The sequence below is a fragment of the Andrographis paniculata genome, unplaced genomic scaffold (assembly GCF_009805555.1).
Source record: "Andrographis paniculata isolate CXL003 unplaced genomic scaffold, ASM980555v1 Contig80END, whole genome shotgun sequence".
NCBI lineage: Eukaryota > Viridiplantae > Streptophyta > Magnoliopsida > Lamiales > Acanthaceae > Andrographis > Andrographis paniculata.
The window spans coordinates 2,705,553-2,849,731 of NW_026137618.1; the positions used below are offsets into that span (position 1 = coordinate 2,705,553).

The 144,179-nt window shown below is 34.8% G+C and overlaps 4 protein-coding genes, 1 long non-coding RNA gene and 1 pseudogene across 11 annotated transcripts in view; 5 read left to right on the plus strand and 1 right to left on the minus strand.

Annotated features, from left to right (window-relative positions):
• LOC127241077 (potassium transporter 10-like) overlaps positions 1 to 6,509 on the plus strand; it is a 13,311-nt gene extending 6,802 nt beyond the window's left edge. For both annotated transcript variants that reach the window (XM_051259967.1, XM_051259966.1), the window contains 4 exons: positions 1 to 22; positions 87 to 207; positions 300 to 554; positions 5,228 to 6,509. The exon at positions 1 to 22 is cut by the window's left edge and continues 31 nt beyond it. In XM_051259967.1, the coding sequence (XP_051115924.1) occupies positions 1 to 22; positions 87 to 207; positions 300 to 554; positions 5,228 to 6,312 (1,483 nt within the window). In that variant the 3' untranslated portion in view covers positions 6,313 to 6,509. The remainder of the gene's footprint in view (positions 23 to 86; positions 208 to 299; positions 555 to 5,227) is intronic.
• Positions 6,510 to 37,439: 30,930 nt separating this feature from the next.
• LOC127240851 (extra-large guanine nucleotide-binding protein 3-like) lies at positions 37,440 to 71,585 on the plus strand. Of its 6 annotated transcripts, XR_007836385.1 has the most exons (10): positions 37,440 to 38,406; positions 38,609 to 38,746; positions 39,632 to 39,736; positions 39,843 to 40,028; positions 51,891 to 52,068; positions 63,210 to 63,454; positions 63,880 to 64,052; positions 64,182 to 64,796; positions 67,050 to 67,268; positions 67,459 to 67,646. XR_007836385.1 is itself a non-coding variant. In XM_051259695.1 (8 exons), exons 1-8 carry the CDS (start codon positions 37,534 to 37,536, stop codon positions 64,723 to 64,725), a joined length of 2,442 nt encoding a protein of 813 aa, XP_051115652.1. In that variant the 5' UTR covers positions 37,440 to 37,533; the 3' UTR covers positions 64,726 to 65,209. The 6 variants fall into 6 exon arrangements, 1 of the variants encoding a protein (XP_051115652.1); XR_007836387.1 differs by lacking the exons at positions 67,050 to 67,268; positions 67,459 to 67,646 and adding an exon at positions 71,449 to 71,585; XR_007836388.1 differs by lacking the exons at positions 67,050 to 67,268; positions 67,459 to 67,646 and adding an exon at positions 68,421 to 68,489.
• A 10,869-nt stretch (positions 71,586 to 82,454) lies between these two features.
• On the minus strand, positions 82,455 to 85,771 carry LOC127240850 (uncharacterized). Its single transcript, XR_007836383.1, has 6 exons — positions 85,671 to 85,771; positions 84,845 to 85,584; positions 84,637 to 84,762; positions 84,100 to 84,371; positions 83,715 to 83,986; positions 82,455 to 82,885 (listed from the first exon to the last, which is right to left on the minus strand). It is a non-coding gene; the product is annotated as an uncharacterized LOC127240850 (long non-coding RNA).
• A 7,343-nt stretch (positions 85,772 to 93,114) lies between these two features.
• LOC127240849 (uncharacterized) lies at positions 93,115 to 94,328 on the plus strand. Its single transcript, XM_051259693.1, has one exon. It carries the CDS (start codon positions 93,244 to 93,246, stop codon positions 94,105 to 94,107), a length of 864 nt encoding a protein of 287 aa, XP_051115650.1. The 5' UTR covers positions 93,115 to 93,243; the 3' UTR covers positions 94,108 to 94,328.
• Positions 94,329 to 108,518: 14,190 nt separating this feature from the next.
• Positions 108,519 to 109,579, plus strand: LOC127240960 (CAAX prenyl protease 1 homolog; annotated as a pseudogene).
• A 3,359-nt stretch (positions 109,580 to 112,938) lies between these two features.
• Positions 112,939 to 115,692, plus strand: LOC127240857 (zinc finger protein SHOOT GRAVITROPISM 5-like). The gene is made up of 3 exons (XM_051259704.1): positions 112,939 to 113,382; positions 113,450 to 113,849; positions 114,708 to 115,692. Exons 1-3 carry the CDS (start codon positions 113,304 to 113,306, stop codon positions 115,444 to 115,446), a joined length of 1,218 nt encoding a protein of 405 aa, XP_051115661.1. The 5' UTR covers positions 112,939 to 113,303; the 3' UTR covers positions 115,447 to 115,692.
• The last annotated feature ends 28,487 nt before the right edge of the window (positions 115,693 to 144,179 follow it).

The following is a 144,179-nucleotide window of genomic DNA, read 5'->3' on the forward strand; positions in this document are numbered from 1 at the left end:
TTTTTCTAAGAAATCGATTAAGGTATGACTTGCATGGTACTTGTATTATGTAGTTTCTTAGTAAAAGTATAAATTATTTGATGCAGATTACCTTCATCTGCTTCATATATCCGATCCTTTTGGTAACATATGCCGGACAAGCAGCATTTATCTTCAACAATTTTCGTGTTGAAGATGCCTTTCATCTCAGCGAATCCATACCTAATAGTAAGATTTGTTCTTTTTTTACTGTTTACATTTCCTTATTTGATAATTGTCTCTGTCTAAGTACTCTTACGATTGGTTCAATCAATTATCAGAGAGTCTTCAACACATATTTGCGGTGTTATCACTGTTTGCTTCAGCTGTGGGAAGCCAAGCTACCATTACAGCTGGGTTCTCCATCATAAACCAGTGCCAGGCTCTCAATTGTTTTCCCAGAGTGAAAATTGTCCATACTTCAGAACAAATACTAGGGCAAGTTTATGTTCCAGATGTGAACTGGTTGTTTATGATATTGAGCTTAGCATTCACCATTGGTCTTCAGGATGTTTCCCAACTCGGAAAAGCAACAGGTACGACTTCCATCCAACTAGTGTTCTGTCAAGTTCCTAATTCTCCTGACTAATAGCTTATGAATGCTTAATTCATCAGTCAAGGGACAACACAATACTCATTAATTTGGCTTTGTCCCACTCTTAAGAACTGACTGATGTTTCTTTTGAAAAATAATAAACTTTTCAATTGTACACATATATATTTTTGAATGACAATCTTATCTAAAACCTTAAGCTAGCGGGGATATGCATCATTATATTACTTCCTGCATCCGCCAAAAACTGCATTAGTTTTTCTTTTTTGGCTGTATGCTAAATGTAGAGAAATAAGGGAAAAATAAAGTTATATTATTCCAAAAAGCAAAAAGAAAAGTACATATATATAACAAATTAGAAAATCTATCATAACTTAACTAACTAAATAATAGATATACATGTAGATATAGATAAAGATATAAATATGGATATGAACCTAATATATCTAACACTCCCCCTCAAGCTGGAGTGTATAAATCATACGATCCAAGCTTGTTGCAGATGGACTGGGATCTAGAACCTCTCAGGGCTTTCGTAAATATGTCTGCAAGTTGATCATCTGAGGGCACATATTTAGTATCTATATATCCACATAACACTTTTTCTCTGATGAAGTGACAATCTATTTCGATATGTTTAGTCCGTTCATGAAATGTTGGATTTGATGCAATGTGTAGTGTTGTTTGGTTATCACACCGTAACTTCATCTTCCTTACATCATAGAACTTGAGTTCACAAAGCAATTGTTTGATCTAGAGAAGCTCACATGTAGCTAAAGCCATAGCACGATATTCAACCTCAGCACTAGAGCGTGCAACCACATCTTGTTTCTTACTTTTCCAAGATATCAAATTGTCTCCAATAAACACGCAATAACCAGAAGTAGAACGCCTATCGATTGGAGACTCCGCCCAATCAAAATCTGAATATCCAACGATTTTAGAATGACCATGATTTCTAGAAAGTAATCCTTTTCCGAAAGATCCTCTAATATACCTCAAAATAGTGCCTTCCAATGAGAGTCATATGGAGACTGTATGAATTGACTCACTACACTTACTGCAAATGATATATCTGGTCGGGTGATAGTAAGATAATTAAGCTTTCCAACTAGCCTTTATATAATCCATCATCAATATCAGTCAATGGCTCCTATGTTCTGGAAGCAATTTTGTAATTGGATCCATAGGGGAATCCACAACTTTACTTTCATTCATACCTGTTTATTCCAACATATCAAGAACATATTTTTTTTCTGAGATAGGATAACATCATTATTCGATTGGGCAATCTTAATTCCTAAGAAGTACTGTAGTGGTCCCAAAGTCTTTGGTCTGAAAATGATTGTGTAATTGCTCATTTAACTTTGTAATACCATCTATATCATCTCTAGTGATGACAATATCATCAACATAGACAATTAAGTAAATGCATCGCCCTTCTAAATTATGCTTGAAGAATACGGTATGATCAGACGAACATTGTGTCATACCAAATTCTTTAATAGCAAGATTGAAACATCCAAACCACGGCTGTGGAGACTATTGCAAGCCATAGAGTGAACAACGAAGGTGACATACAAGATCAGACTCCCCTGAGCAAAAAACCAGGAGGTTGCTTTTGAAGCTTACAATGCAAAAAAGCATTTTTAATGTCAAGCTGATGAAGGAGCCAACCACGCATTGCTGCCATAGAAAGAAAAAGACGAACAAAAGATATTTTGGCAACATGAGAGAAGGTTTTTGTTCATACACTTGATTAAAGCTTTCTGCAACAAGTCGAGCTTTAAGTCGATCAATGTGACCATCAGGTCCAACTTTGACTGCATAAACCCATCGGTAAGCTACGGGTGTTTTTCATGGCGGTAACGGAACCAATTTTCAAGTATTGTTAGCATGCAAAATAGATATTTCCTCCATCATAGCTTGACACCACCCTGAATGACCCAAAGCCTCACGCCAAGAGCGAGGAATAGTGACAGAGTCTAAAGCAGTTACAATACTGCACATGGAATGAGATAAACGGTGATAATTAAGAAAATTATAAATAGGATTCGGATTACGAGTGGACCGAGTACCTCGACGTGGAACAACAGGTGACTGAGGAGTCGCAATCGGGGAAGGTGATGGAACCAGGGATGAGTCATTAATAGGCGCATGTGATGGTGAAATAGGTATGTTTTGACGTTGCCATGTATGACGACTGTAGACTTGAAGTGGAGGCTTAGGAATTGGGACAATTGGAAGAGGAGTCACAGTTATTGAGGATGGTAGTGAGGATGGAGATGATGACTCTGTAAAGTATGGTGATGACTCAAAGAATGTGAGAGTACCAAGGAAAACACATTTGATGGATCGAGGACGTAATTTGTCCAAACTAGGAGAATGGTCCTGAACAAAGCACGTACAACCAAATACTGCAAGCGGTTGAAGGTAATAGAATAACATTAGCCCAAAAATGAAATGGAACATTATAATGTATGAGGAAAGTACAAGCTGCTTCTATTACATGACGGTTCTTACGCTCAGCCACTCCATTTTGTTGGGGAGTTGAAGGACAAGATGACTGATGAATAATTCCTTCAGATGAGACAAAATCACTAAATGAGTGAGAAAAATACTCTCTACCATTATCACTTCTTAGAACCTTGATAAATGTATGAAATTGTGTACGAATTTCAGCACAAAACTTTTTGTACATAGAGAGTAATTCAGATCGATTTTTCATTAAATAAACCCAAGTACATTGAGAAAAATCATCAATAAACGTAACAAAATATTGAAAATCAAGAGCTGAAATAGTACGACAAGGCCCTAAATATCAGAGTGAACCAGTGCAAAGGGCTCAGATGCTCAACTATCGACGCGCTTGGGAAAGGAAGTACGAGACTGCTTCCCAAGCTCACATGACTCCCAAGGTAACGAACTTAGTGACGAAAAATTAGAAAAAAGACATTTTAATTTAGATAGATTAGGGTGACCTAATCATTGGTGGAACAATTCAGGAGACTCAATAAAGGATATAGCAATGGTAGAGGTATTGCGAGGGGATTCGTTTAGGTAATATAGCCAATGAGACTCACGTCTGGTACCAATCGTCCGCCCCGTGCTATGATCCTGAATAACAAGAAAATCACTAGTTAGTAAGATAGAACAATCTAGATCTCTATTGAAACGACTAACCGATATGAGGTTAAATGGACTTTGAGGGACATAAAGAACAAACTGAAGAGGTAAACTAGGTAACGGACATACTCTACCAACAACTTGAGGGTAAACTTTATCACCATTAGCAAGAGTAACATGAGTTAGTGAATTTATTGATGAAATGTAGAAATTAAGGAGGGATTACCAGACATATGATCAGTTGCACTTGAATCTAGGACCCATGGTCTAAGAGAAGTCTGAGAGACGCCAATAACGAGAGTATGGGTATTAGGTGAATCGGCAGTACTGGTGGAGGATAACTGCTGAGATGCTTGATACTGAAGGAATGCAGCATAATCTGCTCAACGTAAGGTAATACTGTTAGATGAAATTCCAGGCGAATCAGTAGCAACAACATTTGTCGAGCGAGGGTGTTATCCTTGTAATTTGAAGCAACGTTCTCATGTATGTCCGATCTTATGACAATAACTACATTCTGGACGACGTCTACTGCGATCTTGACTTCCTTGCCCACCACGATTTTTATCACGATTATCGGAGCTAGGATTTTGAGACACCAAAGCTCAACTATCAATAGTATTAGTAGATAAGGTAGCCATTGGGGTGTTACGGCTAGAGGAGAGTCGTACTACACGAACAAGAACATCATCCGACTTGCGTATAGTAACACCTCCTAGTATCTGGTCTCGAACATGATCGAGTTCAGGTTTAAGGTGAACAAGAGCTAATATGGCAAAGAATTTTTCCCAACCAGTCTCTGAATTTGCAGAACGGAACAAAACTTTTGTCGAATTACTCACCTAAGTGGGAAGATCAAGTGCGTGATCTTTAAATAAAACGAGAGTAGAGACTACATCATAGCGCTGAATATCATTGCTGTAAATGAAAGCATCCTTATTCCAAACTTCATAACATGTTTCAAATGATCGATACCTGGGGAGTATGGTTGGATCTAAGGAATTCCATAGTAAGGCACATAATTGGGCATCAACTTTTGCCCATTCAGATCGGCATTCTTTTTTAATTTCTGACTCTCCCTCTTTGCCAAAAACTACACTAGTTTTTCTTTTTTCGTTGTATGCTAAATGTAGAGAAATAGGGGAAAAATAAAGTTATATTATTCCAAAAAGCAAAAAGGAAGAGTACATATATATATATATATATAGCAAATTGGAAAATCTATGATATGGATATGGATATGGATATGGATATGGATATAGATATAGATATAGATAAAGATATAAATATGGATATGAATCTAATAAAACTAACACTAAACTTATACATAAATCATAATACATTTATAGTAAAAAAATTTCATCCCGCTCTGATACTATGTTAAATAGTCACCTCACCTAAAAACTTAAAACTAGTTGAGATATGCATCATTATATTACAAATAATATAGTCTACCGGTATATATCTTTACATATATGTGTTTATACTAATTAGTTACAGTCAAAACTAATGTTTTACCTGTTTTGGCAGCCTTGGCTGTTACTTGTGCTATGCTCGTCACAACTTGCCTGATGTCACTTGTGATTGCGTTGTACTGGGAAAGGAGCTTGTTCGCATCCATCTCTTTTCTACTGTTTTTTGGCTCCATCGAAGCAATGTATCTCACAACGAGTCTGGTTAACTTCTTGCATGGTGCCTGGTGCTTAATCATCTTACTCTTGCTCTTCATGATGATCATGGCTGCCTGGCACTACGGAACTCTGAAGAAATACCAGTTCGACATAGAGAACAAGGTATCAATTGACTGGCTAACAGACTACAGCCCCGGTCTTGGTGTTGCTAGAGTACCTGGCATTGGTTTCATCTATTCCGACATTGAGATGGGAATCCCGGCTTTCTTTTCTCATTTCATCACAAATCTCCCAGCCTTTCACCAGGTACTCATTTTTGTGTCATTCAAGTCCTCACCGGTGCCATATGTCGCCGACAACCGGAGATACCTCATAGGCAGGGTTGGCCCAAGAGAATACAAAATATATCGTTGTATTGTCCGGTATGGATACCGCGACAGCGTCAGGGACACGGATGACTTTGAGGACCAAATAATCAGCTCTATTGGGGAATACATTACCAGGGAGGAATATGACTGTGAAGCACTGAGTTCACCCGAAGGTAAAATGATCGTTCTTGGAGGCCTGAGGGAGGACGGAAACGCACTCATTCCTGTGGATGATACTATCAGCACGACCTCCTACTCTCCAAAATCCGGAGCAAGTGAATCCAAGAAGCATCTTCCGGATGTGCCATCTGGCAGTTTGGAGAATCCTAATACCGGCGGCAGTAGGAAGAGAGTTCGGTTCATGCTGCCGGCGAAGAGCCCTCGTATGCTGGCTTCGGTGAGGCAGGAGCTTCAGGAGATGATCGATGCCCGCGAAAGCGGGACTGCGTATTTCTTGGGTCAGTCGCATTTGCTGGCAAGAAAGGGGTCGAATTTCTTCAAGAAGCTCCTGATCATGATGTATGTTTTCCTCGACAAGAACGGCCGGGAGCCGCCGGTGGCGCTCAATATCCCCAATGCTGCGTTGTTGGAGGTTGGTACTGTTTATACAATCTAATCATTGTGTTGTGTAATTTGTGGAAGAGAGCTAAACTGGCTTTGGCTTTGGTCTCCCGACGAGCTTCATTATGATTATGATTATGATTATAATTATAATTATGATTGTTGTGAGACCGTCTAATTATATATAATCCATGTGTACATTTACTTGCATACATATATATATATATAAGAATCCCTAATTTGTGGCGGTTACGGTGCTGATATAATTTCAACATAGAATAGAATTAATATTTTATATCGCATGCGTTGTTTGTTGTATTTTTATATGCTAGTTATAATAATTGAACCGTCACTAATTATACAAGGCAATCAACGATTCTCTACTCATGGAAATTAGTTAGTTAAGTGTGGAGCAGTATTAGAGTCCTATTGGCGTGAGGTGCATGGAGAACACAAAAGGGTGTGTTGGTCTTTTGGAGGAGAATGGGAGGGGTTTGGGTGCTCGTTAGTGTGAAAAACTAATTATGTTCACTTATTTTATTTTATAACTATAGCACCCAAACCCATCCCAGACAGAGCTGAATTAAACTGAGATTGTCATGTTTGAATTCGTCTTATAAGAACTCGTGTTTGTTTGTTACGAGATACAAGTTAAAAATTTGATTTGAATTTGATTTGTTTGTAATTTTTTTTATCTGTGTTCAACTCGGTTCAAAGAGACATTTTGTTTTATTTATTTATTTTTTTAAAAAATAAATTAAATTAATAATAATTACATTTTTATTAATAAATTCAAATAAAAAATATAATTAAATATAATATTTATAAAGATATTTACTTATTAAATATAAAAGTATTTATTTATTTTTTCAATAAATATTGTCGCACATTCACAAATAAGTTCGAGTTCGTTCGTGAACATAACGAGTCAAAATTTATGTTTGTATTTTGCTTATTTAATTTTATGAATGAGCTCTTAGCGAGCTTAGACGGGCCGAACCGAGCCAAGCTCACAAACTGTGTGTTTGTTTTACAGCTGTACTCTCTGAGAAGAATACATTTATTTATTTTTAAAAGGGTAAACTGATCTTTTAGTCCCATAACTGGGTTATCATTTTAGTTTCGTAATTGAAGTCTGTCACAAACTAGTCCGGTAAGTGGAGAATTTTTGCAATTTCGTCCTCTGGCGCCGGAGATGCCTACGTGGCACCCATGTGGCTCGCCGGAGGATAAGTGTTTGTCCAGCAGCAACATCTGACAGACACGTGAATTTTTATTTATTCTTTTAGTTTTTTTAAATTTTTTAATTTTCATTTTTTTAAAAAAATTAATTTTTACAAAAAGGACAAAATAAATAAATAATTTTTTTTTAAAAAAAAATTTCTAAATCTACGTGTCCGTCAATTGTCGCCAACCTAGCCGACACGCGTCCTCCGGAGAGCCACGCGGGTGCCACGTAGGCATCTCCGGTGCTGGAGGACTTAAAGTGCTAAAATTTTTCACTTATAAAACTATTTTGCGATAGGCTCCAGTTACGAGACTAAAATGATAAAGGAATCCAGTTACGAGACAAAAAAAAAAAAATCAGTTTACTCTTTTTAAAACGAGGAATGTGAAAGCAAATGAGTTTTAAGATTGTAATTATTATGCAAGTGAAAATATAAAATGATATATTCTATTAAAATTAGGATGTATTTTATTGTGATTCTATTGATTTTTTTTTTAAAAAAAATGTTTGGATTTTAAAAATACGAACTTGCGAGGGACTAACCCAAAAAATTTGTCTTTAGTTCAAACTTTGGGCTGCAACTAACCTACATGAAATCACTAGTAATTGCCGGTGGTCTGTCATGGGGCAGTGAATGTTTTCGTAGGCGTTGTGTGTTCCAGTTAAAGTAACCAAAAGCAAACAAAAAGGAATATGAATTAATATACTTGTTTGGTTTGATTGAATTAGTAATATAGGGCTAGCTATAATTGCTTCGGTTATGGTGCTGATTTGAAAAAATTAGCATTGTATTTATTATCCAAAATAACACGATCAAAAGTTTAGATAACACATAATCTATATTAATATATTACAAATACAACACAAGAATTAAAAATACATGATATATTTCTACAGAGCACATGACACCCTGATAATTTTTCTAAATAGCATCAATTCAAGAGTTTAGAAAACATCGATCAAGATTGAGAAAATCAATATAGTGCTGATTTCGCACCATAACTTCCGCCAACTATAATTATAACATGCGAACAATATCGTTGATTATAGTTTACCATCACCAATTGGAAGTAACAGAAACATAGAATTTAATGAATGTTAATTGTGGATAATTGAATATCTGTTGATAATGGGTTATATGCATATTTAGGTTGTGGTTGATGTTGTCCACAGGTGGTCCGATCAACGTATGGATCTGGTTGTAGCTGCAGCCCAATCATTATGAAACAAGTGATCTATTTATTGCGGCCCAAGTTGATCAATCCGGCGTATCCCAGAAAGGAATATCATTTTTAGAGGATTTCATTTATTTGAATTAGTAGATTTTATTAGATTTGATTGAGAGAATATCGTAGAGTCAAGATATAGATTTATTTAGAATGGTATTTTCCATATCTGTCGTTCTTACCTTATATGTTGATGAGGTGATGAAACTGTTAATTAGGACAGATATAGTGGGAAGATTTGGAAGAGTGATCATAGAGAAAATTCTTAGGGTAATGATTATCTGGACGTGAGAAAAAGAGAGAGGCAAGATTGAGGGTATAGATGGCTAGTTGAGAAACCTTAGAGAGAGAAGTGAGTACTCTAGAGGTAGCATCATCTCGACATGAGAAAAAGAGAGTAGGCGAGATTGAGGGTATAGATGGCTAGTTGATAAACCTTAGGGAGAGAGGTGAATGCTCTAGAGGTAGCATCTAGTACAACTCTATTGCAAGCTCGATTTGTTCTTGATGAAGAGTGATATTGCTTGGGTTCGTATCCCCCATACGTAGATCTTCGATGGCCAAACTGGATTAACAATTTGATTGTCATTTATTTTTCGATTGCAGTGTGTGTGAGCGGTTTGAACCTTCCACGAACAACATAACTTTGTTTGTGATGTTCAAATTTCTTCTGCGAAACTATGGTGCAGTTTTGTGCTATTAAATATTTAAAGCGTTTGGGACCAACAATTGGTATCAAAGCAGGCTTTTCGATATTTTGAGAAGAGATCCATAGCCATGGTTGGAAAAGAAGGCAACTCAATCACAAGACCTCCTCTGTTCGATGGAGAAACTTATCAACACTGGAAGATGAAAATGAAATTTGTCATCATGTCCCTTGGAGAAGACGCGTGCAATTCAGTTCTAACTGGGTGGACTCCTCCAAAAAAAGATCATGATCGAAGGATGAGCAAAATGATAAACATATCAGATTCCTACTGTTGTGATTGAGAAATCAATAGTACAATACACTTCAGAAGAAAAGGCCCTATGCAATGCAAACTCCATAGCAGACAATGCAATTATCAACGGTGTCGAGCAATTTTTCTATCAGATCATATCAATGTGCAATACTTCCAAAGACGTTTGGGACGCACTACGCAATACATTTGAAGGGAACGATAAGGTTAGACGATCCAAGTTGCAGATGGTAGAGAGAGTTTAACAACCTACAAATGAAGGATGATGAAACTATGTTTGAGTATATCAATAGATTAAAGAGCGTTGTAAATCGTGCTCACAACTTGGGGCTTTTGTATGAAGAAAGTAAGCTGGTTTTTAAAATGATGCGCACAGTGTCTCAAAAGTTCTACAACAAAGTTTCTACTATTGAAGATTTGGAGAAGACTGAGACAATGTCCTTGAATGCACTTATTGGGACATTGTAGACTTACGAAATGATTTATACCAAACCAAGCTCCAAGAAACAAGTTGCATTCTCATCTGAATAAACAACCTTGTGAAAAACAATGAGTTGTCTCTCATTTCGAAAACATTGTTTCGGATGCTTCGGGAAAGGGAAGCTTGTCAGATTTGGGGGAACAAAAGTCAGACTAATATACGATTTACAGAGAGTGCTAAAAAATCTAAAGCTTCAACAAAGTCAGCAGCTCAGAAAGGAGATGCATAGAACAAATTTAAATTCTCGATGAAACCTATGATTCATGATGATGTAATATGCTACGGGTGCAATGGATATAGACATTTTCGATCTGAGTGTGCAACAACTAAAAGAATGGATAAGAAAAACGATGTGTTCAACCTAGAGTGATGAAGAAGATGATGTAGTTGTACTCACACTTCAAGATAAGGAAGACATCAAAAAAGATGATGACAACAACAACATTATCGAGATGGATATAGAGGAGTTGGGTGAAGCTTACCAAGAAATGGTGAACGATCAGAAAGTGTTGATTTCCAGGAATGAATACCTCAAGGGATGTGTGGAAATATTGGAAGTAAAAAATGACTTGTTGATCAATGAAAACACGAAACGAAAAGTCATGAATGATGAGCTATGTGGTGAGCCAGAGAAAACCTTTGACGAGGCTGTTTATTTAAGGATAAAAGTTGAAGAACTTGAATCGGAAAACAAGAAACTCGTGGATGAAAATAAGAGCCAATTGAATAGGAAATCTAAATTTGAGGAAATCTTATCGATTGGGAAGCCATATGACGATCACAGCGGGATAAGCTACACCCATGGTGCTGGAACATCTCGAACCACCTTCATCAGCAGCGGAACGCTCACTAAATCTCTCTCACATAATTCTGAAAATCTAAGGGTGAAATCAAAAGAACTTGAGGAGAAGAAAAATGTCGAAAAGTCTTTTCAACAATCTACAGACTGCGCATATTGCTGGCAAATAGGACATAATGCAAACCAGTGAGCTCATATTGTCTGCGATATACTCAAGGGAAATAGATTAAACGGCCAACTTAAGAGCTGAAACGGAGAATAAAAATCAGATATGAGTGGAGGCCAAATGTGTCATCAAATCTCTACAATGTTGCACCATCTACAGAAAAATCAAATGAAGATATGTCCAACTCAAAAGATGGTGCTACTGATATAGTTCAAGTCATCAATGAACTACCTTCTGATGATGCTGAACCAAAATTTGGTGTGAGGATGAAGTCCGTTGTTGATACACTTCACCACACAAAGGGTTGTGTTAATAATCCCAATGATGGAAGAATTACAAGAGGAAAATCCATAAATTTTTGTGAAGACAGTGGACTGAAGTGTTTTACTTCTAAGATGGAGCCAAAGAAAGTGAGGAAAGCTCTGAATGATGAATATTTAACAACGAATTTGAAAATTAAACCAGTGCAATATGAAGAGTCACGTCTGCAGTTTGGTCAGACCAGCAACAGACAAGCCAGATGGAGAATATGAGGAGGTATATCTTTTCTCCATAATCTTGGTCGTTTTTAAGTACTGATTCAAGCCTTTTTGGCTTGATTGTCTCCCACGGTGGGGAGCAAATGGAAAGAGATAAAGTTGCATTGAAGGTAGTACATCATTTGTTCTCATCTTAATATAGTTTGATATTGGTTTGATGGATTGGAAAGATTGCTTGTCTGTGTGAATTACTTGTTGTTGATGGTGACGTCTAATCTGAGTTTCATGGATTAGGGGGGAGTTCAATGTATTGTTGAACGAACGATCGAAAGAAGCAGGAACAACCTTCAACCCCATCATGACGGAAAAAGAATTTTTGTTTGATGTTTCCTAAAGGGGGAGAAGGATGATGCTTGCATGTTGGTTTTGGGAATAAGAACTGTTGATTTGTGTCAGTGCTCGTATATGTTTTGTTGTTGAGGGGAAGAGTTCAGTCTTGGAATATGCTGAATGTTAGACATCTTGTAGGGTTGTTGATCGTCCCCAAATTAGGTTGGTAAATATCAACCAAAAAAAGGGAGATTGTTGATAATAGGCTATATGCATATTTGGGTTTTATATGATGTTGTCCGCATGTGGTCCGATCAACGTATGAATTCTGGTTGTAGCTGCGGCCCATTCTTATGAAACAAGTGATCTATTTGTTGCGGCCCAAGTTGATTTATTCGGCGTATCCCAGAAAGGAATATTATTTTTTTGAGGATTTCATTTAGTTTAATTAGTAGATTTTATAGGATTTGATTAAGAGAATATCGTAAAGTCAATATATAGATTTATTTTGAATGATATTTTCCATATTTGTCGTTCTTACCTTGTATGTTGATGAGGTGATGAATCTGTTAATTAAGACAGATATACTGGGAAGATTTGAAGAGTGATCACAGAGAAAATTTTTAGGGTAAATATCATCTCGACGCGAGAAAAAGAGAGTAGACAAGATTGAAGGTATAGATGGCTAGTTGAGAAACCTTTGGTACCTGCCAGACGTAGGTCTTCGATGGCCGAACTGAGTTAACAATTTGATTATCATTTATTTTTTGATTACAATGTTTGTGAGTGGTTTGAACCTTCCATGAACAACATAACTCTGTTTGCGATGCTCGAATTTTTTCTGCGAAAATCTGATGCAGTTTTTTGCTATTAAATATTTAAAGCGTTTGGGACCAACAATATCTATCTTAAAACATGGGAATATTATAGTTGATTATACATTACCGTCGATTGTTCTCAAATTTTACAATCAAATCAAACTTAAGCAAAATAATGATAATCCAAGCACAATCAATCCATCTTTATTTGACATAAAACAAAGGCCACAAACATTGATAGAAAAAATGATCACATCAAATTCTTTGAAGAAAATTAAACAATTTTCTCGAACACATAGCATAACATACTAACCACTTTACCATCAATCCATATTAATTCAACACAGGAATATAACAACCGAGGCACATAAGTTCTAGTTGACAAAGATCCATAATGAATAATATAGTAAAAAATGAAGGAGACATTTACCATACAAAGGCATTTCATTATGATTCGTGTAGAGTATTTTTTATCGCAAACAACCCGCTCAACAAGAAGGGATAGTAAGTGCAATGAAAAATAAGAAAATTATCTACACATAGCAAACCACTTAAGGTTCTAGATGCTTATGCACTAAAAATGTCACATGCAGGAACAATAAATGTCAACAAAGTTTATAAGACAATTCGGGACATGTTGTATTAGAGATTTACGATGCCATGATTAATTCTTCAAAATACTGATAGCAAAGACATAAGTAAAATGAAAATGACTTCTTGCCACTTATGACACATGTTTTCTATTGTCAATACAATATATAAGCACAGAAAAATAACGATTATAAAAAATTGTATAAGAGATATCATCCATAACTCATATTTCTTAGTTTTATCAAATCTACGGATTCAACCATGACTGAATCCCACAGCAACAAACACCAGCGACAACCAATGACCAAATGGAATATAAGCATAATACAAAACAAACAAAAATAATAAACTACACCCGTTCTTAACATCACACCTTGTAAGATAAGATATTTTATATATAGGTGACCTATATTAGATCATGTCCTTTGCTTATACAAGGCCCAATAAATTACAGTGTGTTTTTTTTTCTATTATTGTTTTATATTTAAATTTTATAATTTATATGTCATTTGCTATTTTTTATTTTTCTTACTATTATGTAATTTTTATGAATTTTTTTATATTATTCAAATCTCATAAAATATTATATCTAAATTATTATTAAAATAAATTATCAAACTAAAAATATAACTAAAAAACTACAATAATATTTTTCTTATCCAATTTATTATTTTTTAGTGATCGAACTTTTTTTTTTCAACTAGCAATATAGTGTATTTTCTTTAAATATTTATTTCTTTTATATTTTACTGAATTTTCAATTTACCAAACAAAATAGTTAATTTTTATTCTCTACTAAATTCATTTTCTATATAATTTTATTCTCTATTGTTATTTCTCTGTATCAAACGCACGATATGATTAAGAAATTATATTAATTTAATATATATGGGCAGATAAAAAATAAAGTGTGGGTATTTTGAGAATTTTATTTATAACTTGATAAAAAAAAATAGTAGGAGAAATATAAAAATTAGTGATAAAATAGTTATCATTTTTTGAAATAAAATAATAAAATTATCAATAAACAATTTATTTTTATCATAAATAAATTACGAATAAGTTTAAAGAACAATCACAAAAAAAAAAAGCTGACATAATTTTGACAAGTATATGAGTAAATTTATAAAATGAAATTTTTTTTTGATAAATTTATGTGTACGGAGCTGTAGAATTTTTGTAAATAAATATATATATTGGAGGGTATAAAAGGAATGTAAAAGATTTATTTGCTATAAATGAAAAGTATTATTTTTTATCGATAAATAAAAAAAAACAAAAAGAGATATAAATTTAGTAGACGAAAAGAGTAATTAGTGTTAGATAGTTATATTGGATGGATTTTTTTAGGGTTAAGCCCATTGGGCTTGTGTATATATATATGTAATACTTGTAGAATAAATCAATTTTAGAAAATGCAATTACATGGTATTAGAGCATTTGGTAGATTAGAACTCATTATCTTAATCCTATCCCTAGTACCCGCGGTGCCGTGGGTCATTGACGCCAACATTTGCCGCCGCCGCTGCCAATCGTCATCATGTCTCACACACGCCTCTTGTCTCTATCGTGCGCCACCACTACTAGTTTTCTCCTTAGGGTGATTTCACTATTTGTTTATGCCAGTTCACATTGCAACCCGTCATCATCTCTCATGCATGTCATCGCTGCTTTTCTCCCGTGCGCCGCCATCTCTCTCCTACGTACGTCCTACTAACAGATTTTTAGTGTGCTTCTTGAATCTCTGTCACTTACGTATTTCTCTTGTACTTCTCCCAGTGTTTATGGTGTGTTTGTTTGAGGGGTTCGGATTTTTAATTGATATTTAAATAGTAAAAAAATTGAATTGGAATAGTGGTATGATGTGATATAAAAAAATATTGATGTGATATTTTGAATATAAAATTAATTCTTAATATAATATAAAAATAAAAAATAAGTGTTTGATTTGATATTTTTGGAGGAAAAATTTTTAGGAGTATGCCAATTCTAAATTTTGGGATGATTAGTTAAGGGCCAATATCCTATTGTGCACTCTACTTTGGAAATCTATTTATTATTTCCTACACCCCATCGTTGTCAATCATTTGTAACACTCTTCACATTTCTAAAATGCCACCATTTGTAATATTTCTCATGTTGATTTATCTCCTACTCTACCTTAATCCTCATCTCCCGTAGATGTCTTTTCTTTTGTGGTAATAAGTGGTAACGATTATACAACATTTCTTGAGTACTAGACATCCAAACAATCTTTACCACTTGGCAGCCCTTTCGCTTGTGTTTCCCATACTTTTCCACTTGATTCTTGGATTCTTGATTTGGAGCTTCGAGTCATATCTCTAGTAATCTTTTCTTTCCTTTTCTTTTTAAATCTTTACCACCGGTTATATTGGCTAATGGTTGTCGAGCCACTACTACAGTAATTGGTATTGCTCATCCTCTTCCATATGTTTCTCTCGATTCGGTCTTTTTGTTCTTTTATGTCCATTTAATATTGCTTTTTTCAATATATTAACTTAATGCTTAGATTGTTCTATCACTTGTTATCCCGATTCTTTCTCTATTTAAGATTGTCATATAGGCAACTGATTGGTGCAAATCGTGAGTGAAAGGGGATTTACCACTTTCCTTCATCTCTACTACCACTTTCAGTACCTGTATCTTGCATCGCTACCTCTGAGCCAACTCTCATTCTTATAGCATTTTGGTCACCCTTCTCTGCCTGAGTCGAAGTGCATGAATTTTTATCTTTCTTCCTTGTCGTCTCTTGAGCGTGAATCATGTCAGCTTGGTAAATAGTCACATGCTTTATTTCCAAAGCAAGTATGTCAACAAACTTCTACGCCATTGATTTAGTCCATTCAAATATTTATGGTCCTAATCATGCCTTGTAAGTTTTTGGGTTTCAATATTTTGTTATATTTGTGGATGATTTTTTACGTTGCACTTGGATTTACCTATTGAAATTTCATTCATAATTGTTTCTATATTTTATTCATTTTGTGTTGAAATTCAAACTCAATTTTGGGTGTCTATAAAGGTTCTACATAATGATAATGCTCTAGAGTATTTTTTTTTCATTTATGACTCAGTTCATATCATTTCACAACATTATTCACCAATCTTCTTGTGCTTATACACCTTAACAAAATAAGATCGTCGAGCGTAAAACTATCATCTCATTAAAATTGCTCAAACTCTTCTTATCCATAATAATGCTTCATCACAGTTTTGAGTTGATATTGTACTCACAATTTTTTACCAATCAGTTGCATACTTTGTTCTATCTTTTTGGGTGAGGTTCCCCATCAATGGTTATTTTCCGCTTGTGCCACTATTTTCATCGTCTTCTCTTGTTTTAAGGTTTATTTTTTTTGTTCATGATCACACTCTTAGTCTCGACAAACTCTCCCTAAGATATATTAAGTACATTTTTCTTGGTTATTCTCACATCCAAAAGGGATACAAGTGTTACTCAATTATACATTGTCGTTATTACTTTTCTGTTGATATCACATTCTTTGAGTCATTGTCTTTCTATTGCCCTTCCTTCTCCTCTCTTTCTGTCCCGATGGTCCTTTCTCTCATTTCTTCCGAGCCCCTTATTACCTCCCATCCTTTTCAGGTTTATCATCCACGTCTTTGTCCTACACCCCCCTCCATAGTCTCTGACTCACCGCCGGTCTTGCCCTTTTTGGAATCCGACATCTTCATTGCCCTCACAATGTAGTCCATATTCCACATGTAATTGTTAGTTTTCTTCCTTATATATTGATACTTTTCTCTTATGGAAAAAATGTTCTATGTTCATTTTTTTTCTTTCTTTTGTGTCTATTGAGGGTTGAACTATTTATTAGTTGGACATTAAAAATGTAATTCGCTATGGTGATCTTTTAATATTTATATGGAGCAATCATCCAATTTTGTTGCTCAGGGGGAGTTGCTATTGTTTGCAAACGTCACTCTTCATTATATGGATTAAAGCAATCTTCTTATAGTTGGTTTTGGAGGTTTTGTTATAGTATAAAAAAATTGGGATGACTAGGTATGAATCTAATAATTCCATCTTTTACAAAAATACTAGTGTTGGTAAATGCTTCTCTCCCATCATCTTGTCGATTATGTTGTCATTACTGACATTGGTCATGATAGAATACATGCTCTAAAACAATACTTGTTTCCAATACTTGTAAACTAAATACTTGGGACCGCTTAGATACTTTCTTAGTATTGAAGTTGCTTCCTCTCTAGATGGCATCGTGATTTCACCATCGAATTATACTTTTAATATGTTGAAGAAGTAGACATGATAGATTGCAAGCTTGTTGACTCTCCTATGGATGCTAACTCTAAATTCCTTCCGGATCAAGGAGAACGTATAGAAGATATTGGTCGTTATCGACAACTAGTCCGTAAAGTAAATTACTTCACTACCGCTCATCCTGGAATTTTGTGTACTGTTATCATCATCAATAAATTCCTTCAATCACCACGTACTGCCTATTGAGAGGTTGTAGTTCGCATCCTACGGTATATCAAAGGATCTCCTGAACAAGGACTTTTTTATATAAGAATCATGGTGATTTGAGCATTGTTGGTAATCATATGCTAATTAGGCAGGATTTCCATCTTACCAACATTCTACTTTAGGATATTGTATATTTATTGGAGGTAACCTTATTTCATGAAAAAGTAAAAAACAAAACAATATTACCTTATTCTTGAATGTTGAAACTGAGTATTGAGTTATGACCTTAACCACTAGTGAGCTCATTTGGATTAAGAAATTGGTTTTTGAACCTAAATATGTTGATGTTTCTAAGATGAAGCTATATTGTGGCAATTAAAGAGCATTTCATATTTCTTCATACTCAGTATTTCACGAACACACAAGACATATTGAAGTTGATACTCACTTTATTCGAAAAATATCTTATCTGGATGCATTAGCACTAACTATGCACGCTCAATCAAACAATTCATAGATATATTTGAATAGTCTCATAGGGGTTCTTGCAAAAAATATTTCTGTAACAAGCTCGGCACATTCGATTTATATTCTTCAGCTTGAAAGAGAGTATTAGATAGAGTGGATAGTTAGAGTTAAGCCTATTGGACTTGTATATTTGACAGCGTTCAGTACATACTGCAAAATTAAATAAAATAAACTTACATCCACGATAAAGAATGACGTAGTATAAATGAAGTAGGATCGTCTCCTCAGGGAATATAAAAGGTTTTAATTTTAGGTTGTTTAATATATAAATATAATAAAACATGGGTGGGATTTGGAAGAAAGTAAAATAAAAATAATAAAAATAAAAATAAAATAAAATTAGCAAAATAAAAATCTATGGAAAACTCTACGGTTGAACTTTAATAAAGATGAACTCCTAGCGTAGGAATGAAATTGACAATTTGGATTTTGAATTTGATCATCGATAAATATTTAATTTCAATGGTTTCTAAATAAATTAGTTATAGTTACTTACACACGCCTAATAACCAACTTTTTCTTAAATTCTCAACAGTTAAGGTACGCCCGTTAACTGATTTCTTTATTAGACTAGAACCCTAGTAATACCACCAAGAATTTACTAGTCTAACCACCTTGCGAATTAGAAAAGCCTACTTCAATTTAACAATTACGTATATGAATTTTTAAAATTGATTCCGTGATTTTCTAGCGGTGCCTACTCCTAGTTGCTACTTGAACTAAATTAAAATGCAATTACGGATGCCTAATTTAGTTTAGCAATTAATCTTTAATTTAATTGAAATATCCAGCCGAAATATCCAACTAAACTAAATATTATAAAAACATATAAATTATAAATCACATAAATACTTAGAAACTAAAGAAATATCATAAATCAAAACAACTCTTATCTCAGAATTTCATAGGAGAGAAAACAAAGATAGCAAAAATAAACATCGTCTTTGCTAGATCGGATTGATGAGGAAGAACTCAAAATCTCGTTGAAAGAATCTTTATCCTTCATGTCGTTGCACGATTTCTCTCTGGAACTATTCTGCACTGTGTTCTCCTTATTGTATCTTCAAAAGTGGTGCCACCCCTTTCTAATTTCCATTTATTATTGCCCTAATTTTATAACAGATGAGCTTTTGAGCCCTTTAATTAATTCTCCAAATCATTTGGCATTTTTATTCTATTTTCCTCTAATTCTACCAATTATATTATGTTTTCTCCTGCACATAATAAATAAACAATATTTACACTATTCATACGAATTTTCTCCAAAAAATATCAAATTAAACATTTATTTTTTATTATTTATATTATACTAAATCAATTTTTGTATTCAAAATATCACATCAATACTTATTTATATCAAATCATATAACTATTCTAATTCAAATTTTTTAATATTTCAATCATAACCAAAAATCCAAACCCCCTAACAAACACACACTAAATATTGCAGATAATATGAATATTTATAACATACGATTTCTACCTATGAATATTTATATTATACTTGTTGCAGAAAATTAATTTAGAAATTTCAATTACAGTAATTTTATACTTCTGAACAAAATGTATCTATTATAATTATACTAAAAATATTTAAAATACATTAACGTAACTAACCATGTATTAAGCTACTAAAACTATTTAAAATACATTAACGTAACTAACCATGTATTAAGCCAATTTAATCGCGAGAATAATAATCCAATTTAGGGGGTGTATTCAATTGAGATTTCAATGGATTTTTTTGAATTTTAAAAAGTCTATGGATTTATGTGAAATTTTTAAATCCACAGAGTCTATACTGAGTTTCATGGATTTTAATAATTGATTTAGATGGACTTTTACAGATTTGATTGAATTCTTTATATATTTATATATATGGATTTTGTAGAATTGAAAAATAATTTTTTTTATTGATATATATAATTATATAAATTTATACTAAACACAAGTTTTATAAATATAATATATTTATAATTAAAGTTATTATATATTATTAAATTTTATAAAATTAAATTAATAAATAAATAATATATAATTATTAATAATGTAAAAATACTACTACCCATGTCCCATATAATATGGGTGTATTATTGTAGATGCGGAAATTTAGGTAAAATATAATTAATAAGTAATAAAGAAGTGTATTAGTAAATATTCCCTCCGTCCACCGCCAATCTATCCATTTTGTCATTTTAGTCTGTCTATCGCAAATGTATCTATTTCCCTTTTTAGTAAATGTATCTTCCACTAAAATATAAAATTATCCCACCATTCATATAATATTACACAAATGTCATCAAATAATACCACTTAAATTAACAAATAAACACAACTAATTATGTAATTAAATGAACATTCCTAAAACACCTATACATCGCACATCTTTCTCTCACTCCTCACTCCTCACCCACCACATATCCTCATCGTCCTTTGTATCTGGTCGAAACCCTATTTTTTCATTTGGTCCTAATTGCCGGCGATGTCCCTTTAACTGCAGTCCTCGCCACCGGTGGAAGGTTATTCACCATTGGAATCCTTTCGTTTGTGCCGGAAGAAGAGTTTCGGGGATGAGAATACTACTTTGGCCGGTTGGACGAAATCGACCGATGACGATGCCTCGTCAACCATGTATTTTTCCGGATATCGGTTTCTGACGTCGTTGTTGGCCTCACCGTTGTTTATCGTGTCCGATTCGGAGACCGAGTTCAAACAACAACTCCATGAAACCTCATCGATGGTGGATCTTTCTAGATCCGGGTTACCGACGACCTGTTTCGTATTTTTTCCTCATGCCCGATTTGGAGCACGAGTTCGAACTAGAAATCCCCGGCGCCAAGGTCGTTCCCCACCGATATTTTTTTCGTGGCTTTGTCCCGATGAAATCCGCTGGAATTGAGAAGGCTCTCCCAAGCAGCTGATAAGCGATTTGTGTGTTTGTTAATTACAGGGAATTTGTGTCGAATCGGCATGAATCGAATTAATGTGGATGGTCAGATATAGATCGAAAATATGTAGTTGTAGACCCTGAATCGTTTATTACAATTATTTATACTCTTTAGCTAGTGAGTTTTCAGGTCGAACACAAAGATTTTAAGTCACAAAATTAATCAAGAATTAACCAGTGAAAAGCGGCGAGAAAAGCATAAAGGGGGCTCGCTCATGAGCGAGCCCAGAAACTAAACTATATAAGAACATATTTTAAAGAAAATGAGAAAAGTGAGCGGAGGGGTGAGCAAAACGAAACTGATGAGTGATGAATGCAGTGATAGTGGTTTGCGAGCGGAGGTGAGCGAGGGAGATGAGTGCGAGATATGTATATATTGAGCGATAAAGGGTGACCAACGGATGTTGTGTTTGATCTGTGTGTTCCTTAATGGCTAGGTTGTCATTGATGAAATGAGTGAATAGTGATGGTGCTTAAACGGGGACTATATGTATAGTACGAAAGCGTTAGGAGATACGAATGTAATCATATAAACAGAATTATACAGAACTTAAACCTCTGATACTTGACCTTAAGAGATTTATAACAATACTTCAATGACGCCCAGAATTAAACACTATAAGTAAGAAATTATACTGTCACTAGACATTTCTGTGACCCAATAGACAAGCGCATATGCCCCTTGAATTATTCTAATTTCTCTCATTAGTGGCTTTACCATTTTGTTACCTCTTTTTAATCAAAATCTACTTCAAATCAGTAATTAAGCAGGTCGACAAGTCTCTCGTGTACTTAACTACGTTGAACCATCCAGAATCTGTTAATGAATACGACGCGAAACTAGGCTTAGATAGTCGATTCTTCTTTGCTCTTTCTCAGCGATTCAAGATTCTTAATGACTCAAATTTATACAAATATGAAAAGTTGGGAAGAAGTGATGGTGAAGAAAGATTGATATTCCATTACTTACTAAGGAAAACGAAAAAACTCTACAAAAAGAACATTATAAAAGCTGTAAGTCAAAGCTGTAAAGTAAAACTAGAAAGCAGTAAAGTAGCGGCCAGAAGAGGAGAAAATCTCAACTCCTCTGGCCATCCCCTCTGAGAACTCCCTTACAGGGTTGAAGCTCTCAAAACGTAGGAAGACAACAAAGTAGAGTGCAAAAAGTACAAGTGTATACTCCTCGGTGAGGAATATTTACAAGAGATAGATGGCCCTATTTATAGTTGAATGAGGCAGCAGTTGCGAGCAGTTGAAAGGTTGTTTCAACCGCTGGGCAATTAGGCAGTTGGCGGCAGTTATTTTTTTGAAGCAGTTGCACTGGCCATAACTCCCAGGGTGCTCGCCTCACTCGCTTTGGTTTGTAGGGGCGCAGATCTTCCTCGCTTGCCCAGATGGCTTGAGGGCTTTAGCGCAGCTAAGCGGAGATATCATTGCTGACTGGTAATGGAATGACTTTACCGTTGTGGGTTGGACACTTAGGTATTTTCCTGGAGTTATTCATTGTCGCTTCGCTGCGATGGATGTCTGGTCGTTGGCGCTGGCTCGAGCGAAGAAGGCATCGCTTGTTGAGCGATCAAGGCCATCACTTAACTTTCATGACTTAGCTTTTCTGGACCAGAATCATCGCTTAAAAAGGCCAAAAACGTTAATAATCTCAACAAACCAATTCTGGATCATGTCAAGCGGAATAAATCAATAAAGTATGCCATAAATAATATATTGTGACGATTTTTACACCGAAATTCAAGTAATACATAGTTTTGTTAAGCAAATAATATGTTAATATTTGGAGTTATCAAACTTTCTCACACAAAACCTTTGTTCGTCCTCGAACAAACTCAATCGTGTGAACTAAGAGTTATTCCGTTCAAGGTGGTCAAGTATTGGCTAAGATCAGTGCCATGATTGTGGATAAATTGAATCTCATATAGAAACAATTGATCCTTAAGCATTCAAAACTTGTCAGCTGATTTAACATGTGCGAAGTCATCAAGGTATAGTCTACTTTGCTTGCTCAGTGGAAACTAATTTTTTTTAATAAGGGAACCTTCGGCCGAAGGGAACGGAGAATCATTTTGTTTTTTGCATCGCTCAATATATTTCATGATGGATCGTAAGTTTCAAACAAACATTGTGTCTGTTCATGACTTTATTTGATTTTCACGCACGTAGGCCTTTTCAGTCTTCTTTAATAATAATAGGTCCTCTCTGTTTCGCTTGCATTGTGTCTTAAACCATATTTAAGGATTTCTCTTTTCAAGTCATCTCGTTTGAGCAAAGTCGATAGACAGAAGTTGGCTTGCTCTACCCAGTATAGAAAATTTGAAACAAAGGGGGCACAAACCTTTACAAGTCATATCAGCGGGTACTTGGTTTAACTCGATATTCACATTATTGAATAAGGTAAAGGAACGATTACTAAGTTCAGCGCTTGCAAGTTGTCTAACCCTACTCTAAAACATATTACAAGGCTAACGCAGCGAGGTATTAAAAGGATTTAAAGTAATAACGCATGCTTATGATAGGCATACAGCACTGATAAATTCAACTTGTTACCAAAGATATGTTGTGTCATTGATCATAAAAAATTATGTACAGGCCTTGCCAATACCCAAAAATTTATGTACATGATAGGGGGAAGGACCCTAATTCAATATCCTTTGGATCCAACGGGTCCATGTCCTGGAGGAGATTTCTTTCCTTGCTGCCGCACTAGCTCCTCAATTCTCTGGAGACTTTTCGTTGTATCAAGTTGTTGTTCCATGATAATTGTGTTATGTTGAGTGATGTTTGTTTGGTGATGGCTGCAGGTGCCTTGAGAATTTCGGTCTGAGTCACACCCAGGCTTGCAGCTTGAGTCTCCAACGCACCAATGCGGCATTCTGGTGTGGGGCTTGCCTTTCTTCCAGTAATCAGTACCTCAGCCAATTTCCCGATGTGAGAATCTATCAGTGATTGAAGCAGCAGGTATTGGCTGAGCATCGCCTCGTCGAGTTCATCCAGTCATTTTCCCAAAGCTTCGAATGCCGCGCGGGAGGCTGAAGTGCTTGCCTCTGCGGGTGTTGGTGACTGTCACTCCGACTCGGCTGAACTGATATTTACTAGCTTTTCTTCTCTTTCGGAATCCGGTGCTGGTTCGGGAGTGACATCCCTCAGAAAGACAAGCTGTCTCGCTGCCACGTACTTCATCTGCTCAGTTTTCTTTCTCTTCAAGTATTTCTTGTATCGCAGATGAAGTTGGGTCAGCGGCTTCCATTACTTCAGTAGCTTGGCCAGCACCTTCATTTTCCTCTTATTTTCTCGCTCACGTTGTCGCTTTTTTTGAGCTATCGTATTGTTGCGAGCAGCTGAGTTTGTTCCTCCCTGAACTTCTTTTCTTCTTCATCCTCCTCCTCGTCGATAAATGTTTTATCTGATTTTTCCGATGCAGGAGTTAGAACTTCTACAAGTGCCTCAATTTTCATCGGTGTTCGGGGGCTATAAAGCATGGGCTCGGCTTCTATCACCTCCGCTATTGTCTCTGTCGCTCGTGGAGACACCTACAAAATTGAGAGAGTGGTTATGACTACCTCAACCTCGTCGGTTTCATTGGCAGTTTCAGCGGTTGTGGCAGCGGGGACTTTGGCAGATTGATCTTTGAAAGCTTCCATGGTTACATCTATTCCACCTATGGTTTTTTCAGTGATAATGGTCTCCCGCTCATCCTCTTGTCCAGTAGCAGTAGGCTCCTCCGCTCCCGACTGGTTAACGGCGGTGGGCTCATTGCCTAGAGTTCCAGCAGCAGTTGGCTCACCTGCCCCCTGCTGGTTGAAGGGAGTAGGTTCATCGCCAGTTAGATTGACTTTTTGAAGTGGCGTCTCTTCGCTTGCAAGTCCCGCTGGTGAGGGTCGCTCGGGCTAGGCGGTAGGCTCTCTGATTGTGATCCCCTTCCTCAGACAGGAGAGCGGGATCGTATCCTCTGTCGCTTATTCCTCTACCGCTTTGCCCTTCTCCTTCTCCTGCCTTATCGCTCGCCGAGGGGGTGTTGTGCTTTTCCTTATAGTTATTTTCACCCTCTGCTTCTTTACAGTAGGCTTCGAAGCGAGGTCTTCCTTTGATTTCGCTTTCTTCTCACCAGCGGTTGCCACCGGAGCCTTTCCGCTCTTATCGCTCCACGCCTGCTCTTCCCCGAATAGGCTCCTCTCTATCTCCCGAGCGAAGCGAAGAGCTTTCTCTGCTTCGTCAGTAGGACTTTCATCGGAGACAGTGTGTTATGAGTCTGGTTCAACAGCAGCCTCCTTTGGTTCGGCTTCTGGTGCCACCTCCTCAAGGACAATCTCCTCCCCAATAACTTTCATTCTCCTTTTCAGTAGGGGGAGGAGCAGTCGTCTTCACCTTCCTCTTCCTTTGTTTTGGGATAAGGCTGAACCCCTAGGACTCCAGCCAATTTTTGTGAAAGGCCACTGGGAGCAGCGGCTTCATTTGCAATTCTAGGGCTTGAGTGGGCAAATCAATGCCCGTACGTCTGCATAGTTCATTGATCAGGGTCCCATAACCCAGCGTTCGATCTACTTTTCTTCTTGCCCAGATATCTATGCAGATAATCACGCCCATATCAACATCAACCTTTTCGTCCAAGACTGAGCGCAGCGCGAGCAGGAAATCAGGTCGGATATTAGTGGTGTGAGTGGTTATCATGATTCATCTCAGCAACCACTTAACCCATTCCTTTTTATCCACGTCTACCGACCCAAAATTAAAATTCCTTTTCTCATATTCGGGGGCGGTGGCGAATATCCTGTAGAGCGATTGCAGCTCGAGCGAGCTGCGCTCAATTTAGCCTCTATTTCCTGGGTCAGATAGTGGACTTTCCAACCCAGGACCCGGTTGATGTTCCTTGCTGAATAGTCCACCCATTTCCCCCAAACGTATATGTTCCTGGAACTGTCAGCTTGGCTCATATTGGCATAAAATTCCATCACCAGCGATACATCCACTGGGTCCTTGAGGTTCTGAGTCAACCAAAACAGGCCTCGCTCCTATATCCAGTTGGCGAGCGGGCCTGTGATCTTCTCGGGGTCAAATCCTCTATCATAGAGGATCCCCAACTCCTTCGCCTTTTCATAAGCTGCTACTGCTTTTATGTTAACAAAATGAACAGAGTCATATTTTTTTACAGCTATCACACCCTTCGCAACCTCAGCAGCGTCCTTCCTTGTGATCTTCTCGGAGCGGAAGGCCCTAATCCTTTCTCCCGTCGCTTGGCGAGTGAACTCCTTGTCAAGCTTCTTCTGTTGAAAATCCTTCAATTCCTCGTAATCCAACCACCAGTCGTTCACCGGATACCTCTGGTCAGTTTCTTCAGTATATTCAAATCTGAGGTAGTCTACCGTGGGAACTCCGGGATAAATTTTCTAAATGGAATGGATTTCAACTCCCTAAGCTTGCTTTAATCTTCGGTCAGTTCCAATAACCTCCTCTTTTTGTCATAAGCCTCTGGCGGCGCTGGTTCCATAAATTCAGCCCCCGAGCTTGTTGTTACCACCTTGCGTTTGTCCGTTGATTTCATTGTTTGAATCCTTCTCTCAATCCTTTCTTCAAATTTCTCAAACTCCTTTGTTAACGCTTCTTTCTTGTTTGGATCTATTTTTCTGGTTGCAAATAACCTAGGGTTTTACAGTATTTTGGTAACTGAGATTCGAAACACTTTAAACCTACATTATTAGTTTCAAAATGGAAACAATAATCAAGTAAAAGGCAAAAATCTCCTAAACCTCGCTTATTTGAACCCTAGCTCCTCCCCCTCACAACAAAACAGAACACTCTAGGGAGGGTTTCGTTTTGAAAAAGGGGTGAAAATCACATAACCAAAAATCTCATATATGATTGTAAAATTGATCCATACGTAGCAAGAATATCAGTTAGTATATCTAAATCTAGCAGGTAACAGACTTAGAATCACAAAAATTGAAGTTATACAATTTTTTTGCGAAAGATGAAAAAGACAGTTTTTGCAAAACTAATTTTGGATTCTGTGTTAATGTGCATAAAATCGGAGAAAGTAAACCATAAAATTGAGTATTTAGACCAAGATGAACCTAGATCTTACCTCAAATTTAGTTAAAATTGGTTGAAGGATTGAGATTTTTGAATTTTTGGATGGGGAGAACTGACGGTTTCTTTAGCTTCTTGAGGAAGTTACTGTAGGGTAAAAGTGTAAATGACCGAGAACAAGGGTATTTATAGAGGATGGTGGTCGCTTATATTGAACAGGGGTAAGAATTATTCTAATTTCTGTCTCATTAGTGGCTTTACCATTCTGCTACCTCTTTTTAATTAAAATCTAATTCAAATCAGTAATTAAGCAGGTCGACAAGTCTCCCGCGTACTTAACTGGGCTTAGATAATCGATTCTTCTTTGCTCTTTCTCAGTGATTCAAGATTCTTTATGACTTAGATTTATACAAATATGAAAATGGGGAAGAAGTGATAGTGAAAAAAGATTGATATTCCATTAATTTCTAAGGAAAACGGAAAAACTCTACAAAAAGAATATTATAAAAACTGTAAATCAAAGTTGTAAGATAAAACTAGAAAGCAGTAAAGTAGCAGCCAGATGAGAAGAAAATTTCAACTCCTCTGGCCATCCCCTCTGAGAAACTCCCTTATAGGGTTGGAGCTCTCGGGAGGTAGGAAGACAGCAAAGTAGAGTGCAAAAAGTACAAGTGTATACTCCTCAGTGAAGTATATTTACAAGAGATATCTGGCTCTATTTATAGTTGAATGAGGCAGCAGTTGCGAGCAGTTGGAAGGTTGTTTCAACCGTTGGGTAGTTAGGCAGTTGGCGACGGTTATTTTGTTGAAGTAGTTGCACTGGCCATAACTCTCAGGGTGCTCGCTCACTTGCTTTCTTTGGTAGGGGCGCAGATTTTCCTCGCTTACCCAAATGGCAGGAGGGCTTTAACGGAGCTAGCTTTGCTGTCTGGTAATGGAATGACTTTACCGATGTGGGTTGGACACTTAGGTATTTTCCTGGAGTGATTCATTGAGCTTCGCTGCGATGGATGTCTTGTCGTTGGCACTGGCTTGAGCGAGGAAGGCATCGTTTGTTAAGCGATCAGGGCCGTCGCTTAACTTTCATGACTTAGCTTTTCTGGACCATAATCATCGCTTAAAAAGGCCAAAAATGTTAATAATCTCAACAAACCAATTTTGAATCATGCAAAACGGAATAAATCAATGAAATATGCCATAAATCAGATATTGTGATGGTTTTTACACCAAAATTCATGTAATATATAGTTTTGTTAAGCAAAGAATATGGTAATATTTGGAGTTATCAGCAACTCTTCCACTCGCGCAGTGGTGTTGTCTCTCTTAAACATCTATTGCCCTCTCACCTTAAAGTTACTGGAGTTCCGTGAATAAGGTGAAGTTTTCACAAAATGCATATCTTTTAATTTTGTTAATTAAACTTAGGGTTTGTGTCATTATTTCATAAAACAAATTGTAACCATTTTATTTCATATTATTGTGTAGGTTCGGAGGAACTTCTTGAGACAGACAGGTCACCAAGCCTCTCTATGTAAACTTCGATTAAATTGTAAAGGTATATTTTATATATACTCTTGGAACTGCGATGTTTAAGTTCAACATACTATCTGTGATTGTGATATACGAAAGTTTGTGCGGCATTTCTCTGATGAAAAGTATTTTGTGTGGGCTAAAATGATGATTTACTTGCTCAGTTAATTGACTTTACAATGATTGTGTCACTAATATAAGGTTTTGGAGACTTATATTTAGTATAATTTCACCCCTTGCAAGGTTTTGGAGACTAATACTTAGTATAATGTCACCCCTTGCATCAGTGATCTTTCATAAATAAAACACTCGATGATCATTGCTATGTGAGAGTGCAATGTTGTCACCCCAAAAAATTGTTATATTGTTGGCCCGTACTTGATGATGATAGTATAATATGAGAATAAAAATATATATATATATTTTTTCAAAACATGTTGGAAAAAATAACTATGTTAGTGGCATTTCTTATCAAATAATGTCCAACATAAGTCATGCCCCTTCACTCGATGATGATACTATAATCTGATAGTATAAGTCCCTCACTCTATTGTCCCGAAATCATTGTGTTGAAGTTGTAATTACAACTGAAAACTTGTTGTGATTATACACCTAGTTTGAAGTTGTAAAGAAACTCGGTTGCACAGGTTTAGTTACCTACAACTACTAATATCTTTGACTATACTATTCAAAATGTCAAAGTTTTACAAAAGGGTTATATCAAATCTGTTCGTCAAATCATTTCCTCAATAGAAGTAATAAGTTCTTCCATGCCTTGTGCCTGATTTGATTCGATAAGTGTGTCAATGCATGTCTTGATCACTTCTCAATCAAGTTCCAAGTCTATTGGGAGCATGCCTTTTTTTTTTAGTGCTGATTTTCCAATGTGGGGGATCTTGTAGTTGTTGCTTCCATTGCGTATCATGATTTTGATTAAACATTCCTATAAGCTTAAGAAAACATTATTAATTGTTGTATCGGATAGTTCGTCAAAAGATTTTCTAACAGCTGCTAGCAAATCTCCGACATTATGTGCTATTGTTGTAACCTGAAGGGATTGTAGTGCTCGCAACCATCCTAAGTCATTTATATTCATATCAGACTGTTTGCTTGTTGAATCACAATGCGTATGTTGAATCCATCGGAACTTGCTATCTTTTTGAAATCCGGGTCATTATCCTCTATGTGCGGCTTAGCATTGTCTTGTTGAATAACAATTTCTTTATTTGAATTTGTTGGTCACTTAGCCTTGATTGCGGGGATTACCTACACAAGTTTACATGATATTATTGAGCATGCCCTTTTGATTGTAAGACTTAAGTTAAGGAAACATACCTTATTAATAATAACATCCTTTGTGACTTCTTTGGTGATTGACTCTAAAGGTTTTGTTTCCATAATCCCTGATGGTCGATTTTTTGAATTATTCTTGGTTGGGACCTGTTTAATAAATGGAAAAATTCATATTTTTCCATCAAATAAACAGCCCTCTTCTTCATTATAAACTGGTCTGCTTACGGCACAAAGAAACATTATTTTTGCAATGAATCTTTTGCTTTGGCATGCTCGGTATGGTTCCGGTTCATCTTGAGTAAGATAATACCTCTCACTGTTGCGAGTTAAATAGAACCATTTCTCATCAATATGTATTATATTTTTCATGCTCTTGAACTTTATCAAGTTCAAATCCTTGCATACTTCTATGGCATCGAGGCAATACTTCAATCTACTAATCATATTCCTCTTGGTTAATGAGGGTTTGATTGCATTGCTATGAGCTCTGAGTAGCCCTTGTTTCACCCAATTTCCAACTGTTGATTACCAGCATTCATCTACTTTGCTATACTATGATAAGATCCTCTCTTTCTATAATGTATACTTTTTAACATTTTTTAATCGAAAACAATTTTTTTCATGCTCTTTTCCTAATTTTATGCTTGCTAAACATATTGGCGTACCTGATTGTTTTTGTTGCATTGCACTTTGTCATATGGTACGCACTGTTTTCCTTGTCACCCAAAATTTGGTCGTTGCTTTATTGATATTGCCATGTTCCGGCCTACCATATGACGTTCTCTCGTGATCTACTCACCTCTTTTAAGGAGTGGAATGGATAGTGCAGATAAAGGGAAGCGAGATAGTGCAGATAAAATTGCATAACGATACTGTTGGAAAATTTGACTATTGGTATGTTCCTGAACTCAGAAAGAATTTCATTTCTCTTGGCACCTTAGCCAAGAATGGATTAAAATATCATCGTGGAAGTGAGTGGGTAAAAGTCCTGAAAGGTGCTCTGGTAATGATGAAGGGAAAGCTGCAGCATGGAATTTATTGTTTACAGGGCAGTTCAGTGATGGGAACGGCGGCGGTATCCCAGTTCTTGGATAAACATGATGATAGGACAATTTGTCGCACCGTCGATTGGGTCACATGAGTGAGCAAGGGTTGTCTATGTTGAGCAAACAGGGTTTATTTAGTGGGAATGTAATAGGTAAAATTCAATTATGTGAGGCTTGTATAAAAGGGAAGCAACGCAGGGTGAGGTTTAGTATCGGTCATCACACTTCAAAAGAAATTCTAGAGTATGTTCATTCAGATTTATGGGGTTTCTCTCCGGTGAAATCGCGGGGCGGTTGTTCTTACTTTGTCACTTTCATAGATGATTATTCGAGAAAAGTCTGGTTGTACTTTCTGAAGACTAAAGATAAGGTGTTTGGGAAGTTCAAAGAGTGGAAGACCATGGTTGAAAAATGGACGGATAAACAGGTCAAGACTCTAAGAACTAATAATGGGTTGGAGTTCTACAACGCTCAATTTGATGACTTTTGCAAGAAAGAATGTATAGTGAGGTACCACACTGTACTACACACAACACAACAAAATGGGGTTGCAGAGCGAATGAACCAAACCCTCATGGCGCATGCTAGGTGTATGCGCATATTTGTTGGCTTATCTAAGCAATTCTGGGCTGAAGCAGTTAACACTGCTAGGTATCTGGTTAATAGATCTCCATCAACTGCAATTGACTTAAAGACTCCTCAAGAGGTATGGTCCGTTAAACCTTTTGATTACTCTAATCTAAGAATATTTGGATGCCCAACATACGCTCATGTGAATTATGGTAAGCTAAAGCCGAGGGCGGTAAAATGCATATTTTTAGGGTATGTAACAGGAGTAAAAAGTTATTGACTATGGTATACAGAAGGTAAAAATCCTGGTAAATTTCTTATTAGCAGAGATGTAACCTTTGATGAATCTGCTATGCTTGATCAGAGTAGAGGTTGTGAAAGTATTGCAGGTACAAAAGATTGTGGTGCTGACCAGAGGGTGGAGTTTGAGACTCCTGACAGAGTTGTGTTAGAGGAAGAGAGCAGGATAATACTATTGATCAATCCGATCAACCAGATCAGTCAAAAACTCAAGGGAAATCGGTTGAGGAGGAAGCTGATGACGCTGGTACTAGGGTTAAAGAATCCATAGCAGTAAGAAAGGGAAAGAGAAATATTCAGAAACCAGCTAGTTTGCAGGATGTGTTAATACATATGACATGAATTATGTGGCTTATGCATTAGCGGTTGGTGATGATCTTGGCTCTGATAAGCCAAAGACATATAAAGAAGCTGTGGAGAGTAAATATGCAAAAAACTAGATTATAGAAATGAATGAAGAGATGCAGTCTCTTGAAAAGAACAAGACTTGGGATCTTGTTGAATTACCAAAATGGGTGAAGCCAGTGGGATGCAAGTGGGTCATTAAAAGAAATGAGAGAATTCCTGGTGTTGAATCTGCTAGGTTCAAGGCGAGACTGGTGGCAAAAAGGTTTTCACAGAAAGAAGGAATCGATTACCATGAAGTCTTTTCTCCTATGGTGAAACACAAAACCATCCGGGTTCTTTTGGCAATGGTGGGTGCTTTTGATCTGGAGCTGGAGCAGCTTGATGTAAAAACAGCATTCCTTCATAGTAATCTAGAAGAACGGATTTACATGTCTCAACCGGAGGGGTTCGACAGTTCTAAAGGGGACCATGTATGCTTGTTAAAGAAATCTCTATATGGCTTGAAGTAGTCTCTGAGGCAGTGGTATAAGAGATTTAATTCTTTCATGGTGTCTAATGGTTATACTCGTAATCAGTTTGATAATTGTGTTTACTCGAAGAAAGTTTCTAGTGATTCATTTGTGTATCTGCTGTTGTATGTGGATGATATATTAATTGCAGCTAAAAACATTGTTGTAATTAATGACTTGAAGGCTCTACTAAAGGGTGAGTTTGAGATGAGGAATTTGGGTGTGGCAAAGAAAATACTGGGTATGGAGATCTGGTGTGATAGAGAAGCAAGAAGGCTATGGGTTTCTTAAGAAAAGTATATTGAGAAAGTTTTGCAGGCATTCTTTATTGATCAGTCAAAACCGGTAAGTACCCCTTTGGTGGCACACTTTAAACTTGATCGAAGCACTATACCGGCTACAGATGAAGAGGTTAGCTATATGAAGACAATTCTATATTCAAGTGCAGTTGGAAGTCTTATGTAGGCGATGGTATGTACGAGACCAGATCTTGCTTATGCGGTTAGTGTGGTGAGCAGGTTTATGGCTAATCCGGGTAAAGCTCACTGGGGAGCTGTAAAATGGATCTTGCGATATCTGAAAGGAACGTGTGATATTTGTCTTGTATATGATGATAAAGGCCATGGTGATGGTCTTGTTGGCTATGTAGACTCTGATTACGGGGGTGACTTGGTGAAACGAAGATCACTGATTTGCTTTATCTTCACTGTGTTTGGATGTGTAGTCAGTTGAAAGTCTATTTTACAACTTACGGTTTCATTGTCGACGATTGAGGTGGAGTACTTGTCAATGACTGAAGGTATTAAGGAGGGTATCTGGTTACATGGTCTGGTGCAGAGTTTGGGTCTGAAGGTCTTTAAATAGGTGTTATTTTGTGATAGTCAGAGTGTTTTGAGTTTGGCTAAAAATCCAATGTATCATGAGAGAACCAAGCATATTGATGTAAGGTTAAATTTTATCCGTGATGTTCTGGAGGAAGACAGGTTTTCTATTCAGAAAATAGTTACAGAACACAATCCAGCTAATATGTTGACAAAGGCGCTACCGACGGAAAAGTTCGAGCACTGCTTGAACTTAGTGAATATTCGCATGAGGTAAAGTCCTCTTGGGGCATCTGGCAGGAAGAAGACAATTGAGAGATACTGACGAACTTTTGACGGTTTGAGAAACTCCAAGTCAAGGTGGAGATTGTTGAAATGTGACTTGGATTTAGCAGTCTACCCGACCCAAAACCAAAGCGAAAGGGTTGTTTCAATTGGCAGAGTTCCTTTTGGGCTTATCATAATTAATAACAAATATGCTTAGAGTTTAGGGTATTTTGAGGTGCTTATAAGTAGATAGTTATGGTTCCTAGTCGAATGACATGATTGTAACTCTATGAATCAGTATAATAAAATCTCTCTGGTTCCTGCCCATAGACGTAGGTTGACACACTATCACCGAACCACATAAAACTTTTGTATTCTTTATTTTTTTTCTTTCTCATTTTCTCATAACATTATTCTTATGTATTACTCCCTCTGTCTCAATTCAAGGTACCATTTTTACTATTTTCGTATGTTCTATTAAAAAATATATATTTTCTATTTTAATAAAAATTATAATATATTCATACCAAAATATTCTTAACTTTTACTTAAATTACAAATATATTTTACATATACAATTTTTTATATGTATAAAGTTAAAGGATAAAAATATAAAAATAAAAACATCTTGCACACTCTCACCTACCAATAAAAAGACTATTTCTTAATTTATTATAAAATCTCACAAGACCTTTTTGAGTGAAATAGAGAGAGTATATTTTTTTTTTCTGTCAACTTTATACTTATTTACAATTGTATCTATTTACTATTTAAATATGTATAAATTTGACGGAGAAAATATGACTCCATTCACGTAGATTTTTTTTTTGGATAAAATGATTTTTGGATGAAATAATTTTTAAATGCATATAAATGTACGGAGAATTGTATCAAATATATAAATTATACTCCCTCCATCCATTAACAATATATTCATTTTTCCATTTTGGTTCGTTCCATAACAAAGTATTTATTTCATTTTTTAGGAACTGCATTATCTACTTAACATTACAAATACCTCTGCAATTACAATATATTACACAAATGTTATTACCTTTATATCATACAATACTAATAAAGTTAGTTTAATTTTTATACCTTTATTTCTACTATATTATAATATAATACTAATATTTCTAAAAACTCCATACAAATAACAAACGGATAGATAGATATAAGATAGGGAGAATATTATTTTAAGTTGAATATTTGACTTTTTGTAATGATTTTTTAACATTTTATAATGAATATTTGAATTTTTAATTTTTAATTTTTGTATTTGACTTTTTGTAATGATTTTTTAACATTTTATAATGAATATTTTAATTTTAAATTTTTGTATAAAATATTTTATGTATTTTTTTTATTATTTTAGAGAATTACAATTAAAAAATAATGTTGAAAAAGCACAACGATTATTTTAGACAAATCATATATTATATATATATATATATGACAAGGCGTTTTAATTCCCGTGTTTTCATAATTTTGGAGTTTTATTTTATTTTTAAATATTAAGTTAGGATAATTAATTAATTTTTTTTAAAATAACTAATAATCCAATAAAATTAGGATTTATTGGGATAATAAATAATAAAATTATGAATAAAATTAGGGTTTCATTATCTATATATACTTACTTTTAATTCTATAAATTGTTCGATTTTTTTTTTTAAAAAAATTGTTTTATTTTTAAAGATCATATTCTTTTTATTTATATTAATATATTTTCTTTGATTATTTGATACATAATTACATCGATATTTTGTTAACCGTCGGATCAAACTGAATTTTTCAGGGAGTGTTCGTGATTCGTTGCTATTTCAATTCAAGTAGGATTTGCGATCGGATATTTGTAGTTCAACCAGAATTTTACATAATGTGACAAATGTTTTTGTTCATAATCTTGATCTTAATTTTTCTTAAGTTTCTGATTTTCATCGATTAATACAGTGGTTATTGGGGTATTATTTAGATGCATTTTTTAAATGACTCTTATATACAATTTGATCATAGTAGATTTTCTTCTATGATTTGATTGACCTGTGATTTTTATTTTTTCTTAAAAGGTTTTCCATATTAAAATTATTCGTATTTTTTATATTTTATTTGGGATATAATTCATTATTGTTTGCCATATTTTTGCAAGAGGATTGTGTATTTCTATTAATATAGATAGTAATATACTTACAATATTTTTTTTGTTAAATTTTAAAAATTTTAAACTTGATTATGCATGAATTAACTATGGTATGATATTGATTTTATTATTCTTTTTATTATATATTCTTTTTAGTTTATACTCATCTATTTATACGGTGAAGTAGGAAAAAAGAATAAGAAAAGAAATATCATAAAAATGAAGAAGAAAGAAAGAATGTATAAATTTTTTAAAATTATTTATTGTACTGATAAATTTTTTCATTTTTATTGTATATGTATTTTTTAAAGTTAATTTGGTTTTTAGTATAATATTTTAATAGATTTTTGAATTTTGTATATCATGTTCAAATTTAAGGTGTGTTTGTTTGGGGATTGGATTTTAAATTTATTATTCATCCTTTTTTTTTTCCAAAAATATCAAATCAAACATCTATTTTTCATTTTTTATATTATACAAAAAATTAATTTTATATTCAAAACATCACATCAATACCTATTTATATCACACCATATAACCATTCAAATTCAAAATTTTTAAAATTAAAATTTCAACTCAAAATCCAAATCCCTAAACAAACACACCAATTTTTTATTTGTAAAAATATTTGAAAAATTCATATAGAAAATTACCATAAGTTAACATATAAAAAAGTTTTATATTTATTATATTGTTATTGTGTATATATATTTTTAAAATTATTTATTTTGTTATTTTTATTTTTTATAAATTACTCTCTCAGTTAAATAAGAGTTCTGCTTTTCATTTTCATTCGGTCACAAAACAAAAATATCATTTCCTAATTTAGTAATTGTACTACTTACATAACATAATAAATACACTTGTAACTTACAATATATTACACAAATGCCACCAAATTTATATTATATAATACTAATACTAATAAGAGTATTTTTGTCTATTTCACTGTAATCCAATATAATACTAATATTAAAAAAAATTATTTACAAAAAGCAAACGTCGAGGGAGTTATTTTTTAATTTTTATTATGCATATTATTTTTTAAATTGATTTAATTTGAATAACATATTATATATATAAAAATAAATATTATTTATAAAAATATTAAATCAGTGTAATTAAAATTAAAGCAATTTTCCAAATTAAAAATGCTTACAATTACAAAACGCACCGCTAACAAAATTTATAATTAAAAAGAAAAAATGAAACTCCGGTGTGCTGACGTTGCATGATGTCATCAATCGAAGTCATTCCTGTTTTCTCCATTTTCGACTTTTTGGCGACAAATGCGTACCAACTTCGCTCCCCCTGCGTAACGCTCGCAGAGACATAATTCTCACACGTTATTCGCCTTCTCTTTCCGTTGCTTCCACCTCTTCCTTCTGCACCCATGGCTGCAGCTGCTGGCGAGTCCAAGGGCCCCAATCCCTGGGAGGAATTGCTGCGGAAAATGCTGCCGGAAGGCGCTCCGTTGCCCGACGAGGATCAGCTCGACTACTCCATATCCGTCGATTACATAGGCCCTTCTTCGGTTTCACGGCCGCCGACCAATCCCATGATTCCAAAAACTTGTTTCAGTGCCTCTTCCAAACGTGTCCCCTCACTCAGTCCCAAGAATTCCTCATGGATTAAGTCCCGCTCCAGCACCGACCCAACGATTTCGGAGAACAAAAGGAACAGCGCCAGCTCCATCGCTTTTGATATAGTGACCGATGATATTAGCGACGACAGTGAAGCTGAAGCTGAGACTGTAGGTGATCGCGACGAGTCGAACTTTTCGGACGGGAGTGAAAGTGATGCGGAACGTGAGGTATGCTTTCAACTTCCGCACTGTGGTTGGCACAAAGGAAGTAGTGTGTGTATAAGATGCGGGAAGAAGAGGGGTTTGTTAGGTCTACGAGAAGCCTGCCTCGTGTGTGGCGCGGAGTATTGCATGAAATGCGTGTTGAAGGGGATGGGTTCGATGCCTGAGGGAAGGAAGTGCGTCGGGTGCATCGGCATGCCCGTTGATGAAGCGCGCAGGGGAAGGTTGGGAAAAGGTTCGAGAGTGCTGGCGAGGCTATGGAGTCAGTCTCAGGTGAAGGAAATCTTGAGGGTGGAGAGAGTGTGCAGAGCCAATCAGATGAGGGCAGTCCAGTTAATTGTGAACGGGAGGGAACTGAAGGAAAAGGAATTGGAGGAATTGTTGGATTGTACATTTCCTCCTAGGGATTTGAAGCCGGGAAGATATTGGTATGACAAGGATTCTGGACTTTGGGGCAAGGTGCAGAAATTGTCTCATACTTTAATTTCATGATATGGATTTTGAGTTTCTGTTGAGTGATGTTAAGCTTTTCATTTGCTTGATTGTTTGAAGTGAGCAATATATGCTTTTTCTTGGGTAAAATTGCAGGAAGGTTAAGCTCTTCATTTGCTTGATTGTTTGAATTGTGCGAGGATATGTTTTTCATTGGGTAAAATTGCAGGAGGGGGCCAAGCCTGATACCATGATCACTTCAAAATTGGCGGTGGGAGGGAAGCTGCGAGTAGATGCAAGCTGTGGAAATACCAGAGTTTACATGAATGGCCGTGAGATCACAAAGTTTGAGCTCAGAGTGTTGAAGGTAGAATTGGGATTGAACCCATGTATTGTCTTGGCAGCATCTGATATTATCGAAAGCTTAACTTGTTAGTATTGATAACATAATCCTTATAGTACCTTTGGAAAATTTTATGATTTGCTTAGGACTTACTCTAATTCTGAGCTTGAGTACAATTTATAGGCGATAAGCTTTCAGAATATTGTTGCTTGTGTCTGAGGATCAAACATAATTACACTTCCTCTAATAAATTGGCAGCTGGATGATGATGTGTGAAGTTCTATTATGTTTTTTAAACTGAAAAAGATAGAATGAATGCATGCCAACATGGTGTCAACTAATGATTTCATGTAATATGTTCAAAGCATTAACTTCTTCCATTATAATGTCTTTCAAGTGGTCAAGATGGAATTTTGTATATTTGGCAGAGTTTGTATCGAGTCTTAGGTCGTTATAAAATTCTAGGCAGTATCTGAAACATGGTGTGAAGTTAATTAGCATACCTACATGAATCTGTTAGAGAAATTGTTTGCAACTTTTAGCGGCTCTAACTACATGTCTTTTAGGGTGACCCTCTTAAATTTGAGGCATGTATACCAGCAGTAACAGTCAGCATGTTGTTGGAATAATGAATTTAATATTGCAGAACCCAGATTGCAGTTGTCATAAAACTAACAATAAGGAGCCCTTTCATAATATGTTCTCTGTGCTTTGGGTACCAAAGTTAGAGTTGCTCCACTATTAAGTGTTCTGTTTGCAGTCTAATTGCAGTAATTTAACAGTTGTAGCATTATTTTGACAAATGTCTCTGCAAATTGTACCAGCAGCCTCAATTTCTTAAGGCTGGATGAAAGCTTACATCTTGTGTTACTCATGGGTTAATGTATCTTTTCACTTCTTTTCATTCAGATGGCCAATGTTGAATGTACCCCTGGTACCCGTTTTTGGCTCTATGAGGATGGATCTTATGAGGAAGAAGGACAAAATAACATTAAAGGACATATATGGGAAAAGGTTCTGTTACAGTGTTTAGAGATGGATTTCATATTGATAGAATATTTGGTTTTCTTGATTTGAAGTTTTCTACTGAAGAAATTAAATTGGGCTTTTTGATAGGCAGGTCTCCACTCGTTTGCTTTGTTCCTTGTTTTCATTGCCCATACCACGTGAAACTTCACAAGGTTTAAAGGAAGATACTGCTTGCATTACATCAGCAATGTTCCATGAATGCTTGGAGAAGCACAGGGTCCAGACACTTCTTCTTCTTGGATTAGAAGACTCTGGGACAAGTACTATCTTCAAACAGGTAAAATCTTGGTTCTATTTCAATCTTGTTTTCCATTTTAAAAAACTAATGAACTTTTCAATTTGTTGTTAGGTGGATATAACTTTGATCTCTATTAGTCAAAAATCTCTTTTCCTGAGTTTGTAACTATAAATGACATTACTTAAGCAACATCAGGCATGATAAAAAACTGTTTGACCTTTGGAATCAATGCTTAGATACTAACCTCTAGCCTTGTGCATTAGACACTCATATCTGACACTTCTAAAGAGTGACATTCGAGGTGGTCGGGACACCGGCTTTGCACCCTCTACCAAGTTGATGGCAGACTTGTTCCCGACTTTTCTAGGCCCGGGGAAAATTAAAATAATGGGCCCTTAAATATATATTTTTTATATTAATATAATAATAAAAGTAATTTTAAACATATTTTTAAATGTAAATTTAATAATAAAATTAATTTTTATATATTAAAAGAATAAAATATAAAATAAAATTAATGTGATATTTTTATTAATTAGTTTTTAGTTTAATATAAAAAAATTGATTTAATATTTTTTGAATAAATGTTTTTATAAATAGTAAAAATCTTTTTAAAAAATTCCAAACATGAAGGGTGTGTTTGTTTGTGGGTTTTAGTTTTTGGATTTGGATTTTTAAATAGTAAAAAGTTGAATTTGAATCTTTATTTGATGGGACATAAATAGAAGTTGATGTGATGTTTTGAATGTAAAATGAATTTGTAGTATAATATAAAAAAAGAAAAATAATTGTTTGATTTGATATTTTTAAAGGGAAAAAAGAATTTAAATAGTAAAAATCTACCTTAAAATCCACAAAAGAACACAACAGAAGTGGTTATAGAATACACAAACTTTTAAAAATATTACCAAATAAATATAAGGTGTGTTTGATTTGTGTGTTTTGGTTTGAAGAAAATTTTTTTGATGTAAGGTATAAAGAATTGTATAGATAAATAAAAATAATGAGTGTGTTTATTAATTTTTCGGAAAAATGTGTTAGAAATTTTTTTGAAAAGAAACAAACCCATAATAGAATATACAAATTTAAATAAATAACATAAAAAAAAATAATAAAAACACATAGAATATTACTACTTGAATGGATGTAAAGGTTACATATAAAATCATAACGTTGCCAGAAGAGTGAGTGAAGATAAAATGAAAAGAAAAATTACTCCTTGAATGGATGTAAAGGTTACATCGTCTACTATAAAGCAATTATTATGAAAAGGATGTGAAGGAGAGATGTGATTGAACGATTCTTTATCAGAACATGATTTGTGTTAATGGAATCTAATATCAAAGTTTGGCCAAAGTAGGTATAAATGTGAAAATCTATTGGGTTACCTTAGTGGGCTATGGTGGCCATTGAAAGGATGGTGTCTATTGAGTAGCTAGAAATTCCAAAATTTTAGTGTATTCCTCTGGTGGCCATCCTTATTGAAATGGGTGCAATGAAGCTATATCCCTCTACCATGACCACCTTGCCCATTGTCCCTACATCCTTACCCTAGAAAGTTTTTTCGTCGTGGCCATCCTTGCAATGAGGCCGTATCTAATAGATCAATAACAATCAAACGAAGAATTTTGTTTGCCCAAACAGCCTCGACAACTTTTTTTTGAAACAGCCTTTAGCCAATTTGGCTATAGCCAAGTGGAGGCATCCTCCCCTTAGGAGGCTTGTGTCCCGGCTTCCAAAAAAAAACAAAAACAGTCATTCAATAATCCTATGAATGTCTTCCAAAAGCCCTAATTAACAATTTAAATACCCTAAGTAATAATAAAAACCCAAATAAAGAAATAATACAGCCCATAAATAAAAAGTCCAAGCAAAACAATAAAATGTTGATAATTAAATGCTCAAGCTTGCGAAGCAAGCCTAAGTCCGTCCCTGCCTCCGGTACACACGTAGGGGCCTTGCTCCCTCCTCATTTCTGATCTCCTGTTCCTGCTCCTTATACCATGACCACCTTGCCGACTGTGCCTACTTCCATGAGTACCTCTAGGTTGAAGGGAAGGATGTGCCATGAGGGGCAACCTATCTATAGGAGTTTTAGCTGCAACTTCTTTTGAAATAGAACTAGATAAGTGAGAATATACTTTGACAAGAGGATGGAAGCTTTGTGTTCCAAGGATTTGAGTGCTGACAGGTTCAAATTCAGATTTGAGACATGCTGGAAAGATTATTGTGATCAAGTGTTCTCGTTCCCTCCACATTTTTTTAACATTGACAAAGGTGGGAAGTAAAGTATTCAACTTCTTGTATGCACGTTTCACTTTGCCAAAGTAATCGACAGAGCAAACCCTCTTGTCTGAACTAAAAAGGTTTTATTGAGACATCAAACATATGAAGTATGTTATTGGAATCCAGGAGTCTAGCATATTTCTATGCCTGCTTGCATGTCCTAACATGAAAAAATAGACTTGAAATATCAGTTCCATCAAAAAAGAAGAAAAAGTAGTTGAGCATCTTTACCTTGGCAATTTTATAGCAAGGTTGCATCTCTAGAAGGATCCGCAATAAAGATGGGAAGCAATCTTTCGTTCTCTAGTGAATTTTAATTTCTGCATTGGCAGCGGCTTCCACGGTGGAAGACAGTAAAAGATAGAAATTCAACAAATAAATTTGGTGAAATAGAGAGTGCCCAACCAACTAGAGGATAAACACCCTGGAACAATTCAAAGACTGAAGACAGAGATGATATACCAAATTTAGTGAGATTGGTGGCTGACGACACGCACCAGCACATTAAGAGGATTCTGGAGGTACATCTGGCTAGAGCATGGTCACGGTACGGGAGTATGCTGGTTGGAATATATGATCAATTTTGGGATTGAGATAATAGCGAATGATTAATTGAAGATTGAAATAAGTGGATTGAACACGGGTTGACAAGTTGAAGTTGAGCCTTTCCTACTCTATTACCATGCCATGATTGAAAGAAGAAAATGTTGTATATTGGATATTGTCCTTCATTGAGATTACATGGTACATATAGAGATTTATCAAAAAAAGACATATAAATCACAAGATTAATACAGATGCATTAGTTTGAGGTAGAATAGTCAAAATGGGTTGAGTCCGTCGGGTTGCCCGCGCCGCCCCACTTTTTAAGAGGCTTGGGTTTTAATTTTTTAGGCCTATTAAAATGTGGGCCTAAACGAGCAAACCCATACGGACTGCGGGGCCCGTATTGGGGTTAGTTCGTGGGCCAAACAAATGTAATTATATTATATTATATCTTTCATATTTTAAATGAATTTATCTATTTTTTTTTTATTTTAGGCTGTCCAAAATTAATCTATTTATTTTATTTTTAATAATTGTACTTACTACATAATTTTAGAAAATTCTTACATCTTACATATTATTACAATAAAAATCATCATCATTGTCTAATACTAATATTAATAGTTTTTAATAAAAATAAATAAATTGATATATACATATGGATTGATGAAACATTATATTTTAGGATAGTTTTTAAAAATATTTTATATTAAATTAAATCGAATATTTAAGTTATTAGAAACTTTCATATTATGTTAAACTACTTAACCTATATATTGTCTGCGATATTACTCTCTTTTATAATTATTTTTGCGATGTCATTGCTTTCTTTATTTTATTATTTTTTTTTCATTTGTATTATTTATTTTTCATTGTATTTTAATTTTTTTCTTCTAAATTTATTGAAAGATCCATAAGAATAATATCTAGTTATTGTTTAAATATTTTCGATTAACAATTTTTTAAAAAAATAACGATCAATGATATTTATAATTTTAAATCAATTTATATTACATATTTATTTAAATATTTATTATTTTAAATTTTAAAATATAATTATTTTTTATATTAAATGTATAAAAAATAATATTTTTTAAAGCCCGTATGTTGGCCCGCTTGGCTCGCCACCCGCTGTTGGGCTGGGTTGGGCTACCTAAATCTTAGCTCATCCCGCCGCACATTGGCCCGCAAATAACCTGCTTAGTTGCGGGTTATAGTGGATTGTGGGTTAATTCGCCCTGCCAACCCATTTTGACAACTCTAATTCTAGGTACTAATCTTACTAATGAATACTACTAATATCTAATGGCCTTAAGATACAAATAAAAAAACAAAACACCCTAAGTTCTTATGTAAGAAAGGGCATATTTCTAACTCTACTTCAAATTGGCAGTAATATACTTCTGTTTCCTGCTCTAGTGCAGAAATCCTAATATTGAACAATGGCACATGCAACTTGAAATTGCTTTTTATGATCCAACTCCCATGCTGACTTCTCTACAAAGCCTTGGGAGGATCCCAAGTTTAGTGCATTTGTGACAAATATGTATGTTGGAGTAGATATGATTAGTATTAATTATGGACAAAAAATTATGTTATTTTTAATAAATACAAAAATTTGTACAAATTATATTTAATTTGGATTTAAAGCGAGTCCTATTATCTAAATGAGTCATTTGATTCTCTTTTCGGGTTGATTTATTTTCCAACATGGTTTTCGATGGCATCTTTGATCCGAAGAGATTTGGTCTTCGGTTTGACTTTTCCAAACTTTGGAGAGCTTTGGTCTTCGTGCGGGCGATTTGATCGTCGACTTTGGATTTGATGTCCTCTTTGGACGATCCGAGACTTTGATATTTGGTTTGACTTTGCCGCTTTTGGAGAGCTTTGGTCTCTGTGTGGGCGATTTGATCATCGGCTTTGGATTTGATGTCTTATTTAGACGATTTGAGCCTTTGATCTTTGCTTTGTCTTAACCGCTTTTGGAGAACTTTGGTCTCCATATGGGCAATTTGATCATCACCTTTGGATTTAATGTCTTCTTAGGACGATCCGCGGCCTTGATATTTGATTTGGCTTTGCTGCCTTTTGGGGAGCTTCGGTCTCCGTGTGGGCGATTCGATTGTCGGCTTTATATTTGATGTCTTCCTTGGACGATCCGTGGCTTTTATATTTGGTTTGCCTTTTCCGTCTTTTGGAGAGCTTTGGTCTCCGTGTGGGCGATTCGATCATCGGCTTTGGATTTGACTTCTTTAGACGATCTAAGACTTTGATCTTTGGTTTGTCTTTGCCGGCTTTTGAAGAGCTTTGGTCTCCGTGTGGGCGATTTGATCTTCAACTTTGAATTTGATGTCTTCTTTAGATGATCCGCGACTCTAATCTTTGATGAGGTGGATTTGGTGCTCCATAACATTTTTGGCGGCGTGTCCTTTTGACTTTTGGATTGAAGAGGGCCTGGTTGATGCTTTTGACGAAGAACACGACGAACACCTTGAAGCTTTGGGATGAACTTGGGAGGCTTTTCCTTGGCTTTGACGAATTCCTTAATGGCTTTTGGAGCTTTGATCATTCCTTCGGCTTGGACATACGACGAAGGACTTTATCTCTATCGATTCGTCAACCAATATTATATCAAACGCTTCGAAGGACAAGAAGAACATGAAGAACAATACAGAGAAAGTCTAGAGACTTTCCCATTTGTCTGAATCATCGATGTAACTTCGGTGTGTCAAATGAATTGGCCATGACTCCTATTTATAGCGGAGGGGTGGCCTTGGTTTCCTTTTAGAATGATGCCACGTGGCGCGTCCTGATTGGCCAATAAGAATATTTTATAATCTTTTATTTTCTATAAGATGTTTTCCATTCGTGACGGATTTGATTGTGCACCTTCATTTCTCACCAAAATCTTTATATAAGTGCCTTTCTCGGAAGATATTAATTTATATACTTCTTTTTATTGACAAGACTTATTTATTTTGTTGACAAATGTATTATGACTCTATTTATGCACGTAATATTTGTACGATATCTTCCATTTCAAGCAAATTTTTGCATTAATAGTTGATATTTATTGTACAAAAATTAATATATGTGCATAATGATACACCATATATTTATTTTATTGGAATTTTATTTTCTTTCAAAATAAATGATATTTAATTTAATTTAGGCATTTAATTTTTAATGCCTACAAAATGCCCCCTCGAGACTTGTTTAAGCCAACGCAAAGCGTTTAAGGTGTGAATGAGTCTCGAAACAAAAGTCAATTTTTTTTTTACTGAAACTTTTTCTTTTTTTGCATTCTTTTCATTTTTTTGAAGAATTTTTTTTTTTTTTTGACATGATTTTTTTTAAGCCCGATTTTCTTAGAGCCTTTTTTTTTCTTTTGACATAATTGATTGTACTCGGAGTTATATTCCAAGTTGCCTACGTATCCGGTGAAGAAATGAAGTCATAACGTAGTTCAAAACAACTTGAATTTGTTTGTTTTTGTTAAAACAATTATTCTCTTGTTAAGAAGTCTTGTAGAAAGTTTATCCTCGTTTCTAGGAGATTGAAGAAAGTTTATCCTCGTTTCTAGGAGGCTGTAGAAAGTTTATCCTTGTTTTTAGGGGATTGAAGAAAGTTTATCCTTGTTTCTAGGAGGCTGTAGAAAGTTTATCCTCGTTTCTAGGAGATTGTAGAAAGTTTATCCTCGTTTCCAAGAGATTGAAGAAAGTTTATCCTCGTTACCAGGAGATTGAAGAAAGTTTATTTTTCGTTTCTAGGAGTGTTGTAGAAAGTTTATTCTCATTTCCAGGAGTGTTGAAGAAAGTTTATCCTCGTTTATATGAGTGTTGTAGAAAGTTTATCCTCATTTCCAGGAAGTTGCAGAAAGTTTATCCTCGTTTCCAGGAGATTGCAGAAAGTTTATCCTCGTTTCCAGGAGATTGCAGAAAGTTTATCCTCATTTCCAGGAGATTGAAGAAAGTTTATCCTCGTTTCCAGGAGATTGAAGAAAGTTTATTTTTCGTTTCTAGGAGTGTTGTAGAAAGTTTATTCTCGTTTCCAAGAGTGTTGAAGAAAGTTCATCCTCGTTTATGTGAGTGTTGTAGAAAGTTTATCCTCATTTCCAGGAAGTTGCAGAAAGTTTATCCTCGTTTCTAGGAGATTGCAGAAAGTTTATCCTCGTTTCCAGGAGATTGCAGAAAGTTTATCCTCGTTTCCAGGAGATTGAAGAAAGTTTATCCTCATTTCCAGGAAGTTGCAGAAAGTTTATCCTCGTTTCTAGGAGATTGCAGAAAGTTTATCCCCGTTTCCAAGAGATTGCAGAAAGTTTATTCTCGTTTTCAGGATATTGAAGGAAGTTTATCCTCGTTTCTATGAGTGTTTTAGGTATGATTGCCCATACTATTTCAAGTGTTGTATTTCTCGTCTTCTGAGAAATCTTCGGTAGGCGGTCATACATTCCACCAGTCATTATTCTCAATTCCATATCATGAGCGCGAGTGGTGAGTTCTTCAAAAGTATGAGGTCGAATCCCTTGTAAGATGTATTTCAAGCCCCCATTGCATTCCTTGAATGCACATTTCTATGCCGGAAGCCTCGGACAGACGGTCTTTACAGTTGAGGCTTAGACTTCTCCAGCAGTTGATGTAGTCGATTACTGGCTCATTTTTCCGTTGGCGGTTGTTGGTAAGTTCGGTCATGCTGACAGTTCTCTGTGTGCTGTAGAACCGATTCAAGAACTCATACTTTAGTTGTTTCCAATTGTCGATGGAACTAACCTCTAAGTCGATGTACCACATCGAAGGTGTTTCCGTTTAGTGACCGCACAAATTGTTTGACTAGGAGGTCTCCATATATTCCAGCATCTTTGCATGTCTCGACAAAGTGTGTTATATGTTGTTTTGGGTTGCTTTTTCCATCAAATTGTTGAAACTTTGGTGGTTGATAGCTCATTGGCATTTTGAAGGCGTCAATTCTTGCAGTGTAAGGCTTGACGTAAGTATACGTCGGCCTTGAACTCCCTTCGAATTCTCTTTTGATTGCCCCCTTGATGTATTTGTCAAGTTGGGATATATGGATGAAGGAGTCGGATGATCCTTGAAATGGATTTGGTTCTGCCATCTTTTCTTTATTATAAAGTTGATATGCGGATGTTTCCGCTTTATTTTGGGCCACCGGGGAAGATGATTGTTTTTCGATGGCATGACTGGATTCTTCAAGCATGTCTAGTTTAGTGAGAAGTTTTTCGATGAGAGCGTCTTGTTGTTGCATGTGTTGAGACATCCCTTCAACGATCTTGGCCAATGATGCAAGTTGATCTTCTATATTTGAAGCGTTGATAGTCATTACCGGAGCAAAGCTTCATGCGGTTGAATGACTTGAAATTGGCCGATGAGTAGGTGGCATGAAAGTGCCTTTGAAGGTTTGAACTTCCTCGCAGAGCAGACTTTGATCCACAATCTTTGGGTCCTCAATATTTGAAGCATTGGTAGTCATCACCGTAGCAGAGTTAGATGCGGTTGAATGAGTTGTAGTTTGTTTAGGGGTGAACAGTGCGGCAGTACTCTTGAAGTTGCCGTCTTCTTTATACAGTGGAATTTTGCTCTATGATTTTTGGAGGAGTGTCTTCAGAGAACAACAATTCTCTTTTGGCCATGTTTTTTGTTGTCATTTAAGCATTCGTTAAAACACGTGAGGGTTGACTTCTTTGGCGGCGCCAGCTTGAGCAGCAGCTTTCGACATAGCGTTGGACGTCTTGATCTTGTAGGAGGCCATTGGTTGTTGAAAGTTCATCGGAAAGAGAGATGAAAGGTAAAGAAGTCCACTGGGCGTGCCAAAAATTTGTGGACAAAAAATTGTGTATTTTTAATAGACACAAATTTGTACAAATTATATTTAATTTGGATTTAAAACGGGTCCTATTCTCTAAATGGGTCATTTGATTCTCTTCCCAGGTCGATTTGTTTTCCAACTTGGTTTTTTATAGCTTCTTTGATCCGAAGAGATTTGATCTTTGGTTTGACTTTGCCAGACTTTGGTCTCCGTACGGGTGATTTGATCATTGACTTTAGATTTGATGTCCTCTTTGGACGATTAGAGGCTTTGATCTTTGGTTTGACTTTGTCGCTTTTGTAAAGCTTTGGTCTCCGTCTGGGCGAATTGATCATCGGCTTTAGATTTAATGTCTTCTTTAGACGATCCGAGACTTTGATCTTTGTTTTGTCTTTATCGCTTTTGGAGGACTTTGGTCTCCGTGTAGGCAATTTGATCATCACCTTTGGATTTGATGTCTTTTTAGGACGATCCGCGGTTTTGATCTTTTACTTGGCTTTGCTGCGTTTTGGAGAGTTTTGGCCTCCGTGTGGGCGATTCGATTGTCGGCTTTGGATTTGATGTCTTCTTTGGATGATCCGTGGTTTTGATATTTGGTTTGCCTTTTCCGTGTGGGCGATTCGATCATCGGCTTTGGATTTGATGTCTTATTTGGAGGATCCGCGGCTTTGATCTTTGATTTGGCTTTGCCGCTTTTGGAGGAATTTGGTCTCCGTGTTCGCGATTTGATCATCGGATTTGGATTTGATGTCTTCTTTAGATGATCCGAGGCTTTGATATTTGGTTTGGCTTTGCCGGCTTTTGGAGAGCTATGGTGTCCGTGTGGGCAATTTGATCTTCAACTTTGGATTTGATGTCTTCTTTAGACGATTTGCGACTTCGATCTTTGAGGGGGTGGATTTGGTGTTCCATAACTCTTTTGGCGGCGTATTCCTTTGACTGTTGGATCAAAGAGGGCCTGGCTGATGCTTTTGACGAAGAACGCGACGAACACCTTGAAGCTTTGAGATGAAGTTGGGAGGCTCTTCCTTGGCTTTGATGAATTCCTCAACGATTTTGGGAGCTTTGATCCTTCCTTCGGCTTGGGCATACGACGAAGAACGTTAACTCCATCGATTCGTTAACCAATATTAGATTATTTCTTCAAATCAGTGACTTACGACGATGAACGCTTTGAAGGACACGAAGAACATGGAGAACAATAAATAGAGAGTTTAGAGACTTACCCCTTTGTTTGAATCATCAATGTAACTTCGGTGTGTCAAATGAATTGGCCATGACTCCTATTTATAGTGAAGGTGTGGCCTCGGCTTCCTTTTAGAATGATGCCACGTGGCGTGGCCAATAAGAAGATTTTATAATCTTTCTTTTTCTATCCGATGTTTTCCATTCGTGACGGATTTTATTGTGCACATTCCTTTCTCGCCAAAATCTTTATATCATTGCATTTTCCTGGAAGATATTAATTTATATACTTCCTTTATTGAAAAAAGTTATTTATTTTGTTGCCAAATGTATTATGGCTCTATTTTTGCACATAATATTTGTACGATATCTTTCATTTTAAATAGATTTTTGCATTAATGGTTGATATTTATTGTACAAAAATTAATATGTGCATAATTAAATACCATATATTTATTTTATTGGAATTTTATTTTCTTTCAAAATAAATGATATTTAATTTAATTTAGATATTTAATTTTTAATACCTACATTAATTAACATGATTAGTGCCTATATTTTGTATATTTGCATATGTACCATGTAATATCAAAGAAAGGCAACATCCTAATAAAATACAGGTGTTTTGAATGTTTTGGGCTATTTTGTGAGCAGTGATTTGAAATGGAAAATAGGTTTTGGATGTGAATTGTGATTTTTTAATAGAAATAGGTGTTGGATCTGATGTTTCTGATACAAAGTAGGTTTTTGATATAATATCTTAAATGAATACGTGTTACATGTTATGATTTTAGAGAGAAAAGGGTGTGTTTGTTTGGGGGTTTGGACTTTGAGTTGGAATTTAAATAGTAAAAAATTTTAAATTTGAATAGTTGTATGATGTGATATAAATAGGTGTTGATGTGATGTTTTGAATGTAAAATTAAATTTTAGTATAATATAAAAAATGAAAAATAGGTATTTGATTTAATTTTTTGGGGGAAAAAATGGGATGAATAGTGTATTTAAAATCCAATCTCCCAAACAAACACACCCCTATTATTTGCATAGTACAAGAATACTTTTGACAACACAACAAAGCACACCCTTAATCTCACATTATTTGAGGCATCTCATTTACTCGAGCTTGCATAGAAATTAGTTTTTTACTACATACCGCACATATAAAATAGCTTTACTACACAACTCGCATATCTGAACATCTTGCAGAGTTGATCTTAAGCTAAATTCCCCATGAAGGTCTAAGCTGAAACTGCATATTTATTGGCTTCCTTGCATAACATGGGCCCTTGTATAGCTGTGGGGGTTAACATGCCTTGGCTGATCTTAATAACTTATGTGAATTCAGGTTTCTTTCCTAGCTCGCAGAACTTTACTTTAGATAGTTGTCTCCCCCTATCCCGCTTCACACAGTTTGCGTATCCCAACTTGTATAAAATGGACACCTTAACATAAATTGGGATGTGTCTTTTGCATCTGCATATCCTGTACTTGTATATGAGTCTATACAGCTTGGACCTCCATAACCTCACCTGGCCTAACCTGGATCCTGTAACATGAACATGCACATCCTCCCAATGCCAAATCCAAGCATCATTTACACTGAAAAAAATTTCATACTACCTTATCTGGAAATCTTTCCAGCAGCCACCATACACACTCTGCCGCAGACCTCAAGGTCCTATCCTAGCAACCCATCCAGCCAACTTTTCTAGTGGCTGTTTCAGGGACTTTTCCAGCAAGTTCTTTAGTTAATTTCCTATAAAGCTTACTTATTCCAATACAATATATTCCATTTTATATTTTAATAATTTTTAGTTTACGCATTTATAGATATTCTAGGCATGATATATGAGTTGGTACACATTTTACATGCCTTTATATTTTCTTTACTAGAACCACCATCTGATTTTTTTATCATCAAAGCATTTTCCATGACCAACGATGTTGCTTATTTGCATGAACTGGTAGGTGTATCCATTTCACTTCACACCATTTTATTACCTCATTTGTTTATCATATAGTCACTGCTGGATTCATCTTTATATTTTTATGTGACAGGCCAAGTTCATATACACAAATAAGTTCACCACTCAAGAATTGCAGAGAATTAAGCTCACAATTCAAAGGAACATCATTAGATATCTATCCATATTACTCAACAGGTTGGATTGTCTTCAAGATACGGCTCCATTAAAGAAAGAATTTATTTGTCTTGCTTCTGGCAGGTCTATTCCAGGTATTTATTGTTGTTGAGTAATTTCTTTTCACTGAAGTTGTTAGATTTGATAGATTCATATTCATATCTATATCCATATCCATCATATCATATCATATCTATGATTTAGTTAGATTTAGTTTGTTAGAATAGATTTCTAAATACTCTCTATATATATATCTATTAAGCCTAATGTGTCATTATACCATTTACCTCTCCGTATATTTGGCTTTACGTGCTTTGTTCATGACCATTCTTCAGGTTTGGACAAATTACGTTCTCGATCAACCAAATGTATTTTTCTTGGGTACTTTTGGGTTCAAAAAGGATATGGATGTTATTCTCTTTTTACTCGTTGATATTACCTTAGTGCAGATGTCACGTTCTTTCAATCATCACCATACTTCACAATGTCATAAGCTCCATTCTCAATACCTCTGACTCATATTCCAATGGCCTCATCTTCAAGCCTCCACTTCAGGTCTATTGTCGGTATACATGGCAACGTTAAGATGTACCTACTTCACCATTATCTGCGCCCATTGATGATTCATCTCCGGTTCCATTATCTTCATCAGTTGCAATTCCACCGTCACCTATCATTCTACGTCGAAGTACTCGGTCCACTCGTAATCCTAACCCTAACTATAATTTTCTTAGTTTTCACCGTTTATCTCATTTTATATGTAGTGTTGTGATTGTTTTAGACTCTATCTTTGTCCTTGCTCTTGGCGTAAGGCTTTGGGTCATTCGGGGTGGTATCAGGCAATGGTGGAGGAAATGTCTGCTTTGCATGCTAACAATACTTGGGAGTTGATTCCATTGCCACCAGGAAAAAACCCGTAGTTTGCCGATGGGATTATGCGGACAAGGTTTGCCCTGATGGTCACATTGATCGACTCAAAGCTCGACTTGTAGCAAAGGGCTTTACTCAAGTATATGGAAGGAATATGTGGAAACTTTTCTCCAGTTGTCAACATGTCTTCTGTTCGTATTTTTTTTTTCTAATGGCAACAATGTGTGGTTGGCTCTTCATCAACTTGATATTAAAAGTTTATTTTTGCATGGTCTTCAAGAAGAGGTTTTCTTTAAGCATACTTTAGAACGACGATGTGTTTACTTAATTGTCTATGTTGATGACACTATCATCGTTGGAGATTATATAGATGGTATTGCAAGGTTGAAGGAGCATCTACACAAATATTTTTAAACCAAAGACTTGGGACCATTACGGTATTTCTTAGGAATTGAGATTGCCCAATAAAAGAATGGCATTATCCTATCTCAGAGAAAGTATGTTCTTGATATGTTGGGATAAACATGTATTAATGAATGTAAGGTTATGGATTCCCCTATGGATTCATATACAAAGTTGCTTCCTGGACAGGAGGAGCCATTGCCTGATGCTGATGGTGGACGATGTAGAAAGCTCGTTGGAAAGCTAATTACCTCACTATCACCCAATGATAAATTGAAATTTTGTTGATTTATAACAGGGAATTTATTACGAGTTTATTGAGTGAAGTGTGTATTATTGGGCATGTGCAGATATATAAAAGAAATGAAGTTGTAGACCCTGAATCGCATTATCACAATTATTTACTCTTTTTACTCATAAGTTTCTAGGTCGAACACAGGGATTTTAAGTCACGAAATTAAATCAAGAATTTGTATAAGTAAGGCGCAATGGAAAAGCAGTTAAGCTGGCCCGCTTATAAAGGTGCTCGGGTGGTGAGATATTCAGCGAAAGCAGTGTGCGAGCGATGGAAACAGTGAGAGCGGTGGTGAACAAGGGCGAGCGGGTGGAAGGGAAACGGGCTATTTTATATAAAATCGTCATTAGGCGAGCGATAGGGGGACCAGGTAATGCTGTGTGTGATTTGTATGTTTTAGATGGTTAGAATTTCATGGATGTAATGAGCAAGTGATAATAGTGAGTAAGCGAAACATATATTTATAATACGTAGTGATAGAAGAAGTAGTTGCGCAGAATAGTTAACATAGAAACTGAATTTGCTGGTACTTGACCTTGGATTTACAACAAGACTTCAATTACACTTAGAATCAGAACATTATAAGCAAGAAATGCTATTGTCACTAGACATTTCTATGACCCAATAGACAAGTTCCTATGCCCATTAATTATCCTAATCTTTGTCTCATTAGTGGTTTTACCCTTCTGTTACCTCACTTTAATCGTAATCGAATTCAAAACAGCAGCTAAGCAGGTCGACAAGGCTCCCGTGTATTTAACTACATTGTACTACCTAAATTCTGTTAATGAATACAACGCGAATCTAGGCTTATATAATCGATTCGTCTCTGTTCTTTCCCAGTGAAACATAATTCTAATCCTAACATTTTGACACAAATATGAAGTGAGGATGAAGGTGAATATGAAGAACTTGTTAGGATTAACTCTCACACGCACACAATAAGAAAGTAGAACACAAAGGATTACGTGGTTCGGCCGACAAGGGTTATCGACTTACGTCTACGGGGGCAACCAAGAAGCTTTTCTTATTACTGCAATATGAGACAACTCTTATTTTACAAGTACAAGAGGGGGTATTTATAGACTAGGTTTAGGGTCAATAACAATTGGGCCCAAACTCTTAAGCCCATTAGGGTTAAATACCTAAAGAAGCCTACACTTAACAATCTCCCACTTGAAGGCTTCGAAACCTCTGCGCTCCATTGTACTTCTGTAAAATCCTCATTTTCACTTGATTGCCCCGGTTTTCTCATCATTTCTTATGAAGACCAACTGAAGTCATGCATAACTTCAGCTTGTCCAACGTCAGTCTTTGTGAACATATTTGTTGGATTCATAGCACCTGAGATGTTTTTCAACTTCATCGTCCCTTCACTTATCAATCCTCTGATAAAGTGATATCGCATCCCAATATGTTTCGTTTTTCCATGATAGACCGGGTTCTTGACAAGTTTGACTGCACTCTCATTGTCAGTGTAATGAATAATCCGTCTGCCTTTTATCCGACTTTAGGAGAAAATTCTTTAGCCAAACTAACTCTTTACTGGCCTCAGCAACTGCCATATACTCAGCTTCTGTCATCGAAAGCGCCACACTTTTCTGAAGTTTAGACATCCAGCTAACTGTAGTAGATGTACCCAGTAGTGCATAAGTGCTTCTTTGCATCCAGCCAAATCAGCATCAAAATACCCTATGAGAATCGCATCTTTGCATTTGAAATGTAACTCTATCTTGGAAGTATCCTTCAAATACCTTAGTATCCACTTGAAGGCTTCCCAATGTTCTCTCCCCGGATTTGACATGTAGCGACTAACAACCCCGACTGCATGAGCAATGTCTGTTCTCGTGCACACCATCGCATACATGAGGCTACCAACTGCAGATGCATAAGGGACTTTAGCCATATCTCCATAGCTCCTCCAGACTCGGCGGCTGACTCGTCGTTATGGGAGGCTGGGCATTGACTTGGTCCTTTGTTGCACTTGCAAGCTTCATATTCAATAAATTACATCGAACTCCGACAAGTGCTTGTGAGGATCTTATCTTAACAAACGATTAAAATCAAATGGGCATCATCATCAATATGAAAGGAAAGTAATGCATAAAGGTTTTTGATTTAAATTAGATGCAGTTACCACCCTTAATGTGCGATTTATATCAGCCATGTCGAGTTTATTTACTTTCTTCCGATCACTCAAGCTAGCCCTCAAATCACTTGCAAAATCAACTGTTGACGGTGATCCAAGCGACTCAAATAGATGATTGTACTTCCTTACGTCTTTAGTTTTTTGCCACAATTGTCTCGTTGTCCTCTCGATTTCCTGGACAACACTAATAACAAGTAAGAATAAAAAAACAGTAACAAGTAAAAAGAAACAAAACCAAACATCAATCCCGATGCCAAACATTGTCATCTATTGAGTAGTGCAATAAAAACTTTCTACTTCCCTAATTAACAATAGTTAGTATAGCGATCAAAGTCATTTCCATAAGATTGTTTGCATTATTTTTTCACTTGATAGCAAATAAAATGGGGGAGTTAATTTTGAAGTGAAGTAAAAATTAAGAACTATAATAAAGTAAACTATGACAAGTGTCAACCCATGTATTTGATCAATGCCTAGCCCAATAATTGATTATAAAAGTAAACTTATGTATTTGATCGATAATTGTACTCCCTTCGTCTACTCAAAATCTTCTCATTTTCATATTTTAGTTTGTCCACTCAAATCTTCTCATTTCTTTTTCAGAAAAGTTACATCCTACATTAATACAAAAATACTTATACTTTATTATCACATCACTAAACAATAAGGGCAAAATTGTTTTACATACATGATTTGTACTACATTTCAATAAAATACTAATATACTTAAATTCGCATGCCAAAAGTAAATGAGAAGATTATTAGTGAGCAAAAGGACTATATTTATTCTATTAAATATTTTGATAAATTAATTATAGTGATCAAAAATTTTTTACCCCCCAACCTTTTTTACCGAATCTTTAATAAAGGAACGATCATAAATTAATTTTCTAATTCGATAAAAAAATCCAATGAGGGACTTGAATTTCTCAACTACAATAAGCTCTAGAAAAGTCCAATAATGACTATAACTAACATCTATGTAGGGTTATTTAAATCATGTAGTGAAATTCCTAAAATGAATGGTAAGTACCTTATTGTAAAAGATCAAGAAAGTAAACAAAACCACTTTTCACATAAATTTTATGTATGGAAACAAACATAAAAGAAATAACTAATCTAATTGAACAAAGAAATCCGACTAGGGACTTGAATTTCTCAATTACAATAAGCTCTAGAAAAGTCCAATAATGACTCACTAATATCTATGTAGGGTTATTTAAATTATGTAGTGAAATTCCTAAAATGAGTCCTAAGCACCTTATTGTAAAAGATCAAGAAAGTAAACAAAAACACTTTTCACATAAATTTTATGTATGCCAACAAACATAAAAGAAACAACCAATTAAAAATAAATCTTACAAATTCATAAGGTTCAAATTGTTAATCATCATCGGACTGGAAATAAAAAGTTAGGGTGTGTTTGTGTTGTGTTTTGAGTTTTAAGTGTTTTCTTATGTTAAGTATCAAAAAATGTACAATAATATAAAAAATAATATTTTAGTTTGAATTATTTACTTTTTTAGTGTCTTCTTTATGTCTTCCAACCTCCTTATTTTAGATACGAATTTTCATCTATTCATAGCACTTCTTGAACCCTTAAAAATGTCCAAATTCATCCCATTTGGCTAACCATATTAAACTGGTAGAGAAATAGTGGAAAAATAAAGTTATATTATTCTAAAAAAAAGAAAAAAAAGGGAAGAGTATAAATATATATATATATAGCAAATTAGAAATCTATCATAACTAACTAAATCATGGATATGTATAAAATATGGATATAGATATAGATATGTATATGATTTTAATAAATCTAACACTCCCCCTCAAGCTGGAGTGTACAAATCATACGATCCAAGCTTGTTTCAGATTGATTGGGATCTAGGACCTCTCAGAGCATTCGTAAATATGTCTACAAGTTGATCATCTGATGGCACATATTTAGTATTTATATATCCAGATAATACTTTCTCTCTTATGAAGTGACAATCTATTTCGATATGTTTCGTTCGTTCATGAAATACTGAATTTAATGCAATGTGTACTGCTGCTTGGCTATCACACTATAACTTCATCTTCGTCACATCACAGAACTTGAGTTCACAAAGTAATTGTTTAATCAAGAGTAGTTCACATGTAGCTAAAGCATAGCACAATATTCAGCCTCAACACTAGAGCGCGCAACCACATCTTGTTTCTTACTTTTCCATTATATCAAATTGCCTCCAATAAACACGCAATAACCAGAGGTAGAACGCCTATCGATTGGAGACCCTGCCCAATCAACATCTGAATATCCAATGATTTCAGAATGACCATGATTTGTATAAAGTAATTCTTTTCTGGGAGACCCTCTAATATACCGCAAAATACGCATAAGTGCCTTCCAATGAGAGTCACATGGAGACTGCATGAATTGACTCACTACACTTACTGCAAATGATATATCTGGTCGGGTGATAGTGAGATAATTAAGTTTATCAACCAGCTTTTTATATTGTCCAACATCAATATCAGTCAATGGCCCCCCCTGTCCTGAGAAGCAATTTTGTATTTAGATTCATAGGGGAATCCATAACCTTACGTTCATTCATACCTGTTTTTTCTAACATATCAAGAACATACTTTCTCTGAAATAGGATAACATCATTCTTCGATTGGATAATCTCAATTCTTAAGAAGTACCATAGTAGTCCCAAGTCTTTGGTTTGGAAATGATTGTGCAAATGCTCATTTAACTTTGTAATACCATCCATATCATCTCTAGTGATGACAATATCATCAACATAAACAATTAAGTTAACGCATCGCCTTTCTTAATTATGCTTGAAAAATACGGTATAATCAGACGAATATTGTGTCATACCAAATTCTTTAATAGCAAGATTGAAACGTCCAAACTACGCCCGTAGAGATTGTTTCAAGCCATAGAGTGAACGAAGAAGGCGACACACAAGACTAGACTCCCCCTCAGCAACAAAACCAGGAGGTTGCTCCATATATACTTCTTCTTTAAGCTCACTTGCAAAAAGACATTTTTAATGTCAAGCCGATAAAGGAGCCAACCACGCATTGTTGCCATCGAAAGAAAAAGACGAACAAAAGACAATTTGGCAATGGGAGAGAAGGTTTTTGAATAATCCTCTCCATACATTTGACTAAAGCCCTTTGCAACAAGTCGAGCTTTAAGTCGATCAATGCGACCATCAGGTCCAACTTTGATTGTATAAACCCATCAACAAGCTACGGTTGTCTTTCCTGGCGGTAACGGAACCAACTCGCAAGTATATTAGCATGCAAAGTAGACATTTCCTACATCATAGCCTGACACCACCCTGAATGACCCAAAGCCTCACGCCATAGTAATAGATTCTAAAGCAGTCACAACACTTCACATGGAATGAATAAATGGTGATAACTAGAAAATTATAAATAAGATTCGGATTACGAGTGGACCGTGTACCACGACGTGAGATGATAGGTGACTGAGGAACCGCAACCGGGGAAGGCGATGGAACCGGAGATGAGTCATCAATAGGCGTACGTGAAAGTAGAGTATGTATGTTCTGCGTTGCCATGTATGACGGCTATAAACTTGAAGTGAAGGCTTAGGAATGGGGATAACTGGAAGAGGAGTCACATGTATTAAGGATGAAGATGATGACACTATAAAGTATAGTAATGAGTCAAAGAACGTGACATCTGCACTAAGGTAATATCGACGAGTGAGAGGAGAATAACATCTATATCGTTTTTTAACTCGCAAGTACCCAAGGAAAACATATTTTGATGGATCAATGACGTAATTTGTCCAATCCAGGGGAATGGTCATGAACAAAGCACGTACAACCAAATACACGGAGAGGTAAAAGGTACAGGGACACATTAGGCTGAAAACATGTTATGAGAATCTTATGTCCTAAGATAGCATATGGAAGGCGATTGATGAGGATACATGTTGTAAGAATAGAATCAGCCCAAAAATGGAATGGGACATTATGTATGAGTAGAGTGTGAGTTGTTTCTATTAGATGACGGTTTTTGCGCTCAGTCACTCCATTTTGTTAGGGAGTGGAAGGACACGATGACTGATGAATAATTCTTTCAAATGAGACAAAATCACTAAATCAGTGAGCTCTTTACCATTATCACTTCTTAAAACCTTGATAGATGTATGAAATTGTGTATGAATTTCAGCTTCAGCACAACTTTTTGAATATAGAGAGTAATTCAAATCGATTTTTCATTAAATAAACCCAAGTATATCGAGAAAAATCACTAATAAACATTACAAAATATTGAAAACCAAGGGTTGAACTAGTACGATAAGGGCCCCAAATATCAGAGTGAACCAGTGCAAAGGGTTTAAATGCTCGACTATCGACGCGCTTGGGAAAGGAAGTACGAGACTGCTTTTCAAGCTCACATGACTCACATGGTAACGAACATAGTGACGAAAAATTAGAAAAAAAATGCTTTAATTTAGACAGATTGGGATGACCTAATCGTTGGTGGAATAATTCGGGAGACTCAATAGATGATATAGCAATGGTAGAGGTATTGTGAGAGGACTCGTTTAGGTAATATAACCCATGAGACTCACATCCGGTACCAATCGTCTGCCCCGTACTGCAATCCTGAATAACAAGATAATCACTAGTTAGTAAGAAATGAACAATCTAGATCTCTACTGAGACGACTAACAGATATGAGATTAAATGGACTTTGAGGGACATAAAGAACAAAATAAAGAGGTAAATTAGGTGACGGACAGGCTCTACCAACAGCTTGAGGGTAAACTTTATCACAATTAGCAAGAATAACATGAGTTGGTGAATTTGATGGATGAAAGGTAGAAAATAAGGAGGGATTACCAAATACATGATCAGTTGCATCTGAATTTAGGACCCATGGACCAAGAGAAGTCTGAGAGACGTCAATGACGGGAGTACGGATATCAGGTGAGTCGGCAGTACTAATGGAGGATGACTACTGAGATGCTTGATACTGAAGGATTGTAGCATAATCTGCTCCACGTAAGGTAATACTGTCAAATGAATTTTCAGGTGAATCAGTAGTAACAAAATCTGTCGAGCGAGAGGGTTGTCCATGTAATTTGAAGCAACGTTCTCGTGTATGGCCCATCTTATGACAATAACTACATTGTGGACGACATCCACTGCGATCTTGACTTCTTCACTCACCACGATCTTTATCACGATTACCGGAGCTAGGATTTTGAGATACCAAGGCTGAACTATCAGGAGTATTAGTATATGGTAGCCACAAAGGTGTTGCTGCTAGAGGAGAGTCGTACTAGTTGAACAAGAACATCATCCAGCGTGAGTACAGTGGCACCTCCTAGTATCTGGTCTCGAACATGATCAAGTTCAGGCTTAAGGTGAAAAAGCTCTAATATGACAAAGAATTTGTCCCAAGTAGCCTCTGGATTTGCAGAATTTGTAGAATTTAAGGAACGAAACTCCTGTCGAATAGCTTCCAGTTTACTCACATTAATAGGAAGTCAAGCGTGTGATCTTTAAGCAAAACAAGACTGAAGACTACATCATAGTAGCACTTTATATCATTGATGTAAATGGAAGCAGCCTTATTCCAAACTTGATAACATATCTTAAATGACTGATACGTGGGAAGTATGGTTGGATACAAAGAACTCCACCGTAAGGCACATAATTGGGCATCAAATTAAAGTTTTCTGTAATTTATGACTCTCTCTTTGCAAGTTGGTCAGATTGCCCTTGTCCTTTAAACCAAAGTCGTATAGATACAGCCCATGAATTATAATTAGATGCACCTCGTAATTTATCGGCAGTAATAGGTTGAAAATTTTGAATTTTGAATGGATCAGCCATAGAAACAGCACCAAAAAAGCTCCCTGAGAAAAAATCTGGTGGACAGCTGGCGGCGCGTGGCGGCGGCGGCGGCGTGTATGTCTCACGCAAAGCGGCGACGGAAGGCGACACTACCCGAGGCGTTTTCAGGAAAGGAACTGTAATACCTCCAGAGTTGGGCCGGTGCTAGGCTAACTCCTGAGTATGAATAAGCCGGTATTAGGCCATCCAAGGTTGAATATAAGTTAAATGGATTGAATAGACTACTCTTGTCAACAATGTGCACATTCATTCTCGGAAACCCTACTGAAAGAACTCTAAAGTTAAGTGTGGGGGACCAGACTAGTGACGGGCCTAGCAGTTGATGATCCTTGGGGTGCAACGTGGACGTTACATTCTTAAGCGGGGGAGGATGTAATCCCGCGGAGTTGGGCCGGTGCTAGGCCAACTTCTGAGTATGGATGAGCCAGTGTTAGGCGTCATCTAAGGTTGAATATAAGTTAAATGGATTGAATGGATTACTCATGTCAACAAGGGAGTCCTAATAAAAGAAATCTAGAGTTAAACGTGCTTGCTCTAGAGTAATTTGAGATAGGACCCCTTAGGAAGTCTCCTAGGGTGCGTATGAGTGAGGACAGAAGCGTGCTCGAAGTACGTGTTGATCTGTAAGACCAATTTACGATCCCGACATGCTCGGCTTCGCGTGGTTTGCGAGCCGGGGTGTCACAAGAATGCACTGGTGAGGCGCGTGTCTAAAAAATAACTCAAATTGCTGGAACTAGCGGTGGTGATTGGAAACTAAGCCCTAATTTTTACCTAATCCCTAGTTGGTTCAGATACTATGTAGAGAAATAGAGGGAAAATAAAGTAATGAAGAGTACATATATAGTAAATTAGAAAATCTATCATAACTAACTAAATTATGGATATAGATAAAATATGCATAAGATATGAATATGGATATGGATATGGATATAGATATACATATGGATATGATTTTAATAAATTTAACAAAATTTCATCAATTATGGTAAGTTGCATTGATTTGGAATTATTCCATCTTTAAATACTCAAGATATGATACGTTGGCTTGCCTTGTGAAGACATCATATTTTATTTTTTCCAAAATTTGAGAACTTAATCCACTTGATTCAAGTTAATGTTTCCATAATTCGAACCTTTCATAAATGATGAAATCTAAACTCTTAGTCATGGACATAACTAAGCTAAGCTGCATCTTTTTCCTTTCTTTCTTTCATGCTAACTTTGAATTTCACCTAATTTCGAAGTACTATTTTCATAATCCGAACCTTCCATAAGTGATGAAATCCGAATTCTTAATTGTAGGCATGACTAAGCACCGTCTTTTCTTCTGTTTTCTTTTTTTTCCTTTCTTTGCATGTTCACTTTGAATTTCACCCAAAATATTACAAAATTTGTAGAAATCTATCCAAATCATAAATAAATACATATCAGCTATGCATGTAAAATGTAATCTATCAATATATATGAAGATAGTAGATGATTTCCACCTATCTCCTTGTTTCTTTGTGAATATCAAGTTAACTTATCTTCATGAATTTCATCTTAATCTCTCCTTGAAGCATTTATTTACTTGCAATTCAAAGTTACTGATGGTTTTAGGCATAAACTTTGTTGCTCTCAGGTGAATTGAAATGTGATGGAAGCGAGCAACTCATCTATTCTCTTAATCAGAAAATCATTACTTTCTGTGATTGGTTATTGGATGTATTAACTACTGGAAATGTAGAGACCATCTTCCCTGCTGCTGCAAGTGAATATGCAGCTGTCATTTTTGAAATTTGGAGCAATCCTGTCATACAGGAAATCTACAGTACAATGGAGGAGTTACACCATATTTCGGATGCTGCTAAATATTTCCTAGACCGGGTACTGTTGTGTTAACATGTATTGTGTGGGTTTCTGGCTCATTGCTATACTTTGTCTTTGATATGCATATCCATAATATCTTCATATAAAAGCTTTGTTATTTTGGAGTTGGTGAATGGCGGCACACTATTTCCTTTTTGTTTGGAAAATTGTATCTATATGTATATATCAGCCCTAGGTATACGGATTGAGCACATCTCCATACTAAATGAAATTGCTCTACATTTTAACAAATATATAAATTAATGTTCAGTCTACAATTTTTTATTAAGTGCTAATTTTTAATTACAGTTATCATTTATTTTTACTTACGCTACATGTTGGTATTATTACACTTTGACAAGTGATTTCTTTCCTTAATTTTTCTGTACTCATCTTTTATCCATCTACCTTACTGTATTCAACTGTGACATTTAAACTTGCAGGTCATTGAGATCTCGAGCTCTGAATATGAACCTTCTGAGAACGACATATTACTTGCTGAAGGCATATACCCCAAAAATGGTCTTGCATGCATTGAATTCTCATTAGATAGTTGCAGTTCAATGTCCAAGATATACAAAGAACTGAATTTGTCTAAGAATTCCTATCCAGAACGGTATTTGTTTTGAATTTTATATTGAAACCATAACTTCCAGTGGGATAAGTACTTTGATATGGGACCTGCCTTAGCCTTTATTTTTTTGTCTAAACACAATCATTCTTCCTGACTCGGTATTCTCCTCAGGTACAAATTGCTAAGGTTGGGCTCCAAAGGTGGCTTCAAATGGTTAGAAATGTTTGGCGGGATGGGTGCTGTGGTCTTCTGTGTTGCTTTAAGTGACTATGATGAGGTCACTACATGTCTTGCAGAAAACAAAATGCTGGAAAGCCGAGATTACTTTGAGAATGTTGTGCGAAATTCTTGCTTTGATAGCTCTCCCGTTCTTCTGTTATTGACCAAATACGATATATTCGAGGAGAAAGTTAGGCAAGTCCGCTTAACTGTTTGTGAGTGGTTTAGGGATTTCGATCCATGCCCTTGCGCTTCAAAATCTCATAACAAATTACACAGCTCCTCCTCCTCCTCTTCCCTGGCGCAGCAGGCATTTCATTACATTGCCATGAAGTTCAAGGAGCTGTACAGCTCCATCACAGGGAGAAAGCTGTATGTTTACCCGGTCCGAGGGCGTGAAAGAGGATCAGTAGATGAAATGTTTAGGTACCTGAGGGAGATTCTAATGTGGGATGAACATGGAGACATTTATAACATGACTGAAGAATCAGATTGATTCGGTGTTCTGTTGCGCAAATTAAAGGAGTTAACATTTCCAGGAACAAGGCCTCTTCTGCCAAATACAAAGTGAGCTTCAGATCTACATCTACCTTCTTTATTTATATTCTCTTGGATTCCCTAACTGTGTTATTGTTCAGTCATTTGAACAGAGAAATTTCCTGTCATATAGAGAAAAGCAGAATAGGTTTGTTCCAAATTGAATTCAGTAGTTGATTAGATATCTCATCAATGGTAATAATTAATCAGTTAAACTAAGCATCCTCTAGAGGTCTTAATTTACACTATAGTAGTACTTGAGAATCAAGTTATAGTTGAGTTGGTTTGTCTCATTGCACGACAGAGAGAGACCTGGAGGTAAGAAAGCAAATCAAGGTCTGCTAAAATGCATGCATATATAGTGGGAAAGCACTGTGAATGCATTTACTGCAACTTATATTGTATGTTTAGATTTTATACAATCAGCTCTTGTCTCATCAATCATCCTTCCAATCTAGTTGAATGCATTTTATGCTTGAGATCTCCTTTTTCATTTTCAGTGCCTTATTATTCCTTTCATTTCTGTCTAAGTTATTTGGGACTTAAAACTCTACGATCACTGTTTCTTTCTATATTGCCATGCTGAAAAAGCTTTTGGTTACAAAGTAATTGTGTTGTTAGATATATAGAGCCTGTTACCACAAAGAATTTAATCTCCTGGACCTATCAAATAGTTTAGGCGTTTAGGCATTTCAGTGTTAACCATCTCCCTAAAAGCCACTCGAGTGTGTGAGTTAATAAAAATAATAGATTTAGAAGAAAATAAATATGAGGCATAAGGGAGACCTATCTTACCTGGAAAAATATTAATTGATTTTAGATAAGATTTTAGTTCCCGAAACTGATTAAGATTTTAAAGTCTATTATGCTAGAACTTTTGATTTAAGATATTAACTGATAAAAATACAAGAGTTGGTTTTAGAAAATACTGTAATTTCGGTCTCAACAAATACTCTGGTTCAAAGGAAATTTTTTTCCTTTTCCTTTGTTCCAACAAATACTCCGATTCCGAGGAAATATTTTGAGCCTTGGTTCTGACAAATATTTTGGTTCGAGAAAAATATTTAGGCCTTGATTCCAATAAATATTTTTGGTTTCAAAGAAATATTTTGGCTTTGGTCTCAACATGTGATACCTGAGTTTCTCACTACTCATTGGCCAATATATATTTCATATTTTAAGTACTGGTAAATTACTTATATGTTAATTTGTGGTAGTTTAAATATACTTCATGAGTTGCATATATTAGTTTACTTGAGTATTAATTGTTTAATTATATGTTATGTATGTATTATTTATGTGTTAATTTATAATTAGTTGAGTATAATCATACTTTGAGTGCACTTTATATTATTTATATATCACTGGTGATGTTAGGTTATTTATTTTACTATTGAATGTTAAATTGTTTATAATTTGGTATATATTTTACCTTTTTATTCATAAGAAAATATTATCATAATTTATCTGAGATTTTAATAGGATACAAATAGATTGGGTAAATTATTTGGATATTAATGGGGTAAGTTAAATATAGATCACTTGAAAATTTATTGTAGTAATTAAATAAAAAGTAAAATAAATAGAATAATTAAATAAATAAATAATAATAATAATAATAATAATAAAATAAATAAATACACCACGTCAAACAAATCATTTTCACAATTGCAAAAGAACAGGGAGAAAGGCAACGCGAAGAAAAAAAAAAAAAAACTTTTTACGCCAAATTCGTTAAAGGCCTAATTCGGGTATTTTTTCGTATTCACAAATTATTGCTATTTTTACTAAGTAGAGGAAGTTTTGAGTAGAAATAATTATTTAGTAAATTGGGGTAATATTTGTAATTAATTGTTAGATACGATACTGAAATCGTGAAAAGGGCTTTAAGAGTTAGAGTTATTGACGTTTTTGGCGAATTTCGGGTAAGTAGAAATTCATTTGCAACTACAATGCATAAATATATTATTTTGTGAGTTATTTATGTTTGATAACATATGAATATCAGAAAACTGTAATATGTGATTAATATTATCTAATTATGTGATTTGAGTCTGCGAGCTCCGTATATAAATTGGTTTAAGCTTGTGAGCTCTGTATGTGATATGGTTCAGCTTGTGAACTCTATATTTGATGTTGAAAGAGTTTGTGAGCTCCAAAATTGATGTGGTTTGAATCAATGAGTTCAATAATATCTGTATATTGTGAAATATATTGCATTGCATTTTCATTAAGCATTCATATCATGCATTGAAATGAAATAAGATGGTTTTACTACGTTAGATCGCTGACTATACACCGAGGGCGGGATATGCGACTTGACAAGAAGCGACCTGGGGAAACCTGGTGTAGGCTACCTGTGTAGGCCATCGTCTATTGTGACTTTACATACAATGTATAAACAATGCATTCGGAAGAGGCGACCTGGGAAGAAGTGACCCGAGGAAACCTTGCGTGGAAACCTGGTGTAGGCTACCTGGTGTAGGCCACCGTTTGATTTGAGTATGTGGATATTGAGCTCTTTCCGGTGTATAATAGTGTGTCTAGGGGCCTTGGAGAGTATTTCATAAATAAATTGGTGATTTCAAACGAGAGCACATTCTGCATAGTGAGAATTTTGAGATAAACTTCACATCATGTATAATTTCTACTTACGGAGATTTATAAATCTCACTCAGTTTATGCATTGTAGGTAATCCTGATGATATATGACGTGATGGTCAGACTGGAGTAGCCGTGGCACTCTTACATGCATTTTGAGTTACCGTGTACATAGATGACGACCTGCGGGCAGGACCGTGGCTTGTTTTGCTTCTGTTGTTCTATATTACGTATGTTTTAGAAGTTATATGGTGTTGTTATAAATAGTATGTTGATTGTGTTTTTGGTGAATGTTAACAGGCTACTGTTGAGTTATGTTATGTTTTGCTGAGAAAAAAAAATTATAGCAGGTGAACAGGTTGTTATATATGTAAGTAATTAAGAGAGATTATAACATGTTTATTATTTTCTTATATGTGAATTGGTATTAGTAGTATAGTGTAAGTGTGGTCGTGTCAGAGTGGTATCAGAGCACGGTTAGCTTCCTGTAGACTGTCTATGTACACGAGCTTAGAACTTAGAGAGAGCCCGGCTACACCCAGTAAGTGTTTATTTAAATTTTGTTTATATTTGTGTATCATGAATTATATTAACTTTAGACTTTACTTTATAATGAATTGCTGGTTATTAAATGATTTTATAATGAAGGGCGATTGGTTTCCATGTTACGTGCTCTTCTGTGTTTCAAAATTAATGAAGATGATATGTGGTAAAATGATTTCTACTACCGTACTTCTACATAATGCTACTGTTACTAAAATTCTATTGTTTGATCGCCGCTATTGAGCCGCTGACTGCAGCAGTGTGTGCTCGTGAGCATGTGTGATCGTGCATGTGTATTGAGGTACAATATATGTGTGGTAGTCATGGTACTTGTGAGTTTAGGTCTGTGTTTAAAGTTTGGATAGAAGCAGTTTTAATCATCTTATATATGGTATACTGTGAATAATATGAATGTGAAACGAATTGGGTACATGTTTAGTAGGCTAGAGTCAAGTTATTTTTTGTTCCTACATTATATGTACTATAAATTATATTGGCCATGTGGTGCAGGACGGGTGGTATTGTTGAATAGATATGGTGAGAAAACAGGGTAAAAGTAGTGGTATGGAAAGAACGCCTGAGCAGACATCACCGATTGCTGGTATTGATCGGGATACTGTTATAGCTCGGCTAACAGATTTAGTTGAACGCCAGACACAACAAATTCAACAGCTTATTGAACAAAGAAATGCGGACAACCAGCGTACTGATGTGAATCAACCACAACCGCGAACAGAGCCTGTTGAGTTGGGGTGCGAGCGATTCCGTAAACTGAATCCACCAATCTTTGAAGATGCTACAGATCCTTTGCCTGCTGAAGACTGGTTGAGAACTTTAACAATATGTTCCAATACAGTAGAATTCCAGATACAGAGAAGATTTTGTGTGCTTCCTTCATGTTACATGGTAGTGCGGGACACTGGTGGGACACTGTCAAAAGTATCGAAGATGTTGCTGTAATGACCTGGGAAAGGTTCAAGAAGATTTTCAGAAATAAATACTTCACTGCTCCAGTCAGAATCATGAAGATGAATGAATTCATACAGTTGAAACAGGGAACCATGACTGTTACAGACTACCTTTGTAAATTAGAGCAGTTATGTAGGTTTGCGGAACACATGGTTAGTACTGAAGCATTAAAAGTGGAGAGATTCCTAAAAGGCTTGAGACTTGAGCTTTATACAGATGTGAGTATGGCGTGAACTCAATGAATGACTTATGCACAAGTTGCAGAGAGAGCACAAACTGCTAAAGAAGCTGAGATACAAATAAAACATGCACAAGAGATGAGACGTCATTTTCAGCAGCGGCAAGCACCACATTGGGGTGGAAATAATAGAAAAAGGGCATGGCAACCTCAATCATCACGACCATTCCAACCCCGACAAGGACAGAGACCTGAACAAGGAGGACCAGATAAACGTCCCAGGGTGGAGCAAAGAGGAGTACCACTACCGTCGCCACCACCACCACGACCTCTTTATCGAACTTGTGGTAGATCACATTTTGGGATTTTTCGTAATGAACCGAAAACTTGTTCTTCTTGCGGACAAAGGGGGCATATGACTAGTATGTGTCCGAGAGCACAAAAGGACCAAGGGAGAGTACCAGCACGAGTTTTTACGATGACAAAAAAAGATGCAGAAGAAAATCCAGTTGTCACCGGTAAGCTTTCTATCTTCGGTACTTCGACTAGTAATGAACCGAAAACTTGTTCTTCTTGCGGACAAATGGGGCATATGACTAGTATGTGTCCGAGAGCACAAAAGGACCAAGGGAGAGTAACAGCGCGAGTTTTTACGATGACAAAAAAAGATGCAGAAGAAAATCCAGTTGTCACCGGTAAGCTTTCTATCTTCGGTACTTCGACTTATGTGTTATTTGATTCTGGGGCTACACATTCTTTTGCATCCACTGAGTATGTTAGAAAACTGGGTAGAACACCTAACTTAACTGAGGCTAAATTCAATGTGATGATTCCTTTCAGTGATACAAAACAAACGAATCAAATCCTGCGAGGATGTGTTATTCCTATATGTTCTGTTTGTATTAGTTATGTGTTAATTTATAATTAGTTGAGTATAATTCATACTTTAAGTGGACTTTATATAATTTATATGTCACTGGTGATATTAGATTATTTATTTTACTATTGAATGTTAAATTGTTTATAATTTGGTATATGTTTTACCTGTTTATTAATAAGAAAATATTATCATAATTAATCTGAGATTTTAGTAGAATACAAATAGATTGGGTAAATTATTTGGATATTAATGGTGTAAATTAAATATAGATCACTTGAAAATTTATTGTAATAATTAAATAAAAAGTAAAATAAATAGAATAATTAAATAAATAATAATAATAATAATAATAAAATAAATAAATAAATAATAATAATAATAATAATAATAATAATAATAATAATATTAAAAAAAAAAGTAAAAGTAAGGCGGTGGGGCGGGGTAATAATCCTCACCCCACCACCTCAAACAAATCATTTTCACAATTGCAGAAGAACAGGGAGAAAGGCAACGCGAAGAAAAAAAAAAAAATTTTACGCCGAATTCGTTAAAAGCCTAATTCAGGTATTTTTCCGTATTCACGAATTATTTCTATTTTTACTAAGTAGAGGAAGTTTTGAGTAGAAATAATTATTTAGTAAATTGGGGTAATATTTGTAATTAATTGTTGTTATATACGATACTGGAATCGTGAAAAGGGCTTTAAGAGTTAGAGTTATTGACGTTTTTGGCAAATTTCAGGTAAGTAGAAATTCATTTGCAACTACAATGCATAAATATATTATTTTGTGAGTTATTTATGTTTGTTTGATAATATGTGAATATCAGAAAACTGTAATATGTGATTAATATTATGTGATTATGTGATTTGAGTCTTCGAGCTCAGTATATAAATTGGTTTCAGCCTGTGAGCTTTGTATGTGATATGATTGAGCCTGTGAACTCTATATTTGATGTTGAAAGTCTGTGAGCTCCAAAATTGATGTGGTTTGAATAAGTGAGTTCAATAATATCTTTATATTGTGAAATATATTACATTGCATTTTCATTAAGCATGTATATCATGCATTGAAATGAAATAAAATGGTTTTACTACGTTAGACCGCTGATTATACACCGAGGGCGGGAGAGGCGACCTGGGAAGAAGCGACCTGGGGAAACCTGGTATAGGCTACTTGGTGTAGGCCACCGTCTATTGTGACTTTACATACAATGTATAAACAAGGCATTTGGAAGAGGCGACCTGGGAAGAAGCGACCCGGGAAAACCTTGCGTGGAAACCTGGTGTAGGCTACCTAGTGTAGGCCACCGTTCGATTTGAATATGTGGATATTGAGCTCTTTCCGGTGTATAACAGTGTGTCTAGGGGCCCTGGAGAGTATTTCATAAATTAATTGGTGATTTCAAACGAGAGCACATTCTGCATAGTGAGAATTTTGAGATAAACTTCACATCATGCATAATTTCTACTTACGGAGATTTATAAATCTCACTCAGTTTATGCATTGTAGGTAATCATGATGATATATGACGTGATGGTCAGACTGGAGTAGCCGTGGCACTCTTACATGCATTTTGAGTTACCGTGTACATAGATGACGACCTGCGGGCAGGACCGTGGCTTGTTTTGCTTCTGTTGTTCTATATTACGTATGTTTTAGAAGTTATATGGTGTTGTTATAAATAGTATGTTGATTGTGTAGTTTTTGATATGATTTGAGATCCTTTTGGTGAATGTTAACAGGCTACTGTTGAGTTATATTATGTTTTGTTGAGAAAAAAAAAATTATAGCAGGTGAACAGGTTGTTATATTTGTAAGTAATTAAGAGGGATTATAGCATGTTTATTGTTCTCTTATATGTGAATTGGTATTAGTAGTATAGTGTAAGTGTGGTCGTGTCACAACAATTATTTTGGTTCCACATAAATATTTTGGCCTTCGTCCCAACAAATATTCTAATTCCAAAAAATATTTTGGCCTTGTTCAAAATAAATATTTTGGTTTCAAAGAAATATTTGTATTTTGGTTCTGACGATTATCCCGATGTCGATTTTGACAACATGCTTAGGCCTTAATTCTGAAAACCATGGTGAGGTCGGTATCTGCAAATTTTTCAGTGTCGAGTTCGAAGGCATGCTATTTGGTTCCAACAAACCACGCCGATGGTATCAATTTTGATAACTATTTCGATGGTACTGATTTTCAACGGAATTAAAGGATGTTAGAGGATCATATAAGATAAACGTATTGAAATTTACACAAGGCAGGGGGACTTATGCGGACGTTAACATAGGGAGAAGATACGTTCTCTAGATCAAGAATGGATTTGAATTCTAGTTGCGGATAACAACTGAATCCAATATCGTAGTATATTCGACTCGAAAATCTTAATTACTGAAAAATCGTGGATTTTGTTAACAAAGATATCATAATTTTTTTACAAGATCACAAATTATTCAGATTTAGGATTTTTGATAAAATATCATATTATTAAAATGATTAATTAAATTAAGTATTCTAAATTATTCTTACGCGAAGGATTGCATCTCCCTAGTTTTCAGTCGATTAAAAACAATGTATCGGTTCAGAGACACCGTTTAGATTTTATAATAGGACTTAATGTAATCATTTTAGATCAGATTCAATATCTTAATCAAAGTTATTATTTATTTTATTTACTATAATTCATTTTTAATTTCTCGCATTATCTTTTTCTTCCCTAATTTTTTACTATCAAACGTTTAGGCACTTCGTTGGTATGAATTAAAGATTTAAACACTCTAAATCTTCCAGAAATAAGCCATTGATTATCATCCGGTTGGAAAATTTCAACCCACGGTAGGCACACCAATGGGACAATAATTTGTTTATTACGGAAAAGCAGCTGACTTCATCAAGTTAAGATCAGGAAAACTTGTACGTTAGCTGATGGCTCGATTCGAAACATCAACATCAATAGAGGATACCAATGCCATCCACGCTACATCTTTTGGTTTGCCGCTTCTGCCGAAATATATTCCAAAATAGGTCACTTCAACACGGGTGGAGAGACTGGCACCTTCCAATGGTCAGAAGGCATCAAATCTGGCCACACATGGGAGTACGGCCATACTATTCAAGGGAATGTGCCAACAATTTATCCACAATTTTCTGGCCACTGCCCAATGGATAGCAAGCACGGCCAAAACCCCGCCAATCTCCCAAATTGAAGGCGGAGTTGGATCTTATCATTACAGACCGATTACTTTGGTTAAGTTTGGAAATTACTGCCAACAATGGCTGCATACATCCGTACCTTTGTGTACAGATTCCATCGCCACTCAAACTTATGGCGCATCACGGCATCCGACACAGAATTATCAGCCTCTTTCTCGGCAATGACTATCCTATGTAAATATTTCTGAGTTCGAACCAAACTTTCAAAACCAACCACAGGTTGCAATGGCATAAGGACATGTTGAAATCTCGTCAATATGGAACCCACACCACGCGGAAAAACCTGCATAAGGCGGCCATGATATAGTACAAATAGTACAAGATATCGTACGTCAACAACTTGGCACCCAAGGACAAGGACCTCATGGCCTTGCATACCGAAAGCCTTTTCCAAAATGGATCGAGCGTAATTATTCACTGTCTCGTTAGGTCACGATCCCAGAGCCCCTCATGTTTTCAACGATAAATGGCCAGTCACCCGTCGAACATGTGGCCTTGTATACAATTCTCATCGGGGAATTGTCTCTCAACGAGTATTACAAATTGAAATTATTCTCCACAACTTTAAACAGGATGGTTTTTTCATGGCATTCCATACTGATTCCATAAAAAATTGGTCTCATATAGAATGAGAATTAAATTATCAATTTTACAGTCCTATACCAGATACCACGCTCACTGACTTGATGGAAACGAAACAGAAGTTTGGGGAATCGGTTGTTGCCTTCATAGAAAAAATCAGATAGACTAAATCCAGATGTCCAATAATCATTAGCGAATCTGAATTTGCTAACATTGCAATAAGAAATATGGTGCTGCATCTGCGTAATCCGCTTAACACCCACGAAGTTTAGGATTTGGCATAGTTGACATCTAAAACAGTATGTCTAGAACGTCTTTTTCATGAGAAAGAGACCAGAGGCGAACGTGACAGACCCTAGATTGTTGAAATAAATATGGAGGATAAACTTCTCGATGTTATTGAAGAAGCCGCAACAGAAGTGGTACCGGGCAAGTCTTGCACTTGCTCCCATCTTAAGCCTTCAAAGGTTAAAGAGGTACCCAGGGTATTGGACAAGGATTGTTTGTTCGATGTCACCCATGCTGATGTAATTTTTGATGAGCTACTAATGCGCCGTCAAATCCATATCCCTAAGGGTTAGAATTTGGCTTCGTCCCAGGAAGTAAAACGGAGAATATATTGCAAATGGCACAATTCATTTCGACATGACACCGCAAATTGTCTTCTTTTCAGGATGAATATACAAAAATCCATTAAAAAATGGGCGTTTCAAACTCACCGGTGTGATAGTGGATGATGAACCTTTCTCTAAAGTTCATATTGCCACCGTAATGGTACGGTCAACCTCTTTATAAGAAGTGCCACGTCATGACGATAGACTACCTAAAAAACGGTCTTCGTCTAGTCGTGACAAGCGGGTTGTTTGCGGGCCAACCCGCGGCGGGATGGGGTAAGATTTAGGCAAAGCAACCCAACCCACCGACCGGTGGGTGGTGAGCCGGGCGGGCTAACCCACAGGCTTTTAAAAATTTTTACAATAAATATTATTTTTATATTAAATATTAAAAAAAACAGTTATATCTTATAGTTTAAATAAATGCATACTTCAAAACAAATATATAACTTGATTCAAAATTTTAAATATATTTGGTCGTTAATTTTTTTTTTTAAAAAAAATGTTAATCGAAAATATGTAAACAATAAATATATATTATTCTTATAGATATTTCAATAATTTTTATATAGAAGAAAAAAATTAAAAAACAATGAAAGATAGATAAAATCGAACATAACAAAGTTAAAATAATGAAAACTGTGACATCGTTAAGATAGTCGTAAAAGAGAATAATAATATATATTGGTTAATTAGTTTAATATAATACAAAAGTTTTTAATAAATTTATTATTTAATTTAAATTAATACAAAATATTTTAAAAAATTACAATAATATATAATATTTCATGACTTTATATATATATTAGTTTAGTTTTTTTTTTATTAAAAATTATGAATATTAGTACACAATGATGATGGTTTTTGTTGTAATAATAGGTAAGTTATATAGTAAGCATAGTTACTAAAAGTAAAATAAATAGATTAATTTCGGACGAACTAAAATGACAAAATATATAGATTTATTTAAAATATTAAAGATATAATTATAATTATAATTATATTTATTTGGCTCACGAACTAATCCACTGCGGACCAATCCACTTCCAACCCGCAGCCCGCATGGGTTGGTTTGTTTAGGCCCGCATTTTAAAAAATTGAAACCCAACCCTCTTTAAAAATAGGGCGGGACGGGCCAACCCGACGGACTCAATCCATTTTGACAGCTCAAGAACACCAATAATTCAAATCTACCGTCAGGCCAACAAGACCACCTTGCGACAAACATACAAAATCATCTTAGCAGTTGGACATCACCCTAAAAAATGTCAAGAATCCCGTCAAATTATTTTACCTCACACCAGACTAACTAGTGGTTTCTAAAATCAAAGGTTTGTGTGTTGGTCGATAACACTGTGATCAAATGTACAGCTTGGCACGATGAACTGACACCCAATTGGATGCATCGATCGGATTACATCCAAGGACATAAAGATGCAGGTGGACAATCTATGTTTGGAAATATTATAGGCATTGTCTACCAAGTCAAGAATTGGATTCATTCTGCTCATTACATCACATTCACTGTCCGTCAACAATTAATATTTTAGAATGAAGATAAGATGGTAGGAGTAGATCCGACATCTTTCAGTCACAACACCGAATCGTATGAGTTGACACTATTGTTAAAGAATATAGAAACAATTATGAACACAACCTCTATGGAAATAAAGCCTTGGAATTTATATCGATTTACATTCCAAGAATTCTAGGTGATATGCACGGCCCAAATGAGGCCGACTCCAGCAACTAGAAGTTGATGTATTGGTAGCAATCCAGAGCATGTATAAACGGTTGGAGAATACCTTTACGTTGTATTCTTATCCGAGATCTGGATTGCTACGTATTAAATCGAGACAATAGTCGAACAATGGCTTGACGATAATTCTTCTTCTATCATCAAATCATATCCTGCGATAGGCTTTGAAACAAGTCTTTCTGGATCCAGAGTTCTAAGTTTTTGGGATTTTATTTATCATATGGCTTCAAAAGACTCAACTATATGACTGAAGAGGGGCCTATGTTACCACCAAAAATTTAATCGCCCAGACCTATCAAATCGTTAAGGCGTTTATGCATTTCAGTGGTGACCAACTCTTTAGAAGTCACCCAAATGTGTGAGTTAATAAAGATAATAGATCTAGAATAAAATAAATATGAGGTCTAAGGGAGACCTACGTTACCTGGAAAAATATTAATTGATTTCATATAAGATTTTTGTTCTCAAAACCGATTAAGATTCTTAAGGTCCATTCCGATAAAACTTTTTATTTTGTAGATTATCTTAAAGCCAATCTGAAAGTCGGTTCCAATAAAAATACAAAAGTTAGTTTTAAATAATATTGTAATTTCGGTCTCAACAAATACTCTAGTTCCAAGGAAATATTTTTTATCTTGGTTCCAACAGATACTTAGATTCCAAGGAAATATTTTGGGCCTTGGTCCCGACAAATATTTTGGTTCCAGAGAAATATTTAGACCTTGATCCCAACAAATATTTTTTGTTCCAAGGAAATATTTTGGCCTTGGTCGCAAAAAATATTCTGATTCCAAAGAAATATTTTGGCCTTGTTCCAAAATAATATTTTAGTTCCAAGCAAATATTTGTATTTTGGTTCCGACGATTATCTCGATGTCGATTTCAACAACACTTTTCGGCCTTAATCCTGACAACCATGCCGAGGTCAGTATCAAAAAATGTTTTGGTGTCGAGTTTGAAGGCACGGCATTTGGTTCCAACAAACCACGCCGATGGTATCAATTTCAACAACTATTTCAACGGTACCGATTTTCAACGGAATTAAAGGATGGTAGAGGATCATATCATATAAACTTATTGAAAATTACACAAGGCAGGTGAACGTACGTGGATGTTGACACACGGAGAAAAAACGAAGTCTAGGCCAAGATTGGATTTGAATTCTAACTGTGGATAACAATTGAATCCAATATCATATTATATTCAACTCAAAAATCTTGATTACTAAAGAATATTGGATTTTGTTAACAAAGATATCATAATTTTGTTACAAAATAATAATTTTTTTGGAAGCTATCAACAAAATGCTTCTAAAAAATTTGGAAGCTATCAACAAAATGCTTTTAATATATATATATATATATTTTATTTTTTAGCTTTGAAAGCTAACTATGCTTTTAGACAAAAATGAAAACAAAAAGTATAAATTTTTTTAGTCGGAACATCATTCGAAAAATTAAGTCAAACGGAACCTTACTCAAAGTTTATAATAATAATAATAATAATAATAATAATAATAATAATAATAAGAAGAAGAAGAAGAAGAAGGTGAAATGGCTCATAACCGTCTGTTGTTTCGAAATTCAATGTAAAATCTCTCTTTACTTTAAAAATTACATACGACTCCCTTATACTTTAAAAAACGTTCATAAAACCCTATCACCATAAAACTTCCCTTGTGTTATGAGGAAATGATTTTCTATCTATATATTTTGCATGGTGGGAGGTTTCATGGAACAATTTAAAGTATAAGGGGGCACCATGTAATTTTTAAAGTAAAAATGGGGATTTATACTAAGTTTCGAAATCATAAAAGAGTTTTATGCAATATTTTTTAAAATATAAGAGGGCGTTACACAATTTTTAAAGTAAATGGGGGATTTACGCTGAGTTTCGAAACCACACGAGAGTTATGGGCAATTTTTCCTAATAATAATAGCTAAATTATACAACACCTCCTTGTGTTTTAGTACAAATGCACAAAACACCATGTGTTTTATTTATTGCGTGAAACTCCCTTGTGTTAATGTAAAGTTTGCACAGAATACCCTCTTTGTCCAAAATTGATATTTGGTTCTAAATAAAGACATAAATTACATAAGTTTTATAAAAATAAAAAACATAAAATATCTTACATAAATTTTTTGAATAAAATAAATAAAAAATAATTGAATAATCATTCATATTATAGTTTTTGGAGACAGATTGTTATCTGATTTTTACAAATACTATAAAAATAAATGATTGATAAATTATTTATATAGTTATTTTATTCAAAAAATTATTTAAAAAATATTTTATATTTTTTTTTGGTATAAAACTTGCGTGATTTAGTTCTTTATTTAGAAACAAATATCTATTTTAGACAAAGAGGGTGTTTCGTGCAAACTTTACATTAACACAAAGTGATTTCACGCAATATATAAAATACAGTTTTATCCATTTTTAATAAAACACAAGGAGTTGTTATATGATTTACCCATTAAATATTGTTAATCTTTATTAAGTGGAATTAAAGTATGTTAAATTATTTGTTATGTTCTTCCAGGACTATTTTTTAAGGATTTTTTTAGTCCCGTAACTGGACCCATTTATCATTTTAGTCCTGTAAGTGGACCATGTCGCAAACTAGTCCCATAAGTGAAAAAATTTCGCTGTTTTAATCCTCCGGCGCCGAAGACGCCCGCGTGGCTCGCCGGAGGTGACGTGTCCGCCAGGTGTCCCGCCAGGTCAGCGACACCTGGCGGACAGGTGGATTTTTTTTTTCATTTTTTTTTAATTTTTTTTTAATTAGACCAAATAAAAAAAATAAAAAAATACAAATAAAATTAAAAATAAGTTTTAAAAAAAATAAAAAAATGAAAAAAAAAACCCACGTGTTCGCCAGCTCAACGACACCTGGCGGACACGTCACCTCTGGCGAGCCATGCGGGCATCTCCGGCGCCGGAGGACTAAAACAACGAAAAATTTTAACTTATGGGACTAGTTTGCGACAGACTCCACTTACGGAACTAAAATGATAAGGGGGTCCAGTTACGAGACTAAAAAAACAGTTTACCAATTTTTTAATTGCGGTTCCCCAAAAATTATAATAATAAATACAAAATATCATATACAAAAGTGATAAAGTAAAAAAAAACTTCAAATATTCATTATAAAAATTAAAAAGTATTGTCGCTCAAAATATTTTTCAGCTTATCTGAGCGAGCCTGTCGAAAATCAGGTGGATTCTTCGGCTTCCTCCAAAAAGGATCCAAAACCGTATTCGTAAAAGTAATAAATCAGAAAAGAAGAAAATGGAACAAAGATAAAAGAGAAGAAAGAAAGAAAATAAAAGGAAGATGGATAAGAAATTAAAGAAAGCAAAAGAAGATAAAAGCAAGAATGAGAGTAAATTCTAAGGAAGAGAAATAAATTGCATAAAAATTAAAGTTTATGTGGGAAAAGAGAGAGGTGTGAACGAGGGGTCTTTACCTCTATTTATACTACTACCTACCAAATCTATATTTGTCTAAAATTCTATTTTATCCAATTTATTAATATCTTAGTAGATTATTCAAAATCAAATATTATTTTATCCCAAATAATATTTTGAAATAACAAAATGTCCCCCACAAAAGTGTCGATCTAGCAAAAATACGAATTTTACTTGATCAATACTTTTGTAACTGAATCTGGTCGATTTTCATATGGACAAATGATACTCTTCCCACGAACTGTTCCTAAGGCCGCCATGGTCCGACCGGCGTGTTGTTACCGATCTCCATTGTCTTTTGCCGTCGACTTTTTTATCATCGAAGCTCGCCAATCATCATTTCAAGCTTCTTGTTTGCAGTGTCGAATGGACTACCTTCATAAGTGCTGCAAATGGTCATCAAAGCTCCAAGACTTGACAACCACATCGTCGATATTGACCTCCATAATTTTGCTCATTTTTAGGAGTTACGAAGTTAAGATTCTTGAGACCAATGTACATGAGCAATCTCATTCTTTTTCATCACTAGAACGGCGTTGGAAATCCACTTTGGGTAGCGGCAAGTGCGTATGAAGTTAGCTCGTAACAACCTCTCTATTTCTTCCTTAATTTTTTAGAGGATGTCTTGATTAAACCTCCTCTGAGGCTGCTTGTGAGGTATGAAATTAGGCTTTGCCGACCATCGATCTTTGACAAGGTTTCAGGTCAAACTGGGTATTTTGTCATCTTTTAAATCAATAGGTCTTGTTAGCAGGGACTGATCCTCCCCAAAGTCATATATTTTTGCCTCATTACCAAGCAGAGATGTTCGAGCCAACTCAAGAATCAATTCCATCATAAATCTCCTCGTTTTCAGGCTGTGACTCGGCCTTAGAGTAAACCTTGAAACCTCTCGAGGTCAAGTTGCATTCTTCTCATAATTCAGCTCTTTGTAACATCATGGACAAAGGAAATACTTGTAGAGAATAGAAAATCACTTCTAACGCATGTACTTCTGTCAAAGGATCGGACTCCGCTTCCACAACTTTGACACGATTTTCTTTCCAAAACATTGCGCATTGGTGCAAAGTCGATTGAACGGACTGAGAAGTATAAATCCAATCTCGTCCAAGGATCGCTGAATAGGTAGACTTTCCTTCAATAACAAAGAAATCCATCGAATGTTTCCATGATCCTACAGAAACTTTAGCAATCAAAACCTTGGCGGCTTTGTGCGCATTGCCGGTGAAATCGGTAGTGCGCATTCCATTTGGTACTAAGTCGTTGCAATTCTTTCCAATCTTTCAAAATATTGATAATTTTATTATGTTAACTAATACCCCACCATCAGCTAACACCTTTTTGATCCGATGCCTATCAAACGCTATTGTGAGAAATAAAGGCTTTAAATGATGTGTTTCATTCTCCATCGGTTTCTGAAAAATTATGGATCCAGATGGAGCAATTTCTCTTGGATTTTCTTCATTTATCCACATAATAGGGCTATCATTTTCTACCCAAATATCTCATTCTAATGTTTGGGCTGATCATTGAGGAGTGGCAAATTCGGCGGGTCAAAAACCGATAGCATTTATTGCAAATTTATTTTAGGATTGAAGTGCACGGTAAAAATCTTCATCTAAAACAATGACATCAAAACTTGGTTCAAAAAAACTATCTTCATCATAGATATCGTCTCTTGATTCTTCCTTGGGCTCCTTCAAATTGAACGTAATTATTGGCGCTTTATCCTTGTCTTTATTCGTCGTGGCTTGCGAAGTGCTTGCTTTAGCTTGGTGGGTTGGTCCCCATTCCTTGCGATCATTTAAAGTCAAATGAGGGTCATTAGAGACTATTTTCGTATGAATGACGAGCTGCGAATCAGCGTCATCCGTAACAATTTGTGCATCGCTGCTCTGCTGCTTCGGCCTCCATTATTTTCGGCTATTTAAGCGATGCCGAAGATTCTACAAAAAAAAAATTACAAATTACTACGGTAACATTCCGTCACAATTGACAAAATCTCTGTCACAACTTTCAATTACAATGGAATTTGCATCCAAGTGGGAGTTGTAGTAAAAATTATTGTAGTAATTTAAAGTGACAACTAAGATTTTCAGAAAATTGCAACAAAAGTAGTGACTGTTATTTCCATCACAACATTTTGCTACAGAATTTTACTACAAAAAATGTGTTACTAATATATTGCATTGCAAGAGAAAAGAACTGTTGTTGATTCCGTTGCTATTTTTGTTGTGAGGGAATATAACTATGGTTACTTCCATCGCAATTTCTAAAGTAAACCACCTATGCAATTTGTTTTTTCTCGTCTTTTGCCAATTTTTCCAAAATTATTGTAGTAATTTAAAGTGACAACTAAGATTTTCCGTTGCAGAAAATTGCAACAGAAGTAGTGACTGTTATTTCCGTCACAACATTTTGCTACAGAATTTTACTACAAAAAATGTGTTATTAATATATTGCATTGCAAGAGAAAAGAACTGTTGTTGATTCCGTTGCTATTTTTGTTGTGAGGGAATATAACTATGGTTACTTCCATCGCAATTTCTAAAGTAAACCACCTATGCAATTTGTTTTTTCTCGTTTTTTGCCAATTTTTCCAAAACCTATATAAAAAAATATTAATTCAATTCTCCATAATCAATCCAATTATTAATTCGATTAATATCTATTGTCAAATATACGATAATTTATTGAAATTATATAAAATTTTCAAACCTAAATAGTGTTTAATAGACCACAAACACAATAACTTTTAGTATCAGTACTGCAACTAGCAAATATAAGAAATATGTACAAATTTATTTCTAATTACCATAATAACATACAAAAACAACTAAAGTCGTAATTAAGAAAACATATAATAGTGAAATATCATGATACCGGAGCACTACCACCATCTGAATCGGGGTCGGGCCTATGAATAGATGATGCTTCAATACGTTGTAATTACTCCATAATGGTCAAGTTCAATTTGTATATGGCTCTTTTTTTATTCTCCATATTTGTAACGCGTTGTTGCATTATTTCCCAATGACTACATCCCTCACCAAGCTTTGTCCGCAACTCACTTAGGTCACACTCCATCTTTGTCAATCGTTCTTCAAGGATGAATGTCACTGGAGTACGACCATCGTTGCAGAAGGATGATGGTCGAGGAGGAACAGTCTCCACTAGTGATCCCAGCCCATATATACGATTTTTTTGTCACGTCGTACTACAGTGAGAAATACGTTATCCAGATCATATGATGTATTTCCTTATTGAGTCATTTGTGCTTCAACGGCATCCACCTCACTCTGAAAATAATTTAGGTGAACACCATGTTAGTTTTCCAAAAAAAAAAAAAAGAAAAATCATTGATACAAACTAATGATAATAATATGACAATGCATATGATTACAACAATAAAATTCACAAACTTCAATAAATGCCCGGAAGAAGGCAGCCAAATCCAATTGAAGTCAATATTTCAATAAATCTATAAATTTCATTGCCTTATCAAAATTCTTAGATCATGAGTCTAATCAACCAATACAAAACAAAATGCTTGCTCTTGAAGTATATTGAGATCAATGATTACTCTTCGTGTTCATTAATTTACAATACTAAAGAAAAATTCACATAAAGTACATGTCCAATTTAACCAAAAAATAATATATTCAATACCAAAACTACAAACATAATAATAATACCAACTTAAACCACCAACCAACTTGAGGATGAATAATAAATCTATCCCAACAAACATAATAATAACACCAAATAAAATTTAAGTCATCATAAGAATTCCATTGAAATTCATCAACAACTTCATAATAAAGAATGCATGACAACAAGAACCTCAAAATGAACTTGTCTAAAAATATAATAAGTTCATTATCGAACAAAATTTAAGCGATAAAATATTTATATTTAGAATAAGTTATGAAAACAATAATGGAAATCAACTCACAACTACTTTAGTTGCTTTCGCGTTAATGAATGTGATGCAATTAAGTTCTTTAGAATGAACCCACTTATAGGTACAAACCTTATTCATCCACTGAATATTTGCAAACAATTAATAAAATCAATAATTAAATCTAAAAGATATTAATCAATGTTAATAACTAAATAAAGAAATACCAGCTTTTGCGCTGACTCCATAAAAGATCGTGAGCCACCAGTGTGCGTCGACTTAGCACGACCAGTCATATTCCCACGATGCCTATTATTTTTTGTTGTATCTGATTTATGTTTTGCATCATCAGATCACCAAATTTTCCGCCACTCAACCATTATTGTCTCATCAATTTGCTCATCCGGATTTGTCCCCCGGCCAGATCTAATATCATACATCCAATTACCATATGCAGCGCGAGCCTTGGATTTCAACTTCTCCTTAACTTGACCATCCACTGAAGAGTCTCAAACAACATATTTATGTATTTTAATGTTAGATGCAAATGCTTTAATATCCTCATGTAATAAAGTACAACCCATATATTATTTAAAAATTATACTTACATACCTTAAATTTTTTCCAATACCATTCCTTTATGATTGCTGGAACCTTATTCCAAGTGATTCCAGCCTCATCAACATTAGATCGAAACACTTGACAGAATTTTCTAGTAACCTTACGTGGCCAAAATAGGCTGAAATATTAATCATATTAAAATTATAAGAATAATTTTTAAACAAATATTCATTCCATTCAAATAATCTCAAACATGCCATCATCCTAAACGATGATCGAAGACCGGGCCCCAGTAGTGGATGAAGCTGGAGGCGGAGCTGAACCTAAAATGAATATATAAATAATTAATATCAAGAATTAATAAATTATATTAATGATATTTAGTACTTAAGAGAAGTTCCTGCATCTATGGAAACTGAATCAGGTACCTCTGACAGTGAGCCTACAATATATATATATATATAACATATTTAGGATTTTGATGGAAAAAAAAAAAGTAAATAAAATCAGGTGAGTTCTACAATATAATACACACTTATGACCTTAATAGAAATAAATAAATAAATAAATATGATCCTATCTAAATACCTGGGTCATCATCTGGATGCGCAAGTGCATCATCACAACGCTCACCCTGACCCTCTTGGGCTCTAACAAGTAGAAGGGCCTCATCAATATCCTTTGCATCTGATCCCAAGAGCGATCTCGAGACATCTATATTGTAAATGCATAAATGAATAAGTCTCGATAGGATTACAAAAAAATAAATAAAAAAAATATAGAATAGTATGTATACCAATTATTTAAAATATTTCATTTCTCACTATGTATTAGAATCTTCTTCATCAGTTGACAACTCAAATAATAATGTTTCATCCTCGTTGGTTTCCATATACACCTCTTCATCATCCGAATATCAAATACAACCAATGGGATTCCACTATCACCATCAACATCCACCAGATTGAAACCCTCTGCAATACTAACCACTTCAATGCTTCATGTCTGTACTGTGGGGTCTTGATAAGTTTAATGTTCAATCATCATCTTTTTATCCCCCTCTTTTATTTCAATCCAATCGTGAGGCTTAACTCTACAAACTGCAACCCAATCATCTTTGTCTCTTTTTGTGCTTGGGAACGAGATGTAGGATACTTGTGATGCTTGCATTGCCAAAATAAATGGCTCATATGTTTGGAGGTGCTTCATTTTGTTGATCTCTACTATGTTATATTTCTCATATTTTTTTGTACCCACACCTATTGTAGGATCATACCAATTACATTTAAAAACAACACACCGTTTAATCGGGAGTGACGGGAACTCTATTTCCAAAATTTCTTCAATCTTTCCATAATATTCGAGTCCACCACCTTCTATGGATACTCCACTATTGTAAGTTTCTCTTGTGGAACCACGATTCTCATTATGGAAATAATATCCATTTACGAAGCAGATAGTGTAAGTGTCAACTTTCATCAATGGACCATGCACAATGTCTCTAAATATACAATCAAGCTCTTCGTTTTGTGATGCCTACATCAATAGGTATTTTCAAAGTGACAGTTAAAAAAGAGTTATGTTAAATTATTCATAACCTAAAATATTATGATAACACTTACATATTTAGCAAACCACGAAACAAAGTTATCTTGAAGTTGAACACCTAATTGTGCATCGGTAATTTGTGGGTTTTCTGCCCTCAAAATCTCTTCAAATTTCCTGCCAAAACTATTTTTGTTAATATCTCCAAATAAATTAAATGACTTATAAATTTGACTCACACAATAAAAGGTTTAACTTCAGGAATATTTAACAGAAAATATTTATGAATCGCTTTTCTCTCCACCATGTTTAGAAATTGCGTCTTTCTTTTTCCTTGTAAACGAACGGGATGGTTAAATGCAGAAATTTTGGTCAATCGATTGAATATAGGTTCTCCATCATCTTGCCTCGGTACATTCCCAGTCCGTGTCAGTACGTGTTGCTCAAAGTACTACAAGCAGAAAAAAGATACCTCACGTACTAAGAAGGCATTGCATATGGAACCTTCAACTTGTGCTTTATTCTTTACCATCAGTTTTAAGCGATTTAGAAACCTACAATTGGAAAATTATTAAGAAGGTAGTTCCATCCAACTGTTATTGAAAATTTAAAAATATCTATCAAAGTGATACATCCAACGAAATTGGACGGGGCCACCGACATGAGCTTCATATGATAAATGGATTGGAAAATGTTCCATGCTATCAAAGAAGCCAGGGACAAAAATAGTCTCTAATTTGCACAGGATAATTGCAATCTCATTTTCCAGTTTATCCATATCGCTTACTGTAATCACCTTCGATGTCATCTGTCAAAAGAAGTTGCTCAATTCAGTCAATGCTTCCCATATATTTTTAGGCAACAACTCACGGAACCCAATACAAATAAGTCCTTACATAAAAACATGACAATCGTGGATTTTCATGCCAAACATACTAAGCTTCTTCATATTTATGCATCTACCCAAGTTTGACATGTATCCATCAAGCATCTTTAACTTCTCAACCCAATTTAAGAACTCCTTCCGACGGACTTTGTCCAAAGTGTACGCCGCATTAGGATAGCACTGTCAGACCGCATCATACTCAAATTCTTTTCTATCACAAAAATTTTCATATCTGTCCGCGCTTTTGCATTTTTTTTCCCTTAACATCCATAATTGTATTAAAAATATTTTCGAATACATTCTTCTCAATATGCATCATATCGAGATTGTGTCGAATGAGCAAGTGTTTCCAATATAGGATGTCCCAAAAAATACTCTTCTTGCGCCATCCACATTCTTTGCATAAATTCTTGTTTGTTTCATTTGCATCTTTCTCAATAACCTTTACACAAATTAAAATATGTACTTTAATATGCAAAAAAAATTATGAAAGTATTTATGCAAATGAATGTGTTATGATGAAATTTATTTCACCTTTCTAAAGCTACAACTTTCAAGTTCACGAATCTGCTCAACTCCAGTTCTTTGATGAGGTGGCGGCCTGAAATCAATTAGCCCATTTTTTAACTTCTTTTCGTCACGTCAATATGGATGGTCTTCGGGCAAAAACTGTCGATGTGTATCAAACCAAGACTGTTTAGAACCGGTAGGCAGTTGAAATGATTTAAGTTGATCCTGACAAACTGGGCAAGCTGTTTTCCTCAATGTTCCCCACCCAGACATCATCGCATATGCCAGTAGATTACCAATCGTCCACATTAAGGCAACCTTCATATTAAAATTTTGTTTACTTGAAGCATCCCAAGTTTCAACACCAACATTCCAAAGAGTTTTCTACTCATCTATCAATGGCTGAAGATACACATCTATTTTTTGTTTCGAATTAGCACCACCCGGTACAACAAGTGAAAGAAATAGATATTCAAAACACATATTAGGAGGAAGATTATAGGGAGTAATCACAACCGGCTTGGATGAATATTTTTTCCCCGATTGCCCAAATGGTTGGAACCCATCTGGGCAAAGTCCCAACCTCACATTTCTAGTCTCAGAGGCGAATGAAGGATTTGTCACATCAAAATGTTTCCATGTCGCAGAATCACAAGGATGTCACATATCATCCAAACTAGCGTGTCGTTGAGTCGCATGCCACCGCATTAAAGAAGTTGTTAGAGCAGAAATACATAACCGTTTAAGCCTTGGTGTCAATGGAAATTAAAATATTTTTTCTGTGGACTTCCGGAAATCTGTTTCATGAATGATACAATTTAGTTTATTTTAGTTTTTTCTATAGAGGACTGGGGCGGGAAATTTCTTGTAATAAGTCTCCCAATCAACAATGGCTTTGATCTTCCCCGCCTCCATCTTGGAAAGCCAAACCAAAATCTTTTCCTTTTTAAAGATTTAATGAGTTGAGGAATCATTACCGCAAGGCATAGAGGGGGAGGTCATAAGCGTCTATACCGTCAAATTGTATAACGAATGGGTAAGCATTTTCCATTTTTCTTTTTTATCGAGGCTTTCCTCATATTTTTCAATTATGTAGACCAACATCATCCCGCTAGTACAACATACATCCAAATTGACAATAATCGATTTTCTCAATGGGGAGACCTAATCCCTCGATCAACTTTTTTGTTTCACAAAATTTATTAACAAAGCAATTATCCTCTGGCATTAATATGAATTTTGGCTTTGTTTGTTATTATTTGAAGAAATGTTGTAGTAGTAATATATTTCACTTCTTTATGTTTGATTGTGTTCAATTCGTTTGTAAGGAATTTGATTAGCCAATTGAAGCCGCTTGTGTATAAATGAACCTGTAAAAATACAGCTTATGTATAAAAGAAGTCGTGCAAGCATGTAATTTGTGTATGCTTGAGAAAGTTGTGTAATTGAATAGCTTGTATATATAAAGGAACCAATGCATGGTGTGCAATGATAGAATTTCTGTATATATGAACCTATGCAAAAATGTAAATAAGTAACCACAATTAGACAACAATTGATAAACTTGTGTGCATTGCCAAGAAGAAATAAAATTTTACTTAAAAGCACATCACATAAACAAATCCCAACACCTAGATCCCCAAAGATTTCAACTTGCACACCATATTGAAAAACCAACAATCCATCACATTCTCCAAAAACAAATCCCAAGGCCTAAGGACATACGGTTTCAATCATTTGACTCACAAGAAATCTTAACACCTAATTCCCAGGAATTTTCAAACATATTGATTCACAAGATCAAATGCAAATTAAGGCCAATAAATTTTCGTTAGGCGCTTGGAGTCTCTACTTCTTCTTTTTGGTGGGTTTATCTTACTTTCTTGGATTGATTCTCTTTTTAGCATTTGAGGCACCTTCTATTGTTATTTTTTATGTTGGTTGGATGTGTGCTTCGATTGGTGCTACGACTTTTGTGTTGCCACCATCTACTCTACTGGAAACACACAATTGAAGGCTGGATAAAGTGATGAATGTGTTTCCTCCTTTAACAATAACAAGTGTACGAATGATGTTGGACGTCGAAGGCATCTACAACGAAATAGAGTTCAGTCAGTACATCGAGTTGTAATAAAAATTGCATATAACGAAAATGAAAATGTTACTTGAATTGAGGCCATTTTTTTCCTTAGACCGATGGTTTTTTCTTTTGAACGAGCAGTAGTGGTAGCCTATAAACAAAAAAAATGAACAAGACAGTTCACTTGTGAAATGAAAGTGAATGTAAGTTCTACAATACATTGTTGTCTGAATTGATGTTATTTTTTTCCTTTGACTACTGCATGATCTTGCTGTTGATGGAGCATCAGCAAGGTCCTGTAAACATTGAAACCAAAAAAGATAATTTATCAAGTGAAATGGAATTGAATTTAAGTTTTATAAAGCATACCTTTGGGAGATAATCCGACTACCTAGGCATTGGCTGAGAGGATGTCTTAGAGCACCGTGTGTTCTGGGCATCTCATCTCATATCCTCATTTTAAGCACTTTCCACTAGCTCACTATTCGAAGGTAATTTTGGGCAAGTGTTGGAGTTATGCCCAAAACCTTGACAGGTTTTGCACCTGATTTCTCTAGGTCCACCTTTAAGTCTATATGGATTTTTTAACTTTTGATGGGGTTCATTTGGTTCCATGCGTCTCATGGTTACTGGCCTCCTAACATTTTTATTTTCAATTAGTGGGAGAGGTGCTTCCTTGGGTGTTTTTTCCCATAGCATTTGTGGACATAAGTCAATGAATCTTCTCCTTTACACCAAATTGCGGTTATTGCATGCTTACAAGGGACGCCTGTTAAGTCCCATTTTCGGCAACTACATGTTCTCTCCCTCACAATAACTGTATATTGGTCAAAAGATCCAGTAATTTGAAAATTTCAATAATCACTTCTCATTGGAATGAATTAAGAAGCCTCTTCCATCTTTTTTTTTCATTATTTTCATTATTTTCGGACAAAGTAAATCATCCCATTTTTCAATTTTCTCCCGATTCAGTAGCATCCTCACTATCAACAAGTTTCGAATATTCTTTAACATGGAAATAATTGGCTTATCTCTCACTTCCATAATAAAACTATTGAAAAACACATATTGTTAAAAAATATGTCGCATCTAGGATACACACTAAAGTGTGACCTAGACCAATGATTCGGGCTCTTATTTACTAACCAATTAAACACATCTTCTAAAACCTTTTTTTATTTCCTCAATTCTTCATTTAAATTCCGGAATTGTTGTAGCTTTAGCTGCTGCCCATAAAAGCCTCTTCAGTACAATGTCTGTATGACCATCACGTTTCAAATTTGTATATAAATGTCTCACACATAAGCGATTCTCAGCTTGGGGCAGAATGGATTCGAAAGTAGGAATCAATCCCTTTTGATTATCACTCATGAACATCCAATTATGTCAATCTTCAATATCCAAATCCCTCTTCAACCGCTCCAAGAACTACAACCAACTGTCCTTGTTCTCAGCCTCAACCACAGCGTATGCTATAGGAAAAATATTGTTGTTCACATCAATACCCACAGAACCTAACAATTGCCCTCCAAAGCTATCCTTAAGCCAACAACCATCAACACCTACCACCGGCCTACATCTTTCAAGAAACACTCTCTTGCATGCAGAAAAACAAACATATATCCTCTGAAACCTTTATAATCCAAATTCTTCATCATCTATAAGTTTCAAAGAGATAGAAGTGTCTGGATTACATCTCTCAATCTCATTACAATAATCCCACAGCAGGCCATACTGCTCCACATTAGACCCGTGCAACAAATCTAAAGCTTTCCTCCTAGCTCTATATGCCTTCGACATTGAGACCTTGTACCACAATGTTCTACATATTTCATCCTTAAAAGCTCCAAGATCCAACTTCGGATTCTCCTTCAAATTTTTTCATAAATGTCTTCCCAATCCAGGAAGACTTAGTACTTGGATTATCATAAGTCCATCCACATTTTCTATGAAGTTCATTCATGCTAGGCAACTGTCATGCTTTCTCACTCTACACCTTAGATACGAGCGCAAACCACTCACACCCTTGTTTCTTGCATGCTCTCAATATACTTTTGTCAATCTTTGCAAAATTTCACACCTATCCCCCTCCTAAAACAATGGCTTTCAATGAAAAACTTAGTCTCAGCCCTCGACTTAAACAACAACCCCAATTTCAGCTCCGGATTTTCACAATCTGTGTTTGAATTATATATTTCAAACTATCTTGTCCCCTCCTTTTCACTACCATCACTTCCCATCCCACTATTTAACTCACTATCACTACCCATGACATCTGTCTCACCATCTTCCTTTTGTAAAGTGTTCAAAATATCTTCAGCAATTGTGGAATCATCCAAAATAAATTTTTCTTTCATCCTACCTTCAATGTAACTCAACTTCATTATCCGAATCATCAAAATCAGAATAATTTTCTTCCATTTCACCTTCTACACCATCACCAGCCCAAGGAACTTCATTACCTAAATACTCTGTTCCACTAATTACATTGGACTGAGGATCTTGGCTAAGCCCGGTATCCAGATGTTCTAAGTATATTTCGAGTTTATAATTATCTGGAATATGTTTTGCCATCCACAAACTATCTCTATCACTTTCCAAACACTTTCATTGTTTATCAAAGTTGTTATCGTACTTCATCCAAAACCTAACACTATTCGTTTCTTTATATCTCAATCCTTTTGCATATCCCCACATTCACAACATACTTAATTTATCCATATCAACAAAATCAAAATAATCATGTTCTCCCCTTAAATATCCCCTACGGGGCCTATGCCTCATCACCCCGCCAAAATAAATTTTCAAGGTGGCAGACATATCTTCATTGAACATCGTCCCTACATTTGAGTAAGACTAAGTGTTTCACATAATGTAATATATTCATTCTAACAAATAGGAAAAAAGACATAAATCAACACCTAACCACAATCTTATTTTCTTGACATAATTAACTTCTTAACAAATGTTATCGAAATTGCATTTAGTCCGTCGAACTGACACAATGTAATCATTTCTTTACATCATTTTATAGAAATTAAAGCCTTTCAAAGATGAAATCAAATAAATACAACAACAATCCTAACGCAGAGTGAAAAAATTCATATTACATTAACCTTAAGCATATTTCAGAGTAAGAGCTTTGAACTTACTGTAATTTGGGGTGAAATCAAGAGCGTGTTTGCTTCTACGAGCCATTGTCAACTACACATTGGAATCTACGCCTCTACGACGGAATTAGAAAAGCAAACTCGTGAACTAACTCCGTCTTCAATCCAGCTCGATTAAGGATGGCGATAATCGATGGGAGTTAGGGCTTTGCGATTCTTAATAGGGACGGTGTTTCGGTGGGGAAAATAGAATGGCGATGATCAATGATAGCTAGGGCTTTGCGACTGGATTGATGAATGGGAGAAGGGGATTGATATGGGGAAAATAGGGATGGGTGAACCGGCCTAAGCCGAACCTGTTTAAACTGAACCGGGTCGATGGAGAACCGGATCTAAGGCGAACCGGTTCAGGATTATCGATGGTCATATGGGTAGCACATGATTACTCTGTCAACGACGTTATTTAATTATCCTTAATTTGGGTCTAATTGACGTTTAGACTTAATTTTGCGCTGATTAGTAAAACAAGAGAACATTATTTATGAAATTAATTTTATAGGGGCACAAATTATAAAAATGGACAAATATAGGGATACAAATTACGAATACCCCATGATTTTATCATTAATTGTGCTCAAAACCATAAGAACATCTAAATTTTCAACCTACACGAGAATGCTTGGTGATATACCTTTGCTCCGCCATTTGTTATTATTCAAAAAATACAATTGGAGAACACACTAAATTATTTAAATGAATAAATACCAAGACCGAATCAATTTTAGTAATAGCAGAGAAGTAAATTAAAATAGAAAACAGATAGTTGCTACTAAACAAAGACCTTTTGTTCTGTTTCTATGCATATGAATTCATTCAAGAATATATTAAAATATTAGACATGTTATGGTAGCAACGACAATATGACATAAATATTAAAAAATTACCACGCGGTAATAGAGTTGACTCGGTCGGACATACTCCCAAAGTCAACTCTCCTCCTGCACCACTATTTATTTTTCACCTTAGGTGGAGCCAGGGGCTAGGGCTAGGGCTAGGTTTAACGTATGTGGCTGCTGATGGGAAGGGTAAACAGCCAATCTCCGGCGGCGGTGGCGGTGGCGCTGAAGCACTTTAGCCATCCTCACGAGCTTCTCCCCGTCGACGTCGCCTCTCCCAGGCACAGCCTCTGCTCCGGCTGCGGCCTCCAGTCCAGCGCAACCATGTACGCCTGCTTGCCCTGCAACTTCGCCCTCCACCAATCCTGCGCCAAGCTCCCCCGCCGCATCACCCACCCCTGCCACCGCGGCTGCACCCTCTCCCTCCACACCACCCCTCCCTACGAAGGCGGCGCCTTCAGCTGCGACGCCTGCAGCCTCCAGGGGGACGCGTGGAGCTACCACTGCGCCGGGTGCGAGTACGACCTCCACGTGACGTGCGCGTGCAAGCCGCTGGAGGCGAGGCACCCGGCGCACGCCTCCTGCCAGCTCAGCCTCACTTTTAAGAACCCCTACGCCGACACCGCAGGATTCTCGTGCGACGTCTGCCGCCGGATCGGGAGCAAGCAGTGGCTCTACCGCTGCGACTCGTGCCAGTTCGACGTGCATTTGGACTGTATTAGCGCCGCCGCCGCGGCGCTGCAGCACCAGCACTCCCTGCCGGCGGGTCCACTGTATCCTCCTCCTCATCCTCCTCCTCAGCTGCCACACAGCGCAAGTACTGGCGGCGGAGGAATAAATAATCCGGGTGGAATGGGAATGGGAATGGGAAGCAATTTGATGATGGCGGCAATGCAGGGATTCGTGGAGGGCGCGTTTCAGGGGATCGGGGAGACTATTGTGCAAGATGTGATCACGCAGGCCGGCGGCGGATCGGAAGGTGCCTTTGCTATGGACGCCGGTGGGGAAAGTTATGCGTCTGGCGGGTATTAATTATTCTCATATGTTCATATTTGCAGCTAAAATTCATTTACCATATATATCTTGGTTTGATTGAAACTTGGGTAATAATGTAATGCATACCTTTTGGTTTGATTTTATTTATCGCTCATAATATGTACTATCAATAATGTATATGCATTCCCGTTCCATTAAATCTAATGAAAATTGAAAGCCACGGGTGTATATAGGGTAAACTTAAGTGGACGGGTTCTATGGTCAATTAAGACCATGTCTCAAAAAAATTTAAAATGACTTCTTTTATTCTCTTTATTTTTTTTTTTTTTGTCATACTTTTCCTACTTCATCATTGGAAAAACCGACTTTATTTTTCATCTATATCAAAAAAATTTATTTAGACAAATTTTAATTTATTTTTTCTCTACATATTTAAATTATTTATTTTTAAAGTAATTACAATAATAATTGTTCTTATTTAATATAAAAATTTATTAATATTTTTTTCATATTTTTGAAAATTATCGTATAAATTATAAGATATAAATAAAATTTTGGCCAATAATTTAAATGAGGCCTTAAATCCAAAATCACAAATATGTGTATTTAGACTGTATTCTTATTCAACCCACGTACCTGATCCATTACTCTTTTGAGATCAAATAATAGCCGTCCAATCTGGATCTTTTAATTCGAGCCATTAGATTTCAAACCCTAAATTGAGATATACATATAGATATATATATATGTATATTGTTAGGATTATGATGCCCTAACAAATATTTGCAAAACTTTAACAATGACAAAAATAAGAACGAGAAATTTAAAGGACACAAGGATATACGTGGTTCGGTTAAGATGACCTACATCCACGGGCAAAGGCGGAGCAATTGTTCACTGTCAAAAAAGAATATAAAATATACTCGAATAACCATTTTAAAGCCCACAACTCTCAATATCCCAAAATACACTCAAGGCAAAATAAGTAACCCACAAATATATATGGAAAGACTACTTGTCTAATTTTGATGTGTCTAAAACCCAACCCAAAGCTACAAATTTATAGAGAGGGTTATGGTTAATTTGTCACCACAAGCAATGTGGGACAAAAAATTTCTTTCAACTTTAAAATACTCCAATGTGGGACAAAACCACATAACAAATTTTCACCTTGGCGTGTCCAACATTGACAAAATAGTGAGCTTGCTCCACAAAAGCCCCATCGGGCTAAATCACGAACACTGAATTCCAATCCAACTCAAGCACTGTTTGAACTTGAGGACTGAGGACTGGAAGAGATTTTGTAAACATATCAAGGATTCTCCTTTAAATCAATTTTATAGAATACAAACCTTATCTTCAGCAATGATATCTCTGATGAAGTGATACTTCACATCAATGTGCTTTGTTCTGTCGTGATGTCTTTGGTCTTTAGTCAAGTATATCGCAATTTGACTGTCACAATGAATAAAAGTAGTACTCTGATGTAGACTGAGCTCGCCCAAAAGACCTTTTAACTATAAAGCTTCTTTAATTGTCTCTGTTACTACCATATATTCTGCCTCTGTAGTAGACAATGCCACAACTGGTTGTAAGAACGCTTTTCAGCTAACTGCACAACAGCCAATGCAAAATACATAGCTTGAGAGATATCTTCTTCGAGATCTCCAGCATAATCATAATCAACATATCCAACCAGAGAACTACTATTTCTTCCAAACTCCAAACATGCATTTGAAGTTCCTTGTATGTAACTCAGAATTCACTTCACAATCTACCAATTTGGTTTTCCAGAACAAGACATATATCTACTAACAACACTGACTACCTGCGAAATATTGAGACGGGTGTATACCATTGCGTACATAAGACTGCCGAATGCATTTGAATAAGGAACCTGTGCCATTTTTTCTTCCTCGTCAACTGATTGTGGTGACTGAGCAGTTGATAATAGAAAGTGGTTAACAAAAAAGACACTCACTGGTTTGGCATTATTCATGCCAAAACGCTCCAAGACCTTCTTAACATAGCTTTCTTGAGTCATGACCAGTCTTCTCTGTCCAAGATCACGTTGGATATTCATGCCAAAAAATTTCTTCACTGCTCCCAAATCCTTCATTTCAAATTCACTACTAAGTTGTAACTTCAAAGATTGAATTTTGGACATATTCTTGAGCATATCATCAACATACAACAATAAACAGATACGAGTACCACTGGCTAACTTCCAAAAATAAACACAACTATCATAAGTACTCCTCAAATATCCACTACTCAACATAAAAGAGTTAAACCTCTTATATCACTGCCTCAGATATTGCTTCAATCCATATAAGAATTTCTTCAACAAACAAACATGGCCTTTCTCTCCTCTGATTTCAAAACCCTGGGGTTGCTTTATATAAATATTCTCTTCAAGTTCCCCATGCAGAAATGTTGTCTTAACATCCATCTGTTCTAACTCCAAATCCTCAATGCCAACCAAAGCAAGCAAAAAACGAATAGAGCTATGTTTGACAACATGTGAGAAAATATCATTAAAATCAATACCTTGCACCTGACTATAGCCCTTTGCAACCAACCGTGCTTTATATCTTACTTTATCACCTCCTGGAATACCTTTTTTTTTTTCTTGAAAACCCATTTGCTTCCAATAATTATCTTATCTTGCGGTGGTTTCACAAGAACCCAAGTATTATTCTTGTGGAGAGACTCGATCTCTTCATTCTTTGCTGCTATCCACTTAATAGAATCATTACGCTAAATTGCGTCTGAATATGTTGATGGCTCACTGTCTCCACCTATTTCTTCTGCAACAGATAGCGCATATGCAACAAAGTCTGTATACTGCTGTGGAGGTCGAGTGTCCCTGCGATGTCTTCCAGTGGCTATGGAATATGGCTCTTCGTATGAACTTTCAATATAAACTGATGTCTGCTGAACAGAAGAGTTTCGCTAAGGAGTGCTAGACAACCAATTTCAAATTCTATATGCTTCTGTGTATTCTCACTTAAACTCAAAGACTCCTTGTTAGAAAACATAGCCATTTCATCGAACGTAACATCTCTACTGATTGCAAACTTTGAAGATTTAGGATCAGGACACCATAATCTATATCCTTTCACTGCAGAAGCATAACCAAGGAAAATGCATTTCTTAGCCCTAGGCTCCAATTTTCCTTCATTTACATGCATATACGCGGAACACCCAAAAATCTTTAGATTTATTCAATCAGCAAGAGTACATGACAAACTTCTTCAGGAGTTTTGAAGTTGAGAGCAGAATTTGGAGAGTGGTTGACAATGTAGGCAACCATGTTGATTGCTTCAGCCCAAAAATCCTTAGTCAATCCTGTATTGGAGATCATATATCTTGCCCTTTCCAAGAGCGTTCTATTTATGCGTTCAACGACGCCATTTTGTTGAGGTGTCATCCTGACTGTGCGATACCGAACAATTCCCTATTTCTTGCAAAACTCAATGAACTCCCATCCGCAAAATTCTAAGCCATTATCGGTTCTCAACCGGTTGATTTTTTTTCTTGTTTGTTTTTCAATCAAAATTTTCCACTTGAAAGTTAGAAAAATATCATTCTTATTCTTAAAAAAATATACCCAAACCTTTCTTGAGTAGTCATCAATAAAAGTCAGCATATACCTGGCACCACATTTAGATGTAACACAAGATGGACCCCAAAGATCATAGTTGGATATAGTCAAGTGTACCTTTCGTCTTGTGAGTTGTTGGTGACTTGAAACTCACTCTTTTCTGCTTTCCAAATATGCAATGCTCACAAAACTTCAATGATCCAATACTTTGTCCACAAGGAAGTCCTCTCCTGCTTAAGATTCCTAAGCCTTTTTCATTCATATGCCCCAAACGCATATGCCATAACTTAATAATGTCAGATTTAGCCAAAGAGGATGCTGAAACAACTACATGCCCTGTAACAGTCGTCCCTTGCAAAGTATTCAAGCTGCTAGATCGGATACCTTTCATAATCATGAGAGCACCTTTGAAAATCTTTAAAACACCATTTGGACTAGTATACCTGCAACCAAGTGCCTCAAGTGTTCCCAAAGAGATTAGATTCTTTTTAAGATCAGGGACATGCCTAACATTAGTAAGTTTCCTCACAATGCCATCGTGCATCTTGATACGAACATTGCCCTTACCCACAACATTGCAAACAATGTTGTTGCCCATTAAGACAGTTCCTCAGTTGCTTAAATCATAAGTAGCAAACAAATCCCTATTGGAACACATGTGGTAAGAGCATCATGTATCTAAAATTCACTTATCTGTAGATTGCATTCTATCATGAGTGACAAGAACAACACTACCCTCGCTATCATCAACAGCAACGCTAGCTTCAGCTGTGTTATCTTTCTTTTCAATTGATATTCCCTTTTGCTTATTTTTCAATTTAAAGCAACTAACTTTAATGTTCTCCATCTTATGATAATAGTTAAACTCCATATTTCGATGTCTAGATTTCTATCTAAATTTACTATTGTCATAGTTTCCCTTATTCAATCTCCCTCTAGCAACTAGGCTCTCAGCATAAACCCCAATATTTTCTCCAGTGATATCTCTATCTATCTACTCTTTAGATTTCAAAGCAGACTTGATTTCTTAATATGAGATAAATCATTTTCCATAAATCATAGTATCCCAAAAATTCTTAAAAGATTGGGGTAATGAGCACAAAAGTAGCAATGTATTATCCTCATCATCTATCTTAACATCAATATTTTCCAAATTCATAATAATTGAATCAAAATTATCAAGATAGTAGAGTAATGAAGTACCTTCCACCATTTGAAGCATATAAAGACTTTGTTTAAGGTACAGACGATTCTCAATAGACTTCTTCATGTACAAAGCCTTAAGCTTATCACATTGCCTTAGCCGAAGTTTCCGTAGCAACCTCCCGCAAAACCTCATCAGAGAGATTTAAGATAATAGTCGAACAAGCCTTCTTATCCAACTCCAAAAATTTAGACTTCTCCATATCCTTAGGCAATTTTTCAATACCCTAGATAGCCAAGTCAACTTCACCTTGGGCCAAAATAGCCTCCAGATTGAGCTGCCACATCCAAAAGTTAACATTTCTGTCAAACTTCTCCACTACCGTCCTTGTGATTGTCATTGTGTGGTAACAAAATATTCCCACAAATGAAACAAAGGCTCTTAAACCAATTTGTTAGGATTATGGACCCAAACAAATATTTGCAGTACCTTAACAATGACAAAAATAAGAACGAGAAATTTAAAGGACACAAGGATATACGTGGTTCGGTTAAGATGACCTACATTCACGGGCAAAGACGGAGCAAACTTCACTATCAAGAGAGAATACAAAATAGGCTCGAATAACAATTCTAAAGCCCACAACTTTCAATCTCCCAAAACACCCTCAAGGCAAAACAAGTAACCCATAAATATATATGGAGAGACTATTTGTCTAATTTTGGTATGTCTAAAACCCAACCCAAAGCTACCAATTTATAGAGAGAGGGTTATGGCTAATTTGTCACCACAAGCAATGTGGGACTAAAAATTTCTCTCAACTTTAAAATACTCCAATGTGGGACAAAGCCACATAACATATATGTATATGTGTATATATGTCATTCTCATATATCACAACTCACTCTTTTATTCTCTCTAAAATCCACACTTTGCTCGTGTTTTTCTTTGTGAATCTTGAGCTCTTCTCCTCTAATCTGTGAGGTTCTACGTTTGTTTTTCTTTCTTTGCTCTTGTCTATGTGAAGTTGGAGGATTTTCGGAGAGTTGAGCAATGGAACAACTGCTCCATGTTGTTTTCAGTGTTATTGAGAGGTGTACGGTTCCTTTTACCTTTTTGTTGTGTGTTTTGGTGTTTTCTTATAATATATTGATGTTCATAGGGTTTAGGGTTTGATTTTGGGAGAGGTTGTGGCCATTTGTTTTTGGAGACTTTGAATGTGGTTTGTCCTTTTTTTGTAGGGTGGTTTGTTTGTCTTTAGGTAGATTTAGGGGCTAAGCCTCTTTTAAATAAACTCGTTTTAAATAAAGTTTTTTTAATGAAACAAAAATCTGTTGTTTTTTAAACTTTTAAGGATTGGAAAATTCTGATTGAAAATCAAACTGGCAAGAAAATTAAATGTTTGAGAACCGACAATGGATTAGAATTTTGTAATACTTAGTTTGATAATTTTTGTGTTGAAAATGGAATTAAAAGACATAAAACTATTCCTTACACACCTCAGCAGAATGGATGGCCGAGTAGATAAACCAGACCTTTTTGGAGAGGGTTTGAAGCTTATTGTTTCTTTCGGTTTTCTAAAATATTTTTTTGGAGGCTATTGTAAAAGAAGCCTATTTAATAATAGGTCTCTATCGGTACCTTTAAGAGGTGCTTGTCCCAAGTCAGTGAGGTGTGGTAGGATGTAGATTTGCAACTTAAAAGTATTTGGTTGTTTTGCTTTTATTCGCATTTTCAATAATAAATTAGAACCTAGAGCTGGGAAATATGCGTTTCTAAGTTACCTAAAGATGTTAAGGGGTATAGGTTATGGTTAACCTCAAAACCAGGTTTTAAAATATTCATAAGTCGTGATGTAATTTTCAATGAAAATGAAATGCCCTATTTGAAATGTAATGAGCCAAATGAAAAAGATAATATATCTAGTGATTCTAATAGTACTCAAAATGAGGTGGAGCAAAATTATTTTGGAAATAATGAATCTAATTTTATTTTCAATACCATCTCTACTATGAATGCTCTTGTTGTTCCGACTGAACCTGTTTTTGATCAAACAAAATACGAAAATATGAGTGCTGGTAATTATGATATTATGCATGATTCATCATCTGAAAATGTTTTGAATGACCTACAAAATTTGGATATCTATCAATTAACAAGGGATAGAAGTAGGAGACACATAAAACAACCTTCTAGGTTTGATAATTACAATATTTCTTCATTTTATTTTGGTATTTTGAATCTTTAGATTGTAATGAACCAAAATATACAGTGAGACAATAAAATCAAACTTTAAAACTGATTGGAAAAAAAACAATAGATGGAGAAATTAAATCCTTAAAAGATGATAATATATTAGTTTTTGTTCCAAAGTTGCCTAACTATTTTGTTGTAGACTGTGTCTATATAAAGTCAAACAAAATGAAAATAGAGTTAGAATTAAGCAAGATTAGTTGCTAAGGGTATACTCAAAATGAGGGGATATATTATAATGAGAATTTTGCTCCTATTGTTAAATATTCCACTACACTATTCATGTCGGATTTAGTTGAAACAATTAGATGTAAAATTAGCTTTTTCATATACATGAAAAAACTAGAGGGTTACCTTGATAAAAATAAAATTAATAATGTCTGTTTTTTAAGAAAATCACTCTATGGATTATAATAGTCCCCTAGTCAATAGAGTATAAAATTTGATGAATGTATAAAATCTTTCGAAGTTATTAGAAGTAAATTTGACCATTGCCTTTATTTTAAAAAAGCTTGTAAATATTCCATCTTCTTATTGTTATATGTTGATGACATGTTGTTAATAAGTCCTAGTGTGAAAATAATAAATCATGTGAAAGATTGTTTAAGCAAGCAATTTGATATAAAATATCTAGGCGATGCAAAAGTGATCACTGACATGAATATAGTGAAGGATAAGAAAAAACATTGTATTGTTTTTAAATCAGTCCTCATATATTAAAAAAATTCTAAATAAATTTCTATCTTATAATGCATAATTTTCATTATTCTCTCTTGCATCTACCTTTATTTGTTCAAATGAGAAATGTTAGAAATTCGAAAATAATGTGAAATACAAGACAAATGTTCCATATTCAAATGTTATAGGTTATATTATGTATTTGATCATATACACTAGACTTGAATTAGTTTGTGCTATTAGTTGCCTAAGTCATTATATGGCTAATCTGATGTAGAATATTGGAATACATTAAAATATTTGTTTAGGCATTTAGTTGGTACAATTGATATTGGTTTAGTATTTGGTTAACACATTCGTGAGATTAAACCAAATAGGTATGTGAATTTTAATTATACAAATGATAGGGATTTTAGAAAGTCTAACTACATCTTATGTCTTTACGTAATGTGGATTTGTATTAGTTGGAGGTCACAAGTCAGACACATAGTTGTCTTTCTACTACTGAATCTGATTATGTGGCTATAACGAAAGCATTAAAAAAAACATTTATTGTTAAAAGGTCTCTTAAATGAGATTGGTTAGTTGCATAATAATGTTACTCCTTTTTTGGATAGTCAATGAGGTATCAAATTATGTACAAATCCTATTTTTCATGACCGAACTAAACACATCGATGTACGATTCTATTTTATTAGAGATATTGTTGCGAAAAATCTAATAAAATTAAAGAAAATACCTACTGAATATAATCCTGCAGAAATGAGTATCAAAGTGTTGTCTATTACTAAGTTTGAACTAGGTAAAAAGAAAATATATTGTGATACATTTGATTAGTCTTTCTACTGTAAATATCGAGTAGTTAATTAGAGGCTAATAATGTGTGTTTTTTTTTTTTGTGTTTGTAAAATATACTAACTTTTGTTATTTTTGCAGGTATAAGAAATTGACAATGATAACCTTAGATTTACCCAAAGAAACCTTTGCCCAAATTAGGTGGAGGATTTTATATAAAATTTGGGCCAATATGACACCCCGGCCTGCAACCCACACAAAGCCGACGTGTCGGGATCGTAGACTATCCCCACAGATCAACACGAGTCAACGAGTCCTTTCAACGCGCTTATGTCCTCACTCATGCGCACCTTGGGAGACTTCTAATGAGGTCACCCATCCCCTCAAATCACTCTAAAGCAAGCTTGCTTAACTCTAGAGTTCTTTCGGTAGGGCTCCAGAAAAGGAATGTGTACATTGTTGACATGAGTAGTCTATTCAATCCATTTAATTAATGTTAAATCTTGGATGGCCTGGCATCGCCTCATCCACGGAAGTTGGTGTAGCTCTAGTCCAACTCCGGGGGTATTACATCCTCCCCACTTAAGAATGCAACGTCCCCATTGCACCCCAAGAATCATCAACTGCTAGACCCGTCACCAGTCCGGTCAATACTATAGGTTGTCGCAGGTCGGCTCTGATACCAACTATGACACCCCAGCCTGTAAGCCATGCAAAGTCGAGCATGTCAGGATCGTAGACTGTCCTCACAGGTCAACACGAGTTCTTTCAGCGCACTTCTATCCTCACTCACACGCACCCTGGGAGACTTCCCATAAGGTCACCTATCCTCAAATTATTCTAAAGCAAGCACGCTTAACTCAAAAGTTCTTTCACTAGGGCTCCCGAAAAAGAATGTGCACATTGTTGACATGAGTAGTCTATTCAATCCATTTAATTACTATTCAGCGTTGGATGGCCTGACATCAGCTCAGTCACGGGAGTTTACTGAGCACCGGCCCAACTCCTGGGGTATTACATCATCCCACACTTAAGAATGCAATGTCCTCGTTGCACCCCAAGGGCTTTCGCAGGTCGGCTCTAATACCAACTGTGACACCCTGGCCCTCAAGCCACGCAAAGTTGAGGGTATCGGGATCGTAGACTACCCCCACAGGTCAACACGAGTCATTTCAACACACTTCTGTCCTCACTCACGCGCACCCTGGGAGACTTCCCATTAGGTCACTCATCCTCAAATTACTTTAGAGCAAGCATACTTAACTCTAGAGTTCTTTCAGTAGGGCTCTCGAAAAGGAATGTGCACATTGTTAAAATGAGTAGTCTATTCAATCCATTTAACTACTATTCAACGTTAGATGACCTGATACCAGCTCATTCACAGGAATACTATAGAATACTATAGTTCGCAATATTTTACTACATTATTTAACTTATTGTGGTGAATGGATGCAATTGCGCTCTTAAATACCCTGGATGACATGGTAGTTAATCATCCACTCTCTATACATACTCGGTAAAGTGAGATGGGTACCTAACATTTTTTGTTTTTCTAATAAGAAAACTAATATTACCATTAAGAATTGAAACTCTAATAAATACCTAAAAGAGTATTTATTTGCTTTTTTTTTTCTTATTTCAGGGGTGAGGCAGTAGGTTCCTTGTTTAATCAAGATGAAACTATTACAATTATAACTCCAAATCAAAGTACTAGACATATTTTAATCCAGAGATGCATTGTTGGGAATGATCAGACATTTAAGGGCCCACAAGAGTTAAGAAGGTTGCTGAAGAAAATATTCTATTGCAACCCAAAAAGTTTTCAAATACCAAAAGAATGATACAACTAAAATTATTGTGGTGTGCAACGAGCGGGTTCCTAGAACTTTTAAAGTAGTGATTTTTAGTTTTGAAAGGATGCACATCAATCTTTGTTGTCAATATAGCTTTCCTTAATTAATTTTGGCGTGTTGGATATTATGTAATATCATAGGTAAATATACAACAATAAGACCAAATGTATATTGAAACTTGCGTGTAAAATTTTTTTACCATGCTATATGGACAAGGTGTACGGGTATATGGCAATGGTCACTTATAAATGAATTGTTGATGACAAAGTTGCTTGGATGCTAATAGAGGTGTACAAGCTATATGTCATTATAAATTATAGAGGTATACAAATAATATATGTAGTTGCGTGAATAAGTATTCATGTATTAGCATTAGGTTTAGTATATATACATTTGAAATGTATTATCTGTAAAGAATCAAGTATCTTTAAGTTTAGTTGAGTTTCTATAGTGGCATAGAATTCTCTAAATGGGAATGCGTAGTCTAGTAATGGAAAATATTGTGATTTACTTTTTTATGACTTTATTTACAATCCACAAGTAGATATTGAAGATTTATTCTATATGTATGATGATATTTTCCAATTGAATTCTTGTAAATTTGTAATTTTTGTATTTTAATACCCTCCAAGAATAGGTCATAATACTATTATGTTGAATTCATCTCTAGTTACAACTAACAATGAGGTATATGATACCCAAAATGATTGATTCTCAAGTAGCGGTTGCAATGTCATAAATATGTGTACCAAGAATTTGATATTATATTATAGGTACATAAATAGTGAACGAAAAAAATATGTATAGTGTATGTAGGCGCGTGGACGTATGCACCGGGTATAAACACTGACAATAGAAATATATATAATAATATCTAAAGTATTGTTGTAAAGTACCATATACCCATGAATGTAGTTGATTTCTTACAGTGACAATCAATCCTCTAAATGAAATGCGTAAAGAATTCGGTGATAGTACATCATTTGTTATACCCTATTGAAAACTTCAAACATTGTACGTATATATTCAACAAGTCATGCAGTACATTCAATGGTATTGCGGTAGACATTGTGTAAGGCTATTTATGCGTATCTTCTGTCTTCATTGTATCATCTAACCTACCTTCAAGTATGGAAAAATTCGGACGGTAATGAATATTAAATTTCCATCTCAATATAGTGTGCATCATTGGAAATTGGGTTGTGGAATAACCATACACCAAGGCAAACTTCATGTCATTAGTACATTAACAATATGTATGACTGTATATATTCTAATTGTGGGTATTTTTATGAGTACTATACAAGTATAGAAATAGCTATTGAAAGTATATCATGCACATTCAATCATAATAACTCGAATTTATAAAAAATTCATGCATAATTCTAACCATTCACAAATTCATTAAGAAATTCAATCCCAACAACCGAGATAAATCCAAAGAAAATAGTATCAATCATCAATTCAACAAATGAAGGTTGCACAGATGGAGGACCTTTTAAAATTTGGCCAACAATTTGACCACAATAGGTTTTCACGTTATTGTAATCGCTACCTAAGCCCTTGTAAAGATTCACCACCAGGTTTGCATGGTCGTACACTCGACAAACATGTAAGCCAAATGACCACAAAGTGGTCGTCCTTATCCTTCACTTCCTTGTTGTTTTCCTCTTCAGCACTATAGTCCTCCTTCTACTCTTCATTACCCAAGGGAGTCATATATTCGGATAGTGAAGAGAATGACCGAAAGGGGTCAGCTTTATTGCTTTAACATGTGGGTACAATATCTTATTCTTTAGATTTTCAACCTCATTATGGATGCACAGAATGAAAAAATCAATTTACCAAAGGTTTATACTCTTTACCGGCACTGTAGAATATTAAATATTAGTCAGCAATATGAGACATTTGGAATGGATTTACCTAGCTCAATAAGGAGTATTAATAATAACACAATCAGGGTACACATATTACCCCTGAAAGCATATTATACAACACAATAGGTTTAAGAGGTGCAATTGCAGGTACCTAACAATACCATAATTGAGTCTCAAGTGCTTTAACTAGTACCAAAAATGTTGACCCACACATAATTAATATGCAAAAATGACCAAGTCAAATGTACAACTACAACAATTACAGATTAAACAAATTCATTTGCCCTAAAATCATGCCAAAATATATAACCGAACTTTGACAACATAGGGATACATTATACAAAATAGAAATGAACACATAACTATGAACAAACATAAATACGGGTGAATAATGGCTTCACGACATCGAATGAAGGCATACTATATGGGGACTGAGGCTTACACTGCATTCAAATAGACAAACTATAATATGAAATATTACTGTAAAAAAGAAATTTAAAAATTTGAGAAAATACTAATAATACACTTACTTTTTTGCACTTCGCTTGCATAACACGATCGATTGGAGATTCTTTTTTGGCTATGTTTCCTTCACATCGTCGGTGGTTGAGAGAAATGGTAGCAATTGGGAGCACCAAGAAGGGGTATAGGATTTTTCTAGGGTCCTATGTGGTAGTTTTTTGTCTTGCCCCCACAATAAAATGAGACTATAACTATTATTTTTATTATTTTTTATTTTAAAATACACAAACAAAATTACTCCTAAAATAAATAGAAATATATGGGAGGAACAACTTAGGTAGAGTGGAACATAGTATAAATAGCTTGGGACGTAGTATAAATATATAAAATAACTACATGGGAGTTTTAATATATTTTAGGAGTACATAAAAGGTACATTACGCATATTGATAACAAAATATGAAATAAGGACCAATACTAAACTACATAGGTAAAGTATGAAGTGCAGATAGATTAGTTTATAATTGGGACTAAACTAAAACTAAACAATGTTGACTGAGAATTTTTCTCCAACCCTCCCTTTGTTTTCATAATGTAAATATGTGCTTTTTATTTTTTGTTTCCTATATTGTGGGTAATGTAGATAACACACGCAGTGGCCAAGGTAATGATTCATGGGATTCCCAACTAATTTATTTTTTATAGTGTAATTCTACTTTTTAAATTTGAAGTAATGGCCACTTCTATTATAATTTTTAAATTTTATAGGGTAACTAATTTATTTTAAAAATATTAAATGAGGACCAATACTAAACCAAATAGTTAAAGTATGGAATGCAGGCCAATTATTTTATAATATCGAACCGAAACTAAACATTGCTTTGTAGGAGTTTTAGATTTCTTTGGGTAAAATCATTTTTTCTTTTGTGTGTGTTAGAAGAGGCATTTTCGATTATGATGATTCGTAGGAGCTTTAGATTTGGGGTTGGGTTTCTTGTTCGGGTTCAAACAACCTCAATTCGGTTGTGATTTTTGGATTTCATTCGTGTGATTTTTAGATAGTGTATTAGGAATCCACTGCGAGACATAGGTCTTATTATTTTTTGTTAATTTATGTTTTTCTGCCAAATTATTTAAAGCCAAAGCTTGGTTGTAGGTAGTGCAATTTGGCAATGAGGTTTTTCCGAACACTTTCTTCTTTTCGATGTATAAGCTTGTTTTGTAAGAATTTTGATTTGATTTGTTGGATTTGATTTGATTTCTTTAGTTAGCAGGACTGTAAGTGTGAAAATAGGTTCTTGTTTTGGCCTTATCAATAGGTGATTGTTTTGGCTGTGTTAACAGGCGAAAATAGACAATCATTTTGAATTTAGTTTATACACTTCTAAGCAAGCAAAAACTGATGTGTTTCATTTAAATTAGAAAGGTTGAAATTTTGGATGATCCTTAATTTTCTACTATCCAAGAATTGTACGCAAGGGTCTGAAGGTCGAAGCTTTGGGACTATTCATTTTGGAACTAGTAAGTTGTAATTTATATAATCTATTTGTTGGAAAGATAAATTGTGCATTTAACCATTTAAAAGAATTCAATAATGTAAATAGATTATAATTGGAATTAATTTATGATAAATTAAAACTCTAAAATAGCAATAACAATATCATAGTATATACTAAAGGTAACAAGGAATATTATCAAATATTTTGTGCTAAAAATCAGTGTCCAAGTTTGTTATTGTGTAGGATGTTGTTTTCTTACATAGAGGCAATAGTCACTTTATGATACTTACGAATATGTTTGAGGCTTATCTTTAGTGGCGGCAACATGCTGCTATTAAGTTGCCAACTCTTCCAAAACCTCTAATAGAAAAAATCAGTCAAGAAAACTTTAAAAAAATATATATATCTTGTTTTTATAGTCTTGACAAAGGTTATTTTCATTTTGTACATGATATTGTAACCATAGTCATGGATTTCAGAATAATGTACTTGACGACCTTACCCTGGTTTTCAAAGAGATCTGGAGAATATTTGGTATTTTCTAGTCTCAATTTAGAAAATGAGATTTTGTGCACGCTTGCATTTCTAGCTAGTGTTATATTTTGGTCACTTATAACAAATTTTATATTGTTTTTATATGCCTGTCTCTTTTATTGAGGCACGTCATGGTTTCAAGAAGCAAACAATATGGTTATTCTTTAGGGATATGATAAAAGGAATTGCCTTAGCTATTGTGACTGGTCCCCCTATTGCTGTTGCTATCATATATATAGTTCAGGACATCCGTACTAGCATTATATTCATGGTCATTTATGCTTATTGTATCTATTGTTATGATTACAATTTATCCAGTTTAAATTGCACCACTTTTCAACAAGTTCACTCCACTACCAAAAGAGGACTTTGAGAGAAAATTGAGAATCTTTCTTCATCTCTCAAGTTTCCTTTGAAGAAGTTGTTTGCAATTGATGAAGAAACAAGGTCAAGCCATAGGAATGCATACATGTACGGATTTTGTAAGAAAAAAAAAATTGTTCCTTGTGACATGGAGGTTTTACCCTTGTTCGGAACTCTAAAGATTTATTTAAGAGCTTTCCAGCCCTCATTACATTTATAATATTTCAGCACATATTCATACCTCTCCAACATCTTGTGATCTTTTACTCAATCTGGTTAGTTGAGCAATTCGAGTTTCAAGCTGATATTTTTTTCTTGGAAACTTGGCTATGTTGCACCTCTTCGAGTTGGCCTCAGGAAACTGTAGAAAGAAAACCTCTATGAACATTGATCCTTGGTGTTTGGCATATCACTATTCCCACCCTCTATTGGTCGAAAGTTAAGCTGCTATCGAAAAACTCAAAAAGAAAACAAACTAAACATACACTACAAGAAAAAATCACTTTTGTAACAAAATTTTTTTGTCTCTACATCTACTTTTTCCGTTACTAATGATATTAGAGATGAAATTAGTAATAGAATTACGTTAGCTACGTGAACTTTAGGGACAAAATTCCGTTACAAATATATTATTTTTTTGTAGTGATATGGTATGAGGTGAGGTTCTGATACATGAGGTAAATCATTTTCAAACACATTTGTGTGATGTTTTTTAATGTGTTGTTAAAATGAATGTTGTATGGCGGGGGTAAATGAAGGATTGATTGCATGTTATTATATTTTCTTAACCATGACAAAAATAAAGGAAACAATATTGCTACTTTGTTAAGGAAAAAAAAAATTGTTGTTATTGTGTAGGAATATTTTAGTGAGTCGGCATCTAAAATTTCAATACACGAATCTCAAAAATAAAAATCAGTATTAATGCTTAATCCGTATGGAGAGGATTGCAGTGCAATTTAAAATTGTTTCATGAAAACTCAATGCTCAAAAGCTCATTCTAGTGCTGCTATTTATACTACTTGAATGATAATAGAAAATGGTTGAGAAAATTGAAGAGCCCATTTCAATCAATGCTCGTTTATTTTTTCATCTCATTTTAAAATTGCTTGATTGTTTCTTAATAAATTTTATGATTTCATACATTCAAATGTGTTATTAAATAGATTCTATGAATTATTGTGGATCTTTTGTTTCAGACATTCAGGACGGTATCACGTTACTTTATTCTTTTATTGGTATGTGTAAGTAGGGCATATAAAATATGCCAAGAAAAACGAATGTAGGTAAGTTTTTGTAATATAAAAATACATGGCGAGCAAAACAATTTGAATGCATAAAAATACAACATGGGGAGCAGTTGTATTTTGAACGTTGATCGGGGAGTTAATCCCCCAGTGGTCAAGCGGAAGTATTATTGTTTGGCAGCCTTAAGGGACGGATTCAAGGCAATGTTTCAAATTGTCATTGGACTAGACAATTGGTTTCTTAAGGGGATTTATAACGGGCAGTTGCTAACAGCCATGTGGAGAGAACCAAATTGAATGAAAATATATAACCTATAGTCCTTTGGTTTTTCGAGGTTGAAAAGTACGAGATGCGGGACTGGTTCTTAGAGAGATTGTCGAGGATATGAACATGTTTTCATCGACTAAAATCAAGTTTATGATTAATTAGATAATTTTGTTATAGTTGATCTATACACGTTCAAAACCAAATTTTCTTACTTTTTTATAGCTAAGGTACGACGATTAGCTACTTTTCTAATCGAGTGATAACCTTAGGTACAATCATAGCATTTACTGACTTGACATCATTGACAAGTAGAAAAGATCAATTCAATTTTGCAATATTCTTACAAGGATTTGTTCAAAATTTATGTTAATTCTTCCCTAGGGTATTATTCTTCTATGTTGATACTCCAATTGAAAGATTTTACAATTACAAGTGTCAATTTCCAATATAGCTTAAAATCTCGAGCTAATACGTGATCAAAAATATCAACTTAGGAATTTTAATCTTGTATAGTAGAGAAATTAAAATTATTGAATACCAATGCTTTTAATTATTTGATCAATCATAAAGCTAATTTACATTTTTAGTAAATTATTTGTTTGAAACAGGTTATTAGTCCCAAAAAGTTATTTTTTAAAACGTTGGATAATAGCTTTTTCACTTTTTTTTTCCCTTAATAATTAAAGTATTCATTTCACATATTAAAATATTTTTATTGTAGTATTTATTAAATATTTTAATATATTTTCTTCTATTAAATGCAAACATAATACAAACCAAGAAGTTCATCGTGCTTTTTATCTTAAAAATTGATGGAGAAATCAAAATCTGAAGATGATGCAGAAGGCGCCCAGGACTGCTTATGGATGAATGATCGATGAAAACAGAAGTTCTACGCGTGCGATTCCCTTCCCTCCGTGTTTCTCCCTCTCCTTTGTGTGCGTGCACATGTGCTATTTTTTTCAACCTTAGATTCCCTATGCTATTTTATATTAAATTTTGAAAGAATTGATATATAGCCCGAGGACCTTTTCGCAATTTTTAAATCTTATTCACACAACACCCGTGGATTTCTTTAGGTGTGGTCAAGTATAAGGCTCTCGTGCATTATGCTCTTCTCGCCATGCATTTGTGTCTCATGCATCATTTGTATTTTCTTTAAATGTGATTACTTCTAATACTGTTCTGCATTATGTGCTTTGCCATTAAATTTTGACGGTGATTGTCAATTTAGATGAAATCCACCAAAAAAACAACCAATTAGGAGCATATATATATATATATATATAAATATATAAACATAATTTGCATTGAAAAATAGCCAAGGCTATAGCAAAATATTGACCTAACATAACATATATCAAATTATTTGTATTGTATTATAATTACTTTTATTAATAATTTTTAAAATATTTACTAATTATGTGACTCCTAAAATTGGACCTCGATGGTAAAGTAAACAAGACAGCGTATGTGAGATGGAGTAAAAATCTAGAAGCACAGTTTATTGGTACGTGAAAGGATACATCGGAGCCGCCATCAAATTCGTTCAAACCATAATATATTGGATAAAAAAGAAGAGGAAAATACTTTTTCGTGGGCCTGGTTTGCAGGGTATTAAGTTCGATCGGAGGTTTATCCCGTGCACACTTTCGGGTAGCGGCTACGAATTCTCACGTCGTAAAAAAATAAAAATAAAGAAAAAAGAAGGAAAACAAGTAAGAGAGAGTGCAGATTGAAGTTGCGTAGGCGAGATTGAGTGGGAGGAAGCGTGTGGTAATGGTGACAGCCCAAAAGCATGAAAATACAAGGGTGAACAAGTCATTTCCACGTAACCCGTGTTGTTGGCTAAAACACACTTAATTACATCACAACATTACATGGTGCTGTGCATAATGAAATTGAGAAAAGTTAGACCATTAATTAATCAACGTTTACGCATACATACAAACATACATACCCTTATAATCGATACATAAAATTATGTGTATCCATGCAAGAAATACTTTACTGCTGTCTTTGCAATCATAATGAGGGTGAGGGTGAGGGTGCTTTTGTTCTTTTGTGGGGTTGATTTTCTTCGGTCCAATTGCTTCAAGTTGGAACCATAGGCTACCCCTTAGAGGGGCATGTACCCTCGTATAAAGCACCCCACCCCACCCCACCCCACCCCCACCCCCACCCCAGCTGTATGTACAAGTGTTTTAAGAAGGGTGACTTATTCATAGATATATATAAATATGTATATATATGTCTAGCTAAGCTGGAAGGCTAAGGAAGGAAAAAGGGTTTTCATTATATATAGTTTCCTTAAAGCTAAAAGAGGTCAGAAAGCTGCTTCTATATCCTACCCAAAGAAATGCCCTTTTTCATTGTTTTGATTTCTTTTCCCCCATGGTTTTGTTAATTAGCTCTTGCTAGCTGCTCCTGCTGTGCTGCTGTATATTCCCCCGTGTGTGTATATATATATATATATATATATATATACATATACCAATCAATCTATCCGATACTAGCTAGCTATATAACCATAACCAGCTAATTGTGTTTTTCCATATATCATTCCTGGAATTGAATTGAATTGAATCGAATCAAATTCAAAGATATATATCATTGGTTGTTGAAGATCTTCTTCAAGGTGCAGATAGATTAATGTTGAGCAACAACGTGGATCCATCCAGCCCTTGGGAAAGCGGCAGCAAACGGAAGCGCCGCCCCGCGGGAACTCCTGGTATAGATAGATATAGATACAAGTAATTTATTGAATATATATTATTGATGATTCTATCAATCTGTAGATCCGGATGCGGAAGTGGTGTCCCTGTCGCCGAAGACGCTGCTGGAATCGGATCGGTACGTGTGCGAGATCTGCAAGCAAGGGTTCCAACGGGAGCAGAATCTGCAGATGCACCGGCGCCGCCACAAGGTGCCGTGGAAGCTGGTGAAGCGGGAGACCCCCCTGGCGAGGAAGCGGGTGTTCGTGTGCCCGGAGCCGACCTGCCTCCACCACCAGCCCGGCCACGCCCTCGGCGATCTCGTCGGCATCAAGAAGCACTTCCGCCGCAAGCATAGCAACCACAAGCACTGGCTCTGCAACAGGTGCTCCAAAGCCTACGCCGTCCACTCCGACTACAAGGCCCACCTCAAGACCTGCGGCACGCGCGGCCACTCCTGCGACTGCGGCCGCGTCTTCTCCAGGTGTGTTTAATTGTAAGATTTTATCCATAATTTTACTACTTCAATTTTCTTTTTCTTCCAAAAACACCAAACAAACACTCAATTTTTATTTAATTTTATTATATTATAGTAAACACACCCTTGTATTCAGTGCAAGAATGTTTTTGCTTTCACTCCCTTTCTTCCACTCTATCTATCCATCCATCCATCTTTCTTTCTTTAATTTGAATCTCGTGTAGTCAAGTCAAATCGTTATCTGTAGCATCCCAAAAAATACGTCTGTCTGGAAAAAAAGGAATGGACTGACTGTGTTTTGTAGCAGTTTTAATTATTTTAAATCTTAATTAAGCACATGTATAATGCATGTAAGTATTTTCCGTAAGGGAATTTTTGTGATTTGATGTTCCCAACATTGGCTTTAATTTTTTAATCCTTTAATATTTGTTGAATTATTACATACATACATCAATTCTCCATGAAATTAGGATATATATATATATGATTCCAAAATAATTAAACATGATGATGCCAAGATTTTAAGAGACCGATTTGTTCTTCCTCTGATTTTTATTTATATATAATACTTTTTTGATCTGTGTCGTCATCTCTCTTTTCAAATTTTTTGTTTAATCAGTAATAACTCTATTTAATAAACTAAATCGATCATCTTTATCAACGGTTGCCGTTTCCAAATGCTGGAATGGAATCATCACGTGTCTTTAGTTAGTAAGTATGATTGTGATTGCCTTGGGTTGAATGATTGCACTGCTGGATAAAATTTGAAATTAAATAAAGAATTAATCAATCAATCAATCAATACATGTGATGGGATGATGATGAATTTCTTTCTTCAATAACTTCATTTATTTTATTCATTAGGGTGGAGAGTTTCATCGAGCATCAGGACGCTTGCAGCATGAGCCGGCTCCGGTCCGAATGCCACCCGGTTTGCTTGTCGCGGACCGCTTCGAGTCCCAGCCCCTCCAGCGACACCAATCTCAGCGTAGTTGCGCGGCGGCCGTTTACCAATCCTCCAAATCTGGAGCTGCAGCTCCTGACCGCCGCCGGAAAACTGGAGGACCACTCGAAGACGCAGTTGCAGCTTTCCATCGGCTCGTCGGAGGTCTGTGAGAAGGCCGAGAACAACGCAAATAAACTCCTCTCCCAAAACGGCGTCGTTTTCAACAGTAGTAGCTCGCCGCGGGGGAGCAGCAGCACCGCCGGCGGGAAATCGGCGGCGAGGGAGCAAGCGGAGGAGCAGCTGCGGACGGCGATGACGGAGAAGGCGTACGCGGAGGACGCCCGGCAGCAGGCGCGGCGGCAGATCGAGCTGGCGGAGCAGGAATTGGCTAACGCGAAGCGGATCCGGCAGCAGGCGCAGGCGGAGCTGGAGAAGGCGCAGGCGCTGCGGCAGCAGGCGGCGGAGCAAACCAACGCCGCCGTGCAGCAGTTCACGTGCCAATCTTGCCAGCACAAGTTTCAATTCCACGAAGCAGCCGCCGCCGCCGCCGCCGCCACGTCATCCACTCTTCCAGAAACTTCTTCTGCTTCGTTGAGTTACATGTCGGCGGCGCTGCGAGAATGGGGAATCGAACGAACCCCTAAGCAAAACCCTTAATTAATTGATTACCTTCGCTCCCATTACCTTAACGTTAGATCTAATCACATACGTATATGTGCAATTAATTAATTTAGTTAACCCTAATTTTGCCTGCACATATATGTGTGTATATATATATATATAATCTAGCTAGATAGATAGAAGAGTGTGGTGATTGTGTCTTTTGATACAAGTGGTGACAGATCTTGATGCAAATCGACAGCTTTTTCGCCTCTTTGTCATGGTTATGTTAGGGTATCATAATTCAAAATACACTTTTTATTATTTTTATCTCTCTATCTTTCAAAATATTTCTTCGTTATATAATAAAAAAATAATTATACATTAATATTAAAATACCGTTCACTTTTATCTTTACATATATTACAAACATACAATTGTATATACAATTACTTTATTTTTTTAATATATTACGAAACTCCAAAGAGTCTATTTCCTTGGAACGGAGGGAGTATATTTTTTTCCATTTTCAGAATTTATTTGTTTTCATTTTTACAAATTTTATGCCTTTAGTATATCTTTTTGAAACGACAGTGTTGGTGCTGATTGAGTTTGTATTGATTTGACTTAATCAACATATATAATTAAGACATACAGTGTATATTCTATATAATAGAGCACAATATTGTATCATACTAGCATATGCTGTAAAATTTTATATGTGTACTCTAATGTGAAATTATATTATCGAGTATGCATTTTTTGTCTCAATTATATGTGTCAACTAGATCAACGGTGCTTATTTGACTAAGTCACCACTCAAATCAAGAGTTCTTTTTGAGCTTTTAAGTTTCTAAAATTATTAATACTAATATGTTTTGATTTGTATTCAAGTTTCTATTTTTTATTTTTTTATTAATAAAGTTTCATTAATTCTTTAATGGATAAATTTTATGTTGTTGGACTGTATATCTAAATTGGTTTGGTGCAAATTTGGAGGCAAGGAATGAACATGCAATTGCAAGGTTAGGTGATGGTTAATCATGAGTCTGGTGTTGCAATGAATTAAAGCTGATGGAATGGATCGAGTGTTTATTCGTTCAATTAATTGCATTTGTTCGATCATATCATATCATATCGTTTCATTCATTTATTTTTCAATCAACGCAACCACCATTAGGTGCTTTTTCAGGAACAATTAATTATGCTCCCTCCCTATGTTCCAAAACTATAGTTTGGATTGTGTTTGGCACGAGATTTAAGGAATATTGATATTATATCGGCGGTGGACAAAATGTACGGGTAAAAGACTTTTTACCCTTATGAGTGTATTAGTGTAAAAAGTAGTGGCAATTGTACCACTACAAAAAAATAGTATATTAGTAACGGAATTCTGTTCCTAAAGTGTGTGTAGTTAACGAAATTCCGTCTCTAATTTCGTCTCTAATATTTTTAGTAACGAAAAAAGGAGATTTAAAGACAAAAAAATTTTGTTACAAAATTAATATTTTTTTGTAGTGTGTGTAATAATAATGAAAAAGTAAGGGTAATTTTATAGTGATATGATTATTCATAAAAATTAGATTATTATTTTACGACGGACAAAAATGATAAACTGGACAATTTTATTTGAGCCAGCTTCTCCAATTACCTTTTTCCTCACCTGTCAATTTTCTTGGGGAAGAAAACCAATTTAATTAATTTGATGTGGGTGGTTTCTTTGTTTTCAAAACATCTTTAATGCCAACATTTTTCATCTACAATATATATACACATATATATATACACACACATGTATGTATGTACGTATTCATGATTGGTTATTATGTTGAATGAGTTAAGTTAGTGTCATAAGGGTGTGTTTGTTTGGAGTATTTGTTCAGATCTGGCGTATTCATCAAAAAAATATTTTCTAAAAATATCAAATCAAATACATATTTTTTATTTTTTATATTATAGTAAAAAGTAATTTTACATTCAAAACATCATACCAATACCTATTTATATCACATTATACAACTATTTAAATTCAAAATTTTCACTATTCAGATCTCAATTCAAAATCCAAACCTCCAAACAAATGTTAGCATATATGATAACATAGACAATACATATCTAAGAATATACAACATGTGTCATGATAGCATATAATATAATTTTATATAATACAATATATTATCAATTTTAGCACAATAAATATGTTTATACATCAAAGTAAATATATAAATTATACAGCATGTATTTTTATATAATACAATATTATATTGTGTTATATAAAAGTATTTGTAGATGATTTTATACAATCAATATGTATCTACTTTTCACAAGTATATATGCATGAATAAATCAATGTCTTAATCTTTCTTCTAAGTTGTGCATAGGTGAGTCTTTCCATTAATTAGGGAATTGCACTCACCAACTTCTAGAATTTGACCTATATTTTAACCATTTTCAGTTGAGATTTTAATACTTTTTCTTTAATTTTCAATTTTGTAGGAAAAGGGGGAAAATCATAAATAATCATTATCAACTCATAAAATTAATTTGAGTAAGGAAAAAACTATTATTTGTTCTTCTATGTTTACATTATTAAAAAAAAGAAAGAAAAAGAAAAACATAACACACAATTCATATATTATCAATTAATATATATATATATATATATATAACTTGAGAAAAGTGTCCTCAAAAAGCATATAAATATACAATTTGGACCACTTGATTAAAGAGTAAATCACAAATAATAAATAAATATTATGTATTTTCTATATAGGTTATGTTCTTTTAACAAAAAAAAATAAAATACATATATTTTTTAAAAAATATTAATATATTATATATATTTATTATTTTTATTTTTTTACACAATTTCTTATATCCCACAACTTTTTTACACAATTTTTTTTAAAAAAAATTCTCCTTCAAATTATCTAATAAAAGAAACACACCTACTAGTTTTTTGATTTTATATTTTTTTTTGTACATTATAGAAAATTGTATAGATAATATATATATAAAATACTTATTTTATATTAAATTTTGAATTTTGTGAAAAATATTATACAAATATTATATATATTGAAAATTATTTTAGAAAAAAATAGTTGGGTGAACAAATGTCTGACGTATCATATATACTCCATCTGTTCCGGAAAAAGAGTTTAATTTTTGCACGTAGTTTTTTTTAATATTTGTATTATATTAATATGTAGTACAAATTAATAAGAAAAATAAAAAAAAATCTCTATTAGTATTATATAATATGAAAGTAATAATATTTGTATAATAAATTATAAATTATAAAAATATTTATTATATTAGATAAATACTATTACTAAATTACAAAACAACTCCCTTATTTTGGGAGAAATAATAATGAAAAATGACACATTTCTTTTGAGGCTGGTGGAGTATAGCATATTAAAAGTTTACAAGATGGTTGTGCTCGTGCACCTTCAATTGAACAATATGCGTTTTATCAACTATAAAGTTCCTTTTATATAAAATTTTCGAAAGTTTAAAAAAAATAATACTCCATTTGTCATTTATCTATGCTCTTTTTTTTTTTTTTTTTTTAATTGCTATAAAAAAATATTAAGTAAAAAAAATATTAGATTTTTTTTTTTTTTTTATATTAAATGTCATCTTCCAAAAGCAGATGGTTGGACAAAAATGAAAGGGGCCTAAATCCTCTCCATTTTTGCAGCCTCGGTGCCAGGGGTTTTGTGTTTTTTTTTTTTTTTTTAATGTATTGTGTAATTTCTTTTTTTTTAAATAATATATAATTTTATTTTTTTAAAGTGATATATAATTTTATTTTTTAAAAAATAATGTGTAATGTTATTTTTTAAAAGTGATATATAACTTTATTGTTTTTTTTAAGTAATATGTAATTTTAAATAAAATATAAATTATATTCCTTCTGTGCAGTTAGAAAGTATATACTTCCTCCGTCCCATTAATAAGTATCCAATTACTTTTTATGCGTAGTTTTAGGTATATTAGTATTATATTGGGATATAGTAGAAATAAAGTAGAAATTATTAAAATAACCTTGTTAGTATGTGTGATATAAAGGTAATGATATTTGTGTAATATATTGTAAGTTGTCAGAGTATTTGTAATGTTAGGTAGATAGTACAGTTACTAAAAAAGGAAATGGATACTTTGTTATGGGACAGACTAAAATGAAAAAATAGATACTTTGTTATGGGACCGAGGATGTATATTTTTATTTTGGGACGTCCAATTACAAAGTAAACATTTAATAAAATACATTATTTTTTTTTCTACAATACGCTTACTTTACATCACATCATTATTTTTATACCAAAAAACAAAGGCAAAAATATTATTACACTACTTTTAACTAGGTATTATAATTAAAATATTATTATTTTTAAAAATTGCGTCAAAAATAAATGTTTTTAATAAATTACATAAAAAGAAGAGAATATATTGAGTTGGAGAATTGCAATGAGAGAGAGAGAGAGAGTTGTTTGAATAGATAGATAGATACATTATCTGGTTCAACTTTTTGTAGTGTAAGATTTTGTGTTTGGACTATTAGAAGATCTTTGTTGGGTGAGGTGGTCAGAAACATGGAGGGGGGTCTCCCTGCCCTTAGAGTTAGAACCACCCATTTAATAGCCCCTGCCCCTGCCCCCTGCCCACTATATTATTGGTGTGTTTCCTTTGATAAATTCGGGAGAAAATTGGTTTGAGTTTGGTATAAAAATAATATTTGATAAGATATTTTATGAGAGAAAAAAATATATTTTTTTCGGGAAATACAGAGTTTAAATAGTAAAATTTTGGAAAATTTGGCTAAAGAAACATACCTTGTATATCTATTTTAATTTATTTTATACTCCTTCCGTCCCGAAATTATAGTATTAGTTGTGTTGGGCACGATATTTAAGGAATATTGATATTATATTGATAGTGGGTAAAAAGTATAGGTAAAAGATATTTTTGCCCTTATGAGTATAGTAGTGTAAAAGATAGTGGCAATTGTGTAATAATAATAAAAGAGTAAGAATAGTTATACAGTGATATAATTATTTATGAAAATAAAACTATTGTTTTCAAACAAATAAAAATAGTAATAAGACTATTGTATTGGAACGAAAGGAATAGTACTTATGTACATCCGTATGTATGCATTCACAGAAGCATATTTGTTTATAATTGTCCAATTACAATTCATTATATTTTCGTTTCATTTTCATTTTTATTTTGTATATTGCTATTTCATTTTAAGAAACACGAGAATAAAATTCATAACTTACTACAATTGTTCTCATAAATTATTTGACATATCCTATAAACTTGTCGTCCATGTCTCTATAATCAATAAACTTTCCTTAAACATATATATTAAATAAGTCATCTAGGATGATATTATCATCGAGCGCCGGGCATGCCCCCGACGCTGTTGCAAATCGAACCCATAAAATTATTATTATTAGGCTAAATTGTACAAAATCTACATGTAATTTTATGAAATCGCGTCAAATTTCTTATATTTTTAAAACTCCGTCAAACTCTTTCGTGATTTTATAAACTTTACGTCTAACCCCCTCGGCGGTCATTATTTCACGATATTTAATTTAAATGCGCTCAAACTGTAAATAATTTTTGAATCTCAATTTCTAAACCCTTACCATTACAAATATATTCATTTTGTATATATAGATTTAGTCTTAAAAAATAGTAGATATACTCAAAAATAGTTATTTTTCTCAAGTTCTAAGAGTTTGTTTTTACTGTTTTCTTTTTTAGGCTAAATATAAGAAAAATGAATATATTTGTAATTTTAGGGGTTTAGAAATTGAAATTCTAAAATTTATTCGCAATTTGGGCGCATTTAGGTCAAATATCGTTAAATAAGGACCGCCGAGGGGGTTAGACGCAGAGTTTATGAAACTACGAACGAATTTGACGCAATTTTAAAAGTACGAGGGATTTGATGCAATTTTGTCAAATCAAAAGTGACTTTTGTACAATTTAGTATTATTATTATTATTATTATTATTATTAGGTTGACGAATTTATTGACTATTTATTTAGTTTTGAGCCATTGATATAAACTCAGCATAATTGATTTATATATTAACATTAATTTTTTTTTTAAAAAAAAAATTTATTATATATTTATGATATTATATGTTATGTCATGTAATTAATTAAATTAATTTACATTTGTTAAAAGCTAAAGTAGTATTATAATAAATATAATAAAGTTAAGGTAAATTACTGAAGATATATAAATTACCGAAAAAAAAAAAAACTATTTAAATAAGACAACTTTAAATAAAAAGTAACACTAGGACTATTTAGATGAAAGAAAAGTAATACAAATAGCGTACATTTTGTATTTTTGAATTAATGTATTTTTTTTATATTTGATATGAAGAATTGTGCTATTAATATAAAAAAATATATATTTTATATTGAATTATTAATTTTTATAGACGAATAATTTTTATTTTTATTTTTATTTAGGAGTAAACTTTTCATTTTACCATTTTAATTTGTTCAAGTCCAATTTTTTCATTTTCTTTTTTCATAAAAAGTAACTCTTAAGTAAATATCAAAATATTTATACTTTTTATTTTTCACACCATTTTTACTTTAATGTTAATGGTAAAATGAACATTACATCACTTTATTACATAATATATTTATAAAATATTAATATACCATAATCTTGCAAACACGGTCGTTTTTTACTTTCGAAGTATCTGGGGCAAAATAAAAATTAAGGCCCTTAAATATATATATATATATAATATTTTTTATCTATAATAAAATATAAATTAAAATAGCATAAATTTTAAAAATTGCGTAAAGCTGCCTTATATTTTAACAAACGTTATATGAAACTCCCGACATACAAAAATATAGATGAAAAGTCATCTTCTCATCACCAAAAAAATATATAAATGACTTTCATGGAACGTTTTTTAAAGTATAAGAAGATTCATGTCATTTGTAAAGTATATAGAAGATTTACATGAATTTCAAAATCATAAAGGAATTATTGATAATTTTGCCTAATAATAATAATAATTTTCTCTAATATTTATTATCTTTTTAGTGCAAAAAAATAATTAAAACAAAAATAAAAAATCCCTAAATATATATAAATGATCTACTCCAATTTTTTTTCCTAATATTTTTATATCCAAAATATCAATAATATTATTAATATTAACTTTGCTAATTCTTTTTAATGCATAAAAAAATATTTTTAAATTTTGAAGGTACTTGAGTTTCAACCCAAAACATCAAATATAATATAGATAAAATTTAACCACCAAGCCATACTCTTTTGTAACTAATATATTAATGTCAAATAATATTTATATATACATAATTTATATATAACATAAATAAATAATGGACCTCAATTTAGATTGGGCCCTGGGTGGTCGCCCCTTTTCGCCCGAACCCAGAGACGGCCCTGCTTGCAAAAGTCAAATGAAAAACTTACCAATTGATGAAGATAGTATATATATTATATATATTATGTTAAAATATACTTTATTCATCCTATTCTAAAGGTATTTTGAGGTTTGTAATAAATTAAAAAATAATAATATTTTACTCCACTTGTCCAAATTCAAAGTACATTTTTTTTTTCATTTTCGTTTATCCCACTTCAAATTATCCCTTTATTATTATAGAAAAATAATTATAAACTAATACAAAAAATACAATTAACTTTTAATTAAATTACAAATATACTATAACACATATAATTATAAATTCAAATTGCAAAAATGTCAAAAACTTTTAGACATTTTCATTAACTAATAAAACATTATTATTTTTAATCTATTACAAAATTCTAAAGAACCGATTTGATTTGGGATGAAAAGAGTATTGGTTAATCGAAGTGTGTAAGAAGTTTTGTCGTATCTGTCTTTTAACTTTACGTATAAATTAATTGTATATGTAATAATATTTTGATAATTTAAGTAAAAGTACAAATATTTTGATATTAGTATATGATTATTTTTACTAAAATAAAAAATAAATACTTTTAAATAACATAAAAAAATAATAAAAATAATAATTTGAATTGAGACGAAGAAAATATATATTATATTTTTTTGTAATATTTATAGAAAATTATATAATCAAAACTAGTTTGAGTAAACAAACTAAAAAATAATTTTTTTTGATTTTTTTTTTTTTCAAAAAACAACATCCGCGAAGCCAAGTTCAAATTTGAGTAAACAAACTAAAAAAATATTATTATTCCCTTTGTTCAAAGACATAACATCGGCGAAGCCAAGTTCAAATATACTCACGTAGTAATATTTATTATTATTCCCTTTGTCTTTATTTTCGTCCGTCCTAAAACAAAGTTATCATTTTCTAATTTAGTAATTGTACTATCTATCTAACATAATAAATATTTTTCTAACTTACACTATATTACACAAAATGTCATTACTTTTATATTATACAATACTAAATAAAGATATTTTCGTCTTTTTTACTAACTCATTAATAATACTAATATTAAAAAATTTACGTATGAAAAATTAAATGCACCAAAATGAAGAAAATATTATTTTTATTTAAAAAAATTCTAAATAGGCCAGAAAAAATAAATTATTTTTCTCTGAAGGGGTGCAGGCATATATAAATGTTAGAGAGAGAGAGAGAAGATCATGTTTTTCAGTGCCACAGTTGTAATTGTTTAATGGATGAGCCGTCCTTCTCATTGATATACATACAGATAGACATATATATACACACTCTAATCCGCTATCAAACAAACTCCATGGGATATAATTCGTGTTGGAATTTGATATTAAAATAATATATGATAGAATAATTCGTGTGAGATATATTTTTTTTTAGAATTATAGTTTGGGTTATATTTGGTACAAGATTTAAGAAATATTAATATTATATTGGTAATAGTAAAAAATATTGGTAAAAAACTTTTTTACCCTTGTGAGTGTATTAGTGTAAAAAGTAGTAGCAATTGTGTAATAATAATGAAAAAATAAGGATAGTTTTATAGTTATATGATTATTTATGGAAATAAGACTATTGTTTTGGGACAGACAAAAATAATAAACAAAACTATTGTATTGGAACGAAAACAGTATATTTTCTCAAAAAATACAAAGTCTAAATAGTAGAAATTTGGAATTTCGAATAAAAGAAACATACCTCATATATTTCGTCCTCAAAAAATAAAAACGTCATTTTATTTCAGTCTCGTTATTCTTCTTTTATCTCTCCATTTGCGTGCACTTCACTATTATGCTTCGATTGAGGTTTAACGAAATCTATCTCTATTTTTAATTTATATTCTTTATGAAAGAGCTTTCCCGTTTCGCTAAGAATGTCCTAATGTAAATATGTGAACTTAGATAAAATATAATTAATAAGTAATTAAAAAATATATTAGTAAAACTAATTATTGTAAATAAAAATAATTATAAATTAAAATTAAAATAATTAAATAGTTTAATTATAATTAAAAAAATTATAAATTATAAAATTTAAAATGTGATTAATATGTATAATTATTATTATTTTTTTTAAAAAATTGTAGATGGACGAAAATAGAAAAAGTAAACATTTTATGTGGGACGGAAAAAATATATTGTTATAATATTATACAAATTTTTTAATACATTCTTTAATTTGATTTGATTATATCTAACAGCCAACACATTTTCAATTTTAGTTTGTTGTGTAACTGTAGATATATTTCTATTTTTAGTAAATTTATCAATCTTAAACAAATTTAACAAATATAAATAAATTTATTAAATTTCTTACATACTATATGTTACTTATAGGACATTCTCAAAATCTTTTAATTTTTATCATTCTCCTCAAAATAAATACATATTTATATCTACATTTAAAAGTCTCTATTTTTTTTTTATATAATTAGTTTATATTAATCATAAATAATTAACTATATTTTTTTTATTTATTTGTAATATATAAAATTTATTTTCTACAAAATAATAAGAGCTCATTTGATATACTCGTTAAGTTGAGATAGGTGGACGAAGGAGTCAAATGATGCTAGAAATGGAATTGGTTCCGCCATCTTTTCCTTACCATGGTGTTGATTCGTAGATGTTTCTGCTTCACCTTAGGTCACCGGGAAAGATGGTTGTTTTTCAATGGCATGATCGGCTTCTTCAATTTGGTGAGAAGTTTTTCGATAAATGCGTCTTGTTGTTGAATGTGTTGAGAGATCTCTTCAACAAATTTGGCTAGTGCGGCGAGGTAATCTTCTATGTTTAAGGCGTTCGTAGTCACTACCGGAGTAGAGCTTAATGCAGTTGAATAACTTATGATTTTTCGAGGGGTGAATGGTGGAGAGGTACTTTTGAAGCTTTCGTTATCTCCGAAAAGTGGCTTTTGCTCCATAATTTTTAAAGGACTATCCTCAGAGAACAATAATGCTCTTTTAACTATACTTCGTATCATCACTCTAGTCTTCATTGAAGCGCCTGAGGTTTTGGATGCAGTTGGTGCGGTGAATTATTTGGCGACGACGGTTTGAGCAACAACTTTCGACGCAACATTGGAAGTCTTGATTTTTTTTTTTTTATGGCGTGTCCGTTTGACTTTTGGATCGAAGAAGACCGGATTTGATAATTTGATAAAGAATGCGATGAATGTCTTGAAACTCTAGGATAAACTTTGGAGACTTTTCTGCTATTGATGAATTTTCAACGGCTTTTGGACCTTTGATTTTTCCTCCAGCTTGAACATATGAGAAAGAACGTTAACTTTATCAAATCGGTGACTTTTGGACGAATAATGCTTCGATGGACATAAATAACACGAAAAACAATACAGAGAATATAGAGAGACTTACCTTTCCTCGAGTCTTCGAATGAACTCTAGTGTGTCAAATAAAATGGTCAAGAACCCTATTTATAGGGGAGGGATAACATGGGCTTCCTTTTTGCATGATGTTACGTGGAGCATTCCGATTGACTGATGAGAAGATTTTGTAATCCTTTCTTTCTCGTTGAATATCATTTTCCATTTTTTAAAGATTTTATTACATGTCTTTCTTTCTCGTAAAAAATCTTTGTCATTTCTTTTTTCGAAAGATATTAATTATACTACTTTTTTATTGATAAGATTTATTTAAGTTATTGACAAATTTATTATGGCTCTATATAAGTACATAATATTTGTACGATATCTTCTATTTTAAGCCGATTTTATATTAATACAAAAATTAACATATATGCCTAATTACATAAAATATATTTATTTTATTAAAATTTTATTTTCTCCCAAAATATATACGGTTTGTTTCTTTTATAAGAATTTTTCAGCATACTTTTTCAAAAAAAATTAATATATTACACATATTTATTATTTTTATATTATCTACATAATTTTCTATACCTCACGTATTTTTTTGTCCTTAAAATCAAAACACAAAACAAACACACTCGTAATATTTAATTGAAGTTACACATTTATTTTCTAATATCTACAAGCAATATTACGTAGAATAAATTGAAAATTAAATGACATAATGAGAGAGAAATATACATATATATATTATATTAGTGATGTGATGAAATAAAATGTAGTTAATTATTGTTTAAGTCTAAAAATATTATTGAGTATATGAGACATACCAAAATAAAAAATATTATAAGACCATCTCTAACCTATTATTTCATTTTTTTTTATCTCCAGTAATTTTATTCAAACCATAAATTTTAATTTTTTGTCTAAAAGTTATATTCTCTATATATTCCTCTTTTATATTATATTATATTATATTATATAACTTTTTATATTTATAAATTACATCAAATTTTAATTTATTTTTACATTATCGCCCAACTTTTATGGAAAATATATAAAATAATTATTTCCAAAACAAAAATAAAAATAAAATTACACATCATTTTTGTTAAAAAAATTACACATTACTTTTTCAAAAATAAAATTATATATCAGTTCAAAAAAAAAAACTTATATATTATTTTTAAAAAAAATTTACTCCCTTCGTCCATGTCCAAAGAGGCCCTTTGAGGTTTTGTAATAAATTAAGAAATAATAATAATATTTTATTAGGTAGTAGAAGTGTATAGGAAATTTTGACATTTTTGCCTTTTGAATTTATATAGAAAGAGATAATATGTGTAATGGTATGTTTGTAATTTAGGTAAAAGTTAAGGGTATTTTGGTATTGGTGTATAATTACTTCTCTTAAAATAGAAAAAGAATATTTTGGAGTGGAATGCACGAAAATGGTAAAAATGATACTTTGAGTTGGGACAGAAGGGGTGATATATCACTTTTTAAAATATAAAATTATATGGAGTATTATTTTTTTAAAAAAATAAAATTACAAAATACACAATAAAAAATAACAAAACTACACAAAATTTCAACTAAAAAATAGAATAGTGCTACAATGTTATAGCCCGTTTGGATTGACTTAAAAAATAAGCAGAAGCCAAAAGTATAAGTAGAAGCAAAAGTATAAGTAGAAGCAAAAATCAAAAGTAGAAGCAGTTCGATTTTGTGTTTAGATGAGTCATTTTAAAAGACTGTTTGGATGTAATAGAACTGAAAGTGCTTTTAAACTGTTAAAATTACTGAAAAGGACATGCTGTTAATATAATTGTATTTTTCTATAAAAAATATATTTTTTTTTTAATTTTTTAAATATTTTATTAAAAGTATAGAAAATATATTTTTAAAATTTAATTATTTATATTTTAAAATTTTAATTTAAAAAATATATAAATTAAAAATAATATTACAATATAATAGGAGTATTAAATTATTTGTATTTTTCAATTTATTTTAAATCTTTATAACTTATATCTAATAATTTTAGTATAATTAAAAAAATTATATACTACTATTTAAATTTGGTATCTCAATTATAATTTTAAATTTTAATTTAAATATAATATATAAATTGAAAATAATACTTATATTTTTTATTTAAAAAAAAATTAATATATAAATTAATTATTTTTATAATATATTATAGTATTCTATTTATTATTATTATTATTATTATTATTATTACTACGTATGAAATTTATAATTAGGTTAAAAAGTCCAAGCCAGAAGAGGAGATGAGCTTATAATTAGGTCTGTTAGATTGATCAAGAAGTATTTCGAGATGATCGGGTGAACTAGACATATTTCTAAGGAAAATAGGCGAGTCGAAAAGTCCTCAGGTCGGAAGGTCCGCAGGTCGGAAGGACCGCAGGTCGGAAAGTCCGCAGGTCAGAAGGTCCACAGGTCGGAAAGTCCGTAGGTCGGAAGGTCCACAGGTCGGATGGTCCGCAGGTCGGAAGGTCCGCAGGTAGGAAACTCCGCGGGTCGGAAAGTCCGCAGGTCGGAAAGTCCGCAAGTCGGACGATCTACAGGCCGGATGATTTGCAAGTCGGATGGTCTGCAAGTCGGATGGTCCGCAAGTCGGGAGGTTTGCGGCTTGACCAACAAGTCGGGAGGATTGCGGCTGGACTAACAAGTCGGTTGATCCATAAGTTGGACCGACAAGTCGGGAGGTCTGCGGTCGGACCAACAGGTCGTTTGGTTGGTGGTCGGATAGGCAAGTCGGTTGATCCACAGGTTGGACCGACAAGTCGGGAGGTCTGCGGTCGGACCAACAGGTCGGTTGGTTGGTGGTCGAATAGGCAAGTCGGTTGATCTACAGCTGGACGAACAAACTGTGGGTTGTTGTGGAGGTCGGATGCTGCAGAGAGCAAGCGAGAATAATAGCTTGGTCGGTTGAAAACACGTGTCAGCAGAAGAGGAGGTAACGAACGGTTGAGAGAAATATTGTAACCGTTCGGGCGACAGTTCCGAGTACCGTTTCTGAAGAATATTTAAGGATTGGGATCTGCAACTGAAAAAATGATCTTCAATCATCTTCAAATGACAACAAAGTCAGTGATTCGGGGATCATCATTTAAATTTTCAGTCTTTTATTTTCCAGTTTATTTTCTGTACCGTACAGTGTTTAGAGATCCTTAGTCTCAGGCGCTAAATATATCAAATTCGAAGATAATTCGGATTTTACTTTTTATTTGTTGAAAAAATACATCAACAAATTGGCGACCACAGTGGGAGAAAGGCAAGATTGCTGATCCTACATTATCAGAGAATTTCATACGACTGAGGTCTGGCCGAATCATCAGAAAGATCACTATGGCAGGCTCACAACCCCAATCATCATCAGCACCGGTGGGAGAAAATATTTCACCACCTGTCATGCCAATTCCTGGGGAGATTCCCCAACCACCTACCGATTGGTTGTCTTATGTTCAACAATTGAACAATCAACAAACTGCGGCTATGCAGAATATGTTGCGCGAGCAACAAAGTCTCCTGCAGAATATGTTAGATCAAGCGTTATCAAGGGTTACTCTTCAACCCACTCAGACGCCGCCAGGATTATCACCATCAAGAATGCAAGCAAATTTCGCAGGGCCATCATATGTTGACAGTACTTTGCCAAGCGCTACAACGTTCAACTGAACAGACAGGGGAAAGACTCTTCTAACTTTCCCTAATAATGTTCCTTTGGGGCCAAGAGTTGACAATCCCCAGCCAAACATAGTCAGGGAAGAGAGGCAAGGAACGCATATGCAAGATCCCATCTTCATCCCTGATCATCAACACCATCGTGTGGATTCTGAAGAGATTGCGAAGGTATTAAGAGTGCATTTCGGCCTGAATCCTCAGATGGTCAATCGCCCTGCTTATCAAAGGCCTTTCTCCGAAAGGATCATTAATGACTATCCACTTCCAAGGAATTATCGACCACCTGATTTCCATGCGTTTTCAGGGGAAGATGGATCCTCCACCATAGAGCATGTGGGTCGTTTTACAGTACAGTTAGGGGAAGTAGGAAATAATCCTTTTTATAAACTGAAATTATTTGGGTTATCCCTCACCAGAATAGCTTTCTCATGGTTTGTAAACTTGCCTCCTGGGCAAATACAAACTTGGGAAGGTTTGGAAATGGCATTCCATGCTAGATTCTTCAATCATTTACCGACTGTTTCTCTTACCGATTTATTGGAATTGAAGCAATATCCAGAAGAGTCAGCCTCAAAGTTTATTGAAAGGGTGCATTTGATGAAAGGACGTTGTCCTACGGTAATCAATGAAAAAGAAATGACCAACTTAGTGGTCAGAAATATGCATGGCCACCTAAGGGAGGCACTCACTGCTCATGATGTCGAAGATTTGGCAAGTCTTGCTTCCAAGGCTGGACGTTTAGAGTCTCTTTTCAGAGAGAATGATCAGAACTTTAAGCGAAATAAAGTTCAGCATATGGCAAGTATGGAAACGGAAGCGTATGACTTTGATTATGATCAGACAGAAGAAATGGCAGCCGAAATCATTTCAGGAAAGCCTTATATGTGCTCTAAATTAAAGCCAGTACCAGGAATGAAAGGAAAAGAGCAACCTACATTTGACAATTCAAAGGCTGATGAATATTTTGATATTTTGCTAACTGACGGCCAGATCCGAATTCCAAAGGGGCAAAGGTTGGCTACTAAGGAAGAAATCAAAGGAAGGCCATACTGTAAGTGACATAACTCTTTTACACATAATACAAGTTAATCCACTCATTTTCGAAATGAAATCCAGGAGGCCATTAAGGCAGGTCGGCTCAAATATATTACTTTGGGTGTAGAGCAACAACCTTTTCCAAAAGTAACCACAGCAATGCTTAATATACAAGCAAGTTCTAGATCGGAAAAAGGGAACTCATCAAACAGTGGCCGACCAGAAGAAAAACTCAAGGTCTGTGAAAAAACAGTGGCTGAAAAATGGGATAACCAAGATGGTTCTTTTAATGTGGAATTAAAGAAGCAAGTTTTGGTTCGGGACCACCCGACTAGAAGGACGGGTTCGGTCGGAAGCAAATGGACTTGAATAAAAAACCTTTACCAATTGATGTGGATCCTCGTTTCCCAGGCATGAATCGTACTCAGATTCGGAATGCCAAGCGTAGGTATGCTGCGAGATACCGGGATAAGGTCTCTTCATCGAAGCAGCCGAACGACATCCAAGGCACTGTTGGATATTCTGAAGGAGGTCGGTCCATCAGGGTCATTTCGTTTGAGCAGCCGAATGATGCGCAGGGTGCTATTGGTTTGCTGGAAGGAGATCGGTCCATAAGGGTCGCCTCTTCAAAGCAGCCGACCAACACGCGAGGTACTGCTAATTATCATGAGGAAGGTCGGTTCCTAAAAATCTCCTCCTCAGGGCAGCCTAAGTATATGAAAGGCGTCTCTGAGTGCAATGAAAAAGGTCGGTCCATACAAAAAAAGGGTAAAAGCATATCAGATGAAAGAATTGAAGGTTTCAGATGTCAGTTTTGTGAGCGGATTAACATCAATCCATCTTTGGAGGAGTTTCGTTTGGAATCTATGGCAGTTCACCCTGAAACTGGTACCAGGGAGGAAATTCTGGAAGATCATTCGAGGTCTGTCAAAACTCGACTAGGGCCACGAGTTCCCTGCCGAATGACATGAATTAACTGGATTGAAGAAGAACCCCTGTGGGCAAGCCTCGTGGATGATTTTATAGAAGAGTCAGAATGGGCAAAGATTTCAAATCCTGATTTTCAGTCAGAGGTTCCTCCAATAGTCTTTCCCCCCATCCCAGAAGGCACGGCGTCTCATTTAAAGCCTCTGTATGTTAATACACATATTTGCGGGAAACCAATCACAAAAGTTTTTATAGACAACGGAGCCGTCTTCAATGTGATGCCATTAAAGACTTTCAAGAAGTTAGGGAAAGGAATTCATGATTTATCCCCTGTGGATTTTGAGATGACTAGCTTCATAGGGCAGCCGACCAGACCAGAAGGTATGATGGTTGCCTCAATTGAAGTCGGTCCTAAAAAGATTTCTTCAGTTTTCTTTGTGGTGGATGCGGATACTACATACTCAATCCTACTTGGACGAGACTGGATTCATGCATCTAAATGTGTGCCATTGACACTGCATCAATAATTAATGTTCTGGGAAAGCAATCAGGTCTTCAAAATGGAAGCAAATGACAACCTTTTCGGAGCATCAGAACAAGTTGAAGAGTCGGTTTTTTATTATGGTCATGTACTTCCAATGTCTCAACTTTTTATGGCTAATGAATACCCGAATAAGGGTTTTAAATTCATCAGCCAGAATTCAATGTTCTTTTAAAAGAACAGATTTACTATATGGCTCTTGAGAAAGCCAAATCTACTTTTTATAATATATTCTTATGGAAGGTGCAAATTTACAAGACTGTAGTATACTTATTAATCAGTTTTATTTAGACCAACTTTTGGAAAAAGTAGAAAAAATAAAAAAGATGCATGATGTTCATTTCCAAGATGATGAACAATTTCGTTGGCCTGATTTATTAGAGAAAACAGAACCAGTTTTTTCAGCACAAGATCCTTTACTGGAATTTAACTTAGGAACCAACTTGGTTCCAAAAATAATCAGGATGAGTGGTTATTTATCTGAAGAGCAACAAATATTGATGCTCGAAGTTATAAAAAGCAATATTGATTGTTTAGCTTGGGATTATTCAGAAAATGTCTGGTTTGGAGCGAAGTCTGATAGAGCATCGGTTGCCTATTAAAAAAGATTTCAAGCCTTACAAGCAACCTCCAAGGCGTGTGAGTCCTGAGTTAATGCCTCATATCAAAGAAGAAATTTAGAAACTTCTTAAAGTACGTTTCATCCGGCCTTTCCGTTATGCAGATTGGTTGGCCAATATTGTGGCAGTTGTTAAGAAGAATGGGAAGATCAGGATATGCTTCGATTTCAGAGACCTTAATATGGTCACTCCTAAAGATGAATACGTGATGCCTATGGCTGATATGCTAATTGACTTAGCAGCAGGACACAAAATTCTTAGTTTGATGGATGGTTATGCAGGATATAACCTAATCTTTTTGGCAGAAGAAGACATTCATAAGACAACATTCAGATGTCCAGGAGCTTTAGGTATATATGAGTGGACAGTTATACCTTTTGGTTTGAAGAATGCAGGGGTGACTTATCAGAGGGCCATGAATTCGATTTATCATGATCTCATTGGTAAATCCATGGAAGTATATATAGATGATGTTATAGTCAAATCTTCCGGTTTTGAGGAACATTTGGAGGATCTTAAAAATGCTTTCAGTCGGATGAAGAAGTACAAGTTGAAAATGAATCCGACTAAGTGTGTCTTCGGTATCTCAGCTAGAGTTTCTTGGGATTTTTGGTTCATGAGAGGGGAATTGAGATCGATGCTAATAAAGCCAAGGAAATTCTGGCCAGCCGACCACCCAGGACGGTCAAGGAAATTCAAAGTTTTTTGGGGAAGGTAAATTATCTTAGACGGTTTATTTCCAATGCTGCTGGCAAGGTCAGACCAATCACTAAATTATTGAAGGCAGGAGGAAATGCTTTTGAGTGGGGACCAGACCAACAGATGGCTTTAGAAGCTATAAAACAATCATTGGCTCAACCACCTGTGTTGATGCCCCCCAAAGAAGGTCGGCCCCTCAAACTTTATTTGGCAAATACGTATGAAGTGGTCAGTTGCTTATTAGCACAAGATGGAGATGATGGAAAGGAAAGGGCAATTTACTACTTGAGTAAGACTCTTACAGGACCAAAATTAAATTATACTATGCCAGAGAAGATGTGTTATTCATTGGTGTTTGCGTGCACCAAACTTGAGCATTATATGTTACCCAAAAAAATTGAGGTCATTTCAAAGATTGATCTCATCAAGTTAATTTTGCAAAGACCTACGATGCAGGGCAGACTTATGAAGTGGGCCATTAAATTAGCGTATTTCGATTTGTATCATTTCCCTTTTGGCAAGCAATAGCAGATTTAGCGGTGAAAGGCCAAGCAATAGCAGATTTTTTGGCAGATTTCGCAGGTCGTGAACAGAAACCGACTGAATTTATATCTTATGTAAGTACCCGAAATTGGTTAATGTTTTTTGATGGTTCTACCTCAGGAAACAGATCGGGTGCATGTGTTTTGTTGGAAGGACCAGATGGTCAAAGGGTCATTTTGCAGTTGCAATTAGAAGCCATGACCAATAATTCAGCAGAATATGAGGCTTTAATCTTGGGGTTGGAAGCTTTAATAGCCAGGAAAGTTCAGTCGGTTATCATAAGAGGGGATTCTCAGTTGGTAATTAACCAAGTAAACAAACAATATGTTTGCAATTATCCCTATCTATGCAGATACAGGGATATGGTAGGTCGGTTGTTATCAAAGATCTCCGAAGTGATAATTGAATTCATCCCTAGAGAGGAAAATCAATTCGCGGATGAATTAGCTCAAAAAGCTTGCAAGGGAATTCCAAAAGATATATGTGCAGAGGTCGGCCCTGAGACAGAGGTTGGAACCAACTGGAGGACAGAACTTGTCATGTATCTACAAGATCCATGAGCAAATGTACCGACTGGAATTCGACTGAAAGCTTTGCGATTCCAATTGGTAGAATGAGTACTATATAAAAGGACATTCGAGGGGTTACTCCTGAAATGTTTGGGGTCCAAACAAGCTTTGGAGGTGTAACAGAAGTGCACAGTGGGATTTGTGGAGCTCATCGGGCAGGTTTAAATTTGAGATAGGCTATTCATTGGTTAGGTTTCTTTTGGCCAAAGATTTTCGAAGATTGCATACAATTCGCCAAAGGTGGTCAAGAATGTCAGAGGCATGGGCGGTTGAATCACTTGCCAGTCACAGAATTACAAGCTATGGTAAAACCATGGCCCTTTAAATCTTGGGCTATGGATATCATTGGTAAAATTCATCCCCCATCGTCCAAACATCATTGTTTTATTCTAGTTGCAACAGATTATTTCACCAAATGGGTGGAGGCGGTTGCTTTGAAAAATGTGGGTCAGAAGGAGGTGATTGATTTTGTGCTGAATTAGATCATATATAGGTATGGTATTCCTCATTCAGTAATAACCGACCAAGGTCTGGTCTTTACTGGGGAGAAGTTTTTAAGGTTCTTGGCAGTGTTTGGTATTCGTCTGAATCATTCTTCGCCTTATTATCCCCAAGCTAATGGGAAGGCAGAAGCAGCTAACAAGATTATTATTGGGATTATAAAGAAAACGATTGAAGGGAACCCAAGAAAATGACATTTGTTGTTATCTCGAGCCTTATGGGCGCATAGAAATAACAGAAATTCTGCCACAGGGTTTTCGCCATATCAGCTCACATTTGGACAAGATGCTGTGTTACCAGCCGAAGTTCAAGTTTCATCTGGACGTACAAGCCTTACTAGTGATGAATTTACTGAGGAATATCAACAAATTATGTTGCAGCAATTGGAAAATGTGGATGTCATCCGACTTCATGCGATTGATCAAATTGTGAAGCAGAATGAGATCAGGGCTAAGACTTATGGAAGGAAAGTTTTTTATAGAACATTTAAAGAATGAGATCTAGTTTGGAAAACTATCCTTCCTACATATAAGAAGATTGATCAATTAGGGAAGTGGTCTCCGAATTGGGAAGGACCATTTATAGTTCAAAAAGAGATCGGAAATGGTGCCTACATTATTATAAATCAAGAAGGTAAAAGGGTACACAACTGCATTAATGCTAAATATCTGAAGAGGTATTTTCTTGCCTTTTCAGATAATAAGAAAGCATGAAACAGTAATTTTACTCAGAACCCAATAACCATGGGTTCGGACCTAATAAGGTTTCACTCATTATCAGATGTTGAGTCGTGCAGGGGATTACTTTCTTCTGAGTCAGAATCTTCATTCAAGTGATTAGGGATTAGTGCTGGTTTTTCATCAATAAGGTCCTCTAAGTCAGGTCGGTACTTTTCCCATTGGTCTTGCATCTTTTCTAGATCATAGTCGGTGCGAGCTTTCATGTCTGTCACGGCTTGACGCTCACGATTAACAAGAGTGAGTAATCTAGAAAAGACTGCGCGCTGGTTGGAGAATGTATGATCCCAGCCAAGGTCTGGGAGTAGGGCTGGCACATGGTATTCAATCAAATCCATATGATGGTCAATGTCGGGAAGGTGATTTTGTATATCCCGAAGGGTCTCATATCCTTCTAGCACGTTTTCCATCAGGCGAATAACACGATGAATGATTTTTCTGCCTCGTTTGGAAAATCTGAATTTAAAATCTAATTGCTTAAGTATGCATAGCAAGTTCTCGGCATGGCCTCCAACTGGATGGTTACCCACAAATAAGGGTTGGACAACGCCTTGCCAGTTGTTCACAGAAACATGAGGACGATCATGTGGCACATTTTATTAAATATTTCAGGCGTGCTCAAGGTTCAAGTTATGGTTAAATGTTTGTTCGTTTATTTGCAAGGATTGCAAATGTTTATAAAGGAGATGAGTTAGATTGGTTCCCTGGAGGGTTGGAGTTTTGGAAAGTGATCCTTAACAATAGGATAAAAATTTTATTTACCAAGTCAAAGTTTCCAAAAGTTTACAGAAGAGATCCTAAAGCAATTTTAATCTGGGACCATTTATCTTCTGTCCTGGAGAGTCGTCTGCTATTGGCAGCCGACTGGTACTGCCTTATAAGTTGAGATCGGGCGTGAATCTTTAATTCTTGGTCCAGGTCGGCTGCATTTTTCTTGTACCGATCAATCAGGCGTTGCTCGTCGCTTATGTGGCCTTCCAAGACAGACTTTTCTTGCTGAAGTGCTCTCAATTCTGCCTCCTTTTGTTGAATTGATTCTTCTATTTGTGCTTTGGCGTTAGAGAGGCCTTCTAGTCTTCCAGTCGCTTGTTGAATGGATTCTTTGGTTTTAGTCAAGGAGGCTTCCAGATTTATTTGATCCAAGTCGGGTAAGGGCGTTTTAGTTGTCAGAAGTTGAGCGAAAAAGATTTCATTTCGAAGTTCAGACAGTTGCTCCATCAGTTGGTGAAGAATCGGGGTGGTAGCTGATTCTAAAGGAACTTGAAATAAGAGACCACCAATGGCTTGAAGAAGAATATCAAGTAAGTCTGATCTCAGGTCGGGGAAAGGTTGACCAACAGCCTGCGCAATTATAGTTCGGGCGTTCGTCGGAATTGAGACAACTGACAAAGAGGCTAGATCAGAACATCCCTGAAAGAATGAATGTTTATTTAAGATTACGTGAAGTACAAATGTCGAGAATTAGTTGTGAAAATTGTGTTTACCTCTGGACGGATCGTGGTTGTTGAAGGTGCCAGGATTGCTATATGTCTGGAAGGGTGAGCGACCGGTATTTCAATGGCCGACTCATCGGCTGCTTCAAATGGGCGCTGCGGGATGGATCTGGGTCCCTGAATGATGGAGATATAGCGTGTTTAGTATCATGTAAATACCAATCCACAATTTAAAGTTTCAAGTATATACCAGGTTAACGGAGGTCTCTGAATTAGAGGAGGGACTTTCTTGTAACTTCTGCAAAAAACCCATCGGTTGAACAGGTGCAGGTTCTTCTTCCTATATGTCTGCTTCTGGAGGAGGGTCGGCTGCTCTCGAGTCGGCAGCTCCCAGGTTGTTTGTCCCCAAGTCGGCTGCTCCTTGGTCAGGTGCGTCTAGGGCGGCCGCAGCTGGTTCGTCGGGAGCGATTTGGACGGCTGCATCAGAGATATTTCTGTCTTCTGAAGCGGCCACACCAGAGGCGACTGCAGCAGAGGTAGATGCAGGCGTGGCCATTGGTGCCATATTAGGCAGAGATGCGTCTGAAGCGACATAGGGCAACCTACCCATCTCTGAAGCAGTCGCCTCACTGTGGGATGAGTCCCCTGTTATTGCCAGTTCAGCTGGTGAGGATGCTATCATTGAGGCCCGTCGTTTGGTCGGGGGTTCAGGTTTTTGAAGTTGGTCAGTTGGTGGCTCTGCTGATTTGATTGGGTTTGAAGTTGGTTGGACGGTCGCCCTGGCCAAAGTTGGACCTGAATATAGAAATAAGGATTAATAAAATGGTAAAGAAAGAATCAGATTAAGTTAAGGGTATGGGAATGTACCTGGACAAGGTCGGGTCTTTACGGGGGCCCGACCTGATGGGCGGTCTATCAATGTCGGTTGATTGTTTCCAGAGAAGGGAATAGCTTGAGTCTGAGAAGCTCTTCTTTTTTTCTGTGGAGTGCCCGACCTAGTGCCCTGAGTGACTAATTTCCTTCGGGTGTTGGTTAATGGGGTCGCCCCTAATATCAACGCAGGTTGGGGTAGGAGGATACCTAGCAAACGATCTTTGTTAGGAGCAATTAAGGCCCAAGTGATCGACCACCATTCGCGAAAGGATTCAATTGAAGCTGGAGAAGTTCGGAAAGGAATGTAGGAGATGGAAGTTATGTAATTGGTAAGCTGGGATACATAAGGGGCGATCAATTCAGGAATAACTCTCCCGTCTGGAATTTGGATTATTAGATGTGGACAGGCGATGGGGCCATGTAAGCTTTGTTGACAGCCGAATTGGCGTGCCAAAAACTGAGGCTGGTAACTAAAGGTATAAAATGCTTTGCGACCTTTCTTACCGATTTTCTTACTGACAAATAAAGACCTGGGTTTGAGAGCAGCATCCCAAGAGAAGGAATAAGTTGGATGAGGAAGCGGGTTTGGTTCGAACAAAGGTGAAGATACAGGGAATGGCCAAAACAAGTAGGACGCGTAGCCGACGTACTTTTGGTACATATAAAATCGGGAGTTATTACGGTCGTCGGCTAGAATACCAGTGATGACAGGATCCGATGCTTGGAGGTTATTACGACCTAAGCAGAGTCGGTTGAGGGCTATTCCCAGAGATTTATCAGGAGTTGGAGCGACAGGGGGTTGACCAAGTTGGAACGCGTTGGGAAAATAGAGACGGAACCATAATTCCAAGAACCAAAAAGGGCCCGACGCGGCGGTATCTAATTTTTTACCGTCCTTATCTATAAGGCAGGTGCTAACCCTGGATAATCCTTCAAAAAGATTGGCAAGGAAAAGAGTACACAGAGAAAAGAAATGGCCAGAGGCTATATGTATGGCCAAGTCAAGATGAGAGGGAATGACACATTTCGAAGGGGAAACGATGACATACCTACAAAGCCAGAAGAGCAAGAAGGCAGTATGCTCATGGTCGGTGACAGGGGTACCGTCTGCTCCTTGCTGATCGTTTATAAATTTTGTCCAGCCCCATTCTTTAATGCTAGCCAAAGACCAGCCCAAATGGTCTGCATTGGGCTCTTGTCTATCTAGGGCACCCATTACAGGATCTTCTCCCACGATTGGAAGATGAGCGATCATGGCTACGTCCATGAGTGTGGGGCCGATGGGGGCTGTAGGAAGAAGGAAGGCACAAATCTCAGGGTGCCAGAACGCCGACATTGCTAGAAGAATCTTCTCATGTAAATGACATGGGGGAGTAGACAGGAGTATGGCCTGGTCGATTTGTTGGCTTTTCCATTGATCTTGAAAATGTTCTGCGACCCTTTTGTACCAGGTGCGGTAGGGATCCTTGGGATCCGTCAAGTGAGTTTTGATGCTATCATGGAGGCGGACTGCATTGTAGTTAGGATTGTTGACAGCTAGTAGATTTCTTGCTTCCAAGAAATTCCAAATAAATTCTATTTAATTCTAAAAGCTGAACAATTAAAAATCAAATAGTCAATCATATTTTGTAAACAAAAAAATCAATCACCATAATCAACAATTGTAACAATTGTAATAGTATTTAATATGTGTCCGAAAACATAATATAAATATCACTGTAAAATACCTACATTGGGAGGAGCACCTACATCACCGTCAGGGCCACGAGGATTGAGATATACTTAGAATCTACAAAGCTCCTGCATTGAATTTACTTTCCATTTGATAAAGGCGTTGATCGATGTCTACAAAACCTTACATAGATTAATTATATAGATCGGAACATCAATTGCTCTAAAAAAAAAAAAAAAAAATACATGTTTGCATTGTGATCAGCTTCAATACATATAATTTTTAAGTTATAGACCAATATTAGAAAAAAAATGTGAAGCTAGATACATAATGTCAAAAGCACATCAACTCATTATCTACACATTTCTTCTATTGTACATTTTGCATGAATACATAAAATCTACACTTATACGTGTATCTTAAATCCAATTATTTAATAAACAATCAAATAATCAATCCGCTCAAAAACTATGAACAAAATAACGAAGAAAAACAAAAAACAGAAATTGATAAAGAGAAAATACCTTGTTATTCTTTCAGCTGTAGTGACTTGTGAGTTCACTTTTTTCAAATGTGTGTCTAATTGTGAACACAAGCTAGGGTAGAACATTGAAGTAACTTAAAGTTCAAAGATCAATACAACTAATTCAACAGTGAACACAAGTACTTTCACTCACTTTTACAAGTATTATAAATTGGTTTACATGCATGATATCAAACTCTACTATATTGAACAATAATTGAACTCAAAATTGGTGGAATAATTAACTAGTGCAAAGAAATATATATATATATATATCCCAAGATATATAATCCAAGATAATCTTTAAACTTTTTGAAAAGGATGATGCAAATTATACAACCATCAAAGCCAAATCTCAACAAAAAAAAAAAAATCAACGATAAAACCAATACTTGCATCAACTAAAAAATACCCCCTCCGTCCAAATACAATAGTCTTGTTTACCATTTTTGTTCGTCCCAAAACAATAGCCTTATTTCCATAAATAATTATTTCACCATAAAACTATCCCTATTTTTTTTTATTATTACACAATTGCAACTACTTTTTACACTAATATACTCACAAGGGCAAAAAAGTCATTCATCCATACTTTTTACCGACGACCAATATAATATCAATATTTCTTAAATTTCGTGTCCAACACAATAAGACTATACTTTTGGGACGGAGGGAGTATTATTTTTTTTTCTAACACTATCCTTCAATCCACATTCCGCTCTTCAAATCCCATGGAAAAAAAAAATAGAAACGATCAAAACAAAACAAATAGAGCTTAACCCAACAACAGGGAAACAAAAATTTAATTTGAGTTTATACTATAATGAGCTATCTAGTGACCAAATAATTGAAAATGCAGCCACTAACTTATGATATAACACATAAATTAGTTGGTCTGGGACTTAAACTAATTATTGGACAAAAGAACAACAACAAAGCTTGAACACAACAATATATATTAGCTTCAAATATATTTGGTGTAACTTAAAGTTTGGTTTGATTACAATTCAAAGATAAGAATGCTTACCATGTGATTACCAAGATTGTCACAAAACGTTTAAAATTGTCAATCTCTTTATACTTGCTAATTTCCTCAAATAGATCTTCATAGAAATCCTAACAATATATTTGAACCCACAGTGAAGAGCACAATACAATCAAAATATTTCATGCCAAAAATACGTGAGCAAAAGATAACTTACTATTTTGACAATCATTTGAATACAGGCAAGCATGAACAAAACAAAGAAAAAGAAGACTAAACCTAAAACATCAATCAAAAGAGAAGCATAAGGATGTAAAGAAAGGGAGTGAAGGTTCAACTAGGACATAACTGAAGCTGCACCAAGTTTGTGAGTGCTATTCAGAGGCATAGAATGAGTACATGTCTTGTTAATTTGAGCTTACAATATACTAGCTTGGCTTAACCATGGATTATTTGGTGGTGTGTAATTTTTATCAAGATTATTTGACTGCAGGATTGTATCTTTAGTATTGCTACCATGACTGCTTGGTTTAGCCTAGCTTATTGATGGTTTTGTCTGTTCATAGATTGTATTTCTGGTATTGAAAATATTTAAGGTTGAAATTGCAAAAAAATAAATAAATAAATCAAAAGATCAAATCCTCCATTCAACAAATTAAAGAGTAATTCAACTGATTGTTAAAAATAACGATATAAGTGATGTGACACAATCAATATGAGAAACATGAAAAGCCGTGAAGCTCCTAATTTGATCATCAATAACTACTAAGTCCCAAGAACATCTTTTATCTCTATCACTCAATAATACAACACTATGAGGTTGCCCCTATATCACATTTTGATCCGACATATTCATATCTAAGAAAATGCTTCTTTCCTACCAAAAATGAATCAAGAATAAGCCTAGTTTTGCTCCATATACATTGTTGATTTACATTTTCGCAAAGATTTAAAATATTGGCATAATAATCCTTTGAGAATCAACTAAAGGCAAATGCATATTAAGTATGTGGAAATGCAAAAAAATCTCACTCTATTTATCAATTTGTTGATATAATAATGAAACATATAAATTAAGCTAGCAAAAAACAGATAAGCAATCATTAAAAATTAATTTAAGCATTCACAACAAATTTTAGAGAAAAAAGCGATTAAAAAAAATCGTCATCAATGATTTTTCAAACCTCAAAATCCTAACAAGAATTAAAGGCTCACCGCAAATCTAGTGGCCGCTATTTGATATGTAAGGAAGAGTGAATCCATTAAAACATATTGGGCATACATCATCGAACGAAAGGATCTCCTAATGCTATTCTTCCTCGATCCTGTCAGTAACCTTCCCGGAGTCTTTAATTCTTTTAGCTTCATTCGCAGTTTTCTGCAAATCTTCTACTTTTGCTTTTTGTTCCTCCATCATCGATAAAGTAATAAAAAATCGAATCCATAAATTAGCAAGTTTTCTTAATAAGATGATACCAAGACATTGGAACTTAATTCACGAAATCACGATTGGAGCTCAATCTACAAATAAATGAGAAAAAGGAAAATAAATTACCTTAAAAATATCATTTTCCTCCTAAAATCTGTACTGCTAAAAGTAGATTCTCACAGCAGCTGCTGAAAGCTTGCCGCGATTGCCACGGAAAGCTCGCCGTCAAAAGCTCTCCGTTGACGCCGCTGTCTCTGTTACATTGTGAGTGTAAGTGTGTCTTCGCAATTGTTTGTGTGTGTGGCGAGTGTCTAAATGTGTGGGCAGGGGTTCAAAAGTGAATTTCATCATTGGCGCAATTACCTTAAAAGTGAGATTAAGAAAATAACACTAATAATTTTAAACAAATATGAGTTTATTGCAATAAAAAAATATATTTGAGATTATTGGCGAGAGATATAATCCGTTGCTAATGTTGCTATAGTATATTTTCTCATTTTTATATTGTACACTTTCGAAAAAATATTATTTCTCGCAAAAATCAATAGCAAATATCGGTATTGGCAAAGGATTTGTAATCTTTGTAAACTTTCGTCGCCAAATTAGATTTCTTTCGTAGTGTGGACTTTCGTGGCCAAATTAGATTTAAGTATGGGTAAAAGTAAATAAAAATTTATGGTGCGTATCGTAAAATTATATAATTTACTTGAAAATAATTTCATTTGTTTATCTAACAAATTTATTATTATTATTATTATTATTATTATTATTTACAGTAAACATACAAGCTCAATATTACTACAAGATTTATAGGATATCGGTAGAGTTGAAGGGACAGTATTGGCATCTCAGACAGAAACTCCCAGTCGTTTTTAAAGCTTTTAAATGAAAACAAAGGCAACCACCTACAAGACTGACTAGATAGCATACACAGTAATTATTGCTGTCTTTATTTACTGTTGGTGAAAGTTGTACTGTGATTGACGCAGACATATATGGTAGCCTACCGTACTACACATACATACAAACACATACTTAGATGTAGAATTGATTAAGTGTGGAGCGCTAGAAAAAAAAAAAGAATAATACTAATAAAAAACACATACATAGAATGCCATACTTAAAAAATATATTTCCTCTTCGTCCCAATATAATAGTCCTG

Bases quoted from the DNA above. Each gene is read 5' to 3' on its own strand.
- LOC127240857 (XM_051259704.1), top strand. From the start codon at position 113,304: ATGTTGAGCAACAACGTGGATCCATCCAGCCCTTGGGAAAGCGGCAGC. The intron at 113,383-113,449 runs GTATAGATAGAT...ATCAATCTGTAG, and splicing joins CCGCCCCGCGGGAACTCCTG to ATCCGGATGCGGAAGTGGTG. The intron at 113,850-114,707 runs GTGTGTTTAATT...TTTATTCATTAG, and splicing joins TGCGGCCGCGTCTTCTCCAG to GGTGGAGAGTTTCATCGAGC.
- LOC127240849 (XM_051259693.1), top strand. From the start codon at position 93,244: ATGTGGCTGCTGATGGGAAGGGTAAACAGCCAATCTCCGGCGGCGGTG.
- LOC127240851 (XM_051259695.1), top strand. From the start codon at position 37,534: ATGGCTGCAGCTGCTGGCGAGTCCAAGGGCCCCAATCCCTGGGAGGAA. The intron at 63,455-63,879 runs GTACTGTTGTGT...TTAAACTTGCAG, and splicing joins CTAAATATTTCCTAGACCGG to GTCATTGAGATCTCGAGCTC. The intron at 64,053-64,181 runs GTATTTGTTTTG...TATTCTCCTCAG, and splicing joins AAGAATTCCTATCCAGAACG to GTACAAATTGCTAAGGTTGG.